Here is a 140,202-nt window from a genome sequence, read left to right as displayed (position 1 = left end):
ACAGTCTCTCCACAAGCAGCAGAACCAGTCGGCCTCCTGCAAAAACCAGGCAGAGATCCTCCAAGCACAAGTCTCTTCCCAGCAGCAATTTAGCAGCTATACATTCACTGTGAAGTTCTCCAGCCCAGCCTCAACTGACTGAGCTTCCTCATTCCTCCCAAGGCGCCCAAGCAGCGAGCTGAACTGGCAGCACCCCCATTGCAGCAAACATCTGCAGCTTTGGCTTGTGGGGAGCGGCTGAGAACAGAACTGCTTCTCCAGGGAAGATGAGGTCCCCAAAGCAAGGGCATTGCTTGGAAAAGATCCAGCTGACGTGGGTACACACAGACTCCCCATGTCCCAGCATGGAGCCCTGCCCCATCCAGACCTCCCCGGAGGGGTTAATGTCATCAGAAGTGTCTTCAACATTACGGTTTCTGGCCAGAAACTCCCGCAGTTCCAGTGAGACCTTCAGGCCAACTTTGCAATCCCTCAGACACTGAGACGAACCAGAATAGCTCTCCCAACCATTTTGCCCAGTATTAAAGTCAGTGATTTTTAGCACAATCATTTATTAACTGCCAGCACTGCACCTGGGAGTACCGTACGTGGCAGGGAGGGAAATTAACTGTTCCTGCACCTGCAATGGTGATTATTTCCTCCAGATTTGTGTGACAAGGCTAGAAAACACAAAATCTGAAAAATTCAAACCAAGCAAGAAGTCAGCAGTGACCGTTCAGGATTTAGCCATGTTCCTTACCCTGGGGACTTCACTCTGCGTGAGGAACTATGCAGGAAGAGCCAGACCCCCCCGAGACAGGAGCTGGCAGTCCCAGAGACCCCTTCTCCTCAGCAAACCCGTCTGCTGCCCTCCTCTGACCCTTTTCTGCTTTGCTCTGCTCCGTGTTACCGTCTCCCAGGAAAGCTCGGCATAATGAAATTGCCTGGTTCCTCCAGCTGTTCCCCCATTACCCACCCGCCACGCCAAGGCTGCTGTTATTTCCACCTGCCACTGAGAACGCGGAGAGCGCTTAATGGCTTATGGCTGGATAAACAGTAAAACTGAGCATATGCGAACACTTCAGCCTCCCCCCGCGCCTGCCGTGCTCCTGCTCATTGGAGGGAGCGAGGTCTGCTGGGCAAATCTTTCAGGGCCTGAGGCTGCAGTGCCAGGCGTCCCCCCCTGCATCGAGGGAGACCGGGGAGCGCAGAGGCGATGAGGATCGATGGACCGAACGTGGATGCTGCTGCTGCGCGTTGACTCGTGCTCACTGATCTGTTCCCAGGAGGAGCTGGCTGGAGCGCTGGCAAGAGCGGGACCCTGCTCGAGTCCTGAGTGCTTTTGAGAGAGGAAAGAGAGCAGGGCTCTCTGGATCCGGCTGTTAGCGACGTGTGACAGCCAAGATGTGTCTCAGAGTGGCAGGCACGGGGACTGAGGTGAAGAAGAGGAGAAGCAGCCCATCTCCCTGCACACTCTGTCCTCCAGGGCTCCTCAACCACCACATCAACGCCTAGATTTTTCTATTAAGAGACACATAATGGATTGATTTCTCATTCTTTAAAACTCAGTACTCATTCAACAGTTTCACACGCAAACAATGTAGACACAGGAATGTAGACAAAAGTATTAAATGAGATAGATCTTTATTTAAAGCTTCCAGCATATTTTATCTGTTCTCCTCCACAAAACTCCTCTTTCTGGATATACCACTACTATAGCTCATACAGAGCCTGTGTCTCTCTCTCTTTCTCTCTCTCACTATTTACTGCTACATATCTCACTGTACAATTGTACAGTGTGCTCTCATATCAGCAATAATATATGGTCTTCAATACAACCCTACACACATTAAAATTGCATGGCACTCTGCATTACAAGGAAAGAGCTAAACCTCTCCTCTCTGGTTTCGTAAGACAAATATTGCCACAGTGTTCCTATAAAGCTCGTAGGCAGATCCGCACAGGTATTCTGGGCAGATTTCCCCCAGTACCTTTGTGGATCTGGTCCCTAAGTGCTTAACAAATCTCACATTCGTGCTGTTATCAAACTTGGGAGTGAAGAAAAACCCTCACGAATAATGCCCTCAAGTGATCAGGAAGGCACTAGAGACAGGGAAGAAAACAAACTGCTTCCTTTTCATTTTTCACCCACCTCCCATTCTGGGTCCCGTCCAGCCCTCTCCAGCCCCGCAAGGTTACACACTCAGCCATGGCACCTCCTCACCCGACATCTCCTCCCAGCCAACTTTATGTCTCTAGGATGGGAGGCAGCGGAGGGACCAAGTCACATATCCAGACCCTTCATCTGGCGATTGTCAGAACCAAATGTGTACACGTGCCGTTTTGCCTCTCTGACATGCTCCTGTCCTTGTCAGGGCTCTTTCCTGAGGCTTCCCTGAGCTCAGCCCCTTTCCCTGCTGCCCCTGCAGCTCCTTTCCATCCCGTGCATCCTCCTGCAGAGCCCTTCCCGGCCACCCCTTCCCCTGGCTCTGGCTGTGTGACACCTGCCCATCCTCTGCTTACAGGAGTGAGATGTGTCCTTGCAGTGGGTGCTCCTCACCCGCAGGGACAGACACCGCATCCGCGGCTCTGGCTCAGCAGGGCTGAGGCTGCCACAGTGAACAGAAGCCCTACCTCAGCCTCCAGAACCGTTAGACCCAGCCGTGACACTTCTTGGAGTGACAGCCAAGAGGATGAGTCCTCCTGCAGTGAGCCAAACCGGTCATGGGTGACCTGGGCCTTGCCAAGCGAGCGGCCCCTCCATCCCCCTTTAGCTGCTGCCCAGCTAGCCGTGCACAGCCAGCACATGCTTAGCAAAGCACCATGTTTGGACAGACAGCTTTTCCCAAAGCTCTCTCCTCTCCTCCTTCACTGGTAACCCAGCTCTTTCATAGAAATGAAGAACTTTCCTGGTTTCTTTTGCTCTCTCCTCCCTCCACCACCTCAGTGCCTTCCATTGCCACCAGGTGCCTTCAGCAGGGAGGACGGACAAGCAGCGCCCTGGAACAGACACTGTGACTACTCCTAGGAGATAGCACAAGTATGCAAGAAGTGTGCAAAGAAAGAACAGAGCCAGCCCATGCTGGGCTCCTCTTCTGTCCAGTGCAGGTACAAACTGCCTACCGTATTGTAAATGACTGTCACCGGAAGGATCCTGCTTCCTGTGACATCCTGTCCCGTTTAGGGATGGGTCCAGAGAAGTCTCGGTGCTGGGATCCAGGCTTCTCACACTGCCCAAGAACAAAGTCCCCGGCCTCTGCCTCCGCCGTCCTTGCCCGTCCTCGGGAAGCGCTGAGCCTAGGACCGGGGGTGTCCTTCTCTGACCTGCCTTCTGAAGTAGCGGATGGCCGAAAGTGTGCCAAAACTTGCCAGGAACACTGGAAAAAAGCCCAATACATTTCCACAGTTAGTCTAGGTGCTTCTTCCAAACCTTAAGATCTTTTTCCAGACTTGAAGATCACAAACTACTTGGCTTACTCTGGTCCATAGGACCAAGGGAGGTCACTCCCCTCCCTTTTTCAGTCCCCTCCTGCCTTTGCTTTCCATCCCCACCACACTGTCCTTGTTCCCGGTGTGTTCAGTCCTGAGCTGCCCACAGCCTGGCCGACCACATCTAATCCTATAGTTTGGGCACACGGATCGCACTACCATTTCACAAGAAACAGCTGTTTTCAAGGGAAACACAACGTAGACTTCATGTGTGTGGTAGAGATGGGTGGTGGTTAGATACACAGGTTGATGTGGAGATCTAATGGGTCTAATCTCAGATGAGAAGGCCACAGTAGGAAATCTCACCAGGGCTTCAGGACAGTCCCTTCATTTTCTACTTCTGTTTGGACCAGGAAGAGGCAAAAAAATTTTACCATTTTATGGGTTATCTGTGGATACTCTGATCCCAGCCAAAAGCAGAAAATAACCAAAACCCAGAATCAGAAAATGTAGAGATACAAAAAATAACTAATGGAGATTATACACAGAATCCAGCTCTTCTCTGTATTTTCAGCTAATGTTTTTAGCTTGGCTTATAAGAGAGGTCAAATTCCCCTGATCTGTGCCCAAGCAAAACTGGGAACCTAAGCCAGGCCTTTGGACTTCCCAGTTTAAATTCAGACTTGATTTTGATTTACGTGTTAGAGCCTGGGACATAGACAGAGAAATTCAACTTGTTAGAACCTAAAATTCCAAAAGAGAGTTGCTAGTCCGGGATGTCCAACTGTCTCTTGCCTCCCCTCCTTGCCGGGGTGCTTACTGCATGCTGGGTTATGCAATCCTGGGGGCACGAGGCCCATATCCCGCTTTTCGCACCCTCTCTGAAGCCAAGTTTACCATCTAATACTAAGAAGGCAAGGAGGAGCAGGCCAAAAGCTCCTTGTGATGATTGCACTGAGCAACTTTAGCTAACGAGCTATTCTCAGCCCGGGGTGTCAGCTTCCTGTGTGACCTTAGTGGGGAACATTCCTCCCCCGGACGAGCAGCAGGAAGCCCTGGTCCCGGCGTCTCACCCCGTGGCGGGGGCTCTCTGGTGCCCAGGGACTGAACCTCGCGCTCGGCTGCTGCAGCCAGGACAGGGCTGCTGCACTTGCTGGACCGTGCCCTGCTCATCCAGCGACCCGCACCCCTCGGGCCATGGCTCGGCTAATTCGTGCTGGCCGAGCTTCCTCTCTGCCCACCAGTTATTCAAATGCTGTGGTTGGAAAGGAGAGGAACTGGCGGAGCTCCGTTTACTTGCAGGACTCTGCACCAAGATAATACTTCAGCTCAGCTGTATTTAGAACAAAGATTATACCTTTACAGCACGTTAGAAAAATATGTGCATTTGTTCCAGCTGAGATGAAGGAGTATAAACCTGCATACGCGAGGTCCTGACTCAGCTTCTAGCCAGCACAGATCTTAAAGAAGCCTCTCTTCTCCTGACACACTGGTGCTGGTCCCTGTCAGAGGCTGGATGGAACAGGGAAAGCAAAGCCAGGAATACAGACTCATCCTATGGCTCAGTTCAACTCAGCAGTCATTCTGAGTGGGGAAAGGACAACTTAAGTGAATAGGAATGCATTTCTGTAGGAGAGAGAAGGTATTAGAAAGTAATAGGGCGCTTTGGAAAAGCAGGAAAATGACTGCATTTTCCCACAGGCAGTGTTAGGTGGGATAGCATCCCTGCCTTTCTCTTCCACGAGGTCCTTCCCACCCCTCTCCCGCCAGGCTGGGCACCGTACGTACCGGTCTTCCAGGCATCTGGAGCCTGCAGGTCGGAGGTCTTCACTGCCCAGGACGCAAAGGCACAGAAGACGAGGCACATGTCTTTGTGGGTCAGCGCCAGCGGAGCCTCGGGCCTCCCTGCGAGAAGAGCACGAGGCTTGGGGTTTTACCATGCCTCCTCTGCCACAGCAGGCTCCAGTCCCTCTGGGGCAGCGAGTCCCTTGCACTCCCAGAGAACTATATCTTTGTCACACAGTTCCCTCCCAGAAGAGCTTTTTTCACCATTGGTCAAGTCGAACATGTCTAATTAGGACTCAGGTACGTTTCCTAAGCAGAGGGGGAGGCACATTTTTCACCCTTCTCAGTTTTAAACTTTGTTAAGAGCCCAAGGCAAATATTTGTTAATGCCACCCATTAATGGAGGCACAGCCAGCGGACATGCCACCTCCAGGACCCCTGATTGCCTCACCACCTCCCTGCATTTCATCCCAGCGCACCCCTTCGCGGTGGTTGGAAGCAGGGAGTAGATTTAGCAGAGGGCAATTCCTGGGCTGGCTGCTGATGCGCTGGGGCTGCAGGCAGGTCCCTCTGGGCAGGGTCCCCGTCCCACAACACGATGCCCCGAGACGCACGCGGCTCTAGGACAACACATATTCCCCCGAGAAGCACTACAGCCCTGAGTGCTCTGCATTTCTTTGCTGGAGTTCGTCTGGCACAACTTGAAGATGTGTTGCAAGAGCAGGTTATTTTTGCTCCTGTGTTTATTTGATCAGGTTTTAAATTAAAGCTGGCTTATTAATTAGCTATGACCATGGCAAAGGGGTTTTTTTTCTGTGCAAACAGACTGGAAGCAGTATTTTGAGGCACCCTTTCAGATGACTCATTCATTGTTTGGTTTTAATATTAACTATGAGGCGGTATGGCTGTAAGCATCATAAAAGCTTTAAGATAAATATGCTGGCTGTCCTAGTGGGTCAGACTTGCTCTCCCTTTATTCTTGTTTCACTTACCTGCTTCCAGTAACAGCCAATATTCAGGTAACATCTGAGGTCTCTGGAGGGTGTTTTTCAAATTAGTGTGTGTTTTAAAGTCCCCCTCACCTCTTCCAGCTGGAAGCCTTGGACACGTTCCACTGTGCGCACACCTTTTCCCCCCACCGATATTAGACCGATTAGCAGCCCAGCCTTAACAGCACAGCAGCTCAGCAGCCATTGCCTTATCTCAGGGGCATGAGGTCTTTGCTGCAGAAGGATTTTGCTGCTTTGCCTCCCATTCCCTCATCAGAAATACAGGTCTGTGGTTCTGCAGGCAGTTGGATGGCACTGGCACGGGGGATTCCTGTCTCTACCAGACCTTGCAATAACTCCAGCCATGTTTAATGCAGCTACCTGCTTCAGTAAGTTTTTCTTGGCCAGAGTGCAAAACAATAGATCAAATCCACAGTAAGTTACATCCATCAGGGAGACAACTGAATCAGCTGGGGCAGGGATTTTGGGCCAGACTGAGTTTCAGCCTGTTGCATGCATGCTGTCATGACCACCTCTGCCCCAGGACTGGAGCAAAGCAAGTTATACACAGAATATACCCGGATTCCCTGTCCATGCCTCCTGCAGCCCTGGGACCCAGCCTGCGGGGCACGTCCAGCAGCACTCGCTTGGCATAGGGACAGCATGAGCATCACAACAGAGAGCCAATGCAACACAGCATGTCATGGTGGTGGCTTTAGCCACACTTCCAAAGATCCCTGCTAAAGCCCAGGGTTGCAACATGGCAAGGCAACGTGCCAGGAATGAGATTTCAGATCAGCTATACCTGGAGGAACCCACCCAAAATGCTCCCCATCTGTATGGTGGCCTTAATGCCGCTGCAGCTGGAGTGGAGATGGCTGCAGCAGGGCCAGAGCTGGCTGCCAGGCTTCCCAAGAGCGGTGGGAACAAGGGACACCAGACAAGGCAGAGGCACATCCCTACATGCAGCAGCGAGCCGGGGCCCTCGGGCAGCGGGCAGGGGGTAATAGTGCTTTACCTGTCAGCACAAGGGCCATGTCCAAACCTTCCGGCTGCGCCTGGCCTCTTCCCAGCGGAGCCAGCGGGACGAGGGGGAGCTTCTCTCCAGATCCTCTCCGCACGAGAGCCTGGGGGACTGGGGCTTGGCCTCTGACGAGACGCATTGGCCTTTGCAGGAGGGACTTCAAAGCCCCCACAGCTTTCTTCACCTCGGAGGCTGGAGTGATTGAGAAAATCCCTCTCCAGCCCGCCCTGTTCCCAGGCCTATCTGGAAAGAAGTGTTCATACACCTCAGGGACTGAGATAACCAGGGAGTCTTTGACTGGAGCCGAGTCGGGATTCTCATTTTGCAGCTGAGCGCGGTCCAAGCTGCTGAACTTCTTTCGCTTCCTGTCTTTACCCTTGACTTTTTTCCTGTTTCCTTCTGGTTCATTGAAAAAATATTCATACAGTTCAGGCAAGGATATTTCCCTTTCCAAGGGTGTTTTCTCCACCTCCACTGAGTTCTCCATTCCTTCTTCTTCCCCTTGGGAGTCACAGAACAAATAGTCGTACATCTCAGGCCAAGTCACGTCCAGGGTGTCTGCCCTTGCAGAGGCCCCAGCTGCAAAGCAAGGGGGGCCCAGATCCCCGGGGGTCTCAGCTGCAGGCTCCCCATGAGCTCCCTCAGCAGCATCCCCCCCAGAAGCCGCCACGCTCTTGGGATGGAGAGGCTTCCCCAGCACCTCCTGGCACGCCTCTCCCGGAGGAGCTGCAGCTCCGCTGGCAGGGATCACCGGCACATTGTCACGTACGCCCGAGCCACCAGCTTGCCCTGGCTTTGAATGCTTGGTGGCCTTTGCCTTCCCCAAGGGCTGTGCCCCCAGCTCCTTCACCTTCTGCTTCAGGGGAGCGCTCATGGCTGGATCGCCCTCATCCGTGCCAGGGCTGGGCACCAGCCGCTTGCTCTCCCCTGCCTCCTCGCTCCCCACCTTCACAGGAGCTGGCTTGGCTGCCTTCTCCTTCCCTTTGCTCTTTCGTGACAACAGTGGTGAGCTTAAAGGTGCCTTCGTGGGTACCACAGTCCCCTGTGCCGCAGCCCCCGCGGGCTCCCTGTCCCCCTGGGCTGCCTCAGTGGCACCGGCTCCACGTTGCTTGCGGCTCTTTCTCAGCTGTCCTGGCACCTTGGGCCTCACAACGTCCGGGGAGCCAGCCGGAGAGCTCGGCTCAGCACCCGCTCTCTCCCCACTTGCCTCCTCCCGCGCCGGGCAGCCAGGCGCTCTGGGCGCAGTCTCCAGGGCTGGGCTCGGGGGGTGGTCACGCAGGGGTCCACGTAGCCCTGGCTCCGAGCAGGAGGCACTGCTAGGACTTTTCCTCGTCGAGCTCTCTGGGGAGGCAGCCAGTGCTGGTGAGCTGCCCTGCACCGGAGCCCCCGGCTGTGCCGCCACTGGGCTGCCATGGGGCTGTTCCCCTCCTGTGTCCCCTCCCTGGTCAGGGGCGCTTCTTCCAGCTGGCTGGCTGGGGGGCTCCATGGCCTGACTGCTGCTGGCTGCTCCTTTCTCCGATGCCGATGCCGGCTGCGGTGTTGCTGCTTCACATGCTGTGTCCTGCCCTGGGCTGCTCTCGGCTGTGCCGCCAGCCGGGCCGGCAAGGGTGGCTGCGGGGGGACAGGGGGGCTGCCTCCCCTGTGCGCTGGGCATTGGAGCAGACGAAGGGCAGCCGGGCTTGTCGCTCTCGCAGAGAAACCTGCTGACCGAGCCCAGGTCCGCTTCGTCCTCGCTGCCCGAGAGAAGCTCCGGCAGGGCGAGGTGCCCACCGGCCGGCCAGCACAGGGAGGCGTCTCTGGGCACCCCACGTGGGGCAGAGCTTCCCGTGCCAGGCCCTGGCCTGCTGCCCACCCTCGCTGCGATCTGCCCATTCGTGCTGGCGTGACAGTCCCTCCCCGGCACGCTGTCCCCTTGTTCAATGTCACTGAGACACTGCTCCTCGGCCGTGGCCAGGGCAGCCGGTGCTAGGTTGCATTCCTCTGACGCCAAGAAGAACTCAGCCCAGTCCCTGTCGTTCAGCTGGATGCTGTACTCGAAGTTATCCATGCCTGCAGCCGCAAAGCAAGGGGAGGGAGCCAGAGAGATAAGGGCATGAGGAGGGGGCACCAGCATCAACAGACATAGCCGAGGTGTGTGCCCCTAACCCTCTCCCCCCAGGTTCCTGCTCTGCCTCCCGGCCATCTGCATTCACTCATCCTCACTCATTTCCAGCTGAAATCAGTGGGAGGCAAGGGCAGTCTCAGCAGGACAGGTATCGCTGTGCTGGACCATAAACCAGCCAGCAGTGAGAGACCACTACTACCCCCCCTCAGGTCCCTTCTGCCTCTGCTCCCCAGCAGCACAGCAGGTTTGGGGTTCTCTCCAGAGCAGCACAGCAGCATCGCACCTCACATACCCCTTTCCTACTCCCTTTGCCTACAGCCCATTTAAAATGTGGGGGATTTATTTTCTCGAGCATTCCTGCTGCCACAGCATCATGCATGAAGGTAGCATGAAGCACAGTCCAAACAAGGACATTTCAGCAAGCCACGGCAGCCCCTTCCATACCCGTGGTTCTGGGGAGGGAGATGCACAGAGCCCAAAACCAGCAGGGGGGATCCAGCAGCAAGAGAAGAAACAGAGAGACCACAAAGCTGCATCCTACCTGTACCACAATCTAAGCCGGTGATGGAGCCATTCAAAGAGCCACGCAGGAAAATCCTCCCAGAACAACATGATGCTGTACCCTTGACGGGGGCAGAGAGCTCGGCTCCAGCACAGCTCCATTCAGAGGCTAAAAATAGACACACACACCCCCCCTCCCTCCCCAGCGTGTCACTTGAGATCCGAGTGTGATGGGTTCAGAGAGGGCAGGCCCATATATAGAAGCTGGTGGGGAAGATGTGAGCGTGCCAGCCAATGTGTTCCTGTCCCACAGCCTCTGGGGGCTCTGGGACCACTCCTGATGCCCACTGCTCCTGATGCCCTCTGCCTGGGGTTGCTCCGTGGGATAGCCAGCAGAGAAGGGGCCCAGAGCTCACAGCCTTTAGCAGAAGCGGAGCGTGACATCTGGATGGCAATGACTGCTCTTTTATCAACATACCTACCCCTTTGCCTCTGTCTGTAGGTTACCCATTTCTAGGGTGACAAAAACATCCTCAGGGGCATTGCTTGCCTATTGATAGCGCTCCCAGGGCTCTTATTGCCAGTCTACTGCAGATGTACATCAAAAGATCACAGCCAGTGTCATGGTCTTGTGACAAACTTTGCATGGTGGCCGTCCCTGCCACCCAGGAGCACCTGGTGCAGGTGGCAGAGGGAGCTTTGGGTCAGAGACTCAGGTGAGCCCGGCACGAGGGAGTTACAGGGGAAGCAACTGGCTGAGGGTGGCCTGGCGGGTCAGCAACCAGAGCCAGAAATAGCCCTCAGCTCCTGCGAGTCCCGGAGGCTGCCTCCCACTGCATGTCCTCCCCTGTCCCCAGGACCAGAAATAGATGCCCTGAAGTAGCTGCCGGCAGCACAGTGCCCCCGAGCGTGAGCCCAGCCCAGCTCCAGCCCTGCTGCCCCAAGGGGGGCCAGCGCTGCCCCGAGCCTCCAGCCACCCCTTGGGTCACCAGGCTGCTGTAGACCCCAAACTGGAGATGGCCAGCCACGTAGGTGCTGCGGGAACCGAGAGGGACCCACATACTCTACAACCGCCCTGGGGTTCCTCGGTGGGGCTGAGGTGCCGTACCGTGTGCTCCAGGGAGCCGGGGACCAGCACCCAGCTCCTGCCCCGGAGGCTGGAGGGCAGCAGGGCCCCTTACCCTGCCCTGCCAGCACCCGCCATCCTGCGGGAAGGAAGCTCCCCGTCGTGGCTGCCTTCACGCACTGCACTGCCAGGGAGCGAGCCAGAAGCACACAGCCCACCGGCAGCCGAAGCTGAAGCACGCTGCCCCACGCCACCGGGAAAATATTGACCAGGACACGCTTCCTTTCTCCGTGCTCTGGGCTGACGCACGCAGGGAGCTTGTCGAGCCAAGAAAATATGGAAGGAAAGAGGTCTGCTGTCTTCCCGTCCTATCTCATTTCTGATCTGGCTACACCCTGCTCCCTCTCCCCCTCACACGCGCTCGCAGACGCAGAAGGGAAACCAACTGGCTTCCTTTTCTTGGCTGCAGTTGACTTCCTTCCCTTTGACTCCGGCAGCCAGGGTTAGTCAGAGAAACCTTTAAACTCTGCCTTGCAAACCGCAGCAGAGAACATAAAAGAGACAGAGGCAGCGAGACGGAACTGGAAGCCAGCAGCGGGCTGGCGGCCCGCATTATCAGTGTCACATTTAAAACCAACGCTGGAGCAGCCACACACCAAACCCAACAGGAACTGCACACACCCCACCACACGTTGCACCCTGGCCTCAGAGACACAAACAAGTCTCGGCGCAGGAGACATCCAAGTATTTATTTAGCTGTCCAGGGTAGAGCCCACACACCGTCCTTGGGGAAATTACGCATCTGCTAGCACTTCCCTGCCTTCCTCTGGGGGGGCCATAAAAGCGCAGCGTGGACTTCAAGGGCAAGGCACGCTGCCCTGAGCCACGCAGGCTGCAGAAGGGGCATTACGCCGTCTGCAAAGGACATCCAGCAGTTGCAGCCCGGAGAGACCATCTCCGATTACCTTCTGGCGTGTGGTGCGTGACCGTGTGCCTCTCTGGGATACCTGGCTCCAGCTCTCCTGAGCGGTTTCCAGTGGAGCCGATGCCAGATGCTGGGATGCTGCAGGGCTGCTCCAGCACCTCCGGACCAACGTGACCAGCGGACGCCACCTGCCGAGCTGCGGGCAGGCGGGCACAGGCCTCCCCACCACCTCCCAGCACCTCCAGTATTGACGCTTTGGTATTAAGGACATTATATAAATAACTAATGTCAACGTGTAATTAGAGAAGGGCCTGATATAAAGCAGCAGATGAGGCCCCTCTCTGCCTGATGACACAGGGCACAGCGTGGGAGAAAGAGCCAGAATCAAGGGCACGGAAAAGGGAGCTAGGCAAGAACACTGGGAGTGGCATTGGGGGGGGGGCACTTCCTTTTGGCATAAAGACCCCTTCTGTGGCTTCAGGCTCCACATTCGTTGCTCCCAGTGTACAGGGACTTCAACAGACTGGCAGGGCGGAAAGGAGCCATCAGAGCTATATAGAATAATACTCTAAGATAAGCAATTTCCTATCCAGGAAACTCCATTTGGGAAAATTCTACCTTCACAGAACTTTTAAAATCAGCACTGAAACGTCACGAGTATGGGGGGGTTTGGCTGAATTCACTGCCAAGACAATGCAGACAACGCAGAGAAATGTGGGTCTGATTACAAACACATCCTCCCTGCCCTGATCTAGACCCATCACATGCTGTGCGTTCGGGGAGGAAGAGAGTGATGAGTTCGCAGGAAAAGCAATGGAAAAAACCCCAAACCCATAACAGGAAGAGAAATATGTCCACAGCTTCAGGAGCAAGACTACATTGGCCCTTGCTGCTTCCCACTGCCTGGGACAGACAGCTCTGGTTGTGGCCATTTTCTCATGCCTTCTTCTGTTTTGACTTGATCATCATGCTTCAACCTTGGTCACTGATAGAGCATGGCCTTGTCTGCCCACCTCTGGCTGATCCCTGGACTCTGGTCTTCTGCTCTCACAGCACCAGCCTTTCCATCTTGTGATCTCCCCCTGATCTGATTCACTTCTCCCCTTCCATGAATTCCCGCGAGGTACAAACTGCCATATAGATAGCTCAGACCTTTGTGTCCAGGAGTAGGGAATGCTGAGCTGCTCTGGAACAGCTTTGACCTTGCACAGCTGACAGCCATGAGATGTCCCTTGTGACAGGGAGGGAGCAAACAGGGAATTTAGATCTACCCCAGAGAAAGCCTGGGAGTAACAGTTACTCTGTGCTGAGGAAGGGGTTAAGTCTGCATTGAAACTTGGAGCGCAATGAAGCTGTAACCACCGGTCTGGTTTTGCTGGTTTGGGGGCAGGTGAGTGGCTAGGAATTATCACCCCCAAACCATAAGAGGTCTGCATTGTTTTTGCCTAAACCCTTTAACTGTTTTGTTGGGTTTTTTTGCCTGAAACTCGCTCCCCAGGCTCTCTTAAAATTCAGACCCATGCTTCCCCAGCAGCCAGCAGCGGGCTCACTCAAAGGTCAGCCTTAGCTGACTTGAAACTCAGCCCGCACTTGCCTGAAACTCTGCCAAGCTCTTCCAAAAGGCTCGTATCCTGGACTGAGTTTCGGGTTGCTAATCCAAGTCTCACTGGGTTTCAGGTTTCCATGCAAGCTTTGGCTTTGCTCTACACAAGAATAGCCTCAGGCCACATCTACTCTGCTGGCTGGACCCTTTCTGCTGGGGCAGGGGTGGCAGCAGGCAGCCACCTCCCGTGCCAAGAAAGAGGAGGCAGGGCAAACAGGGCACGCAGCTGCCTCAGAGGCACAGGACCCAGATGGACCCAATATCCATAACCCTGGACTCACCGTCCCTGAGGGGCAATGTTCTGCAACTCCCCAGCTTCGCCTCTCTCCCAGAACAGCCATGGGGCTGTGGGGCCACCACCCCTGTCCCAGCGCAGTGCACAGCCAGAGAACCCGGCAGGGCGAGCTCCAGCCACATGAGCCCCAGGAGCAGTTGCTAACTGTCGGAGGACGGGCAAGACCTGAACCGGCATGAAGCTTAGCAGTGCAAAGTGAACCCACTGCACTGTTTTAATCTCAAGCGTAGCAGAGTGATACCAGACCGGTGCATGGTCTGTTGTGGCTGTAGTGTTTTCGGCTCAGGACCAGCAGCTGTAAGGCCAGGTGACCGCTGTCATGTCACAGCCATCTCTCTGTGTTCCAGCTCACAGGGATCAGAGTTTCACCACTGAATCCAACAGCATCAGTATTTTACCTGCGGAACTCATTTTTCCTGCCGTTTCCACTAGATGTCACTTACAGCCAGAAAGTTAGCAGTTTCCCTAGATTTTTAACCTCCTCCTGACGCACAGGTCTATATTAATCCTAAAAAGGGGCCTTAAATGTCCTGGACATTACGACTGTAATGGTATTAGAGCAGTCAGGATTGCAGGCTGTAAGGGAGGGGTGTAGGGGAAGCTAACATCTCCTGAGCATCCCATCCATCTGGTGTGGTGCCTCTAGGGGAAAGGAAAAAGTCACGTTCCTTAAGGCTGGAAGAGCTGGGTTTTGCTAACATTGCCTTGTGCATGTTGGAGTCTCAACAGCAAGCCTGTCCTGCTTTGTGCTGCGTTAGACATTCAGTGATCCACGCAGGCAGGTCACCAGCTGCCACGTGTGGGTGTCCAAATCTCCGAGCCAGCAGGCAGCTCTATCTCCGCAGTCACCGACCCGTCCTAAGCGCTTTAGGGTAAGGCCTGTTCTGCCTTTGCACATCGTTTCACACACGAGGTGCTTGGCCCTGAGCGGAGGCTCAGAGGTGCTGCTGCAATGTGAGGCAGCAATGCCAGTAATCTCCAACCCTGGGGTCACAGTGTGGCTCCGGGGCCAGGGCCACTCCAAGCCCTCCCGACAGCAACAAAAAACCCTTTGGCATCTCCATCCTAGCGCCAAAGCAGCTGCCTCCCTCACCCCACAAGGCAAGTGCTGGCTCAGACCTTTCCTTGGGGGCTCTTCTTCACAGGCAGAACAGAGGGGTGCAGGCAGCCCAGGGCATTGCTGAGCCACCCCTTACACCTATTCCAGCCACGGCAGGACCTGCCTCCCCTCCCCACGGCCCCGTCTCCTTCGGCAGGCTGAGCTGGGGGCCAGCTCCTCTCCTGGCTTTCCTGGGAGGCTGCTGGGGGCTCCAGGGCAGGACGAAAGGCCCCTCTGTGTGCTCCCCCCCTGCTGCTCCTGCTGCCCCTGCCCCAGCACGCTCCACCTCCGCTTCCTCCGCTGCTGGGGAGGCAGCACTGAAAGGAGGGAGCGCTGCCTGAGCTCAAGATGGGAGCAGGTGAGATCGCACCTCTCGCTTCTGGGATCAGGCTCTCTGCAAGATAGACGCTGTTGTATCAGTGACTTTCAGCTTGCCCCTAAAGGTTTAACCAGCTATTTTATCTGTGCTTAGCAAAAAAAAAAGGTATTTTGGGCAATCCCAGCTGGGGATGAGGAGGTCCTCAGACTCATGTGGTAAAAGCATAAAGCTAAACTCACAGGAGCATGAGCTGGTGTCTTGGGCCACCTCTTTGGTGGTCTTCTTCTGCATCCAACATTGTGACGTGAGGGAGAGAGGCTGCTTTGGGCTGGAAGAGCGGAGGGGAAGACACTGCTGGCCAGCATGCTGACCCTGGCCCTCGGGAGCGAGAGCGAGCGCGAGCTCTGGGATGAGATGCAGAGAGAAGGACCTAAGACTTTTCTCACAGAGTGTCAACTTGGTGAAGCTCTCCCCTCCCTGTTCTGGCTGTGGGCCTGGAAAGGGCAACGGTAGCTGGACCTGCAGCCACAGCTCCATTTTCTGTCCAAGTCACTGATTAATTATGTTTTGGGTTGAAAGGGCCTCCCCTCCCACCTCAGCTCCAAAAGCAAGCTGTTCCACATCTGCAGGACTCTGTCAGTCCTCAAGGTCCCGAGCTCTTCACCCCTGTGCTGCCCACCCCCTTCCAAAGAGATCCTATTCCCAGCTGAACAGGGCATCGCAGTTGTGTTATTCTAACTCCCAGCAGCTCGGCCACTCCACTGAGCTCAGCCCACCCACTGTCAGCAGCTTCAAAGAGCAAAGGAGAGGTCAGGTTGCAAGCACAACAGACACCGGTAGCTCCTTGCACACGGCTGCTCTGCTCACCCTCTGTCCCGAGGGCGGGAGAGTCCCCCAGCAAAGGCTCCAGCTCCAGGGGAGGCTGCCTTCTGCACCTCTCCGCTCTGGCTTGAATTAAATCACCCGATGACATTAACCCTCTGAAGGCTGGGGCTGTAAAACCGGAATCCCAAAAGACTTGCGTGTTAGGGAGAGCTGCACTCCCCTCTGCCCATGGGGAAGTGCTGTCAAAGCACCCGCAGACGTGCCGGCACCGCAACAAGGGGCAGCGGAACTTGTGCCAGCTGTTGAGGAGCGAGCTGTGCCAACCAGCAGCACTGCAGAGCGTTGCGCTGTGCAGACCGATCCCCAAAGCCTGAGGAGTCCAAACGCCGCTGTCAAAAGAGCTAAAGCTCTCTGCAAGTTGAAGGCTCCCGAGGACCTGACTACATCATTCACCAGCTTTTGAAATACGCTGCCTTCGGTCACCTGTAAATTAAAAGCCCCAATCCTCTGATTAGCTCTTTCCAGGGAGTTAATTTGTTTCCACATTTTGAATACAAAAGCCCCACAGAGAATCATGGCCAGGAGAATAACAACCAGTGGTCCTTATCTCCTCAGGTTGAAGATTATTACAGAGGTTTCTGAGACAAACTTAGGATTAGAGCTGGGCCAATACCACAACAACAATTCTTGATTATCCATTCAAGTGCCTAAGGCAGTGTGTATGCTTGGAGGCGTCCCAGCAGCTGGGGCAGAGCAGCAAGTGTAAAGCCCGAGTCTGGACAAAGGAAGGAGCTTTATTTACATCCCAGTAACACCTAGAGCTGCCTGCCTGTGAGGGGGACTGAATCTGCTCCAGGAGCCCAGCACAAGGCAGAAAAGCTGGGCAGGACATGGAGAGAACAGTCAAACACGAGGTGACAGGAGATGCAGAAGTGCAGGGCTGGGACGCAATGTTCCAGTGATCACCGGTGTCCCAGTTTCGGTGCCAAACCAGGGCCCCATACGCTGCTCTTGTCCACTAGACTGGTACAGCTGAGCTGGCCTTCACAAGTCCAGATCTTAGCTGTAGGATGCCTTTGTAGTCCTGCGGTCAGGGAACAGAAACATCTGGGCATGATTCCTCTGCCCTATCTGCAAAACATAAACAGTGATTAGGGACAGAGAGTTACTTGGGACCATTTAACTGTGCTGTAAACATGCAAGCGAGCATATCCAAACATAGTACCATCTTATGGAGAAAACAGGTCTTCCTGTGGCTCTCACCTTCACTTGCTCCCTGCTTATGACTATTCAAACACGTCAGGTCAGGGCTGGCCACCCTAATGTGTTCTTACTCCCCTTAACCAGGTCTGGGAGCTCCCACGCACACGTGCAGCTTGAGCTGGATGAGCGTGCTGCTTTCATGAATGCAGAGCAGCTTTTCCTTACAGCCGGCTTCTCTGCCTGTGCTCCTGCACTCATCTCCAGTCGCACCCCCCCATGTTCGGAGCTCTGTATTTCCCAGCACAAAGACCCCGAAGCACACACACATACTGTACACAGTTGTGTACACAGTTGTGTTTGTACACACATACTGTACACAGTTTGCTGGCCATGGATCAATCTGCCTCCCCGCAGAACCAAACAAACCCACCTCCCTCTATCAGGCTATTGTCTTCTGAGGAAATGTTATTGTTCCAGTCTTTGAAATAATGCTTCAGCAAAACCCTTCCACAGCAGCGATTTCTCCCCATCTTCCTGTCTCCCCACGCTGCATCTGGGAATACTGTTTTAAGTGTACATTTTTTCCTCCCTTTCTCACTGAAAGTAAGATATTTCTTCCCCCTATTCCTTGTGAGTGGGGTGGATGTGTAGCTTGCATTGGATTTGCATACCAGTTATTTGGGTTCTGACTGGGGACTGGGTGTTTCTGAGCTATTGAGTTTCTTTGCATGCTGCAAAAATTCTTGTGCTTCTTTAAAAAGAACTGAAGGTAGCAAATCCTGGCCTGGGGTGATAAGAAAGACTATGTTTTTCAGCTCTAGTCAGGCTTTTTACTGGCAAGGGCACAGAGAAGGCAGTTCCAGGACCCATACACTAGAAAATAAAGGAGGTCTGGGGTATATTATAGGTCATCCCAGCCTTTTTGCGTGACTTTGCTTGGGACTCATTCTCTCTACTCCTGTTTCAGTGCTCTGGCTGTGAAACAGGGATGCAGTAGCTCCTTTGCCTGTTCAGCACATCAGCACTGGCACTCTTTCGCCTTCTGCACTGTGCCAAGCACAACAAAGTGCCACTCTGGACCGGAGCCTCCAGACGCTGCTGTAATAACAGTGCTAATAATAATGACAGCCCAGATGCACAGCACTAATGGAAATCTCTGTGCTACCTGGGGCTGCCAATGACTAATCTCTGGGCATTGATTTAGCAGCTGAGACCAAGCTGAAGAGACAATAACAACTGCAAAGACAGGAGCAGACACCAGAATTACAGCTGGAGTGAGATGAAAGGCTTGGGAGGAGCACGGTCTATCCCTTCTCTCTTGCAGCAGCGCATAGGACTCCTCTTTGCTTTGATAACCAAGACGATTGTAGAAATACGGCATTTCCACCATGCATCTACCCCATCTCAGGCGAGTCCTGCCCGCAGCTGTGACCACTACCTGACCATTACCAGACCTGAAAGCAGCACCCAGCCTCGAGCCTCCCCCAAGCCCTTTCCCCAGAGATACGCCAAGAGGTGCTCTTCCTCCTTCCTCTGCACGTGAAAGCACCGAGCCCCACTGTCATTGCCACGTGGCCCCATCTCCCCCATCCCCATGGGCACCACGGGCCGAGGGGGTACCCGCCGGGCAGGGAGCCTCGGCCGAGCTAATCAGTTCTGCGCGGGGCAGCCGGAGGTAATTGCCCAGGCAGCAGCCTGGAGTCGGGGGCGGGCAAGGGGCTGGTGAAAGCAGAGGTTGAACCAAGTCAGGCAGCAGCTGACTGTTCGTGCACCTTTTTATTTCTCCCCTGGGGAACAGAGGCTTAGAAAATCCCGGCATGGGACCAGGGCTCCCCTGTTCTGGCATCTTAACAAGAAGCAGCTGCTTGAGGCAGAGTGAGGAATCGCACAAGGAAAAGGCCCCATTGCATTAATTAAAGGTCACGGGGCCATTCCAGAGGCTTCCCAATTACCTCTGGAAGAGTGTCGCTAATGTGAGATAATGATGTCATACAGCCACTAATGAGGCAGGTTATCCAAACCCCAGGCCGCCCATGGCCCCCCTCCCCAAGAGGATGTGCTATCACCAGCAGACGAGCCAGAGGGAAAATGGCCACTCTTCCCCCTCTCGCTCCCCTCCACCTCTTCCCTAACGACGCGCCTCACGGCGGCCTGGCCAGATAATGGAGCTGGGGGAAGCAGGAGGAGAGGCCACAGCCCTCTTTGAGGTTTTTGTGCTGAGGAGCTTCTCAGCAAGGCCCCTTCTCCTCTCCCCCGGTGAATTGCTCCTCAGAAGTGATGTCAACAGGATATTGTTCGGCACTGACCCCGCTCCCTTGTTGCTCAGGCCAAATCCAGCCCCATTAGCGCTCCTTAACTCAATGTAATTTGGAGCTGAAAATCTGCCTCCCAGTATGGAGGGCTCCAGCCCCTCGACTCCTCGTGCTCCCGAGCCAGGGGCATCTCCAGATGGCTGGGTGGATCGGCCCTGGCTGGGGAGAAAGGCTCTGCCCGGGCAGGGGACACGCCATCCTGATGGGACAGGCCTCTCAGGGGAGCAGCCATGTCCTCACGTCCCCTCAGACCTGAGCTCTGGGCGGGGGGGGGGCTGCACTCCCAAGAGCGGCTTTGTCTGGTAAAACTTTGACTAAAGCAGCCGCACAGGGGTCTTGGGTCAATATTGGTTTTTGGGACAGATGGAAAAAATGTTGAAATGTTCACTTCTATCCGCCCTCCGCTGTGCCGCTTGTCTCCGGCCTCAATGCCTGGGCAGTCTAGGAGTGTAAACACCTCTTTGTCTTACGGCTCAGGCACCAGGCAGGAGGTAAGGAGACAAAACGCTGTAACAGAGATTAAAGTAAGCCCACAAATGGAAAAAAGCCACAGGGCCCCAAGTTCTTTGAATGGGAAGAGGAAAAGGGACAGAGAGTAAGAGAAGCACCCAAAATAAAACAAACAGCGCGTACATCTGGAGATGTTGAGAGAGTTGTCCATCCTGGGCTTCAAAACCGATGTGGAAGGGGGACAGCTCAGGAGGGGCTGCAAGATCTAAGCTCTGTCTGCCCTGACTCCCCCGCGGCCATCGAGGGCAGTGGCAGGCAGCGCCGCACCGGCTCTGCACCCTGCCCGGGAGCAATCGGCGGGTCTCAGCCTCTCTCCTAGCAAGGGGGGACGTGGCACAGAAAGCAGCCCAGCAGCCAGAGACGCTCATGCCACCACTCAGCTCCTTCACAGTCCTGCTCACCAATGTGGCCCTAGGGAGCACACGCCTTCCCCCACCCCACAGGAATGCCGGAGGCTCCTTTTCTATCCGTGCAACGTCCGCCTTAAGAACATCAAACCCCTGCACTATGGCTGATTTGATCTGGCCACACAGGAGGGAATCACGGAGGAGAAGCTGTACAGTTGCATGAAAGCCGTGGCCTCAGCCTCAGCTGCAGAAGGCGGTGGAGGAGCACTGACCCAGTCCCTGCGTGTATTCTCCAGGGTTCTGCAAAACAGGAAGGTTTCTGGTGACCAGGCTTCTGCAAAATTGATGCTTATGAGAAATCATGCTTCTGAGAGAGAGAGAGAGTGTGCAATTCAGCACCCGCCTGGCTGCGCTCTCTTGAACACAAATGGATCCAGCACTGAATTTACCATGCAGCTCTTGGGAGGTGATTAGAGGTTATCAGCAGCTTCTCCTTGGCCTCTCCCTGTTGTGTTTCCTGCTGTTTGCTCAGGTAGTTTCTGCAGCAGCATGGATTTCTTCCCCCTATGAGGCACTGTCCCAAATCTTCTCTTTCTTCAGGTCCTGACTTTTGCCTTTCCAGATAATCTCTCTTTCAATGCAAAGTACTTATTTCCAACCGACTCAACAGTAGGAAAGCACAGGAGGAATCAAGAAAGAACAGGAGCCAGCAAATAAGGAGAACCGTTGCCCTTGCCCTAAGCCTGAATGACCCGCAGAGCTGCTGGAAACCAGCTGGAAGGGGCAGAACTGGAGGGAGAGAGGCGGGAGAAGGAGAAGCGATTCCTGCCAGCCTTGCGGCTAGGGAGACGGGAAGTCTCTACTACCTCAACGTGGCTTTACCCAAGATCTCAGCAAAGCCCTCACAGATCCACATCAAGAAGCTGCTTCTGCAAATGGGGGTTGTCTGCGGATAAACTGTAGTGACACCCATCTCCAGAAGAGCTGCTAAGCCATCCCCTGTCCTGAGCTCAAACCGAATCCTTACCCATGAGCACGCACATAAAATAAGAGAAGTCTTTTGGAGCAAGAGCTGCCAGCTGCAATTTATCAGGCTCTGGGAACAGACAGCACATGACTGGAAGTGAGGGAGCGTTTGCAGGAGGAGGCAGAGGTGGAGGGAGCAGGAATCTCTGAGTTCTCCCAGGAAGACAGAGCTGAGAAGTGCCGGGGTTATTAATTATCTGCAGCTTTCATCCCTCCCACATTCTGCAAGGAAAAAAAAAGTTGTCAGGGCAAAATGAAAATGGGCGGGAGAGAGAAAAGAGATGAAAAGACTAAAGGCAGAAAAAGGAGGAGCGGAGGGTATGCTGGGATCGAGCTTTGCTAGAGAGAGGGTGCCAGGACCAGGAGAACACAGTGTTTGCTGATAAGGAGCTTTCTTGCCCATAGGGATCCCATTAATTCCCCTAACACGCGGCAGCAGCCAAGGGGTGGGGTATTTTCCGTTTGCCAGTATGATTACATCTGCTCTAGGAATTCTGCTCCCATGGCTCCCCCAGACTGGGTGGGATTTTTCCATGCACTTACAGATCAGGCTAAATCAACAAAATTTTCAAGTGTAGCCCTAACCTGCAGTAAAGGAAGAGACTGGGAAGGGCTGGAGCACTAAACCCTGACCTTTGCTAATCCACAGGCAATAACTCCAGGCGAGAAGTATGCTGCAGGCAATGTCAGACTTTGCTCTCCCTATGGGCAACATTTTTAACCTTAATAGCAGACGGGCTTTCCTGTCAACTTGTAGGCAGCAGCTGTGGGTCAGGGAGTTACTGTGGAGCTGTGAAGCTGTCAGCTGCCCTGTGAGCGATGAGTTGCTCGCAGGACAATTCCAGCAGTGTCTGGTGGGAAGGCCACAGGGCTGGGACCTTCAGGAAAGCTGTGATGTGCTGCTGGCCTCCCAGGAGACTTTATTCAAAACAGCACCTCCCTTTGCTTACTTCTTCATTTCTAAAATGGGGATAATGAGGCTGAGACCTTGGAGATGTTACTATAAAAAACAACCACTGTGTAGCAACTGAAGTTGTTACAGCAGATAGGGAAGATGCTCTTGGTTCCAACCGAAATATGGATATTCTGAGAAAATTCCTTTAATCATCTGTTAGCATCAGGACCCTTATTAGTGAGCCAAAGCCCCGTTTTTGGTTCAAGTTTTCTGGTCCCCAGTGTCCCTCCTCACTCATAATGCAAATATAGGCTGTCACCATGCACTAGTTTTATGCAAAAACATGCCTGTTGCAGCATACAAAATATCTCCCAGCTAAAAAAATTAAATAGCTACAAAGATGAGTAACACCTGCATGCAAATCCATCCTCAGCCCTCCTCCCTTCTTGCCCAGTCCCCATCACGGGGTAGTCACCGGCCCACGGCGGAGGCAGAAGCAGAGCTTTCTGCTTTCCATTGGGAACACTGCTGTCCAGATGCATGTCGATCTGTCAGCGTTGGCACATTCTCTTGCAGCAGGGAAGGGGTGCAGAGAAGTTTACATTACAAACAAGAGGCAGATGGAGCGATCTGACGGTGTCCTAGGGCTCGCAGGCCACATGCAGGTCCCCGGCTCTGTGCTGCCTAATGACAAAATCAAAGTCCTCCTCCCAGCTGGGAGCAGGGATGCAGAATTCCCACTGGACACATTGCAAGTTATGGTCCCTGCCCCCAAATACCTAAAAAGTCAGATGACAATCTGTGGCAGATGAGCAGATGTGCCTTGCTCGCGGGGCTTCAGGACACAGCAAGACCTAACCTGGTTTTAACCATGCCCTGAGACTGCCACGTTATAACTGGCACCGCTGCCCTTTGCATGCAGTTCCTGCTCCATCCAGACAGGGACAAAGATGGTGACTCCAGAAAGAAAATGACTCGTACAAGGCCTGGGCCAGATCTGTGCTGATAGAATTGCTTCCTTGATGCCAGTTTCTGCAGACAAGGACCTGGCCTTCAGCTTTTAAAACTGACTGGCTCCTTTGTCCTACGATCTGCCTTGAAGCCTGACTATAAATCTGGGGAACGGTTGTTTTCCTTTGGAACCTGCAACTGACTTCTCTTTAAGCAGAAAATAAACACTGAGTCTGTCACCTCTGAGTTATGGGGGAGTTTAGAGGCTGCAAGTGTGAAAAAGTTAATTGCCTAACACTCCAGTTAATCACCCTGAGCCTACAGTGGCAAACTACTTTGGTTCATTTGCAGGGCTCAGCGTGCCACAGAGCACCGCTGTGAGCTGTGCCAGGGCCACCCCCCGAGCGGTGGCCTGCGTTAGACCCGGCACGGTCACCGTATCGAGGGCTCGGCGCTGGCTGCAGCGTGGCTGCCAAGAGCTGCCACTGAAGGACAATAACCTGTGCCTGCCTCTGCTCACCGGGGCACGTGCTCACCAGACTGTGCAACCATCCAGATTTTGCAATCCCACCCATTGCAGCTCTCGGCCTCAGACACAGAAGCTTGGAGGCTTTTGTGCTCATGTGGATTTGTACGAATGGGGGTGTGGCGGGGAGAAAAAACACTTGGTGGCTTTCTTTCAGCTCTCCCAGATATGAGCAAAGCCATCAGAGAGCCTGCCTGCCAGGGACCCTGGGGACTAGCATGCTGCTGACCTTAGCGAGGCATCGAGCACAGGTAGTTCCCATCTACGAAGTAAAAAAGCAAGCACTTGATGGCAGTGAGTCGCCCCAGGTGGATTCCCCCTTCCCAAGCAACATTTTTCCCGTGGCCCCTGCGTGCCCTCCTTGCGCACGGGGCTCTGGAGACAGGCACAGCAGTGCTTTGGCCTGATTTCATAAGGAGATTTTTGCCGTGCAGCGTCTTTAACAGAGCCAGGGTTGGGGGGTGGCGCTGGTGGTTGTTTCTGGTTCTGGTTCATGTTAAGCAAAGGGCTAATGGGATCCATGTGACTCCGCTATTTCTCTGGAGGAAGAGCTCCTTTGCCGATAGGAGCACAACTGTCAGGGAGCCTGCCTGCAGTTTGTAACTCCCGGGGAGGCCGCGGCTGCGAGTGCCAGACACGCAGAGCCAGCGGTAATGCCTCCGGAGGCAGGCAGCTCATTAACGTCCCTCTCCACGGCTCCCCCGGAGAAGGTGCGTCACCGGGAGCTGTCGCGCTCTCTGCTTGCCCTGGGTGGGATTAGCGGCTCCCCGAGGAGCTGCTGCGGTTCAGAGCCAGGAACGCATCCTTCTTTTGAAGCTCCCCTTTGCAGCACGCCTGTGCACGCGCGCACGTGTGTGCACACGTGAGGAGAGCACGCATTGCAGCTCTCCTAATCACGGAGGCTGGCGGCAGGGATGGGGAGCCGGGGGAGGAGGGTGCCCGGAGGAGGGCAGGCAGGACTTGCTGCTGCCAGGCTCCAGAAAGAGAACGTCTGCCTTTTAATCATGCCAACAAAGCGCCTTTGTGTGATGCTGCGTGGAGCCAGGCGCTGCCCCGTGCAGCTCGAGGCTGGAGGAAAGGAGGGCACTCCTCCCACCCGCTTCAGGAGCTTTGGCAGGGGTGATTTTCAGGAGGGACGTTTACCTGAGCCGGTGTTGGCACAGCACAGCCTGACCCCGGCAGCTACAATGCCTACAGCCTCTCTCCAGACAGCGCTGAGATCCTTTGCTCTCCCGAGAGAGACAGCCTAGGAGCAGGAGCAGGAGATGAGCTGCTCTCGCAGACAGAGCCGGTCAGGCTCTGCCTCTCGCAGAGAAGGAAGAGAGTCCGGTTCAGTGTCCCCCAGCGACGCTGGGAGCCACCGAGGCTGGACTAGGGGATGGAGTCAGTCAGTCCTTCTTCTCCTGTGAGATCTGGCCACTTAGCCACTGACACTCATCATTTCAGCTTCAGTTTCCTTGGGCCTCTGCTCCTCAGTGCTGAAATTTTGTTGCCCAGTTTGTCTGACTGGATGGCAGTGGCTTTGCTCCTGTAGCAGTGCTTGGACAGCATCTGGCACAGCGGGGCTGTTCTCCATCGGTGCCAGGAGGAAATGGGAGCAATACCCTGGCAGCAGTGGCAGTGGGGAGGCTGGAAAGAAGAGATACTTGTTTCCAGACCTGGTATGGTAGGAGCTGCCTTCTAACCCCTCCGCCTAGGCCTGCGTTGCTCCACACATGATCCACCTGGCTGCACCAGGTAACCTGCAAAATGCTTTCAAAATCGTTCCCAGACCCTGCTTTTGCACACATCCTACCGCAGTTAGCAGGCCTGCGAGAGAGCCTGCCAGCTGGTGTGCCTGGGAGCTGGACCTCAGTCCTGCCTGCTCCTGATAGAACGGCTGGCCGATACGGTAGCAAAATGCCAGCTCTGTGGAACCCTAATGTCCCACCTCCCTAAATGCTAAGCACCTATCCTTCTGTTCATCACACAAGTGCCAAGCAGGAGCAAGTCAGCCACGGTCCATGGACACTGTCAGAAGCAGCAGGAGAACTTTGAAAGCAAAATTTGCAGCATTTCAACCAGAAGCAGCAAACTGTCTCACTGACAAAGTGCGTTTGCCCTTGCACATACACCTTCTCTTGTGCTGGTTTAGTTGTACCTGCTCCATGCTCCCAGGACAGAAAAGCGAAGCTGGTTTTGTTCCTGATGCAAGGCACCGTTCAAGATAGGCTCACCTCAGTTCTGCCTTATGTGATTCATGCTAAGCAGCAGCCTCGTTAGCGTGGCTGTAAGAGCACTCCTACAGCCTTTTGCACTGGTTTAGCTAAGCTCACGCTACGTCGGCTTCCCTCTGAAGTGATGCAGCTTTGCACGGAGCTAAGCACTAATGCCCGGGGCCTCCCCAGTCAATAACTGCAAAGCAACAAGGGGGAGACAAGAAAATGTGTGGGACGGAGCATCTTTCCCACCAAGCTGCAAACTTCTCTTGACAAAGCAATGGCATTAGAAGGCATTGTTCTGCTTCCTCCCCTCCTCCCTGTCTGGCACTCTTTCCCAGGCAGCCCAGCACTGCTTGGTTACTTGTGAATGTTTATCCCCCTCTCACGCCGAGTGTGAAACACTAATTGCTGTTGACACTTGCCAGGCTGGGATATTTAGCTCCCCCCACCACCAACATGCACGTTTGGTGCTGAAAACTCCCCTGGAAGTGGCAATACTGAGTGCAAAGTCTGACCCTGCCCTCTCCGACTCGCACCTTTCGGGCACGGGTGGGACCTGGTCTCCTCTGGCCCTCTCCAAAGCACACGGCTTTGCCCCACCTACGCACCTTCTGGGCCAAGCTCTTCCTGGAGAGCAGCACGGTGCTCCCTGCCACGTCCTTTGGGCAGAGATGCCCAGCAGCACGAGGGGCTGGTTGCTGCACCCAGAGGTGTATGAAAGGCTGGCACTTCTCTTGGCCTTCCAGAGCCCGGTGTTTGGCCTGTGGAGGTGCCCACACTTCTCCTATTCACTATCACAACTTTCTGGCACATGCAGAACCTCCGCTTGTGCTTCCCTGAGACTGACCGCACCTCTAGGTCACACATGGCGACACACAGCTTTTCCCCTGTCCTGCATATGCCCAGGCACGATGTTCTGCTTGGGATATGAGAACGTTTTCAAACATCTCCATCCAGCCTGCTCCCATGGAGCTCCCTGTGTTTGGGGTCTACATGCACAGCTCAGCCCTGGTTTGGACTGTTTCTCCTACAGCCAGAAATGTCATCTGGGTATGAGCCATCGTGACAGAAGGGAATGCGGTGACAGAGTGGATGGGAGAACGCTGCAGTAGGACTGGGATGCAATGGGCTGATGCCAGGGGAAGGAAACGGGCACAGCTGAGGCAAAGGGGCAGAAGAGTTAAGCCCCCTCTCAAAGCATCAAGTGTGGAAGGAGCTAGCCCCATCGCTTCACAGCCCTGCGCTCAATCCATGAACAAAAAGTCTTTCAGAGCCCTTTAAAGAGGAGCCAAGGGCAGCAGTTGGTGTCTGGAGGCAACACCCACAGCATGAGGGTGGCCAAGCTGCTGTTTGGGCTGGACTCATTGTCTCCTTCAGAGACATTGTCCCCTGCTAATGGAGAGCCCAGTCCCAGGAGGGGAGATCAGGCCTCCAGAGCAGGTCCCAAGGGATGTGCTTCACTGGGAAAGGGCTGTTTCTCAGCCACACGTCTGCACGACTGGCAGTCCCGTCGGACGCAGGAGATGCACTTGAAGCCGTGCCAGCTGCCCTCCAGTCCAGCTCTCTGGGGGCCAGCCAAGTGCAAGGAGCCTGCTTCTGCAGCGGAGGGGAGGAAGGCAGCAGGGCTGGGGAAGCGGAGTGACCTCTGGGACCAGCGTCCATCCTGTCTGAAACAAAGGGGTGACGGCTCTGCCCTGCCTCCCTGAGCTGCTGCCCTTCCTCCTGTCACCGAAACGGTTAAGTGCTTGCAGATGAAAGGCATCCCGGGGATAGGCGAAGTGTTATAAACAAATAAATAAAATCTCTGTGTGCGAGAGAGAAAGGGGAGGGGAAGGGGGCTCCCGGGGAACGATGCAGCCTCATAAAATGATGACGCATGCACTGAGAGCGGTGGAAGGATGCCAGGGGATCTGGAAAACAGGTTCTCTGGAAATACACCCTCTTGCCGATTCCTTCTGACGTAGGCAGGAGCGGGAGGTGGAGGGACTGTGACTGTGGGCTCCCCCCCTGCCCCTTCGGCTACCCCCCGTCTGTGGTCTGTGGTGTGGAGCCTCCGCAGCAAGTCTCAAGCCTTTCTTTGCTGCCCAGAGCCTGTAGTTGCCAGTATGCGTCCCGCCGCAGGACCCAACCAGCCTGCTTGCAGGAGAGTGCAAAACACTTCAGACAGCAGCTCAGCAGTGAGTAAAATGGCCTTTCTCCACTGCGGTGGACAAAGCCAAGCCCTTTCCCACCCAGCTGTGCCCTCAGTGCTGAGGTGCTAATCCCCAAGTGCCTGATTAAACCTTGAAACAATGACGATAATGACTCCAACTTCCTTCCCACCATTGTCTCCCTGCCCAGGGATGGGGAAATCTTCACTGAAATGCCTCTATAGAAGGTTTTTCTTTATGAGGCTGCTGCTTTGTTTTTCAAGAGTATCTCCCAGCCCATTGAACATCCCCAAGTCTGGGAGGGAGCAAGAACCAGAGCAGGGAGGATGTCAGGCCGTGGGCCCAGCACCTCTGGTCCCAGCTGGGACACAGGTCCATATCTTGGCGATATAAAGTTGATCTGGATGCAGCGTGCATGTGTGTAGACAAGCCTGGTGTGTCCATCTCTTCTACTCCAAAATTAACAGAGAAAACATCTAATAGCGAGAAATTGCTCCCATCAGTGGAGGGAAGAAGAGAGGTCAGGGAATTTTCTAAACTTTGTCAGGCATGTTCTAAACTTTGTCCTGTCAGTTTTGGTGTGGCTTTGTTTTTCTTAGGTAGATCACATCTGTGGTTCAGCTGGTGCAGGATCCAGCAACCAAGAGTGGGCAGGATTGGGCTGCAAAAAAAGCACATCTGAACTGCTGCCAGCAGTTACCTGGGAGGAGACGTTTCTTCCGGAGCCTTGTGAATCACCGCTTGTCTATTCATCTGTTAAGGCCAGATACAGAGAATCTATCTGAAGGGCTGAAAGACATGAGCAAGTCCTGAAGCTTTCTGTGTTACCATGCACCAGCTGAGCCTTGGCAACTGTCTGCCCATCAGCTCTGCCCCTGCGGCAAACGCTGTGTAACACAGCCCAGCTTAGGCTGCTAGCGCTGCCAGCTAAGCTAAACTGAATTAACCTGCATTTGCTGCTGAATAAGAGCATGCACACGTCGGTTACCTCGGCCCAGCCGAGCAGGGGATTTATCTCACGGTGGTAATTTGAGCGTGGATCCGAGCCCTCTCCTGTCTGTGAGACACTGAGCAGCAGAAAAGCAGAATTAAGATGCTGACAGCATGTCCGCTGTTTTCCTCTTCCAGGATCCCAAAGTGCCCAGAGAATTGCTGTATACAGAGGGTAAGCAGACGGGCACTGCGCCAGCCCCTGCAGAAATGCAGGCAGCTCTGGGGCTGAAATGCACCAGTTACATCTCTTTGGAAGCAGAGGAGGAACGGGCTAGCCAGAGACAGAGCTGCTCCGAGCCTCGCAAGTGCCTGCGGTAGCCTCACTGGTGCAAATTCCATGGGAAGGCCTGCAGAGCTGGGATTTAGATCTCGGAGGGAGAACTGGTTTTGCAGTTTAGTCCCTGGAGATCTGGGTTTAATCCCTAGCTCTGATGCTGACTCACTGTGTGCCCCTGGGCAAGTCCCTGAGCACCTCACATGTCAGTAAAATGAGAAGAATAATCATTTATACATCTGCATTGTCCAAGCTCTTTGGGCCAGGGACTTTTCCTTGTTCTGTATGTGCAATGCCAGGCACAATGGGGACCTGGTTTTGGACGGGAGCCTGTAATCCAAATAAATGCTGGAACGAACTCCCAATGCTCTTCCCGTGTGGCCCTGAGATTCTGAGCCCAAGAGGCTGCGTACTCTGAAACCAGAATGACATTCCTGGGGGGTAGGGGGCTTATTCATCGTTATTTAATGAGGACATTAAACCATAGTGTTCAGCCGTGGCCTGTGCATTCGATGAGTCTTTGGGGAGTAATTGCGCTGCGAAATGCTTGCTCCTAGGGACGGACATTTGATATATTAACTTTGGCAATACTTGCAAACCGTGTCATGCCAATAAGGCTATTGAGATTGAAAAAGAGCTGAACTGGAAAGGTGGGCGAGAGCGGAAAGTCCTGGAGACAATTGACAGAGACAGGGCAAGGGGAAGGTACCGGTGATTCCTCACTCCATCCGGATGACACCGCTTTAGGACTTAAGGAAAACTGACAGCCAAAAAAAAAGTCTTCCCTGTCTTCCAGCACCAGTGCCCTGAGAAGTCCTCACGAGAACCACAAATGAGCTGTAAAAGGCCTTTGTGTTAGGAGGGGTGGGATCAGCGTCTCTGAGCTCTGCCTCACTGCCCCACACTGTGATGCAAAGCTGAGCAGCACCAGAGCTGGGACCCACTTGCCCGTTAGCAGCCGTGCAGGCTGTGGAGAGCACCCCATGTCACTCCTACCTGGGGCCCAGGGGTCCGGGACAGGACTGGAGGACAGCCGCCAGCCCCCCATGGGAACGCTTTTCAAAAAAGCTTTTATCTGCTCATGCTGAGGGAACAGAAACCGGTTGCCATTTAACCGCTTCAGAAGCACGGCCAATGTTTCTGAAGCAGTCTGGTTCACTGCAAGGAGTCCAGCTGCTCGATACCTTCCCTTCTCCCGGCACCACTGCGAGCCACCCTGGTGGGCGGGCACCGATCTGCCGTCCTTCTGTGATTATTTTCATCACAAATTAGAAGTGGGTTAGCAAACCCCGTCCGTATCCCCCTTAGAGAGTAGTAGCCTGTCCTTGCTGTTGATCTTGGCTGCTGTGGGAGCTTGCAGTATTTTTTCAGCTGCAGAGTTTGGGGTTTGCTCTTTCTGTCTTTCTTTCTTTCTTTTTTTTTTTTTTTTTTTCCAAGCCAGATTCATATCAAGTTGTGTTATTCTGTATGCAAAGTGTAAACATCATCCCGGGTGCCAAAGGCAACACCACACACACACACAGACAAGGAAATAAGGCAGAGGCAGCGTGTGGCAGGGCAGGCAGCGTGAGCCAAACGCTGGAATGTGCAGGCACCCTGGCTTCCCCCTTCTCCGGACATGAACTCCCTGACACGGAAACTGCTGCCACTGCACGAGGACATGGTCACAGAGGTTGTCTCCTGCGTGTCCCTTCTTCCTCTGCCCACTTCCCCATCCCCTGCAGATCACCGCAGGGGAGTGAGGAGGGGATCTGGAGCTCAGAGGAGTGCACTGGGGTTGTTGACTCTGAAGCATAAGGAGGAACAATGTAGGGCATTTGTGATTAACCATTGCATTCCTGGGTATTTTTTCTGAGACATCAGCCTGTGTGGTCACAGTGGCAATCTGGGCTTTAGCAAGACACAGTCCAAGGGCTTGGCTCCATCCTGACCTCTATACAATCCCTCCATGCTCATGTTCCCTTCTATAAAAAATTGCAGAAAATACCATGATATTTTGCCTTCCCTCTCATACACTGAGTCTTCCACACTTGCTAGCAAGACCTCCAACAGAGCCCTTGCCTGTAGCTTGCCACCATAGCAGCAAAGCACAGCGGATCTTTATGCCCACGGAGAACAGGCTGTGTGCAGAGCAGGCTCTTGGCACGGCTGTAACTGCCTGACCCAAACCATCTCTGTGAATGCCCAGGGAGCTGGCAGGCTGGCTGGAGGTCTGCTGGGCGACTCGCTCTGCCCTGGGGGCTGCGGGGAGCAGGAGGCGGCCCGGGGAGCTGCGGCAGCCTGCAGCGCCTCACAGCCTGCCCCGCGGCTGCAGGCACGGCTCTGGACCCCGTGCCGCAGTCGCCTCTGCTTGCCTTCCTTCCACGAACCCTTTGAGGACCTGTCTCGTGGCATGCCGATTACAATAAATTAGCAACGCCCGCTGCTGTGCTCAGGGTGGAGCACCCAGCCCTTGGGTGGATGGCTGGCTTAGGGACGAGCTCCCGTCTATTACTCCATCCTCCTGTTTTTGCCTCGGGACTCAGGGGCAGGCCCTGATGAGCCACACACGTTTTCAAGCAGTCTCCTCAGTCACCTGGAGATGTCCAGGCCCTGAACTTCACCCAGAGCCTGTTGGGGTCTCGCCACTGGCACCGGCAGCCCTTGGACCAGGCCCCTGGGGTACAAGGCACAAATCTCAGGCTGTCTACCAGGTCGCTGTTGGCTCGCACCACAGAAGAGGGTGCAGGTCTGCAGGCAGGGCGATCCTGCCTTTCTACGGCTGGCTGCAGACTGGGGCCACAAATGAGGCTGAATGGAAAAGCTGCACCTCAAGAACTCAAAGGGCAAGGAAAATTCAGAGGTCCTTCTTGCACGGCTTGGATGTCTCTGCAGCTAGATGCTCCTCATTTTGGTTTGCAAGGACATCCAAGGAGGAGCAGGAGGGGAGGAGGAAGGTGAAGGCACAAGTGTGGCTGCAGGATGCTGCTGGCTCTCAGCTCTCTGTGGGCCATTCATGTTTTCAGGTAGAAATGCGTGTGTTCTGTGACATTCTGAAGGCTGAACCTCGGAGAAATCAGACGTCTCAGCTGAGTTTGTTTCAAGTGGATTTATGTGGTGTTCAGCCAGTTTTAAACCCCTGTGGTCACAACCAAAACGCTGCCGTTGATATTCATAGCTCTGGTTACGATTTCTCTGTTGCTCTTTGAGATCACAGCGCGCTCGGCCTGGGACAGACAGTTCCCATTAGCATCTTCTGCTCTGGCCTGGGCAGCAACAAGGGCATCTTTGTCAGCAGAAAAATACACGGCCACCCGCCCGCCTCTCATCGGCTGTGACAATCTTCCTCTCCCGCACATGGCTGCCACTGCCCCTTCTCCCAACCTGCCTACGTGCCCCTGCCTCCTCGCTCCGGACCAACGGTGGCCGACATCACCCTGGAGCAGGCGGATTTCTCTCCCTCTTCACAGGGTTAGGCAACTTCTGCTGGGAGACAGGGCTGCTGATAAGAGACAGGGCATAAAATGTGTTTAAGGGCCTCACATACTCGACTCCCCGCAGCAGTCCCTTTCTTCCCCCTGCCCTTGCTGGCGGGTGCAATTCATTAACCTGGGCGTCCGGGCTCAGCCCCAGCACCGACGGGAGGTCTGGCGGCGAGCGAGCGGAGGGGTGGAGAGTTCCCACGGCGCGGCTCCATGCCTCCCGGCAGGTGAGGGCCAGGGCGGCCGGCGGCGCGGGCATCCGTGCCGGCATGGCGGGGCTGGAGCCCGCGGACACAGGTGCAGCCCAGCGAGGAACCCGGCCATTTCCGCCCTCCGCGGGGACGGCGCCCACCCCCGCCCTTTGTGCCGGGGAGGACAATTCCCCTTGTGTTAGGTCAGCCAGTCTGCCGGGAAGAAAGGCGCTTTGTTCAACAGATACTTGCAAAAAAAAAAAAAAAAAAAAAAGCCCAGCACCGCGTTTCCTCTCTGAAGCAGCACGACCAGGGTGCTCCATGAGCCGGTTAAAGCAGATTAGCCATGGTGCCAGGCCCCTGTTCCGCAGCCCGGTTGCAGAGGAAGACTCGCCTCGAACGGGAGCAGCCACGGTGTCAGTCTCAGCTCTTCGCCGTGGCTAAGGAGCGGACGCAGCGTAGCAGCGAGGGTGCTTGTGCTTCTGGTGTCGCCGCTCGGCGTAGCCGTGCCTGCTGTGGCAGCCTGGCTGGCAGGGCTGGGGAAGCGAGCCGGGCTCTCGGGTCATAACCCCCCGGGCTGAGGGAGCCGCGGATCCGGTCACATCACAGGGACTGGCAGCAGGACCTAGCCCAAGGCCATGGTTCCACCGGGACTGGACGTCACCGGCTACTTCAGGTTTCCTACCCATTAGTAATATCATTAATTACTCAGTGACCCGCTCCTGAGAGCTGTAGGCTGCTACAGCAGCCAGACTGCCGAGACCTGGAATATCAACAGCCTTTGCGGTTTTGGCAGCCGGGTAGACTTGGAGGAGATAGCAGCACGTGGGCAACCGGGCTCTGTCACCTAACATCAAACAGGCAAGGTCTTCCAGGCCTGGGATGTTTACAGTAATTATCAGCTTTATTCAGAAAGAGAGGCTTACACCAAGATGCCTTTTATTTGTTGTAATAGCCAGATAAATATCTGCATATGAATGCATGCAAACAGGCAGGTAGATCTATGCGCGCACACTCACACACACACACACTGTACACGGATTTCGCGTGCTGTCGTGGTGAGACACACTCTGTTGATGTTCACACATGCGGACGCGTCGTATGTTCCGCAAATTCTTATCGGAGAGGCAGGAATGAAAGAAGGCCTCGGATCAAGAAAGTGCTTAAACAGGCGCTTTGTTTTGTTGAATCTAAAAGCACTTAAGAAAATACTTAAATGCCATCTTAAAGAAGGCTGCTTTCCAGAATTGCAGACAAATGGCAGAGCTAGTAGAGAGGAAACTGTTGTGTTAATGTAGAAATTGAATTATTTATTTTGTCTGACTTCAAATGCTTTCCTCTCCTCTAACATCTGAGATACTAAGAGCAAAGATACTCCGACTTCCTGAGGATGCCAAATCCCTTGCTATTTCTAGTTGAAAAATCTAAGCTCCCATCCTCACCCCAGTGAGGGTGCCGTTCACTGTAAATATCATTTACAGAAAGATTCATTGTTTTGATGCTGAACCTGAGTAATGGGGGGAAATGAAGACTTCAGCAGTTTCTCTTCATTTCAGAGCTCTCCGTGAGGCCCCGGGCTCCAGGACGGAAGGTTCTTGCACAGCCGGTTCTTTCCCAGGTGCTGCAAAGGTTTGCCCAGTCGTTTTGCTGCCCTGCTTTATATTGTCCCTAATTTGAGACATGGCGGTTTAGTTCGTCTAGCCCTCAACAAACTAATGCTCATTATTTGCCACCTGTAAAATAAAGCCAGTGTACAAAGAGCTACAGTGAGAAGGGATGGAGAAGGACTGAAGGTAATTACTAAGGTTGTCAGAAAGGTCGTGCAAAAGGGACAGCATATAAACCCCTCATTACTTGAAAATCTGAAGCAGCACGGTAGTCTTCCTTTGCCACATGCTCTGTGGCGAGGAATGTTTTGCAGGGACAGGGCTTTAAAACACAATGGGCAGCTCTTCAAGGGATATAAATCCTCACTCAAATGCGGTTCCTACCAGCAGCGACATTTAGCTGTCAGAAGTGCCCTGGCATCGCACCGATGGAAATGCTGCCCGGGGCTGCGTATGGAGGCAGCTAGTTAAGGGGATGAGGGCTCAGAGGAGTGCCGTCAGTCAATGCACAAGGCTACTCTGCCTTTCCGCTTTCAGATCCTTCGGTGGCATTGATGCCCGTTTACACCATACAAGACCCTGGTGCTGACTGGTTTGTGGTCTATTTCTAAAAATCTTTAGCAAGAGATGTTCCACCACTTTCTCGAAAGAACGTTGCTCGTAGACAAGGAGGTCTCAGTGACAGGAGGTTCTTCTGCCTTTCGCTAGAGGTGTTTCCATTCTTAATTTGAAACTCTCAGGAAAAATGTAAAACGGGGAATTTCACGAGGACTTTCCTAACCTGAAGTGAGCAGCCTGCAGAGAGGTGATGGAAAGCACACAGCACACTGGGGGAGCCTGGGGTGCTTAGCAAGGAGTTAAATTGCACAGAAATAATCAGCAAACAAGTGGATAATGGTGGGTTTGGTTGGTGTGTCTCCCCTCCTTCCTCTCCACTGCAAAGTATTCCACCTGCCAACTCCAGCCATAAAGTCATTCCCAGGGCTACAAGGAGCACTTGTAAAATCAACAGGGCTTATCGGACCTAAACTTTGGTAAATACTCGGACAATCACTCCCCTTGTGCTTTCATCCCGGGAGTGTGTTAGAAGCCAACAGTCTCGATAATGTACCAGTAAAGATGAAGTCTCTCAGCAGCACGAACCTTATCCCTGAACTCCGTGCTCCCAGTGCCCTTCCCTGCCGTCAGCCTGGTGCTAATGCTGCTGCGTGGGTCTGACCCATGGCGGAGGTGATCCACGCAACCTCCTGTACCCCTCTCAGCAGCTGAGCCGCCCCGCAGAGGAAAGGAGCTGGTTGGGAAAGGAAAGAGGTGCTGGGAGGTGCCTCCGAGGAAATGATGGAGGGTTGCAATATGCGACGTGGGGGGTGACTTTGGCTGTCCTCTGAATTATGGTGGGTCTGTGCTACTCAGCTGCCTTGGCTATGGAGAGTGAGGTGACCTGTGCTAACACCTGGTTGTGCCTACTCCCAGAGCTGGGCAGGGTGGGGAGCCAGGCTTACAGTGCAGAAGGGCTGCTCCTTTGAGAGGCTGCTGCCTTTCCCCACAGCTCCCAGGTTCAATCCCTGCACGCGGTCTGTATATTCGGCTGCACAGCTTTGCACACATCCTGTACCAGAGCTTACTCCAGGAGCAAAACATCTGTACTCACTCCTCAGTGCTATGAGGAGTATTCATGCCATGAGGGGATGTAGAGGATGGAAACATCTGGGAAAGGATGGAGTGAGTCCACAGAGCCTGGAAAATGAGGAAGGTGATGTGGAACAGATGCTGAGAAGGCTGGGGATCCAGCAGAACCAGGCGAGGGGTGCGTGCCTGCGCACACGTGTGTGCAATATCTTCGTGGCTTCTCCCGGGGCAGTGCTGCTGAAAGAACCAGATTTGTTTGATACCTGCCACCCAGGAAGGAAGTTGCTCTCCTGAAGACAGCCGTGCCAGGCAGTGATTCAGGAGCAGGGGTTGTTTTGCCAGGAGGGCACGTTTCTCAGAGCAACTCATGCCACTGCTGGAAAAGAAAGACAGCTTTGTGGCTGAGCAGACGCTGCACGTGCTATGCTCAGCCAGCCCCTGGAAAGCTCCAGGAAGACAGCTGGGTGCTCTCCTCAGTCAAACTACGGTTGCTAAAAGAGAAGAGCTCCATCCTGGCTGCAGTTAGCTCTGTTGGAGGAGACACTTAGCAGCTGGACAGAGTGCCCTGCTTCTGGGCAGCAGTCATCTGATCTATGACTTGACTGGACTGGCGTCAGCAGGAGAGCTGCATGTTCCAGAGCAACCAGCTTGTTTGTTTGCAGGGCTCCAGACAGGGTTGCATAACGTGGCGAGGTCTGGCTTGGGCTCCGGGGAGGAAGAGACGAGGACAAAGGAGAAGAGTGCACCTCCTGCTGCCTCCCCTGCCGGGAGCTGGATGCTTACAGAGGGGGGACATACACTTTATGTGTAGATCCCACTTGCAGATTCAGTGCCCCTACTACTCATCCCTTTCGCAGCTCCTGGACCCTGGGCTATGCCAGTCGCTGTTTGAGCTGTACTTACTCTGCAGACCTAAGACTGCATTGCCCATTCTAACCAAAGCGTTTCCCTCCTCCATGCAATCTTTAGGCCTCTCTTCAAACCTAAGCGTGGGTTTAGAACACATCCAGTGTAACACTGCAGAGCCACTCTACATCTTCCCAGAGTCTTTACTGTGGCTCCTGGATGGCTTTCTCATCAGTTGGCATCCTTGTTGCCCTCCGGGCTGTAATGACTGGAGTTGCAATACAGCAGAGGTTTGTATAGAATTGCCTGGCAGCTGGAATCCTGGCTCCGTTGCCCTTTCCTTTGGGTGCTACCCAGTGCAGAGGAACCTCACTGAAGTAATGCCAAAGAGCTGAGGCTGACACAGGACACTCCATCAGAGAGTGGGAGAGGGAACGAGCAAGTGCAAAGACCTTTGAGATTATGGAAAGGCTGCTCCCCCTGAGCAAACTGGTAATGGAGGACCCTTACAGGACAAGCAGGATCAAGTCAGGACAAAATGTGCTGCTTTAATTGCCAGTGAAACCACAGATGCTGCAAAGGATCAATATCAGGGTCAGAGAAGGCAGGTTAAGGCTAAGAGCTAAGACTGTTCCTGTCTAAAAGCAAAGAGCCAGCCTTCCTTTCCCAGCTGGGACATCACCTGTAATTGCAATCCCAAATACACCAAACAGCAAGACCAGGGAAGCTCTGCTATACCCAGGCTCGTATTGTCAGAGGAATGGCTTCCTTCATACCCACCAAACCCAGGCCCAGCGTTACAGCCAAGCGCAAGCCAGAAAGAGGCAGCGATCCAGACACTTGAATTCGCTCTCTGTTAGAAATTACACACACCCAAACGGGGCAGGGCCTCTGCTCTTTGAAAATCTATCCCCGAGTGTTTATTATAGAAACCAGTTGCCCTCTTTATTGACAGCCAAATTGCAAAGGGCTGTTGGAACTGCGAGGTCCGTGCAGAGCCGCGGCCTCAGCCGAAACACTCGCAAAACTCCCTCTCTGCATCTAGCAACACGAAGCTCTCATTAGGTCCTGCTGGGATTTGAACCTAATGCTTGAGAACGTCTAGCTGTTTTGGGCATGAGGCTAAAACCACCCCCTCCAGCACCACAGAATACTCTCACTGTAGAGAAAACACTTTGTATTAATATGGGCAGTAAGCCGCCAAGTTCCCAAACATTTGCCATGCCAGAAAGAACACAGACGGTAATAATTAAATAAGAGTGGCGATGTGAGTTCCCTTTTATCCCAGCAATGCTAGCTAGCCACATTTTTCTATGCCTCTATTGCCTTCAGCTACCTGACTGCCAAGGCTAAGAGATACGTGTCTCCCTGGCTGCCGAGCGCGAGACTGAAGGTTATCTTGGGAAGGATTTTCCTTGAAGCATTTTTTGTTAAAACACCAACAATGGCCCTCCCAAGGTAAGCACTGCGCTGTGCTGCACAAAAGGCCCTGGGCTCTGCCATTAAATGGCTTTGCACCTCGGTAAAACCGGAGCGGAGCCTCGCAGGGGTTGCACGAGGGGAGTGCTAATGCCGTGCTCCTTACATGCACATAGCTGCTTGCTGGGCTGAACGTATGTGCGGGCACACAAAGCCCACGGGTTATCGGGGCAGAAACTCAGAAAGGTTGGTTCCTGGCCGTGCTGCTGCCTCGCCGTGTGAGTCACTTCCCTTCTATCTCGCGCATTTCCCACTGGTAAAACCGACTTGATAACCACAGGTGTGTTTACGGGATTTAACTCCAGAGTGACCACAAAGTGCTGTGGGACAGCGGGGAAGTGCAAAGTGCCTCGCTGGAACTGATGGGCTTTCTCACAGACGCTTAGCCCTGGGCTCTTCCTTGCTTTTATCTGCCAGGGTTTTGTTGAAGCAAACAGCAAGGGAAACCAACACTTGGGCTGAGCGGGCCAGTGACTCAGTGGCCACTGAAATGGTACCGCTGGTGGCACAGAGCTCTCATGGGGCATTTTCTTTATCCCTGGGCACCACAAGCTGGGCTGCACGACCCAGACCAGCAGCAATGCCTTTAAGCAAGCCCTCACGGTCATCACCTTCCTCCTGCCTTTCCACGAAGACCATAATTTATCCCAGCGCGTCCAGCGCAGCCTGCTAGGAGCACCCCAGAGCAGCTCAAGCCTCTTGCTGCCCTTCTCAGCTTAGCATTTGCTAGGTCGGGGAATTATCCAGAGCTAAATGCTCAAAGGGTGCTGGCGGAGAGGGAGGTGAAGCAACTTGCCCCACGGGCCAGGGGCCGGTGCAGCACAGCCCCCCCGGGGCGGCCAGCTCAGCCAGGTGCTTCCCGCAGGACGCTGGCCCTGGGGGCAGGTGCCCAGCCTGTCCCACGGCCACATCCCGGACCTCGCCGGGGCGGGGTGAGGCAGCACGCCGGCTTCGTTCCGCGGCGATTCCCACACCGGGGAGTCCTGCGCACCTGCAAGGCACACCCTCTGCTCCGCCGGGCAGGGCTGTGTGCTCGGGCGCCTGGGGAAAGGGCCCCGAAAGCCCAGCTCTAGCCCTTGTTGTTAACCGAGGTGCAGACCCCGGCCCACCCCCAGGAAACGCAGAGCCCGTGCCGCGTCCAGGCAAGGCGCTGGGATCTCTCTTCCCTCCTCTGCGACCTGGGAGTCTCTCTCCCCCTTTCCCCCAGCTTTGCTGGTGTCTGCCTGCTGACTGAAGCTGTCATTATCAGCTCAATAAATCTCTGGCGCGGGTTTTATTGAATCACTGCCTGAGGGGGAACAAGCCTGTAAAGGTTGAGGAGAGCAGAGCTTTCCCACGCCTAAGACACGCTGCCGGAGCTCTTGCACACATTCCGGGCCTGCCAGCGCTCCACAAATGTTTGGACAGCCTTGAACAAATAACACACCTTTAAAGAGGCCAGCATGAAATTTTTCCTCACCACCCAGCCACCCTCCCACCGCCGCTTCCCCCTCCGCCTCCCCCGAACGCCGTAGCGCCGTGTGTGTGTGCATGCGTGTGTGCGCTTGTGTGCGTGCGTGTTTATTTTAGGCTTGTCTTCCCCTTTGTGTTTAGGTTGAGCAGTTCGTGGCCGCGTTCCAGCCGTATTTTGTGGGAGGAATTCTGGCCTCCGCTTGGGGTGCTTGCGAGCGCTGGCTCCGGGTGGTGGGGGAGGCGGGGGCCGGGATGGGACAGAGCGTGGAAAAGGGAGGAGGTTTGGCTTTTCTCCCGCACAGATTTCCTTCAGCAGGTAGAAACCAGCCAGCAGGGATTTTCTGCTGACGGCGTGCCAGGCTGCAGTGGTAACCTCTGGATGCCAAGATTTTTCCACTGAGGCCCGTCTGCCTCGCATGCTGGTGTAAGGTTCCAGTGACGGTCCGCCGGGCCTGGCACGCTCCGCTTACCCACAGAACTCCTCTAATTAATGCAGCGGCTTCCTTCACACAGCCCTGCTGATGTTTCTTGACCCTGACCTTAAAGGAACTTCCCCAGGGCACGAGGGTCTGCGGGCGGAGGTGGAGGCAGTTTCTCTGCGACGCGCTGATGCTCGGGCTGTCCGAGTGGCCTCCGGAGGGGTGCTGTGCTCCAGAGCTTCCTTGGAGACGGCCCCTGGGATGCACGCAGCTAGCTTTTGCATGGGGCAAGGAGACCGTCCTGCCAAGTATCCAAGTTTGCTTGGGGGGTCTGGAAAGCAGCTTCAGCAGCTGGGCCAAGGAGGAAGAAAAACACGGATGTAACAGCAACATCCAGCTGAGAATAGCGCAGAGCAGTGCAGCTCACTCCGACTCGGTTGAGGAGGCTTTCCTGTGCCTTCCCGAGGAAAAATGGCATCTCTCTCTGAGCTTTTCCCTTCGGCTCCGAGCAGCCTGCTGCCATGGGAAATCCAGCTGGGAGCAGGGAACCCTGAAACCACTCAGGCTTAATCCAAGCCTGTGGTAGGCAAGCACAACAGGCGCACAGGTCCTGTTTTGCCTTTCAGCAAGATGGAACACAGCTGCTGGTGTTTCCCCATCGCGGTGTGCAAGGGGATAACGCCAGGATGGGACCTTGCCTTGCATGTTCCACGGGCATAATAGGAATGCATTTGTGGGGCAAAAGAGAAACTTGGAAAGGATTAATAGACCAGACAGCTGCCTGCCTGCTGAGTTCTGGGAATGTAAAACACTGCAGCCATCTCAACAGCTCCTAAAATTCCCCCTGACTCGTTTCCTGTTGCTGCTTTCCCAACACTGAAAGGCTTGGGCTCCCGTGGATAAAAAATTGGAGAGAATCCAGAATTGAGATTTCTGCCTACTCGATCTTTCCTGTCAACGGATCGTTAAATAAGAAGCAGAAACTTTGTATTCACCATACGCTCATCACCAAAGAGCTAAGTGAAAATCCTGCTTTAGGAAACAAGTGACAATTAGTTTGATGGTTCCATGCTCCTTAGGTTATGTTGCCTGACTTAACTGAGTCATTGCACACGCTAGGTAGTGAGGCACCAAGGTCATGCCTGCTTTGAAGGGAATAGTATGAGCAGAGGGCAGAAGGAGCTGCAAAGATAAAGGTTTAGCTCTCTTTGGGGAAATAAAGACAGGGAATTCATCCACACACGAAATACGGATGCTGCAAGTCACAGTGGCAAAAAGCAAGCTGTTGCATGTACCAGCTGACAGCCCCACCTTGGACATGCCGGTGAAGGAGCTGAAAAGGTAACAGGATAAACACCAAGGTGCAGAAGGACATTAACTGACACACGGAAAGAGCCAGGACTAGGCGGCAGGGGCAAGGCAGATGAGGAAAGAGTCATGCGGGACGCGCGGACTGGGGCGTCTGCTCCGCGGAGGCACAGGGAGCAGAGGGCTGGCTGGGACCTGCAGAGCCGGGGCACCGTCAGGCGAGAACGAAGGTTGAGGTACGTCGGCACAGCGCAACTCAGAGCGCAGTACAAAGTTCATTGCCACCACGCTCATAAACCACGGATAAGGAAGCTCAGAAAACCTCTGAAATGTCCCCGATTTGGACACTCGTGGAAGGGGGAGCATAGTTTGCGCAGTCTTTCCCAGCTCCCCTTTGATCCGTGGCGGCCTTTACAGCCTGTGCACCCAGGATGCTGCTATAACCCAGTTAGGTCCTGCCACAGTGGATGGATGGTGTCAACCCACGCTGGCTTGATACGCCGTGAATTTGCTCACTGGCCTTTACAGTCCCTCTGAATTGCGCCAGGCACGCCAGTGACGTGTGGCAACGGGAACACATGCGCGTGGCTGCTATTCTTAGCGTTAAACAAGAAGTTTAATGCCATGGGGCAGGAGCTGTCACCCAAACAACCTGCAGCCGAGCAGAGGAAGCAACGTCAGGGCTGGGGACGTGGCACGGGGGGGACGAGAGGGGTGCAGGGCCAGCCTGGCTGCGCCATCCCCAAGACTGTGGCCCTGCAGCCCTGTCGCAGACGGAGGGACTGGCAACTCCGGGCTCGGTGCCCCGGCCCGCCCCGCCGTGGCGTGCAGGCACACGCCTGGCACGGGGCCGCCGGCCGCACCGTGCTCCGGGCTGCATGTGCCCCAGCCGGGGCTGCCTGCTCTGTGCGTGTCGTCCCTGCGGCACGCCGGAGCCGTGCGTGCCTTGCACCGCTCTGCACCGCCTCACGTGTGTGCATCACTGCAGCGGCGGGTGCTGCCACATCTGCGTCCCCCTACGTCACGCAGGGGCTGTGCTCACAGCCCCCGGCACTGCACCCCTGAGGAATTGCGTCCCTGTCCCCTGTCCCACGCTGCAGGGACCCCGGGTGAAGCAGGAGGTGTGAGAAAGCCCCCGGTTGCGTGTCCTGCAAGCTACGGAGCCCGTGCTGGGGAAGATAGGCTGCGTGGCCAGAGCCCGAGGGCTGCAGGCTCTTCTCCGGTACCGCTTGTAAGAGATTTGCCTGAAGTAGCCTGTGCCAAGAGCTGGAGCCCTGAGGAGCACGTCCCTGGGGAGGCTTGTGCCACTGGTGATGGCCAGGCTGGACCAGCAGTGCCCTCGCTGCAGCGGCTCCCTGTGCAAGGACCGGGAGTGATGTGCTGCGGGGCAAGGGCTGGCTGCAGGGCTTCCAGAGGTGTTGGTCTTCTCTCTTGCCCCTCACTTGGTGAGCCATGGTACCTGGCCACGCTCTGCTTTGCTCCATCTTAAACCTGGCACGCTGCTCTGACTCCCAGACTGTTTTTTCCAGAGCAGAGAACAGGCTGCCCTCTCCTCCTCCTTTCCATGTCGGGTCTAGTGGACACTGGCCGTCACTCGCAAGTGCTGAGATTCTGCCATAGGTTCGGTTTCACCATTTAAACGTCCGTAGAGGATAAGGCACATGTCTCAGTGGAGACGAGAGGGTTAATATTTCCTTCCTCTGCCGGCATATGCAGCTTTTAAGTTGCTTTTGAGTGATGATGCTGAGGGGAGGCTGGGCTGCTTCCTTCTGAACCTGGCGTTTGGAGCATCCCAGAAACCAGCCTGGGCTGAAACTTGGAAGGTTCAGACAAGGTCTCAGTCTGGTTAACTGGTGCAGCTGCTCCCAAAAAAAGCACAGGAACCGGTAATTTACAACAGGAGGCAGACAAAATCGTCTGTTTACTTTCAAGCCTTAAATTGTCTGTTAGCAAACTGCAGACCACAAAATGGGTGGCCCCTTTCCTGGAGAAACTGTGAAAACCTGCTTAGTTCCTGCGCTAGTAAAGCAAACAAACAAACATGACCCGGAGTTGGGTTTCAGCGTGCCTTGCCTCTCACCACTACGTGAGAGCATCTGAAAACAAACTAAGAAACCCCTGCCTGGCTGATAAGAACCAGCCATGACAACAACCGATGGGAGAACCCAGAGATGCAATTAGGAATTTGAAATGTTTTAAACAAAGGGCAAAAGCAATCAGCAAAAGGTAATTAAAATGGATTAAATGAAGCAAAATCATCTGAGCAAAATGCTGGGAACCAGTCCAGCCAGGCAGGGTAGATAACTATGTGAAATGTGTGCTCCGAGTTTGTGCATTAATATTACTTTGCGCTTCTGCAAATCTTTGAGGACCTCAGAGCAGTCTGCAAGCAATTAAACCTCACAGCACCCTAGGGAAGCAGAGGTTATTGTACACACTTACAAGGTGGCTGTACAGAGAGGGTAGAAGTGATTTATGCTGGGCCCACATTGCAAGTTAGAGACAGAGTGGGAAATAAACCTAGGAGTCCCGAGTCCTAGCAGTTTGTTTTACCAGCGAGGCACGGCGACGGTGCCATCCGAAGAGAGTATTTTAGCTTCCACAGTAGACGTGGTGCGAGTTCATTCCTCTTGGTTATTTTTAGCACCTAAGTTTATATCAGGAATGACAAATTTGGCGTTTGCACTCGGATGTGGCTAGGACAGGAGCAGCTTGCAACAATAAAATCTTAAACACACTGTGGCTGCCTCTTCCTCTCCCCTTCAGTGAGCTCTGTGCGTTGCACGCTTCTGGAACATGCCTGGCGTGGCCACGGGAGCCAGGCACCGCTTGCCTGTGCTTAAGAGTAGTGGGAAATCCACTGGAGACACTTGCACGGAAGGCTTTGACATTCGACAGTAACAGATATAAGTGAAGAGAGGTACGTTTCGCTTGTTCTTGGGGAAAAAAAAAAATAAATCTGTCTTATATCTGTATTTAAAAAGCAAACTCATGTGGTTGGAAAATGAATCAGGTTTCTGGGATACTGGCTGATGCATTCAGTCCGTGGGCTTCACTTCAGAAAATAAAAGAAGCGATAGAAAAGAAAAAAAAAAAGAAACCCCGAGGCTTCCCTTTTCTCATGGGACAGCATTGAAGCAAAGCATAAAGAGCTCTGCTTGCCAAGGTTCTCGGACTCTGTATGCTTTGGGTTTCACTTCTTGTGGGGGCAGGCTCTTCGAACCGGGGGCAGCGAGCCTCTCCTGTCGTTCAGGCCAGCTCGTTGGCTTCTTTTAAAAAGCAATTTGTTTAATTGGTTGTCATTTTTATTTCAACACACCTGCCGAAATGGCGGGCTGGGCAATGTCCTGTCTGTTGGCAAGGGAGGATTGGACAGCCCTTAACGGGGGACTCCTGCTTCGAGCCCTGCAGAGCGCAGCCGAAACAGGCGATCGATCAGTCACTCGGGGCTGAGGCCGCTGCCCTGTATCTGACCACGCATGAGCTGATCCTTGTGCTATGTCACGCCAGGGCTGAGGAGTTTCACTTCCCCATTCTTTGAGTACCTTGAGGGACACAGAGATTTGAATCTCCCCTCCCTTTGAAGATAGCGACCGCTATTTGCATCCAGCTCTTTTAAGAATTAGCTTCCCCTGCCTAGACCTATTACTCCTCATGTTCTCAGTGTGAGACTCGTGCATTCGGCCTCCATTTCTTCTTCTCCAGGCTGCAGCCTGAGCATGCCCTGGGTTGCACAAGGTGTTTAAAATCCCACAACTGGAGGGGCACGGTGGCACTCATTTCTGCACTGCAAGAAAGCAGACTGCACAGTTAGCATCCTTATCCTGCATCCCACGGGTACCTGGATGCCTCCGTGAGGTGTAAGACTGCAGGGTCTCAGTTGCACAGGTCTGTACAGTGCCTCCAGCCAGGTGCCCAAAATGAACGGACCCTGGGGAACACATCATCCAACGTCCAGGAGTACCCTGAAGGAGCTGAGCGGGACCCGTGCGGGATGCATTTCACGTACGCCTAGGTGGTTCTCTGGCTTTGGTTTCCACGTTGCGATGCTCCGTGCAGGATTGTCGAGCACAAGGCAGGCAGTGAGCAGTCGGGATTAGACGGAGCAAGGCTTAGGTACTCATATGCAATCGCCAGGATTAGGCACTTGCTTGAATAACAAGGAAACATCCAGTTACAGTAAGCAGGATGAAGCATCATGCTTGGGGCATAAACTAATCCAGCACCGTCTGTGTGTAGGAAGACTTTTTGCTTGAGGGCAGTAGGTTATCCAGTAGAAAGAAGGCTGCTGTTCTGAAAGGGTATTTTAGGGGCACTCCATCCTCAGTAGTGACTTGTGCTGCTCCCTGTCAGAGATAGGAGACTGCACTGAACAGACCATTAGCCTTATCCAGCCTAGCAGCTCCCTGTGTTTTGGCTAGAGCGTGCAGATAGGAATTAGCAACTGTGCAATGTTTGCTCTCACAAAGCAGGAGGGGAGGCTGACAGAGAAAGAAATACAGAGCAAGAGAAAAAATAGCAAGGGAGAGAAGGAAGGAAGGGGAGGGGATGTGTGCAAACATATAAATATACATCGCACTTTCAGGATGAGCTGAGCACAATGGAGAAGTCCCCCCGACTCCATCCCGCACTGAAATTTCAGAGCAAACAGTTTTGGGAAGGGGGATGTGCCCGGTCGCACGGACCTTGGCAGGTCTAAGCGCTGAGTAGGTGCTGCACCCCCGGCGTGTGCCGCACGAGTGACAGTGATGGCGAGGGAGGAGAGCGGGAGGCGCAGCGCCGAGCGAGGAACGAGCGGAGGAGGAGGTGGGGTAAGCGGGGAGGCTGACGAGGTGCTCCTCTGACACACGACAGCAGCTCCAGTCCCGGGCTGCGTGGGTGGCAGCGCAGGCGGCGTGCCTGGCTTGCCTTTCCCAGGCACGAAGCAGACAGCCTACCGCACAAAGAAAGTGGTCATTATGTGACTGGTGCTCCCACCTCGCTCTCCCCGCTCAGCTCCCCTCCCTGCCGGAGCACTCACAGTTCCTCTTTCAGTGCCGTTTCAAAGCACCGGAGCCACCCGATTCATTACTGCGTGTGCACCGGGATGGGACAGGATGGGATGGTGCTGGGCAGCCAGACAAGGAACATGACATCATTAATTCCCAACAGGAGCCAGGCTTGCTTAGGAAAAGGTATCAGGGCAGAGCACACTTTGCTCAGAGCATCAGTGATACGTGCAAAAGTTTTGCTGAGGGACACTTCTTTCCAGTCGACGTACAAACTGGTATAACCTTGCCACCTTGGCACTAAGGTGAGGACAAGAAGTCCAAGCCAGGGGTAAACAGTGTGTCTGGCTTACAGGACACGGAATACAAATGTTTTCTGGATGTCAGGGTGAGGTTAGAGCCTCTACGGTTAGTTTAGTGAGGGGGGTTAAAGAAACTTCAGCCTCCAGATTACAGCCTGCCTGTAACTGCTGAGTGTCGGGTCGCTGCGGGTAATGCATTTTTCGTGTTCGCCCTGAAGTCCCCTGCTTGCCAGGCGCACCTCATCGAAAGTGGGGTGCGGGATTGTCCGAGCGGTAGCATGGTGGCTCTGAAAGCTTTGGCTGTCTTTGCCAGCCTCGGGAGAGAGCCTGTTCAAGGTATCGATTCCATAATATAGGTCAGCTTCAGTCATTATGCGGAGGGATCAATCGCACCAACCAGGCTCAGTGCAACTTTAATCACTGTGACAAAATCAGAGGTGAGGGGGAGTTTGAGGTTGGTTTTGCCCTAGTTTTTTTTCCCCTTTATCTCCAACTCTGCTCCTTGTCAGTTGGTGAAACAGGATATAAGCCGAAGCAGCAAAACGCTTTGGGTTTCTTAATGCCATAGCGCTGGATGGGCGGGAAAGGTCCAACGATACCTCCACAGCCGCTGAAACAAATCCCAGTTACTGCATGGGGAGACTTCGGTTCTTAAAATAAAGGGATTGTTCAAATTCTCTTCTTTGTGCTGCTTGAGGATGGGAATGCCACCTCTTTGTCCTCAAAGGATCAGATCTGAGAATGGGGGGTTTTGAGAAGGTGCTGTAAAAACTGCATCTTGGGCCCCCAAGACGCAAGGTGCGTGTTACATCACACATAGTCCCTTGGCAGATGCAGAGGGATTTTTTTCAAACCGTGGTTCCTGGAAGCAGCTTGCGCTGTAGGGTCTTTCCCTCTGTTGCACTAGCCAGCAGCATATATCCTATAGGGCCTCTGTGAGTGAGCTCTGAGCCAGGCAGACACGAGCTAGCTCCAAACCACAAGCTTTGTGGCCCCAGTTAGCGCAGCGCCAAGCAAAAGACCATGCAGATGTGCTCTTGGAAGGACGTGTGCTATTCTCATGTAGTTCACACTCTGCCCTGAGTGATCCTGCAGCAAACAATAACTCTTAAAGTTGTACAAGGAGCAACTGAATCCCCCTTCCATCTCTCCTTTGTGTTTTTCTGTAATCTGCTCCAGCTCTGCCAGGCTGATGGGCGAAAAGCAGAAAAAACCTGCTGCTGCACATAGACCGGGATGTGCAGCTCTGGATACACGTAACTTCCAGGGTTCTTGAGGAGAAAGGTCCTGTTTCCACATAGTCCCAGTGCAGAAGAGAACTGGTGGGAGAGAGCACGTTTCCTTTGCATGGCGCTTATCACTCCCATTGCTTTTCCGCCCCTCCCTGTCTGTCTGGCAGGCTACCTGGACTGCAAGCAGAGATGGTATCACACAAGAGACTGATAAGGGCAATGGGGATGTGGCAATCAATGGTCAGAACCTCCCCTTTAATCGGATCTGGTAGGACTGCCCATTGGTAAACAGATTGACGCGTTTCACAGGCTTCCCCCGCACCCTGTCTGCATTGCTTTCTGTACTGAAATACAGTGTTTGAGCCATTCATTTCCTTTGGAAAGCTCCAAGCAGGTGACTCATGCCATGTACCTTGACTTCTCTTTTTGCGCTGCCAACACCGATGCTCTCTCTTTTTTCTTTTTTTTTTTTTTCTTTTTTTTTTTTTATGATGGCTGGAATTTGTCCCCTTCGCTTTGACCCTGACACAGACAAACACCCCCCCTGTGACCCTGGCTTGCCAGTGATTTTATGGGAGGTCAACTCTTTTCTGCATGCTTGGTACATGGATAAGGAGCCCAGTGGTGGGGGAGTCCGCCTGTATGATTTCGAGGAGGAACTGGCTGTTTCCGAGGAGCAGTCATGCAACAGAGCAGCTCACCCCGCTCTCACCCTCCTGGGCCAGAGCTCGACCAGAGGCTCTTGCTGGCTGATGTCTTTTTGCTTGCGGGTAGGAAACGGGCAGACAGCCACTGCCCATTTCCCAGTGGACACGTGTCTTCCTGATGGAGAAGGGCGATTTCAGGGGCTGTTAATGGACTCCATGATGGACAGTCCCAGCAGAGGAGCCAGAGAGGGACGGAGAGCCTGAGACCCCACTCTCATCCCTGGGGTGACATCTTTCACAGCAGGGCTTCAGCTGGAAAACCTTCTCCTCTGCCTTGGTTACTTGTTCTGCATACAAAGGGACAGCTGGGGTATGTAGCGCTGTCAACCCAACACATCTCCCCGGTCCTCAGACAACACTTTACACAGGTCTTTTTTCTTACAGTCTTTATAGTACTTCTGGAAATAAATACCTCTTCCTGTTTTAGATCTGCAGCCTGGCACACAGTTGGTAGCCTGTAGAAAGTTCTGCTAAGGCCACTGCAGTCAGGCTCAATTCACTGTATTTAATGTGACTTACCTGAGGAGTACTAGAAGACAGAGGGGCGAAATGTGGCTGGGATGGACAAATAACTATTTTTGAGGCATCTCACCTTCAGCCGCAACTTGGCGATGGCCGTAGTTGTCATGGGACACATTTAGCAACTCTGAGAAATCAGTTTGATGTTAATAGAAAGAGCATCTGCAGAACTAGAAACCGCTGCAATGGAAGTCTGTCTCAGATTTATGGTCCCTCTAACATTAGCTAGTTAAAAAAGTAGTACAAACATTTAAACACCAGTGGCAGTAAAGATAAAAATGTAAGCTTGATTAGATAAAGAATAAAGATACGTGTTTTATGTTTACACCTGGACCATAACCTTTGTTTGCTTCAAGTTAAGGCCACTCAAGTGCACAAGTATTAAGCAGAGATTTCCTGGAGGCCCAAACACCTCCTAGTGTAAATGAACTCTTGGGGTGTGGGTACACAATCACTTTGAAAACAACCTGAGCGCTTGTGACTTCCCTCCCGCAGGAGCAGAGGGGCAGAGAGGAGGATGTGAGCTCTCTTTGGGGCAGAGCCAGAGGCGTTGGAGTAAGCCCCTCTCAACCAAGCTGTGGGCACAGTGTCCTCCAGCAGAGAGGCAGCTTGGGGACGGGGACACCTTGAGCAGGTGCAGCTAGCTCTGACGGCCTGTCTACTGCAAAGCGATGGAATCGTTAATGAAGCCCGAGGACTCTTTTGGCCGAGAATTGCTCAGGAAGAAGCAAGGCTGCTGTGCTGCTGGGTCTCCAACGCCGCGTCTCTGCTACTGGGACAGCAGCGATCTGGTGTCACCGTTCCCCACGAGCCTGGAAGGGTGATAAGAGGCACAGGCCCTCTCACGGGGAAGGTGTGGGTTATCACATGCCTGGAGCTGTGACAAGGTGGGGGCAAAGAGCATTCCCCTCAGATCCACATCACAGCCTGCCGGGTGCGAAGCTGAGGTCGCATCAGACTCCTCACCCACGTAGCAATCTCCTGCGTGCGCTGATGTGCAATTAGCGGTGTCCTCCCTGCTGTCATCACCACAGCTACCAGAACAACCAGCCAAGCCCAGCTCAGACCCACGGTCTGACGGGTCTGGTGTCCCTGCCAGGACCAGGTGTGTAGGAGGCACAGATCCTTGCGTCCGCTTTCACAATGGATGCAATTGCCACTTGCGCTGCAGAAGTCCCGATTTTTTGGCTCTGTCCTCTGTTGACATCGAGGTTAAATTAGTGCAGCTCCGTGGACTTGGTGGCACTGCCCGCCTCTAAGACACGTGTCAAGGGCACAGAGAAGCAGACCTTGGGGACACGGTGGCACATGCCTCTTTTTTTTTTTTTTTTTTTTTTTTTTTTGCACACGTCAATCGAGCAGATTCCATTTTAATGTCACGCCTGTGCGGTGGTGGTGCATTCCTCTGAGCGTTGCCATGTGAGGCCAGGATGGTGTTTGGCTGCGGTTAAAGTGCTTTATCAGTTTCTGAAGTCACTTTGTAAATAGCGGCAGCCAAGAAGCCGGAGGGGGGGGGGAAGAAGGGAGAGAAATAAAAGCAGGAAGAAAAAGGGCTTTGTTAATTTTAATAGGGTGTGTTATGTTCCTCCTTCATCTCCCAGATATGCCACACTCGGCGATGACAACCCTGCTTTATGGAGACCTCGGTCTCCCCTAGCCCCCCCCTCCCCAGCCTAGTTAAAAATCCCACACTGCATAGCAGAGAATAACTCGCATTGCACTTCTGGCAGGCGAGGGTGAAACGCGGCTCTGTTTTCATCACGGAAAAGCCTCCGGGCGCATATTTTTGTAATTAGGCTTTTCTGCTCAGCAGTTTTTGCAGCTGTGATGACACTTGGGTGTCGCCCCCTGGTTTCTCACGCTCTCCCTGCCAAGGCGCAGGGCGGTTGGGACGCAGCCAGAGCCGAGGTCGGCCGGCCTGTCGGCCCCCACGCCGCCCGCACGCGCTGAGGAGAAGGTGCTTTGCTAACTCTGCGGCTGGTGGAAACGGGCCACGGTTCCTCCTCGAGGTCACTGCCCATGCCTTCGCTCGCTCCGCTCCGGCCGGCCGCGGGGCAGCAAGCTGGGGGGCTTTTTGGGGCTGGGGGCTTTGCTCCCTCCTCTGCCTCGGGGTACGCTACCATTTCTCCCTTTCCTTCCAGCAAAGGAGAGGTTTCCTCTTCCCCTTCCACTGACTTTCCTGCTAGCGCCTGGCTTTCCAGCAGGCTTTTCTTAGCCCGGGGAGCCCCTGGGGAGCCTTCCCTCCCCTGCCTGCCCCGGGGGTGAGGAAGGAGGAGGAGGAGACGGGAGGGCTTGGAGCGTGTCCCACGCTGCTGCTCGGGGGGCTGCGAGGCTCCTTCCTCCCCACCAGCCCCAGCTCCGGGAAGCGGCAGACGTGAGCTGGACACCGGCAGGCTCCGTGCCGCCCGCCCGTCCGCCCGCTCACACTCCCTCTCCCCCTCAGCTGCCGGCCCGGAAACCTCACTCCAGCTGTGGCTTATTAAAGCCGGAATGTCTCTGCGGGACCGGGGAGAGCCAGAAGGATCATTAATAACAACTAACTATGCTGCCTTGCGTGCCAGCCCGGGCCTGAAACAGCAGCTCCCACACAAGAGGCAAGAAACGAGCCCCCCCAGCAGCATCGCCTTATGGCTGCGCACCCACCTCCCCAGCCCGACAGCGTGCCGCCGTGCCCCTTTCCCATCCCGGGCCACGGCAGACGGACGTGCTCCTTCCTGCCAGAGCCGAGAGCGCAGCGGGGATCCCTTCGCTGGGATCCCATGCTCATTAAAGGCGTGCAGCTTTAGTGAGAGATGAAATCTGGTAGGAACCTGACCCCTCTCCCAGGGGTAAGAGCTGACCCGAGCGATGCTCTGCAATGCGTCTGGAGCAGCAGAGGCTCTGACCGGATGCATTTTCTGTCCTAAGAAGTGCTTTAGCCTCCAAGCTTGGGCTTTGCACTCAGATGGTGATCTGCCAAGTGATCGCAGACAAGCAAATTCATTTCTGGCCTCAGTTTCTCCTCTGCCTTGTTTATTTAACAGTGCGTTATTTGGAGGAGGGACAGCTTCTCTCTACTTGCAGTGGCCCTGATGTTTTTTTGTGTTCCTAGCCTCTACCAGAATTAACACTGGTTATGAAGTGGTCACAAAGTATTCAGTGAATTTGTGCTTTTTTCCTCTTTGTGAGTATGTCAGAACTAGATCCTTAGTTCTGTGATTGCAGACGCTGGCCCAGAGCCAGTCCTCGTGTGAGTGGGTGGATGTCGTCTCATGGAGGCCACTTAGCTCTGCATCTCAGCATCCATTGCAACAATTGACTGTCTGCCTGTGCTTTGGTGAGTTCCTGGGCTTTCCCGTTTCAAAAAACCTGGATTATAAAGAGCAACGTGGCAACTCTACCTTGTATGAATACCACGTGCCGCTAAGCAAATGGAGACTCTGGCCATCCTTTTGAAGAAACAGGGATGTAATCCTTTCCAGTAGCTCCTCGATGCACTCCATGAAGTGGAGCTGAGGTTCGCAGCCCAGTTCTTGTCGGGTAGTTTTTCATGTCACTTGTTTTACAGTTGCCATCGCACCATCCAATACTGATGGCAGCAACGAAGAATCAAATCACAGAACGGGCTTTGGGGACCAGTGTGATTTCACCTCCTCTAGCAGAGCTTTAATCCCTAAGAATTTTCCTGGTATTCTATCTGCAATATCTAAGCATCTATTACATAGGAAAATACAGGTTTTGATTTTACACAGGACTTTCCTTCTAGTGTTGCTTGCAGAATGGTAGATTGAGCAGCCAGACACACAAAAAAAGCCACCTTAAAAGCATAGCATTTAAAAAGCAGATCATCTTTTGACACCAAGCTATTTGTTATAACAATGAAGGCTCTAGACGTGCTTTTTTTATTATTATTTCAAATGAAAGCTGATTTTTCTGCTGAGATCACTTGACTCTGGGAGCTGCAACCTGGAGTAAAACCACTTCATACTGTAAAATGCTCTCCTGAAACAAGACTTAGCAGCAGCATACTTTGCCTAAAACTCAATCTTCTGATAATAAAGAAGGCAGCAGCTTTGAAAGAGCTTACCAAAGTGCTCTCGTTTATTCTTACCACTAAGCCTTGCATGCCAGCTTCCTTGTAAAACTCTTCTGTAAAAAATATCTCAAAGGAAATTAGATTTAAAAAAAAATAAAAAAACCAAAAAACCCTCTTTCATACCAATGCATAAATCAGCTTGTTCAGAACCCAAGCAGTAAGATGCATTTCTGGCCTTGGTTTTATTAAGTGACAGAGTGGCTTTATTCAGAGCAGAACAAAACAGCAGTTTCTGTTCAGGAACCACATAATCTACCCCCTGGGTGGAATTCGCACTTGAGATGTTGCTGGGTCTAGAGCTTGTGCTGTCCTTTGGCGTGAGGGATTTCACCCTCTGAGCTGCATCTCCACGTGTTTTGGCATATTGCTCAATTGTGTATTCTCCTCCTCCCACTATACCCACAGCTCAGGCCAGCTCCGTAGTTGTTCAACCAGCCTCAGAGAACTCACAGCAGAAGTTAATTTGGCCCCTCTGGCTTTTCCATTACTATTTTAGTCAACTGGCTTCAGCTGTAGCTGTTTCCTGCTCTGTCCCTCAGAGTGGAGAACCAGGCCCACGTTCAGCACCATCAGAAAACTGTGCTGGCACCATTAGTGACTGCTACGATTCCTGTAAAATCTGTTTAGCATCTGACTCCAGAAGTCCACTCCTGATGCACTAGAGGTAAGCTTAAACCCAAGGGCTGGTGAGGAAGGAGTTGAAGGTTTCCTTTGGGCTGGAAGATGCTCGGTTAAGATCTATCTTCCACCAGTCTGTTTGTGTGGACCGGAGTCAAATGCTGCTGTTCATGTTGTAGACTGTGAATCCTAGGTATGTTTTAGTGTCATCCTCCAAAACAAATACTCTCTTCTGCACCCTTGTCCCTCGGGGTCACAGCTGGGCGCCACGGGGACAGGTTTTTGCTGTGCAGAGCCCCCCTGGCCCTGCCACGCTCTGCTGCTTGGATTTTGGGCAGTCATGCAAGGTCTGGGTGCCTCAGCTCCCTGTCTGTCCTATGGCACTGCTGTGAGGAGAACAGAGCGCCTGAAAACCGAACAACTTGCATGTACTGAAATACCAGGATTGGGCAAAATAAGCAGTTTGCTTAGAGAGGGGAAGAGACGGCGAGTGGGATGGGGACAGTGCCAAGGTGACAGCAGCAGCCTTGGCTTGGCCATGGTGCTCAAAGCGGCTGGTGGTTTTGCCACAGCTCGTGTGCATCAGGCTTTTGCAAGATCCCTGTATCGCTTCTGCAGGTCTCGGTCAGGGAAGGTCCGCTCTGACCGCTTCAGTGTCTGCTCTTGGGGATCTGTTTCCACATCCCTGATGCGGTGACAGGGAGCCGATGAGGACAGGCGCTGTGGCTCCGTTCGTGTTTTGTGGAAAGGATATATTATATTACTTCGGCTGAACGCTGCTTACGTCGGTTTGTGCAAATTCATGAATGTCTTTAAGCCCCAACAGACCCAAGGCTTTATAAACGACCACACCGCTCGAAACTGGCGGCTCCCAACCCCGACACAATTATGTAAAATTAAGTTCCAAATAAATTACGGAGGGAGAGGATGGGGGATCAAGGAAGAGAAGATTTTGGGAAAGCCTGTATAATTGGCCTAGGCCTTTTGACCCTGTCTATTATAGAGGATCTAAGGCTCCTTCATTACCCGGCTCCACGTGCATTGTAAGTGTCAGCTCTCTCCGTGAGCAAGCTTTTGGAGGCATTTAGAATCAGACAAGTGTAGAAAATCCTCCGAGCTCTCCCAGATAAAGTCCCTGGAGGATTCGGGTCTCCAGGCCACTCTTAGGCCTTGCGTTTGGCCTTTTCATTTTGGTGCACAAACCTGCCATTAGTCACTGACCCTTCAATAAAGCTTAGTCAGAGTTCAGTGGAGGCGAAGGAAATCGCGCAGCCCGCTCGCTGCTGCTGCGGCCGTGGGGAGGTGGGGGCAAAGGGTGCCAGCTCCAGGAGACGCTGTGAATTGTCCCCTTACAAAAGGAATATTTAGCTGATGCCATTTCTGTGAAATTCCTTTCTGTTTTGGTTTTTTTTTGGTCAGAGCGCAGCTTTTTGGGGGAGGGCGGTGCAGACAGCAGAGGTTCTTGCGCATCCCGCATCTAAGAAGTGTTGGCTGCAGGTGGGGTGAGGAGGACACGGAGCAGGGTCTGGATCCTTCCCGTACGAATTCGCTGTGAATTTGTTTACAGCCCGCGGTGGAATCCAGGCTGCCAGTGGGGAACCGTGTTATTAAAGAACTTGGATCCCAGACAGCATCCTTGCTGCTAAGCCCCTCCAAACCATTTGCTTTGAATGGTGCTGGCCCCGCTGGACTCCAGCGCTGCGGGGAAGAGGAGGTGGTGGTGTCCCTTCTGACGCCCTCTTAGGCTGTTCGAGGTATCGTGAAAATTGCTCACGTGCTTTGCTCGTGAGTCTGTTGATGGGAAAGAATCTGTGGAAGGAACCCGTCCAACGCGCGTGCCTCTTCCTATCCTGGACCGTGCCATGCCCGTATATTAACGGGAATGATGGATGTCTGGACCAGCCTCAGGGATAACGTGGTTAGAAAGGAGTAGTGTCACAGGATTCACTATGGAACAAGGACCAGAAAGAGCATGAATTTTTATTTTTTTTTTCTGAGCCCAGATCTTAAAATACTCTCAGGGTGTGTTAATTTTCTCTGTGCAGTGCAGCCGAGTCCTTGGGACAGTCTGTCATAATAAGCAGGTACGGCAGGTAATAATACAGATCAGCCTTCCCGCATTTCGCTCGGTCGTTAGCCGACGGTTTAACAGCGGCACGTCTCTTCTGCTGAAATGGCAGACAGGGACATGCTTGCATTTTCCAGACTGATTCGCAGGTGAGAGCTGGTGTTTGTGAGCAGGTTTAGTTTCCTTCAGACTTCTTCCTTTCTCTTGTGATTGCTAAATATTTCCAAGTGATTTTTACGACTGACCGATGCCATTTTTAAAAATAGCCTTTTCATGCATTTAATATTATCTACTTTTGAGGCAGTATGTGACACAGACCTGTCTATTCCCAGCTCAGAGTGTTTCTCCAAATTTCGAATAAATCAGCAATCCTGCTGTAGCTGACACAATTTTAGCTCATTGCCAAATGGGGATGAATTATGATATATCCACATTTAGAAAGAACTTTGAGATCTTCCAGTTACAAATAGCTCCCAGAGAAGGAAAAAGATTCAGTGAACCTGACAGGAACAATTAATGAAGGTTACAGAAAAGTACCATAGACCGATCTGGACCATTTTTATGATGACGTATGTTTCTAGGGTATCTCTGCTTTGTTCTTGCCAGCAATGGTTTGGAGGTTCCTTCCTTTGGTTTCTTTTGATTTTTCTTCTGCCTTTGCGCTTTTCTTGTCTTCACTAACTATTGCATTTTACTACTTCTGGTTGTATTCTGTGCTTCAAAATTGTGAACAAGATGACCAGGGTGTAGCAGAAAGTATCTTTGCATATTGTGTATTTGGAAAGCACCTGTCGCAAACACAGTTGTGGGAAATCCTATGCTTGATTCGTTTAAAACTCGTGTGGAAACAGCACAGGAGCAAATTCAGTAAAGGCTAGCCCCCTCTGTTTGCAGTGATCTTGCAAGAATTCTCCAACCCTTCCGTGTGTTGGCTCTCGAGGCACTTAAAAAAGAATGGCACTGGTGTCCCCAGGCATTCAGAAAATCACGAGTCAGCCCCATATGTACACGAATATTGGGAAATGAAATTTAAAGTTGTGAGACTTAGAAGAAAGAAATGCGGGGTTCGGTTGGCCTTGCAGTTTTTTAACCTCTGATGTTTCCTCAAATTACACTTTCAAGCTTTCCTCTGTAGCCACAAGGGCCACATTTTAATCACTTTTTAAACGAAAACTGAGATTCTCACACAGTCATATGACCGTAGAAGCTGTGTCTTTACACAAAATAGAGCATACACTGTAGTAAAATGTGAATTTCTCTACCATGAGAGCTCAGGATTCTCAATGAATGAGCAGTAACGACTGATTTGAATGTGTTGGAGGTATAGCAGTGAACAGGCTGAATGTGTCCTGGGAAATCTCAAACCAATTTCTTTAAAAACCAAGTGTGTGCTTGAAGCTGTACCTGCTGCCAAGTCGAGACAGTCTTTGCCAGAACCTGCTAGATGCCATGGAGTGATCTTTCCATGTAGGATTTGAGACCCGACGTCTGTGCGGTGGTCAAAAAGGAGGAAAGGAGCCGGCCCGTCTCTTTGGCGAGCAGGTTTGCAGAGCCCAGCCTTTGCGGTTCAGTGCTTTCGAATATTCAGAGCTGTTAGCTGAGAGAGGCAGGTCTTGGGCTGTGTTTGGATGAAGACTTCGCTTAGGTGTATGGCCACCAAGTAAATATAGGTGCTGAGAAATTCTCATCTGACTCCCAAAGTCAATTCTGAACAGAGATTTGGCATGATACGGTGAGAGGAGTCTCCGTGCCTCGGTTTCCCCTCTCAGCAATGGTCCTCCATTGTCACAAGAAGCGCCTGGTGTAAAGTACACTGCAGAGTAGTGCCAGATGCAGGATGAGTAAAAGGTCAGATTCTCCATTTTTGATTGTGTCTCTTGGTTGCCCTTGGTCAGGAGCTGCCACTCGCCTTATTTACAGTGATGCTTTGAAAGCACGCACGTGAAGGTTTATCGCTGTCAGGCTGACTTGTTCAATAACACTTTTGTTTAGTTTCTTTTCCGAGGTGAAATGCGACACAGTTTAAAGGGGTCAAGGCAGCAGGGAACCCCGCTAGAGAGGAGGGCGGGCAAGCGTAGGCCAGAAGCCATGGTCATCCATATATTATGAGAAAAAAGAGAAAACGGCCTGGGTTTTGGGGAGTGCCCCCTCCCTAGCTGCACCATCCTCCCTTAGAAACAGGTCTCCCTACGCTCGTGGAGGGATCGTGGAGACCCAGAATTCGGCTCTGCTCTGCCGCCGCTGCGTCCCGTGGCCTTGGAGGAGCCCCTTTCCCTCCCGATGGCTCAGCTCTCGGAGCAGAGACGTGCCCCTGAGGGCTGACGGGCGGACGAGCTGCAGCAAGGACTGTAATGCACGGGTATCCTTGGTGGAAAGGGCAGCCGAGGACCGAGCTTTGCTGCCGCGGTGCAGGGCGGGGACCTGCGGTGCTGATGCCACACAGACAGCGGGATGCTCTCCTCGCCCCGTCCGCTCGCATGAGAGATGCTCAAGGTCCCTGGCAGCGTTGCTGCTGCATCCAGGGGGAGTGCAGTGGGAGACGGGAGGGGAAATAGCTGCATGAGTTTCTTCTGCAGCTCGGTTTCAAGGAAAATTTGCCCTTTCACAGTTGCTTAAGCGAAATGTCAGCGAATGCCAAATGCCCGGAGCCACATATGCTCTACACAAGAGAGGCTCCATAAATCAGGGAGCAGTTAGTGGGAAAAAATCAGGTTCCAAGGAGGAAAGCAGTGGGATACAATTTTTTTTTCTTAAAGCTAGGGCAGCAGTGTTTCAGTTTATTATGCGACCCAGCAGTGAAGGAATTCATCACATTGTCACTCCCCTTCTTTTTTTTTTTTTTTTATCCGCAAAGAGAGTGAGAGAGTGTGTGTGTGTGTGTGTGTATACGTGTGTGAGGTGGGGGAGGAACAAAGCGGCCGTGCAATCAACTTTGTATAAAATTGGCGCCGTGTCCCGCTCACAATGCGGGACAAAGGCTGGGGGGCTGGTGGCTCAGCTGGGAGTCAAGGCAGCACAGCTGTGACCAATGCCAACACAGTTTCCGTCAATATGGAGTGACCCTGGCTCTTTTTGCAACCTGCTTCCAGGCTCATCTCCAATAATTCTCACAAAAGACGGGAACAAACAAAACCTTTGTCAGCACTTCCAAGACTCTCCCTCAAAAATCTTAAATATTTCATTAGGCTCTTCTTGTTCCTTTCTTTCTCTTTTTACCTGATCTGGGCTTAAAAAAAAAGTAAATGTGGACACTAAAACTCTGGGTCAACAAATGATGAAAGGACAGGCTTAAAAAGGAGAAGGGATGGGTTTAGTAGCGGGGGGAAGCTACTCGTGCCGCTGTCCGGTGCGGAACCCTACAAAGGCAAGAAAGAAAAAGAAACTCTCGCGCTTGTTAGTTAGCACTCGAGGCAGGTACAGTATTTTTTTTTTTTTTTAAAAACCTGTTTACTTAGAGAGGCCCGGACTGAAAGGCAGTAGCCGGCGGGGCTGGGATGAGCAGTGGCACAGGGCGAGGGCAGGCGGTGCGGGCAGCAGAGAACCTGCGCTCGGGGCTCTGCAGCCCACCATCCGCCCGCCAAGCCGTGATGCTAGCTGTGCTGAGGCAGCGCTTCTGGAGATCCCTCTCTGGAATAGGTCTTCTAGCCGGGAGCAGTTCAAATTCCACCTGTCTTTGACAGCTCCCGAGACACGCTAAGGAGCTATGGCAATACTTATGCGAATCGGTGCCAGCCTCCCTGCTTTCCCTCTGTGGAAAACACCGTGCCGCTCCTTTGCAACCCGAATGAGCTGGAGCCCAGTTGGGTCGGGGGGGGAAAAAAAAAAATCAAAGTGTTGTCCCTCATCTGGGAAGAGAGCTTTGGGAAACCAGCGTTTGGGCTGTCACCGTCGTGCGTCCTCTTCAGTATTACCGAGTTGCTCGCTCGCACAAGCGCGGATCGAAACCAGGGAAACTCTGCATCCAAAACCAATTAGGATGACAGGCCCTAACTCTTTCTGAGGTAGACTTGGCCAGAGGATGTAAACACTTCAGAAGGAGGTGGAGAAGGGAAAGAAGTCAAATCCTGCCTCTCCTAACCTTGACCAAGTCTGTAAAATGACCCTTTTCCTAGGTTATGGGGGCTCTGATTTGCACCACAGGCTCTCCCAGGCATCCCTGAGCTAACAAAAGGATCTGGTTACAAATATTAAACACTTCTTAATAACTCTGCCATGCCATGAAACAGAGTCCATTCTGGTTCGCTAAATGACTCTGAAAGGACTTTTTTCCTCCTCTGCTTCCCTTCTCTTGCCTGGTTTTAAATAGGCCCCGAGTGGTAGGAGCCGGCACAATGGCATCACTCCGGCTTTGTTTCAGCCGTGATTTAGCCACCCTTTTAAGGACCCTACTGAATAATTCAGTGTTATCATTCAGGATGACGCTGGATTATTACAAGGGTTTCTTCCCTCCCTTCCCCCTCCTCCTTTCCCCCCCCCCCCAATAACCTTTAAATTCTTTTCACACGTGAATGGGTTCAAAGGAAGTCGTGTAAGGAAAACACACAACGAGGAGGTTGCTGCTCTCCCCCTCTGCTGTCAGTTTGATAAATATAATGTGTCACCAATTAAAAACTCATTGCCATTCTCCTGCTGCAGCCATTGCCTCGTTAAGGTCCTCCTCCCGGGGTGGCTCCCAGGATCCGCTGCTATCATTGTTGATAACAGAGGGCCTGTTTTTTTCCCATCCTGGGCCATTTCAGTGCTACACATTGGCATGTAAATAAGTTATTCACTCGACATCACTTTCTGATAGAAAAATGACCATGAAACTCTTTGATTTTGGGTTTGCTCTTGTCACAAGCGCACAATGAAATCAAGAGTTTCAGTTTTGTGTCTGTGGCTTGTGGAGGGCTTTTTTTTTTTCTTCCCTTTTTTTTTTTTTTTTTTTGGCTTTTCTCTTTTGCAACTGCCTCTTTTCAGCATTTGTATGGAAATTGTCCCATCACGCAATTTAATGCGGGCATAGTTTGACCTGGTAGGTGTCCTGACTTCAATATAGCAGAATGTTGTTTATTTTTGCCCTCCCCAGGAACATTAAAAAACAATCTGGGTCATCAATAAAAAGTTGTTTTCTTTTTTCTTTCCTCTTTGCGCTAGCAATGCCTTTGAAGAAGAGAGGTGTGGCTGGCACCAGAGACCCCCTGACTCTTTCCCATCAGGGATACGTGGAAGGGACCTGTCTGGGACAGTCCCACAGCTCTGCTTTGCTGCAGGGTGCAGCAAGGGGGAGTAAATTCCAGGGAAGGCCAGCGGTTATGGAGCGGTACCTCTCCCTGGAATATTAATGCCTGCCTTCAGTCTCCCTGCCTCTCTCCAGCTGCTTTTCCCCTAGGTATTCGCATTTGTTGCATTCCGGTTTGCTTCTCGGAACAGTTCACAAACCAAACACATTTTTCACTGTTTTCGTCTATTTTTGCCTCAATCCCTGGCTGCCCGGCACCTTCCCTAGCAGCAAGCTCCGGCGGCCAGAGCCAGCCTTCTTGGGAAACCTGATTCCCCGGCCACCAAAATCAGTGGGAGGCTTCCCACCAGCCGACGCATGGCAGTGGAGCTGGGTCTGCGGTCCCGTCGTTCCTTCTGGATCCCAGCTCATGAGGTCTTGTGTACAGCAGCCAGGCGAGGAGGACGGGGAGAGGTTTGTAAGAGGCATTAAATAGCGCTCCTTCAAATGCCGCAGTCTGGCTGAAAAGTTTCCTTCCAAACTTCTTTGTACCGAGAGCTGGTGCTGTTACCAATACCCGTTTCTGTGAGGCTGTGTTTGTGTTTCTGTTTTGAGATGACTGAAATCTTTGCTCTTTTCTCACTGGAAAAGCTCTGGTCTGTGTGGTTTTCATCACAATGCCACCGACCGCCTTTTCATTTACTTGCGTATATTTGGCAAAAAGCTGTTGTGTTATTGTTGGAAAATTGTCCGAGATGGTGGTCAGAGGAAGAAGGTCTGGGTCCTTGGCTGCTATGTGCTCAGGTTCAGGCTGAACACCGGGACCATCTTTTGGGAATCCTGTTGGACTGAAATGTGGGCATCTACTCAGCTCCGCTGTGGTCAAAGCTTCTCATTTCATCACCTTGAGAGCTTCAGCGCTTTGCTCTTGAGTCACAAAAACCTGGCATGGAAATGTTGCAGGCAGGGAACACCATGACTAAGCTTGGGGGGGGGGGGGGGGGGGGGGGGGGGCTTCCTTTTTTTGCCTTTTTTTTTTTTTTTTTTTTTTAACTTCAACAGAGCTTTTGTAGAGAGATTGGAGAAGCTTTCGTTTTGGGGAGCTGGGACACCAGATTTAGCAATAAGGATGATTCTGTGTAGCGTTTGAAGTGGAAATGCATGCAGATTTGAAGCATGTATGCTCCCAGCAACATTCTGGAAAGCCTTGATTGTTAGAACAATTTAATAAAGCGATGAGTTTCTCCCACCCACCCCACCCCCTGCCTGCCCGTCCTCTCTCCAGGGCTCAGCCTGAAATCTGCTGTGAAGTTCTCCCTCATCTGCCAAGCACTACCTTCAAGATGGGGAGCTCCCTGGAGCTGAAAGACAAAAGGATTTGCAATCAAAGCCTTGGAATAGGGAAAAATAATAAGAAAAAAAGGCTTCACAAAGTTTTTTCCGTGCGCATCCATGCTGTCTGGGCAGCTGGAGGTGAGGAGAACTGTGGATTCTTCTTGCTCCATTTACACTGAGGATATGTGGACACAGCCATGGGGGCACGGTTGTCTCCTATGACCCTGGATCCATCCCAGCCGATGGATCTAATGAGTGTTGGCTGCCAAAGTCTCTTATCTCCTGTGGCCTCATGATGGAAAGAGGATGATAGAGTTTAATCGCGTGGGACACGAATTTGCCTTTATGTGCACTGCTGTGCCTGCTTGACTTTCAAGAGAACGTCCCTCTCCTTTGGTGCAAACAAAATAAGGATCAAGCTCTGTGGGTGAAGCAGAAGGGAGGGGAACGAGCTGTGTGCTAGAGGTGGAACTCTTACTCTGTGTGCCTGGTCTTGTTCTCCTTTTTAGACTAAATGTATTTTGAGAGAGTTGAGAAGTAAAAAAACATACTGCAGCAAAAGTCAACTGTATTCTTGAAAAGCCCTAAAAGCGAGGGGGGCAGTAACCATAGCCTTGTTGGGGAAATGACAGAAGACACGGTGTAAAAAAGCAATCTAGAGATTAGCACAGAGAGCAGGCCAATCTTGTTTCGTTCTCACAGATCTGCAGATTTACTGTGGTAAATCTGTCCCCAGCAGCTTGCTGGTCGGCTGGAACAGGGAAGACAACAAAGCTTGGGGCATTCGCGAAAATGATTGCAGAGTGTCTTAAAAAAGTACAGCCCTCATGGCATCTATGAAAGGCCTTTATGGGGTTTGTCTCCTTGCGTGAAAGGAAGTGTTGATTGCTGACACAGCTGAAAAGCCACCTCTGTAACTAGCGTGATGACTTTTGCCTTTCTCCCTTCTGATATTATTTACCTCGCTCTTGGTTTGAAGTCCCCAAAGCCAGGATGAAGCCCCGCGTTTCTCCCCACCCCTCCTCCTCCCTCGTTATTCTTTAACTTTCTAAGGCGACTGTCCTCTCTGTTTACCCGGCTGCAGCGCCAAAGGCGAGGGATCGGGGAGACTGTTTATCTGCTGTCAGTCTATAACGCAGCATCCCTCGCCCCTGGGGTCACCCGAGGGATTGACACCTTAACCCAGGGGCTTGGATTCCGCACTGCCCTCCTTAGAGATGCACCAGGCTGTCAGTAACAAGGCCACAGGTTTATTCAACTGAGATCTCCAGATCTCAAAAGATAATCTGGGAATAATTGGGACTTAAGGAACTTGTGGGAATCTGATTTTTTTGCAGCGCTGCCATTCATGAAACAGATGGACATCTTATTTCTCTCTAATTTGATGGGCTTTCTTGGCAAAATGGCAGAGGTTGCACTTTGCTACAATAATAACCTGCCACTCAGACTTTGTAAGGGGTTTGTGTAGATTTCTTCTTAATTAGACCGTGTCTTGCTATCAGCGAGGAGATGCGTGCGTGTGTGCGGAGTGGGGATATTCTGAGCAGCTTCTCTGCATGACGGAGCCTAGAAAAGAGTGGAGAAAAATCAGGGGACTTACATGTTTGTGTCAGGTTTTTGGGTTGGTTTTTTTTGTTGTTTTTTTTTTTTTTTAAGTCTCATTTGAAAAAGAAAGATTGGGATGTGAGCTCATTGTCTAGATGATAATGTATTCATGGATTTGCTCCTTCTCGCCCTGCAACTAAACAGCAGTGAGGGGCAGCTTTCCATGGGCTGGGGGGCAACTTTGAAAGCTTTGCAAACCATTGGGATTACTCTCAGGTTTGCAAAACCCACTTTTCACTTGCAAAAATCTTTCCAATCCTGCCATTTAACCCCTGACCTTCTCTTCTGCTTCCCTTTCTCTCCTCTCCCCCACCAAAGTGGATCCTCTGGTCAAAGCATGGGATCCGAGTCTCCTCTCAAGCACACAGGTGGAAGCCAGCAGCTTGCTTTTCTTGCTATCCACTGGGCAAATAAAAAGCAATTGGGAACTTTTTAAATTACTCAGATGTTCAAGCTCCTTAATCAAGCTACAAGTAGTGATGACTAGTTAAAAACCCAAACAAAACCCAACCACTACCAAAAATAGGCATTGCTGGATGTTCTTTTTGTTTACCTCATTTCTGTGCCTTTAGAGACTGTGTTTTTAGCTTTTCTCTGTGGCCAGGTGAACTAGCGATTTACTTGTCGAAAGCTGAGTTTACTGTGCAATTGCTTGACTTCAGAGACGAGGATGTGAGGAGGATGCCCAGTACCATGGGATGGTGCCACTGCAAAGTGTAGCCTATTCTGCATAGGAGGAAATGAAGTAACTTCATGCTCTAAGGCAGGGTGAGCATAACATTAGCTTGACAACTTCACGAGCATTTCCCTCCCCTCAAGTTCACCGCTCAGAAGCAGAGCATAACATTTGCAGGATGCACGGGAGCCAGCAGAGGTGACAAGTAAGTCTAATCATATGCTCTGTCAATAACACTGTGGCATCTTCATTCAATTTTACCCTTTATTCAGCTTCCTGTGGGTTTTCTCGGCCGTTATAACCCAGTTTCCCAACAACAGGTCCTGCTCCTGGCAGGGCTGACTCTGCTTCCTTCATCCATGGCAAGGATGAGGGGCTTTCTGAAGAAGACCTGAAAAGTGCGTGTCCCGCGTGTTTTGCGCTGCTTTTTCAGACAACAAGTTGGCTAAAGCTGCCTTCAGAAGCCTTTGTCAGCCCCTGCCCTGAGGGAGCTGTTCCAGAAGGTTCTGTTGACTGGGAGGTGCAGGGTGCACAGGCACCGGGCTTTCACCAAGGGCTCGTCTTTCGCCTTATTAATAGACAGTTTTTCCCACCAAGAATCAAAAGCCGGGTGGATGCATGCTGTTCCCCCGCAATGGGCATTTTAACTCACTGACAGAAACCAGCATTGGGATAACATCCCTTTCCCCCCTCTTCGTGCATCTGTGCAGCAGACTGCACGAGGCGAGAGTTCTGGCCAGCATTTGTGGCCTGCTTCCGCGACTGGATGGCCCACGTGCCTTTTGCCATGTGAGTTCCTTTCCTTAGCGGAGGACGGTAGAGTAAATCTAGTTACAATTAGTTGAGTCACCATGTCTTCACAGGACTTAGCTTTATCTTCCACTGTCTCAAGGGTCCAATTAATTCTTCCCAGAGCTGCTTCTGGCTGGGAGCTTTGTCTGGGATGGTATTCCTGGGAGGTTTTTTGGAGGGTGTTTTAGGAGGTTTGGGCTATGTTTTGTAGAATAAAGGGTCTGCCACTCCCCCATCCTACCTACCAACTCTTGGCTATCCTGGGCCGTCATTAAGACGCTACGTTTCTTGGTGGGGGCAGTGTCTAAAAAGCACCGAGCGCTTTGCACCTCCCTTTGCTGCCTGTTAGCAGCCCGGTGCACCAAGGGGTGTTTCTCAGCCCCTCTGTGCCTGTTTGCTCCGTGGCCGTGCCGTGACCACACCATGCAGACTCTGAGCCTCTACACCACTTGATTCACCCCCCTCAGTGCTCACTTCCCCTAAAAACTATCTACAGAAATGAACCCTCCTCCTCCTCCATTGAGATCATGACTGCTAAAATAAGTTTTCTCCACGCTTCCCATCAAGCTTGGGCTCAAGACGTTTTCTCTCCGACTCTCAGCCCTTTGCAAACCTCTGGGGCAACTGTGTTTAAACAAACCACGGCACTCCTCCACGCCGCGGAGGAGCAGAAGTTTAAAGCGAGGTCAGAACCGCCGTACCACCTTCTGCAAACACAGCCCTGACGTGCACAAACGGAGCCACGCTGCAGGATGGCTGCCAGGAGGCTCTTCCAGCATCACTGGCCTTTCCACGAGCCGGTACCAACGCGAAGCATCTCGGCTTGATTTATTCCTTCCCAGAGATGAGGTGGCACGAAGGATTTAAAGAAGCCTATCTAATAGAGTGCTGGAAATTATAAATCAGTGGGGCTTTGTAAAGGTTATTACTTTAAACAAAGAGGGGGCTGAATGGAGCCAATTAAACGGCACCTGAATTGATAAACAAACTGGTTATTGTAGGGGGCTATTCTGCGGCTCTGGCGGTCCCCCCTTGGCCGGAGGCCTGCGATGAATACGGAGCAAGGCCTGGGGAGAAATTTACATGTGATTGGAGTTTAATGGGCCGCAACAGGCCTCCCATCCCATCGCCATGGAAACCAGCCCTTTCTCAAGATTTTAAACAGTCTGAAATGTCCTTTTATTGTCTGCTTCAAATGTGTCATGTGAGCCCAACGGGGTGGGCGCTTGTATGTATCAATTTGTTTCTGTCTCCGGGCATGGCATCGCGAGGCCATGAATATATGCGGGGGGACGCGGGGACAAAGGGCCCAGCTGATGGGGCTCCATGGAGACCCCGCCGCCCCGCGCGTAGGAATGGTGACATATGGTCCGGCCTGACCCCGGGCAGCCCCACAATAGGCAACCACGCTGCCCCGCTCCGCCGCGCCATCCGTCCCCCCTTTAGTGCTTGGCCATTCATCCCTTGGCCAAGTCAACTTGCCGAGCGAGCTCTCCCGCTTGTTGGGTTGTTGTGGGTTTGTTGGTTGTTGTGTTTTGTTTTTTTTTTTAAATCTGGGCTGTTGATCACTAGAGTCTGGCAAAAGGAAGAATGAGAGAGAGAAAAGGAATAAAGGCAGAAAGAAAAGGCTCTTCATGTCCCAGAGATGTTTGCTTTCCACTTGATTGGAAGCTGAATGAACATGAACGTTGGAGCAGCACAAACACTGGGTGGGAGTGGGAGAGATGTTCTTCACTACTTGGATGGAGAAGCTGGACCAGGCTGAGGGTCCGCCTGGCTCTGGATCATATCTGTTACAGCAGTTGGCATTAAGCGTGTCTGACAAGGATGAGGAACCTGAGGAGATATTCACCCCCGCACCCAAATTAGAATTTTTCCAGGTGACTTGCGTGTCAAACCGGATCGTTTTGCATTGTTTTACCTCCCTGACAAAAACGTGAACTGTGTAACTCTGAAACCTGTTTTCCTATAAGCGCCCCACCTGTGAGCTCTGCTCAGCCCTTGGATGCTATGGGCAGTGAATCCACAAGCCAACAGTATTTGCATGCGGACGCGTAATCCAGCCGCCTGTCGCGTTCTTCCTCTGGGAACATTTGTCTGAGGGAGAGCCGTAGGTACAGGTAACTTATAAATGAGTCCCAAAGTCAGGCACACAAAAGTCATCAGAAATAGGCTGCCACGCTAACGTTGTGCGGGCACTAGTCAGGGAAGGGGACCAGGTGAGCAGGCATGCCAGTTAAAATGCTCGCCGTCAAAAATACGCGGGGACTGGGCTGTGAACAAACAGGAGCTGGCAAAACTGGGGAAGAAATACTTTCAAAATTATGAATCTACTGAAGAAAACCTTCTGCAAGCAGGAAAAAAGGAAAAATCTCTTCAGCCATTTACTGCAACTTATTTGCCAAACTCCACGTAATGTTCACAATATAACATGGTTACTGTTCCTTTCTTAAGAGAATTTTTTTCCAAATGTGACTATGAGACAGGATGCTGTCTGTGATATTAAAAGATCAGTCAGTTCTTCATTGCTTTCCCCCCCCTAGTCATCTTCTGCTTTCAAAGCCATCCTGTATTCTGCTGTGGACGTGAAACTGGTGTTAAAGGGGGACTGGAGATAAGCTGCATTCCCCTTTCATCTCTGGGGTGTGAGTTTGTCTACAGCTGCACGACGGGAGGAAGTTATTTCCTGGCTGTTTGGTAGTCTGCGTGCATCAGGTCCATCAGATCTGAGACAGCAAAAAATCTAGTGTCCCCCTGTACATCTTGTCTCAGAAAAGTTACAGCAGCCGGAGCATAAACTGAGAGGGAATTCCGGAACAGCCAGGACTGAAACTTTTGGCCGTGCAGTGTGACATATCTATACCAGAGGCTGCTCCTCAGGAGACCTGTTCTAACGTCTGCTTGAGCAGGAGCTGGGCTACAGGAGATCTCCTCCCTTCCAGATCCCAGAGCAGGTCTTTCCTGCTGCTTTTCAGGCACTTGGAAATCAGTTTCTTTTACGTGGTCTTGGTGGTATCCTCTCCCACCATTTTGCTTTCCCTACCAGAGGGTATGAGCAGGCCACGTAATAGCTGCTGAACGGAGCCACGTTAACAACTCGCAACAACGCACATAGCTAATGAATAGAGCTTAGCTCATCCGTGGTAACTCAGTAGGTTGCTCTACCCTGCTCCTTGTAGGTGTCTGTGCATGTCTGAGATGCAGGTAAATGGCTTTGCATCAGGGTAACCACATGGGTTTAAAATGGACTGAAATTAAACTGGTGCAATCCCCTTAGTTTGGAGAGGAAAAAGGAGGTTTCTTTGGTCTCACTTGTAATTAATATATTCCAGAGTTGAGCTTATCTTGAAATTTAATGCCTTAATTTGAAAGCTGTCAGCTTCTCCTGGGGAAAACGAATTCTTATCCTTGGAAGACCTTACTGAAAAGTCTTTATTCGTTATATCTATTAGCCCATTTTGATTTGGCTTGATTTTTCAAAATCCCTTTTTAAAGGAGTCTGATCCTGCTCTTAAGCTTGGATCCATGGAGGTCAGTTAACCAGCAATACATCTGCCCGTGACAGCAAAGTGCCCTCTCTTTTGCATGTAACGGGCTTGCCATTTGCTTAGGAGTGATTTTCCTGCCAAGTTTATTGCCATTCCTTGCATTTGAAAGAAAATTGCTCTTATTCAGCTGGTGGCATCTGAGTAGGAGAATAACATAAAGCAAAAGGGAAGGTTAAAATCTTGCAAAAGGCATTCACCTGCAAGATGAAACTGTAGTATAATGGATTTGTTTTCACATCGTAGCCCGTAAGTCCAGTGAGTTTCGTTTTTAAACAGGATCTGGGGTAATACACCATGTCACCAGCCCTCTGCAGAATGATTTAATTGTCGGCTAAAGAGAAAAGGAAGGTTGTAAGGTGAGACTGAAAGAGAGGAAGTGACGCCAATACAACATCGCATCCTGACATTTAGCACGCTCTGTCGCTTCAAAGTTCAGGAATGAATCCTTCTCTCTTGCTAGCTAATTACCCAAGGTACTTCCAACATCCCTTCTGCTAATCAAGAATAGCGCATGCTGTAAATGTGGAGGGAGGAAATGGCTAGCATGCAACACGTGGGAATTGCACGGTTAAGCCTTTCTTTAGTCTCTGGAATCGGTGCAGACTTGCGAGCACCTGGCTAGGCGTAGTCTTTAAGGGATGGATGAGGGGAGATTCTCTGATGGAAAAGGGATGGAAATTCGTACGGTGAGGAAGTTACTGTCATAAGAAACTTCCTCCTTAGTGAAGTCTGATTTACAAAGCCTGTGCAGAAGGCTAAGACTTAGTTTCTCCTTTGCAGGCTGGCTAAATGCTTGGTAACGTGGAGTTATAATCAAAGCAATAGGAATAAAACAAAAATTCCTGGTTTACGGCATCCATTTGGTCCTTAATGGATTAATGTTCTCTGTGTTTCTCGCAGGCTTTAACATTTGTGCCCGTCGTAAACTGCATTTTTCTCTCTTCTGCTCTTGTTTGCGCTCCAAATGGCTGCCCTCACCCTCCCACACTGGGTCGCAGTCCCTTCAGAAAGTCATTTAACAAAGCTGCTGCCTTGTGGACTCTGTATCTTGACAATGTCAGTAAAGTTCAAACGCTGCGAACGGGCCTGGGACAGAGTGGGACTGGAGGATGTGTTCACCCAGGCCTGGACAGACAGAGGTTGACACTGATGCTGCTGAGGGTTATAGCTGAGGGATCAAGACTTATTTATTTTAAAGTCTGTAAGCAGCACAATACCCCTGGTGGGCCCCAGGCTGCTGAACACATCTCCCCTTGTAGTGAAGAAAGTCATTCTGCAGAGAGATGACAATGTGGCCACACAGATGCTTATTCCCTCTGTGAGGTCCACTTCAGCTTGGCTCAGTTTAACGCTGAAAACGCACGTAGGGGTGCTGGCTCTTAAAGACAATATTGGCCATCTTTCTCTTAGCTATGTCACTGTATTCCTCACCTGGGACAGAAATGAATCCGAATTCAGCTCTGCGCTCATGGTGGTCAGTCGACGATGAGTCAGCTTTCTTCCCAGTGGGTGAGGATGCAAAGTCCCGTACCCGCCACGGTCAGGATGGCACTCCGGTGGGTGCTCTGTGGATGCGCTTGAGGTTTAGGAAAAGCATCTCCATGCTGCCTGTCTGTGTTACTGCACCTGGAAGGCTATTTGCACGGACAGCCTTCAGCCCTAACACAGCTCTGTGCTGAGATAGCCACAATCTCTTAGCACGGCTCTGCAGTTTGTTCCTCCTTCCTTTCTGAAGTGTCCTCGAGAATGGCAGACCAGCCTCAATCTCCCTGCCACATTGGGTCAAAAGCTTTGTTAAAAGTGAATTAGCCAAGCTGTTAAACCCTATTAACTCAAGGTTTGCTCCTCACAGCAAATAGTAACTCCAATTACCTGCTGGGGGAGGAGACTCCGTTGTTGGTGCTTCTTTGTGGGGTTTGTGGGCTGTGTGGCCGGGATGTTGCTGGGGATTCTGCAGTGAGCCTTCACGCGCTCTTACGGACCGTTTCCTTCTCGTAGAGCTGATGGAGGCAGCTCTTGCAGGGGCCACTAAAAGAAGTGACGTGAGATGTTGATGTCTCTCCTCTTGCACTTCTGTGATGAGCAACTCTCCTCTGATGATCAGGGTACCTCTTATGTTGCTGGCTCTGTCAAAAAGGAGGTCGCGGCAGGTCTCGGGGATCTGGCTGAAGGGCAGGCTGGGTCTCTCCCACCTGTGCTGTAAGCCTGACCACATCGTGCTGGTCAGGACAGTGTGGCAGCCCTCCAGATGAGGCAGGGCATTGCTTGGCACCACGGTCCCAGCCACAGTGTAGTATTGTAACTTCTCTCCCCTTCTGGAGCCACAAGCAGCAGCCTGGTGGAGCACAGATCAGGCCAGCTTGCGGCGGCTCGTACCTGGGATCCCGCTCTGGGTAAGAAGCCACGTGCAAATACGTGAGACGGAGGCAGATGTGCCGACCCCTGCTAGCTGGAACATATATCAGATGGTGGAGAGTGTTTCCAGATCTCAGCTGGGGTGACTGGGTTCATTGCTAAGGAGTGGGCTAACAAAAGTGGGATTCAATACTTTTACAGCCAACAGTGATGGTAACTGTGCTGGCAAAGAGCTTAAAACACAAGCCAGGAAGTGGCCTCAGCCCCAAAGGATGGACATACCAAAGAGAAGAAAGGGCTATTCAGAGTGTGTCAGGATTCCTCTAACGCAAAGTGTGGACCTTCCCTCTCCAGCCTTGTTTTATAGTTTGGTACTTACGGTGGAAAGTATTGCAAGCGAGAAAACATCCGGGCTGGAGATAGGAAAGCGTTCGTTTAGGTTCTGCATGTGAGACAGGTGAAGGTTTGAGGCAGAACGTAAAGGTGCTGAGTTCACTGAATGCAGTTGTCCTGCTCCCGGGACATGTGGCTGAAAGAGATGGGTGAAGGCTTGTGTTCGTTCTGGGCCTAAATTGCAAAGTGGAGATGGAGAAAAAAAAAAAAGTGAGGTACCCAGCGCTCAGTTCACGTGCAGCACTGTGCTGGAGCCTCTGGCAGGTTCACAGGTGGTTGGCAGACTTTATTTTTCAGGTTTGCTCCAATGCTGTCCCAGTACCAACAAGTACCCCAAACAGAAGTGTCCAGGGGGCTTAGCCAGGATCCACAACAGCCTGGCCAGGTCTCTGACATCAGACGACGTGGTTCTCACCCCATGCTAGCTTCACATTTGGGGAATTACACTGACCTCAGCAAACCTGGACCTGATTTACACTCTACTGCTAATTTTCACTACTGTGTCATGTCAAGCCATTTCTTCCTGTAACCCAGTAAAGGGGACTGCGTGCCTAAATGCCTTCGGAGAGCTGCAGCCAACTGGCGCTTGCACCAATGATGAGTAGCATCACTGCTCTTTTGCTGAGCCGAAGTCCTGAGCTTTATCCGCAGGAGCATCCTCCTCCTTGAAGCCTCAGCATAAAACACTGGTTATATTTAGCAAACATTTGGCAAATTCCTGTCGCTAGTGCACCCCTCTAGTTTGGATGGACGTGAACAGACCTTGGGGAATCAAATACAGTGCCGCACAGTGACGTTTCACTAAGTTTAAAGCAACTGGCAAGACACAAACGTTCTTTTGTTTCCTCAAAGGACGGAATAGCGCAGGGTTATTTTTCCCCCTCTAGGAAAGGACGCTGGCAGCATATATAGTGGGGGTCCCAGCTATTCCCATTTGTCATGAGATGGGAGAAGAAACAGGAAAATGGGGAAGACGTACACCCAAGGTCCTGACACGTTGCCTTTAGGAAGAGCTGAGCTGCCCTGGGAGTCAAGAGCTAAGCCAGCAATCCCAGGCATTTCCCAGCGCCCCGTTGCATGGCTGCTCCCATTCAGAGAAGAATCCCTTCGCTTTAAAGAGAGGGCTTCAAATGTGTCTAATTTAGTCTCCAAGGTGGGCACAGGAAATTGTGGATGAAGCAAGGCGAACTGTTGTCTGTGAAACTCATTTGCAGTTCTCCATAGTCTGCTGCCGTAATCTTTGTCCAAACCACCAATTTGAGGAATCAAATACTTATAGATTCTATGGAAAATACTTTAATATTTGGGTTTGGGTCTAAGAGCGGTACAAATTACTTCTTTCCTCATGAAAATCAGCTCGGTGCTATTAACAATAATGGGTTTTGTCTCTGAATCTGGGCTCTCTCAGTGAGCTGGTTTCATTTAGGAATATCTATGTTGCAAGCACTTGGAACGATTCTTCCTCGCACTCTCTTCCTCAGGCACATACTGCTATCTCCATATCTGTGTAAAAGCTTTAGAGTCCAAATATTTTTTATGTGTCCTGCAGGACAATTCTTATAGCAAGTGCTCTCTCCAATAAAAATGTTTTCAGGATTAGGCTATGAGACCGCTGTGTGTGTATGCTACAGGAAAAAACAAATCCATACTTGTAAACAGATAGACTTCCTACCCTCTTCTGAGCAAACACTACTTGTGACCCAAATTTACCCTCTTTCCTAGAAAAATCCTTGTTAGTTTAATATATTTTAAACATAGTGTAAATGTCAGTTTGCTTTCTCTGGGGCTTGAGTGTTCCAAGAGACTTTCCCAGCAAGATCCCATGGTGTCCCGCTTTTGAATTTCCTTTGCTTCGGAGAGGCAGAATAAACTCTTTTATACACCTGAGCTGAATCTCTTGGGCTCCACATATTTGACATCATGATGAGTTGGCAGAAGAGCTCTGCCTCTCTCTGCAGCCACTGGAATGTCACAAGATGTTAGAGTACCACACAGAAATAAAAGTGAGAAGTGAATCACTGCTTAGAAAGGGCGAAATATCTGTTTTTCAAAAGAAAATCTTTCTGCAGAATGCCTGCAAATTAATCTCTGTGAGTTCTGTGACTTGTCTTTCTCCAGTGTCTGCCTGAAATACAATAAAAACTACATCAAAGGCAGAGAGAAGGGCTGTGTCTCCTTCTACCGTATAATCTTCATGTTTGGCTGCTGCCCGGCTGCTTGGCAGCATGTGAACAATATCGCAACCTCTGTCACTCCCATTGCTGGGTCCGCGTGTGCGTCACACTCAGACACGCACCTGGCCAGGCGTGCACCGAGCGTGCACTCTGTCTGTCCCTCCGGTCACTCGGTCTGCCAGGGCGCGGGGAGGCATTAGTGCTGGGGGTGTTTTGGGGCAGCTTTGGGGTTTCTCTGCTGTTCGGAAGCAGAAGCAGGTCTCACTGTGGCAGAGCGTGGTGGCTGGGCTGGAGGAGGTCAATGAAAGCCAGTGCCAGCCTTCGGGACGTGTGTTTCAGGACTGCTGTCACAGCTCCTACATGGGGAGCCCTAAAAAGCTGCTTCCCCGGAAATTTCCTAGGATGTAGGGTGCATTTAGACTGCAAGAGCCTGCTGAGGAACAAGGTAAGCATGCCAATGCATGCCACTGAACGCACTGCTCTCGGCTTCAGCACGTTGGGGGTCAGCACCCAGCACAAATGCAGTAAGAGCTCTGGACTGGAAAACGCAGATGTGCTCTAATGGCTCTCTGTTTTGTTTTGAGGCTTAGCCTGTGTTTCTATGGAATATATAGGTCTGAAAAATGTTGGGTTTTTAACTTAGCTCGCTGGTGTCTCCTGCCCCCATTTCTAATAAAACAGGGGAGATGGAGCCAGTTTTGAGTTAATGCCTCTGGAACTCTGCAAGTCCCATCCTTCCTCCGCTGTTTTCTCCTTCCCAGCACCACCCTATCAGCTGCACTGTTCACAAATTGAAGCACAGGGTACAAACCTGGAGCGTGCAGGTGTCTGAGCTGCACTCGGCAGGGGCTCGGCCCCCAGGCTGCTCCTTGCTTGGACACAACACAATCCTACAGAGGAACTGCTCCTTGGAGGCATCCCTGACCTGGGAGGGAACCAGTCTATGGCTCAAACATCAGGGAACTTCCAACCAGGAGTGGAGATGGGACCCACATACATGGCAAGGTGGAAGGAGTTGCTTTTAATGATGGTTTTATTTCAGTAATCATTGAGCAAATAATGCAGCCACGCCTGAGCAGGGACTGGATGGGCAAGACGAGCAGGTCCCTTCTGCTGGAGTGCTAGCACAAATGAGTCAGCAGGTCAGAGAGATCAGTGTTTGGGTACTGGCATCTCACCTCCATGATCAGTTCAAGGAAGCTGCTCAGACAGGGCTGTTTGGAGTGACTCAGAAGCATGACAGACCTGGTACCCCACTGGGACACCACCAAGTTCACCCTTGCCCCCGTATTTCTGTGCAGTGCCACTGCGTCTTTTGGATACCAGCCACGCTCTGCACCAGTGGTGGCTGCATTTTACTGGTGGTCCCTCTGCATACGTGGTAAAGCTCTCTGGGTTATCCCTCTACAATCTTCAGTGTAATGCTGTAACGAGCAGGGAGAGTGGGGTGGGCCTTGACTGTTGTAAACCAGCAAACCTACAGCGAGGCCCATGAAAACGTGACCGTCGATACCAGCCAAGTCTGTGACCGTCGTGGTACGTTGCTTTGTTGAGGGATGGCTGTGGAGTACTGGAGACAATTTTGTGCAGCTCATAAGCAGAAAAGCCCTTTCTCTCTTCAGCCTTGCTCTTCTTCACCGTGGTTCCTTTCCGCTGCTCCTGAGAGGACCTTCATGTAGAGACCTAAATCATTCCTTTCCATGGGAAACAAATCCCTCAGCAGATCAGGTTCTGTCTTTTCATCTCTGTGGGCCATTGAGCCAAGAGAAGCCTGTGCATCCGAGCTGCTGTGGGGATAACTTTGGGATGTCGTGCATTTCTGGCACGCACTTTGGTGCTTACATGTCAGCAGAGCTCTCTAGAAAATCTGGCTTCATGTATGTATGTAGGTCTTGTGTGCTTTCCTCATTAATCATTAAGTCCATTCCAGTGGTAGCCAGGATCACAGCCTGGCCTTGTGAAATCTCAGGAGGAGATGGCAGTTCAGCCCCGTGCTCCGCTCTCTACTCGGCTGTGTAGCTGTCACTACGCTCCCTTGCAAGTCTTTGGCACCAGTGAAGCCCACAGCATTCACTGGACATGTCCTCTTTGATATAAAGAGGACGACTGCTCTAAAGCAGTCACCAATAGAAAAAAAACCCCATCCTTTCAGTTCTGTCGCCCTTCGAACGAGCCCTGTAGCTGCTTTGGATGTTCTGTCTCAATGGCTAACACCGAGCAGGGAGGAAAATAAACAAGCAAACAGGGCGACAAAAAAAAAAAATAAAGCCCTGGAAGGAAAAAAAAAAGCAACATGTCTAGAAGACAACTCAAGGGCAGCCAGTGATGGGCAAGAGAAATCCTGCCACTTCCAGTCATATCAGGGGAGAGGAAAGCCGTGCAGACACTGTGTTATCATCCTTAAATTACTCAGGTTAGGGAGAATTATGACAGCTGTGTTCGTAATGCATGTGAACATGAGCAAAGAGCTGATGAGGGCTCTGGCTTCTCCTGGCAAACGCATAGCGTGCTGGCTTTGGGCAGCAGCCGAGGCCGAGGAAGGTGTGGCTGCCGTCGGGACGGCGTTGTTCACCCCGTGCCGCAGCAACGCAGCCCTGGGCTGCAGGGTTTGTGTTACCGGCCTGAAGGACGAGTGGGAAGCGTGTGTGTCAGGCCACCGCCGGGACCCAGAGTGGTCTGCTCACCTTTTTGGGGAGCGCGGCAGGTGCGTGGCTCGAAAGCTTTCCGTATCGCTGTACTCTGTCGAGTGCTTGAACACCTCTCCCCCAGGTGAGATCCCTCCCTGTGACTGCAACAGCGTGCCTAGGAACATCACTCATTTCTCTGCGAATTAAGGGTCAGTTCCTTTTTTCAGGAGAGGCAAAAAGAATAAAATCCATTGTGATTCACTCCTGGGATGGTGAAAGTGAGCTGGGAAAGACATGAGCAACTACTTAATCCCCTTCCCATAGCTCCCAGGCAGATACCAGAGCTAGTAAGTGCTCCTGCAAAGAGCCTGGCCCCCAGGCTGGGACGGTGAGCAGAGGCGCCGGGCTCTGTCACACAGCCTGGCAGCAGCGGGAAGCGGCCGGGACACGTGCAAGGCATGTCTGGAGGAAAAGGAGACCCTGCGAGCTGGGAAAGGTGCGGGAGATGTGGGGGTGGCAGCATCCCACACCTGCGATTTACCCGGTAACTCAAACCACGGCTGCTGCTTACGCACAATGCGGAGTAGCTAGTGGCTCAGCAGCACTCGGTCCTGTCCGGACACGGTGGCAGGAGGAACCTTCTCCCTGAAGGGTTTCTGAATGAAGAGGAGAGATTTGCAGGGGGTGACCTGGCAGGGCAGAACGGAGGAGTCAGGAAAGAGGAGCGGGGACGAGGGGCACTTCATAGGTGGGCAACAGAAGGAAAAACCTGGGACGCAGAGGGGAGCGGAGAGAGGGAAAGATTCGCAGGACTCCGAGTGGGAAGCTTAAGCATCCAGCTGGTAACTGCTGTATGAGCCCCAGATCTGAGTTGTGCGGGGGGAGGAAAGCCTCCGCTATCACATGCAAACAATTTAGCTCGAGAAACATGGTTTTACTGCCTGCCGAGTGCTTTTCCAAATGGGACCTGGAGCTTTCACACACTTCTCTGCCTCTTCTGCATTCTCTTATTCCGCAGAGGCAAAAGGATTTTTATCTTCATCCAGCATTAAAAAAAAAATCCATAAAACCAGCTGCCTTAAAAAATAAAGCCCCTTTCCTAGTCTATGCTAATAATTTACTATTATTCCAGGTTTTATTACAAGCTCTTTCAAGGGCTGCCCAGAGCCCCATCCGTAAATAGCACATAACTCAGGCCATGAGGATTTCCTCCCCGGTGGGACTTTTAATGTCTAAACCAGAGGTGTCAAACAAGCAGCTCAAAGACCCGTTGTGGCCCTGGAGAGTTCTACATCTGGACTATATCTCAGTGCTTAACACATTAGCTTTTGCCCCAAGCAGCTCCGGATTTCCCTCGTCAGTTTGCACTGAACCCGAGTTAGATTTGATTTAAGAGGCTAAGCATTGAAAGGAAAAGAAAAGGTACCTGCTTAAACATTCAAAGTGTTGCCCTGAAGGCTCCCGGGGTTTTGGAGCAGGGTGCAGGCACACATCGCCCCTGAAGCAATATTGCACTTGGACTTGCTTGGAAGGAAGGGCTCCCCGTGCCAGGTGCCGGTCCCACGCACCGTCCCTTCTCTCTGGTTATTGTTGCATCTACGCGCAACCTGCAGGCTCGTGGCTGTGCGCCCTTGAGAGCTGCGGCTGCCCCCAAAATCCGATTTTTGGCACAGGCAGCACCGCGGGCACCAGCGGTGTGGGCAGAGAGCAGGCAGAGCAGGCAGAGAAGCGGTGGCCCCTGTGTCCTGGCACGGGAAAGGGAGCACTAGCGGCTCTGTGTCCTCCTTTTGGCGTGCAGGAGGTGGAGTGTGGCCTCAGAGGGGGAACTTGGGAGACTCGGACTCTCTTCCTGCCTCTTCCATTACCTTCGTGGGTGGCACTAAGTCGTTTCCTTTTCTGCTTTCTCTCTTGCTCGGTCTCTGCCTATTCTGACGGCTGGGACTGTCCCCTTCATCTGTCCACATGCTGTCCAGCACAGCAAGACTCTGATCTCAGCTGGGCTGTTGGTGTAAGCCAGTAAAACGCTGAAGTGCCGCTTGCATGCAGAGAGATGGAGACTGTGCTGCATCCCTCCTCCTCCTGCTGCAGAAATCCCTGTCGCTAATAATAACAGCTATTTTAACGTTTTGGGACTAATACTTTTCCGTGGCTTGGTTAGAGCAGTCTTTAGCTTGCTGATTCCAGTCCCAAACTGGGCAACTGGTCTGGAGTGTCGATGAGAAGGGCGTTGGGGGTAGGTGATTGGGGTGCCACAGCTCAGGGCCCAGCCCAACGTGGATGCTCAGCCCTGGGATTTGTCCCATGCCGAGTCCTTTGGAATGCAAAGATCAGGCTTAGGGGAGAAAAAAGAAACTCCATTTCTGTGTTGTTTTTTTCTGTCCTAACTCTTCGTGATGCGTTAAATCCTGAGCCCATCTGTGGCCTGAACCTGCCTGAAGTACAGTATTTCACGAGACCACGACAGTGGCATTGTACGGTGTCGGGTTAGAGGATGGGCATTTGGTCGTAGCAGCCTGACTTCCCGCAGCCCTTGCAGAAGGAGGCTCAGGTGCTCAGCACCAGCCAGGATCTGGCTCATCCCTTGGGGAGAGCACTGCCCAGCTTCACTGCAGCACGGTCCTGTGTTCACTGCAGCACGGTCCTGGTTTCACCAGCCGGCAGGTGCAGATGGATTTACCGGCCACAGAGGGAGAGTGCCCAGCCATCCCACACGCCCCGAGGACGCCCGGTGCCTTTTTCTCTCTTCCGTTCGAGGCTTACGTTTCAGCGCTCGCAGAGACGCAGGTGTGCTGGGGAAGCCAGCCCAGACAACCTGTCCCGTGCTCCTTCCGCACAGCACCTGCTGCATTTCTAGAGCGTTTCTGCCCCAGATGCCTCCACGTGAGGTCCGGGTGGATCCTGTTAAGCTACCCGGCAGAAAGGGCACACGGCTGCCAGCGCCGGGTCTGCAGGCTCTCGAGCGATTCTCTGCTGCCTTTTCTCCCTGGACGCCCACTCCCTTCCCCCTGCCCCCCCCTTCCCCGTTCTCCTTCTCGTCTGCCTGCAGCAGGTTGATAGGCGAAACCTGCTGCTCCCGTGTAAGTGTTGTAATGACATTAACAATCTGCCACCGGCAAGTTTCCAGCGTGAGGCGAGCAGCCTCTGCTCCGAGCGTGCAATCTTGGCAGGCTGACACTTTCCCATGCCTTCTGCCCTCTGTCAGCGGGGAGGTGGGCCACTCCCAGCCTGACAGCCCCGACAGGATACCTTCACAATGACTGAAATAATAGACCTAGCGATGGGAAAATGAGGCCAAGAGAACCCAAGGGTGAATTACAAGATGAATAACTTCCCTGAAGCCACGTCCCAGAGCATGCCTCGGCCTGCCGTTGATTCACCAGCTGACTTCCCCTCCTTCGCCTTGCTCCACCGCCCTCTGCTCCCCTCCTGGGAGACAGACCTGTCTGGATTCCGTCACTCGCCTAAAATAACCGCGAGGGTTCAGAGAGGAGAGGAAAGGCAGCAGAGAGGACAGGCGCAGAAAAGTGTAGAGCAAGCCCTGCGGAGCGTCAGCCCTGCGTGCTTGAAGAGATGCACTCGCTGGGTGGGACTTTGAGAAGTGGCAAGCAGGTGAGGATTAGCAATTGGGCTACTGCCAGCAAAAATCGCAGAAGTTGCTTTAGTTGGCTGTGCACGTCCATCCTTTCTGGCCTTACGCTCCCTGCTTTAACCTGAAGCTTGGGGTGGAGTTCCTGAGCTGCCTTTGCTCAGGTACCAGCTCTGGTGCCACAAAGAAGCGGTAGCTGCTGTTGCTCTAGAGAATTACGTGCTCTCCAAATTGGGAACCCCCGGCCAGGCAGCTGGCCCCAGACAGTGAAGTCAGAGCTACTGACAGAGGTGCGGGTGCTAAGAAGCGGGGCGAAGAGGGCGGCACTACACCAAATGCAAAAGTAAAGGTCCCCTGCCCTCCGCGGTGGAGAGAGATGGCTGCTTCGGTTTTCTAGGAAGCAGCCAGTCCTGGGGCTAAGCAGTGAGATTAGGAGACAGCTCATTATCGGGTGACTGACGCGAGGAACCCTGCGTATTGCAGCAGCCTGCAGTGTCAGCACAGGACTGTCTTACGACCACGCTGGGCAGGTGCTAGTCCGCCTGCCACCTACAGCGCTTGGACTTTCCATCAGGATCCTATTAGCAACTGCGATGAAACAGCCCGAACAGAAAGCAATGAGCTTAATGTTCCCCAACAGGTAATCAAAGTAATGCCAGTACAGCCTTATGGCAAGGTGCTCTGCCAACGATACCTTAAAACTCGCTTGCTTTTTGCCCTGGGTTTTAAAATGCACAAGGGCTATGTCCAGTTGGAGATGAGTCCTGTTTCTCTTCACATTCCATATTCTGCAATTCGTATACACGTCAATCAAAACTGTTGTTAGCCATAGCTGTCACGTCAAGTCCACGTCTAACAACACGAGTGATTGACAGCAAAGTTTGTTATCTGTGAATGTGTCATCCCATCCAGCACCCAGTGCTGGAGTGCTGCCTGACAGGTCATCACTGGGAGACTTCCATCATCCATATATTATGAGATGGTTCGAACAAATCATTTTTCAGCTAGTCTCAGACACACGCGTTCTTCTGCATCCCTGTTAAGCTGAGATATAGGATTTGACAGTGGAAGGGGGCGGAGGCCGATGGACCTTGGTCAGACAAATCCTGGAGGGTCAGCAAATAAAAACAGGCTATATCAATTTCTGTCCTAACTCTTCTGAAGGAATTTGAGAATTTGAGGCAGCAGGTTCGCAAAGAAACAGAGTATGGGAAGAAAATCACTGCAGAGGAGCAGAGCTCTGAAGGCCTTTTGTTAGATCCCAAGATACAGTGGCTTTGCAAATTTTTACATGGACTGTGAGAGCTCTCAAAGAACTCTCTCATTTCGTTTCTTGCTTGCTTATGTTCCATAAGAACCAGCCCAAATCCTCCTTTGCAAAGAACCGTGTGGAAAAAGGAAGCGATAAGTAGAGAGTGACCCATGCTTGTCAGCCAAAAGAAAGTCGGGATGAGTTCTGAATGGAAGTTTGTGTTACCACTTAATTGATTTCATATACTGGTTCCCTGGCCATAGAAATCAGTGGAATGGAAAGACTCCAGTTAATCTTGATAAACTTTGAGTCGGGCCTTCAGTGCAATGTGATCCCAAAGAGGTGCATGTTTCAGGACCCGACAAACGCTAGCAGGGCAGTTCACCTCTGAGAGCAGCTGCATGCAAAACAGGGCGAGAACTTGGGAATGAATCACAAGTCAATGTCCACAGTTGAAGTTTCAAGCGATATGAAAATACAGTGACTTGTTAAATGTATTGTTTTAAGCTTATTTTTCTTTTTCATCCTATAAATATTATTTCATGTGAATGCTTTAATGCTGAGATCTTAGACAAAAAGATTGTTTCCAAAACAATATTTTTTGCATTTCTTTTCTACCCGAGGAGCTTTGAAAATCTCTGTGTTCAGACTTGGAATTAAAATTATATCTAAATGGTGGTAGAAAAGCTTCATGTCCTCTGGGTTAGAAATTATGTCCTCCAAGGAAGCACAGCCACTAGCAAATTCATGGCCTGGAGTCAGTCAGGAAGAGTTTGATCTCAAGTCCCCTGCAAACTTTTCTATCCTTTTTATAGCACTAGCAAATCTGGGCTGGATCCTGATTCTTGCTAAGGCCAGTGGAATTTTTGCACTAATATCTATCAGCCTCTTGCCCAGTACCTGGAAGGTGTCTCTGTCTGCATCCCTGCTTGGATACTACGGAGAAGTGATACCTATATCTGGACTTTTTTGTGACCCCGGGAACAGGATTGGTCCGTGGAGATACCTCTGGAAGCCAAGCATACATTAGGTTATGAACATAGAGGTCAGCTTATAACACTGTGTATCAAAGAGATATTAAAGACAAATCATAAAAATAGCTTCCTTCATCCCCCACAACCCTCATGTTTTGATTTCCTGGTGAAGAGACCAAAAGGTTTATTTGGACTGTAATTAGTGAGGTTTATACTCACAACTCACTCATAACAACTTCATTTGGCTCAGGAGAAGTTTAAACCCAGCAAATGCAGAATTAAATCCACAACTGGCTTTATAATTCTTCGTTTAAAAATAACATTCACAAACACTTCGATCTGCTACATTTTGGAAGCTACCAAATTTGGATACATGGATTTCCAGTGAGGTGGAGGGGAGGAAAAAGGTATCTGACACTTTTCCAAACACTCGAGTCAAACACCACTGAACACTGAACAAGGGTGAGTTTTTAGAAAATGCCATGTGCATTGGTATACCTATTAGATACATAAATCCAGATGGATGGGTAGCTAGCTAGGTAAATAGATGAACAGACAGATAAAGAGCTAGGCAAGGGCTGGGACAGAAGTGCAAAGGAGCCAAAGTCGGAAATTCATCTCATTCCATGCACTTTCCTTGCTCTCGGGGCTCTGGGCCGTTCATTCAGAAAGCCATCGGTACGGCAGCCTTGTGCCGGACACCTACCCGTTAGCTGGCCGTAACCTACCTGTCGGTGCCAGACCTGCCGCGAGCGGAGCTGCGCCGTCTCCCCTGGCGCTGAGGAGCGCGGTGTTCTGTGCACGGCACGCCGCGCCTAACGTGCGCAGGGCTGCTAAAACCAGGCGGGGTGTGAGATCCCTCTGCCCGTGCCACAGAAGCGCTCGCTCAGTCTGTGCCTTTTAAATTGCTGCAAGTGGTGCAGGAGCACGACAAGGCAGGCGGTCGCTAATCCGCAGTAATTTCAGCCTGGCAGAGATCCCTCGTCACCTTTCTAGAGAAGCCGTTTGCATGTTCTTGCGAAGCAAAGCAGACACCTCTGGCAATGCACGTGTGGTCCCCGTCTCGGAGCAGGGGGGCACCTGATTGCTGTATCGATTGCAGCCACCAGGCTGCAAGCCTTACGCATTCTCTGCAAATTAAAATAGCATTGCAGAGAGACATTCCCCCGGGACACGAAAATGGAGGAGTAGCCTTCCTTTGCAGAAGGTGAGGCATCCACCCGTTCTTCAGCAGCTTCTTTTTTTCATGAAGGGCTCCTTATGGCTCGGGGGACCGGGGACCTGATGCTGACAGGACTTAGTTCCCACTGAAAGCAAAGGGTCGGTCTGTAACACACCCGCTGGCTGGATGCATTTTGCTTGGCACCTCTTCCACGGACTAACCACCGCGAGAGGACTACTGTAGACATTGGTGCCTTCTGCTTCTGAGGAGGTGAAGTAATTGCCCGAGGGCGCAGGGAGTAACCAGGGACTGGGCAGTTGAGCCCCTGTGCCTTCTGCAAAGAGGAAGCTGTGTGGAAAACTAACAGCGAGGGATATCTCTCCTGTGAAGTCTTCTGCAGGGAAAGGTACCTCAAACCCTGGCCCAACCAACGGTCTGAACTCTCACCCTGCTGTGCTTCAGAGCAGTGGGACTCTGCACTTGAGAGCTTTGCTCTTAATGACAAATCGGCCGATGTGGGAAATCACTTCTCCAGCAGCAGGGCGTAACGTCTCTCCAACCGGCCCTCTGAGATTTCATGGCAAAAGCTGCTGAAACCTTAGAGCTCAGAGAGAATCCCACAGTCTTGAGAGCATTTAGGATAAAAGTTAAGGAACAAGAGCTCAATTTATCTTGAGCAGAATCTGCCTTCAAAGCCACAATCTGTAATTCAGTAAGACTGGATCCTTTCCACCACGTAGCCTCCACGCGAACCGTTAGACACAAAAAAGCGAGCTGCCAGTTTCACCGCTGAAAGCAGAGTTATCCATCCCAAGACAGACGCTGATCTGGACCTTTTCAGAAAACTTGCGTCACACCTAGGATGGGACTAATGTCACTGATATCTGACCTTAGACCAGACCAACTCCAAACAGCAATCCACACCTAGAAAACTGGATTCACGCCCCCATCGCTATTGGAGTGATCCAGCTCCCATTTCGTACGTTTTCAGTGAAGTAGCCAGAGGGACCTCAGCAGTGTGTAGCACCTTGGTTTTTGGGGAACAAATCTGCTGGAATGTGTCTGTAATACATGAGCTAGCTTTAGTCTATTAGCTTGGACGTAAACAGTAAAGCCACAACAGCCCGGGTTTCAACCACGGAATACGCAGCCAGGATCCTGGACTCGCTGCACTACTGCTAGTCAGAGTAAAGCTCTACTTGCTGCGCTACTGCTAGCCAGAGTAAAGCTTTACTCACTGCGCTACTGCTAGTCAGAGTAAAGCTCTACTTGCTGCACTACTGCTAGTCAGAGTAAAGCTCTGCTCGCTGCGCTACTGCTAGTCAGAGTAAAGCTCTACTCGCTGCACTACTGCTAGTCAGAGTAAAGCTCTACTTGCTGCACTACTGCTAGTCAGGGTATCCACGCAGGACACCCCCCCACCTCCTGAGAGCAGCGCAGAGATTTCAGCCGTGCCCCGTGTCCTAGCTCTGCATAGGGACGCACGCACAAGTTACCAGCACGGGTGTGAATTCACAGTGCGCTGCTGCTGCAGACGACGCAGCGCGCGCTCTCACACCGCGGAGCACCCAGGGTGGGTTTCGTTGACGGCACTGGGATACTGCAGGTCAGCAGCACAGACGGGACCCGGGGAGCAGCTGCCGTGCTGCTGTTTGCTTGCAGGCGATAGCCCGTTTTGTGTCCACACCAGAGCTGCGTGATGCATTAAGCAGCGCTTTGTTTTCCCCTCCGGACTGAGCCACTTGAAGTCCTACCCTCAAAGGCCACATATAGAGAAAGAAATTATGGAAACAAATCTTTCTACTTGTGTATTTTCTGGGCTGCCTATTTTTAATTAAGTACCCTCCTTGCTTGCAGGACGCAAGCAAGATCCATAGCCGTGGGACTGAGTCACACTCCTCTGAGAGCAAACCTCCATTTGCAGCAAAGTTACACTACCTTGCCTTACACTAACACATGCTGTCAGCTATTTTAACAGTAGGAAGCGAATGGCGATGGGAAAGGAGAAAAATCTTCTAAAGGATGTCGCTGTGCCTCTTGTTAGTGGGCTGACCTTGTGTTTCCAGAATCACATGTGTGCAAGGGGCACAGACAGCTTCAGTTCTCCTCTAGCCAGGGGCCAGGGCACTTCAAGACTTGTAAACGCGCTGGTGCTGAAGGAGAGTCCACTGTGGCAGGAGGGAGAAAGACAGCGAGGTCTCTAGCACAGGTCACATCATTGGTAGGTGAAACAATCACCAGCCAGGATCGTTTCTAACAACAGCTCGCTCTTTCCGATCAAGTCGAGTTGCTCCAAGGCAGTTGAATTTACCCTCCTCGCTGCCAGGTCACTGCACTTTGGTCCCCACTAAAAATAACCAGGCAATAGATGTGTCTTAGTCTATTTGAATCTTAAATAGCAGTTTGTGTCATCTCATAGCTTTTGCGTACAGTTCTGTGCTGTCGTCTTTCCAAAGTTGTTACGCGAAGAAAGCACTGAAGCTTTTGATGGTCAGCAGTGATGGAAAGATAATTCCCATTTGGACTTAGAGTGGGAAAAGCTGTTCGCAAAGCAAGATAGGCTAAAAAAATTACTTGCTGACTATGGCCATTCTTCCCATCCTCTCTAATTTCTTTGGGTGTCAGTGCCTCGCAGAGCAGGGTCCCATTCCTTGACTGGAGGTTTAAGCTGATGCTAACACACCACATGGAGATAACAGCAGCAATAACACACGTCACTGCCTTTGCTATTAGCGTCTGGATTTGTCCCACCATCTCACTGCTTCACCTCTTGCCCCAGGATCTCGGATGCAGAGGAACTGGAAGATACAAGAGGGGACCCTACAGAACCCAAACAGCTCAGCCCCCGGCACAGCCTTCCTCGCATCATACGTGACATCAGCGCGGAACCCAGTAACAGCAGGCGCCATGCTCGGAGCAGTGAGGGGAGGAGGTTAGAGGGGAAATGGAAGGGGAATAGCAAGGATGCAAAATGCCCATATTCTGACTAGATCTGGGTGGGTCACTACGGCTTACGCTGGTCCTCTCGTGAAAAATACCGTGATAAAGATACACAGTGGGTCAGGACTTTATTTTATGATTCACAAAGAAAAGGTGGAACTTTGGTATCATTTTTGTCTTGCAAGGGAACGGGTTCTAAACTCAATTATATCAACCGCAAGATCAGAATCTGACCCACCCTCTCCAAACTAATGCTCCTGTGTCTTCCCGGAGAAAATCTGTGCTCTAGCAAATGCCCCTTTGTAAGCAGAGCACTTCGTACTTGTTTTATCTTCTCCAGATTTTGGGGGGGGGGGGGGGGGGGGGAGAACAAAATCTCTAGACATGTAAACAGCCGTAATGAGAAAACTATAAACCAAGATCTGCCTGCTTTCAGAAACAGAGTTAAATATAGCTTCTAAATGCTGCTAATTGATTTTAGATGTCTGGGGAATGCTTTTGCCTTTACACCATCCCACCCACGCTGCTCAGCGGTTCCTCACCTGCCCCCGTTGCTCCGTAAGGCACGGGGAATCGGCAGCAGAGCCTCTGCACCCAGGATCTGGCAGCTGGTTTAGCACCCAAACGCTGTCAGAAAAACACGGGCTGCTCAGAGACCCTGACTTAGGCCTTTGTTACACCTCTGTGGCTTCTCCTGCCTTCTTTCCATCTGCTGCAGTCTATTTTTATGTTTTGGCCTTGAAATCTCTCTCTTCTTTGAGAACAAGTCTGTTTACAAATATTTGCCTCAGAAAAGTTCTGCTGTTCAAACAGGCAGAAAGAAAAACCGCTCCTCGCCGCATGGACAACGTATACATCCAGATGTGCACGAGCTTGCAAGCGGCCAGAAAGACCTGGTTTGTGAAAGACAGGATGGCTCGCCCCCGAGCTGTCTGCTAACAAATCAGAAAATAAAAAGGAGCGCAAAGGCAGAGGTGAGTTGTCTGCTCTGGGATGCAGTAAGGAACAAACTGGGGACGCATGGGCAATTTTTTAACTGTGCAAGAAGCAGGAACAACAGGGAAGTTATTGGTAGAAAATTACTGTAGAATATAGTCCTGCGTACTCACTCCATAGACATTTCTGTGCTGTCTCTGACGTGAGGCAGGTTACTTAAAAGGATGTACAGGAACCTTCTCCAGTTGAAACACTCGTGGAGGAGCCAGGAGTTCTGCCACGTCCCACCCAGGCTCTGGCCAGCCCGGTGGGGTGGTCCCACCTCGCCAAGAGGCGTCTCCAGTGACGGAGGAGCCCCGCGGGATTGGACTTGCTGAAAACTAAAGCTGAAAATAGACTATCAAGGCTTTAAAAACTTACACTAAGGACTGGTACCTTATCAAGGACTGACAGTTTTTATGTTGCTGTTCAGTTTAAGGTGCCTTAACGAGGTTGATTTTTAAAGAGCAAACTTCAGCAGTTCTTGAAGATCAGACTTCCTTAAAGCCCAGCTTGCTTTTGCAGAGCCTGGCTGTGACTGATAAAGATCCACATCTCATAGGAGTCTGCCATCTACACTACACTTGGTGGCTGGTGTCTTGAACTTTACAGTGAATGGGAAAGGGTTGGGTTTTGGGGAACACCCCCACACCAGCCAGCATTCACAGGATCTGGGGGGTTCCTTAATTCCTTATGCAGCTCTCCCTAAAGATGTGAGGTACATATATTGCACTTCTAATCCTTCCACCGAAACGATAAACATCTTGCTATAGAGCGAAATGGAGATACTGGCCTCACGTCATCTGATGGAATAAAGAAAGAGGAACAATTACATTATTTTCAATCAATGCATTCAGATGTAAGACACATCCTTCTGCTTACGAGGACTGAAGTAGGAATGGAAGAAGTCCACAGAAGTGTACGTGCTAATTGGATATGCTAACTTCTGGCCGATGGGTTATACAATGGACAAGCTTTCAGTGCTTTTAATGCGTGTGGGATCTGGCTTGTCTGTTGCGTAAGAGCTGTTCTGTAGCCATACAGGAGTGATTTATCTCTGGGTAATATGATGGGCTCTTGAATTGCAATGAAAAACCCTTTCTTTAACAATAGTTCGGGGTAACCTTATAATAACCTCCTCCACCTTCCCCAGAGAAATGCTTCAGTCAGATAAAGGAATTTGTTATCCGCACAGAAACATCTGCCCCCTTCCTCTGAAAGGGCCGACTTAGAGTGACAGTTACCCTTTCCGCACCGTTCTGCATCGCTTTTTAAAACAACAGCAATATCAAGCTTGGACGGAGGTTTGTTTTGTTCTGTTTTGTTTTTTTTTAACCTACCAATTTTGGTTGCGGAAGGATCACCTGAGCTGGATTTGCAGAGTTGGGTTTTATTTCATAATGATGGATGTGCTGGTTAAATGTAATGGAAGAGGCAAGATAGCAGAGCAGAAATTTGGCGCCAACTGCCTTGCTTTGAAAGAGCCTGCATTCCAGCCTGCCTAAGAGGGGCTAAATGGAAAGATCTGATTAAGCGTCTCAGTGTTGTGACCCTGACCTCAAAAAACACGCCGATTCTCTGGAGGAACTTCATTTCAATTAATCAACTTAACAGCCTGAGTAAATCTGGCTGCATCCATTGAGCCAGAGGGACCGCTCCCTCTCCTCGGAGGGTCTCTGGGACGCACGACCCAAAAGCACGAGGCGGTGTGTGCCGGCCTGCCTGCCTTGGCCGCCCCGGCTCGAGGGGGTCGGGGATGATGCCCCCATCTCCCTCTCCCTGACCAGCTGTGGAATAACAAGGAGATGACCCCGGAGCCCCCCCACCCCTCCGTAACACCACCGTGCCCCTCACGCAGCCCGTGGCCGCCTTCCAGCGCGGCTGCTGCTGGGCCAGGATGGACGGGACGGGATGGGGGGGCAAGACCCCACGGGGAAAGGGAGGGGTGGGCAGCTCCCACCCCTGCACCCCGTGGGTCTTGGACCCCCCCCCCGGCTTCTCCTGCGCTGCACCCGTGCCTGGCCTGCCTGGTGCTGCGTGCTGCATCGTTCCCTCCCGGGCAGGGAAGGGGAACAGAGAAGCAGCAGCGAAGGAGATGTAGCTCTAGTCGGAGGAGGCGGAGGGTGAGGAAACAGCTGTGTGAGGCAGGGAGCGGAGCGCAGGCAGGAGGATAACCCCCAAAAATTTCCTCTCTGGGACATTTGCAAGCGGAAGAATGCAAAGGCACCAGGGCAGGAGACGGGAAGAGGAAAAGACTTCAGCCGGAGCCTCGGATGCTTTTCCCAGGTGGTTCTTTGCCGGCTGGTGAACTGGGCCAGCCCAGAAGCTGCAAGGGGCTTCGCTTCTTGCCTGGGGCCTTGCAGGAGAGTCCCTTTCCTTGCACCCAACAGCACTTCTTGGGGGGATGCCTGTCGGGGCCGCAGTGCTATGGAGATACAGCTGGACTAGCGCTGAACACGTCACTGGGCTTTCCGGCTGGCAGTAAATTCCCTGCTCTGGTTAGTCTTCTGCCGGCTCTGGAAACGGGTAGTTAACAGCTATCCCCGTACCTTCTCCCTTGGAACAAGGTAGAGCTGTTGCAGTTACGTTCAGATGAAGGAAGCATCACAGGCGAGCTGGGTTTCGCTGCTGTCTCCCTCCCACCTCGCCTTGCTCCACCGCACCCAGGTCATGCCATTACACCCATGGACTTCTGGCCGCCGGCACTCTGCCTAACCATTATCGCTTTGGCGCTGTGTCCATCCCTTTGGACTTTTACCTTTCAGCAGCGGCATACTTTGCTCTTTTACTGCACCTTTAAAGGGATAAGACCAAATTTAGCACAATCTTGAAAAGTAGCTGTATAGAAAGCCTCGAAGGAGCGTGGCAGGCACCCAGTTGTAGAGGAATACCTGGCAGAGCAGTTGCAGAAGTACAAGGTCTGGGTACAACCAGTGATTGAACCCGAGTCGTACATCTTCTGAAGTGGTCTGGAGTTAAGGGCAAAAACATCCCCGGCTGCAGAAGGATTCTGAGCTTCTGGCACGCAAGTTTGTTGGTGCCGTGCATTTCATGTCCAGCTTCCGTACCACCGGACCGAGGCACAGAGAAGTCTACGACTTGCCTGAGGCCAAAAAAAGAGGCGGCGGCAGTGCTGGACATGAAAGTAGGGTGCTGCCCACTGGGGCTCTGCTCCCTCACCGCAGTGTTTCGCTGGAGGCTGAAATGGCAGCGATACCCTTACGCGCTTGCATCTCAGGGTCTCACTTAAGAGGCAGAGCAGTGACTGACTGCTCCTCTCACGCTGGGAGAGGAGCGTCCCAGAGGAACGCCACGGCGTGTGTCGTGTTTGCACTGCTGCAATCATTCAAAACCCACTCAGAAAAGAGGTTTGGTTTTGTTTTTTTTTTTGGTTTTCTTTTTCTGTGCCTGAACTCGGCAGTGTAGCGCTTGGCAGTTGCACTTTTGGGCTGGGTACCTCGTCAATAAAAGAAATTTGCTGAATCTAGGGGCGATCTGGAGGGGACCGGGCGGTGAGGGACAAGTCCAGAGACATGGTGCTGCCCCAGGGAGGTATACAGTTACACGCAGGCGACAGGCAGGCTTTCATCTGCTCTTCCAAGCCTTCTTCAGACAGAAGAGGAGGGGTAGTAACTGGCTGTGGGGGATTGAAGAGAATTGCTGTAACGTGATTTTATGTCTGTGATTGCATAACAAAACCTCCTGGGACCCTCCTGATTCAAATGGATACCTAGTTCTGGTTGTGCGATGGAGGACTTTCAGCACTGATCGATCGCCCATGCTTTGCTGCAGAGGGATTGCTGGACTGGATCGGTACCAGGCTCCAAGCAGCCTGCACTCCTGTATCTAACCTTGGCCGAAATCTCATGAAGGTGTAAGAAAGCCTTCAGCAGCAGATAATCTGCTTTATACACCCGCCAACACGCACATACACAATGCCTTGTTCTCGCAGAAGCTGCAACCTGATTGCTAATAGATCTAGACCTTGAAAGATGAAATTGCATTTCCATTCTAAAAAAAAAAAAAAAAAAATCCCTGGGCCTGTTTAATTAATTGGATGTTCTGCAAACATCAAGTCATTCTCTGAACTGTGAAATGCTGCCGGTCCCACCGTGACCCAACCGCCAGGAAAAACCTTAGGTCTCGGGAAGTTTGGGGGGGGGCAGGAGAATCAGCTTGGCCTGTGGGGATCCCACAGACTGGAGAATGGAGGAAGCCCAGCCAAGCTGGGTTATGCCTCTGGACATGGCTTTGGGATGCACGCATGTCATCTGTTGGCTTCGCTCTCCAAGATTACACGATAGCCCCACCTCATAAATTTGGAGCAAAGCACACAAAGCTTTCCCTTCCATACTGTGCATTCGCTTTTAATGGTCTTTCTCCACACCACGGCCTTATTAATTGGTGACAATTGGAAGTGGTTAATTCTGTGTGTGTGAGGCTGCAATTGCTTCCACTTGGCCAGGATTCAAGTGCTGGGGGTGAGTCAGAATGGGTGGCAAAACTGTCTTTTCCTCAGTTCCCTTGCTTACTGGAAAAAAAGCAGCCACAACCCCGAGTTATTCTCTTTTATGAGGTAGGCATTGTGAGGCCAGGCAATTGAATTTACAACAGCATTGAGTATCAGAGTCTATCTGGCCCTGTCAATGAGAGTGGCGAGAAAAAAAAAGACACACATTAACCCTCAGCTCCGAGTTCCCAGGCGTTTCAATAGGGTTCCCAACTTCCCAAAGAGCCCGCTGCATACTCGATGAGACCCTTTATACCTTCTAATTACCCTCCTCACAATAGGGACAGACTCTCTTGCCTCCTTTGTAGGCAAGATAGTAACTTTTGCGCACACCGCTCCCCCTCCTTGCAGTCCCTACGGCAAGGTGGTAAGGAGCGAAATCCAAAGAGCAGCGTGATCGCAAGAGCGCGGGCAGCGTGCGGCTCCTCAGGTTCCAGGAGCAGATTATTTATTTTTTTAGGAACCTGTTGCTTCTTGCAGAGCTCTTGGGAAGACATTTACCAGTGCCAGACACCCCCCCATCACCTTCCCCCCAAGTATTTTTCACACGAATCCCTTCCAACAGCCATCGTTAAGGCTGTAAAGTTCACTCTTGCTTTTTTTGAGGGGGTTGCACGGGGAGGATGAGCTTGTTCCTGCCCACTCTCACCCAACAAAATGAAAGGGAGGGGGGGGAAAAAAAAAGTTAAATCTATTTCAAAGAGTTTATTTATTTAAACACCTGCAATATTTTTTTTTTTTCCTTTTTTGGAAGTCTTCAACACAGGCACACACACACACAGACAAACTTGATACAAACAACTTTGGCATTATACTTTTGAATATTTGTTACAAAACTATTTCTCATTTATTTTTTTTTTAAAAAAGTATCTCAAATAAAGGCATTTTAAAGGAGTAAAAATACAAGTCGAGATCCCAACCTCTGAAAATAATAAATAGCACGTTCATAGTAAAGTCTTTTTTTTTTTCCTTTCTGTTTAAATCTGCTTAAAAAACCCAAACATAACAGGGCTCCATACAACGGAGCCAACAGAAGAGTTTTTTTTTGGGGGGGAGGAGGAAAGCGTTTTAGGCAAGTCACCAAGGCCTCCACACCGATTCACTCCGCTCTCCGATGGGACTTCCCGCCTGGGACGCTGGAACAATGCTGCCCCCAAATGATGTCAACCCCTGCACCGGGGATGCCGATGGGGTGGCAGCCGCGTTCCCCGAGCCGCTGCCTGCGGACACCGGGACGTTGGCGTTGGCATACAGGGGAATAACCGGTCCGGAGCTGGGAGGAAAGGCCGGGTTCGGGATGAGAAAAGCAAACTGGCCGTCGGTAGCAGGGACGAGCTGGAAGCCCCCGTAGACCTTGGGGGACAGGGCTTCAGCGGGGTTCAGCTTGCAGGGCACGGGCACGGCTCCGGCTGCTGCGGGGGGCAGCTGGACGTGCAGAGGCTGCTGTGCCAGATGTGCGGGCTGGCCGGACGGCGGTGGCGGCGGCGGCGGGTAGTTCATGGCCACGATCTGGCCCAGGCAAGCCGAGAGGTGACTGAGGAGGCGTGTGCGCACGTCGGTGTTCACCCCTTCGCAGGTGGACAGGAACCGCGTCACCTCGTTCATGCACTCGTTGAATCCAGCCCGGTACTTGCCGAGGACGGTGGGGTCGGCGCTGAGCGCGGCTGGAGGGGGATGCAGGTGAGCGTCGCGGCGGGTCAGGAGCCCGGTCCCCGGTCCCTTGTCCCCAAGCCCCGGTCCGGAGCTCGCCCACTCCCCCCCGCCGCCCCCCCCCCCTCCCCTCCCCGGTCGGGCAGCGCGCGCTTACCCGTCATCTGCGCCCGCTGCAGGTTTCGCAAGTGCTTGACGGTCATCTCCAGGATGTCCGCCTTCTCCAGCTTGGAGTGCCGGGAGCTCTGCGGAGGGAGAGCGGCGCCGTCAGGGCTGCCCGCGGCCGGCCGGCCCCCGCAGCCCCCCGCAACCCCTCGCCCCACTTACGTCCTTCTTCAGCGCGTCCAGGATGAGGGTCTTCAGCTGCCCCAGGCTCTCGTTGATCCGCGCCCGGCGCCGTTTCTCCATGATGGGCTTGGAGGACTGCGGGCAGAGCGGAGGCGGTGAGTCTCCCCCCCAGCGGCCGGCCCGGTCCCGCCCGGTCCCCCACCCCGACCCCGACACCGACCTCAGCACGGCCGCGGGCTCGCCGCCATCCAGCGCCTCCGCCACCGTTGCTGCGCCCCGACCGGCACCCGCCATTTACCTTCCGGTGCTCGCTGGCGCTCCGCGGCTTGTCCGGCGTGTGGCTGGCGCTGGCCGGCGCCCCCGCGATGGGCGAGGCGGTCGGTTTCTCCATGCCCGTATCGGCGGGCATGGCGCGGCGGCGGGCGGGCGGGCGCGTGCGGCGGCGGGCGCGGGGCGCGTGCGGCGGCTGCGGCGCGGCGGGGCCGGCAGTACCGGCGGACGGCGCCCCCCCGCCTTTATACCCGGCGGCGGCTCCCCATTCGTGTGAAACCGCCGCCGCGGCCGTTCCCACACTCCCGACAGCCAATAGACGCCCGTCCCGGACCCGACCGCCGCGCCGTTCGCGTTCCCATTGGTCGCTGTCCCGCCGCCTGTCCGTCACCCGCCCCGGCCCGCCCCGCGCCGGCGGCCGCCGAGCGCGCGGCCACGTGGGGGCGGCGGGGAAGGGAGCGGGGGGCGGGTGGGGGGGGGGGGTGAGAGCGGGCGGGGCTGCCCCGGGCACCGCTGCTCCCCCCCCGCCCCCGCCCCGGGGATGCCCTGCGCCGCGCCCCGACCGAGGCCCCGGGCGGCGGCGCGCAGAGAGAGCACGGCCCGGCGGTCCGGGACGCGGCAGCCCTCCCTCCCTCCCTCCCTCCACACCCGCGCGCTGCTTGTGACACCCGCCCCGCCCGGCGCCCCGCCGGACACGGGCTTGCGGCGGGGCGGTGGGGGGGGGAAATGCCGAGCCCCGGGGGGCTGCGAGTGCGCCCGGGGCAGCCCCGCCCGCGGCGTCGCCAGGGGCCGTGGCCGTGCGGCGGGCGGTCGGACCGGGCGGAGGCGGCGGCCCGGCCCCGGCTGCTGCCGGCGGCGGCGGCGGCTGGCGCGGCACGCGAGGCCGCGGCCGGCGGGCGGCCAATGGGCGGGGGGTCCGCCGGCGGCGCTCGCCTCCCATTGGCTGGCGGCCTCCCCCGCTGTCAATCAGGCGGCGGGCGGCGGCGGGCGGCGGGCGGCGGCGCTCGTGCCTCCGCCCCCGAGACGCGGCCCCGCCGCGCGCCCCCCCGCCGGCGCACGTGCCAGAGCGCTCCGGGCTCCCCCGCGCCGGGCGCGTCCCGCTCGGGGCGGCCATGGGAAAACCCCGCCCCGCGCGCCGGGGGCCACCGGCCGGGAGCAGGGAGCCGTCGCGCCGCCGCTCGCCCTTCCCGGCGGGTGTGCTGCCTGCCCGCCCCGGCTCGGGAAGCGCAACACACGCACGCCCCCACCTCCCGCCCCCGCCGCCCCCACCGCCGCCGCCGCCCCATCTCCCGGCCCCCCCCCCCCCCCCGGCTCCGCTTCCGTGTGCAGCGGCGGGAGGGAGCAAATGCCGACGCGCGGCGCTCGGGCGGCCGGAGACACGCGTGGGAGCCGCTGGGCAGGGAGCGTGGGGATGGCGGCGGCAGCGGGGGGGGGGGGGGGCGGAGCCGGTAGACCGGGGGTTCGGCCACCTGCCCGTTTGCGGGCGTGTGCGCAGCCCCCGCGGCGTGGGAAGCCGAAAGCGAAGGGGAACCAGAGCCCCCAGCGCCTTCCCCCGGCCCGCGGGCACGCCGCGCCCTGTGAGAGCCGGTGACGCTTGGGCACCCCGCGGCCCTCTGGGGTTTGCCGGTCAGGAAAGGCCGAGGACCCCCCCGGAGGCTTGAACCCCCCCCCCACACACACTCCTGTCACCCCCCTGCACAAGGCCTGTGGATGCACCGACGGGGCCCGGCAGCTGCGTCCCCTGCAGCGGGACGGGGGGGCTTGGCGGGTAGCGGCACCCACCGAGGCCCCTGCCGCGCCCCGGGGAAGATCAAACCGGCATGCTGCTCCCAGAGCGAGAGCGTGATGGCAGGCGCGTGACGTCATGCCGATGGAGATGCACAATCTCCCTCCTTTTCCTGCGCTAACCCCCACGGACGGACCTTGGGCCTCCCTTCGGTTACCCCCCCCCCAGACACGTACAGCGTGCGTTAGACACCGGTGGGCAGCCCGGGTGGGACGCGGGGCTCCGGGACACCCCCCCCCCCCAAGCCCTTCCGAGACCGGGCAAAGCGGCTGGGGACATCTCGGCTGGCACCCCACCGCCCCTCGGAACGCAGCCCTGCCGTGGTCGCGGGGGTCCTGGCGCCCACGCGCAGCCCCGCCGGGGACGGCTGCTGGCTCTGCGGGGCCCGGGTGGTCTCCCGCGCCGTGCTGCCTCCGTGCCTGGCCCAGCGCAGCCCTGCGTCGGTCAGTTCTGCTCCCACGTCCAAATCGCTGCCTTTAACGTGGAACTGGGATCGTTAAGCAGCCTTCAAGCTCTTGGCTAATTTCAAAACCTGCCTATTTAAAGACCTTTTTAGAGAATGCAACATATGTATTAAATCTCTGTGCTGCAGGCTTAAATCTTTTAATAATCATAAATTGGGTATTAGCTTTCCATAGGCCAACATCTGAAATTCAGAATGATATCTTGACTTGAAACGCGTGATGCCTTTTTTCCTTTTTTTTACCAATTCTGAAGCCAGGATAAATGAGCCAGTTGCTAAAATTTTGAAAACTCTCGTATGAAAATGCATTCAGTTCTCCCTCTGAAAACCAAGCACGACATGGCTCAGTTTAGGGAAATTTTTTTGGAGGAGAACGTAACCACGTACTACATTTAATCCCTATTGTTGGCCCGTCTCGTGCTTTGCTTTTAATTTGCTCCGATGAATCATTCCGTTTGCCTTAACCGTTTCTGCAGCCAGGGCTGGAATTTGTGCATTTCCCGGCGCTGCTGCCGCACCGGGCTGTGGACACGCTCCCACACCTCAGCGGCGGCAACCGGGGCCGAGGCGTGGGGACAGCCCGGGAGCGCTGCCGTCCACTCGCTGCCGCCCGTCCGCTTGGAAGAGCTGGGGGGCCGGGTGCTCGCGAGAGCCTTTCTCTGGTCTGAAAGCACAAGTGCAACGAGTTTGCCGGCCTCAGCCTGGCCCGGGGATGTGGGGGGGACACGACGCCAGCAGGCTGCAGAGCTGCAGGAGGGCCAGCCGGATGAGGCAGCGGCGGGGGGAATCCGGCCCCAGGAGCCAGGCTGGCCTCCAGCCTCCCCTGCCGACCGAGGGCTTGCCACCTGCACCTCGCAAAGGGACGCCAGAAGCAGGATGAGCTCCTGGAACGTGTCCCCGGGGGGACAGGGGAGCGGGAGAGGCCAGCGGGTTCTCAGCGAGCCTCCTCCCCGGAGGGGCTAGCCCTGCGTGGCAGGCGGGCCAGCAGCGACGCATCTGTTCGCCTGCACCGGGTGCTCTGGCATGGCTGAGAGGGGTGCTGGAGGAAGAAAGGAAGAAAAAAAAAAAAAAGAAAGCGAAACTCTTGGAAATGTTTCCGTTCTCATTGCTGCATTCGATTCTGGGCCTTTCATTTCAGGTGCAATTTGAGGTGGTTTGCCACATGCAGACTGCAAAATGCACGCAAGTAAGATGGGCTGTACGAAACAGCATCATCTTCCTGCAGACATCAAAGGATCCAGGGGAATACATTTATTTCAGGATCCTTTTCCTCTATCACACTAACATACACGTGACCACAGAAACGGCAATTCTTGGCTGAATTGTGATTTTTGGTTTGTGGGAGGTATGTTGTTTTTCTGGGTAAGTGCTACTTATCTAAATGCCCACAAAGTCTAGCCTATATTCCTTTGCAAAAAGTGCACCGAGGTGCCTGTTGTCTTACTGAAGAATAATAAATGTTTGCTTTATAAATCTCATTGGAAAGGTTCAGGGATCTGTTTCCTTATGAGACCAATAAAACGCAGAACAACAGCCCTTTGTGCAATCTCCCTTACTCATGTAAGAATACTGTGAGGAAATAACTAATAATAAAAATAGTGTCCCTCCTTTGAATTAACTAATTCAGAATGCATTAATTATATAATTACAGGAAAAAAAAAAAAAAAAACAACCCAAAACATTTAATGAGCAAGTTTTTCAACAGAATCTACATCAAATGATGCAATTCCCAGGCTGGGAGCAGTGATTATCGACTGTGCTCCTCTCCAGAGAGAATTCGTCTCCATGTGACAGGTTGGGAGAATTTTTGTCGTTCTAAAACTCTGACATAACACACAGCCTTTCTCCTCAGATTTCAAATGTGTTCAGGTTTCAAAACTCAGTGAAATCTGGGGACAGACTCCCATTTCCTTAAGGAACTTCAGATTCAGCCAGAATTCTGTTTTACCCCAGGACTGATATTTTGGAGATACTGCGTTGCTTTGCACCCGGTCTCGTTCCTACCTAATCCACGGTTTGATAATGTTGCAGTTCCAAACCTGAGCCGGAGGTTGATTGCAAACCCCTCCTGGAACTGGGAGGAAAGCTCAGTTCCAGTTGGGAGCTCGTCCTGCCCCCCCCCCCTTTTTTTTTTTTATTTTTTTTTTTTGCTGTGTGATCGGGCGTGCTGTCCAGGCAGTGGTGTTAAAGGAGATAAGGGATATTTCCCAGCAGACCCCCTTCCGCAGTATTTTACATCCCTTTAGAGGCAATTTAGCCTGCACAATGGTGACAGGGCGGGTTGGCTCCGGCCTTATTCTGCACGGTGCGAGCGATGGAGCCGCACAGCTGCGGGCAGCTGCTCCTGCTCACAGCTCCCCATCCCTGGGGGAACCCTCCCGGGCTGGCAGGGAGCACGTAGGGACTGGAAAACTGCCCCCCCCCAGGCCCCAGACGTGCTCTAAGGAGCACAGAAACTGCCCAGGGGGTGAGGAGCAATGGGATGTTCTGTTTGCAGCCGCCTTCGCTGCCCGGAGGTGTGGAAGGGTCCGTCAGGACTGGCCAGAGGATGCCAATCCCTGGGGATTTCAGCTAAACGGGGGGGGGGTGCTGCTGTTGGGACATCAGGGTAGAGAGTGGTGCTGAGCAGAGGCTGGGGAGACTTTCTGCCTCACAAAGGCTTTTCTCCTTATAAGCAGCTTTTCTCCATCACAGGTCATGCGCGTCTTGGTTACGTCCTGTTTTATCGTGGATGTAGTTCACTGGCAAGGTCCTTAGGAGATGCCAAAAACCCAACAGGCGTGATTGGTGAATTACTGCGCGACTGGAAGTTATTCGCTTGCTTTTGATCCTACTCTCATGCAATTATTCACTTGCAGCTAGTACTACTCTGGCTCGGTATAATTTGGGTTTTACAGTTTGTGTCACCGGCAACCTGTCCTGAATACGCACTGGGAAAGTGAAAGCCTTTAAAGTGGCTCTGGATGGAGACCTGGGATTTTCCTTCTTAAGGCTTATGTGAAAAGTCCCTGTGATTCCTCTCTGGGCATGGCCTATATATTTAATCTTGAACCCTTAAAACCCCGTCACGTTCATACATGTTGTGTTTTTTTAAAAAAAAAAAAAAACAAAACAGCTTAAAGGCTCTTTCCGCCTAAAGACTGGCAACATCAGACGGGTTATTAATCCTAATATTGGTGTTTGATTAGATGAGAGAGAACAGAGGAGGACAAACCGCTCGTGCCGGTCTCCGCTTGTCCTTGCCCAGCCCGGATACGCACTGGATCTCCAGCTCTCTTTGATCACTAAACCCAATTTTATTACAGCCGGGCTTCTAAAATTTTGAAGCACAACTCAAAAGCTTGCAGCTGGGGTGAAAAGGCTCATAAAAGGCCCCCGGGGTCCCAGGGGGCTGAATGCAGGTTTTGTCTCCTCGCCTGCTCGTGCCCCTGGCCGTGCCTTGTTCCGCAGGCACTGTTTGTTCTGGGTATTGTTGGGCAGACAGCTGTGGCTGTGTTCAGCCACTCCAGCGCCTGTTTGCCCAGGGATTGGGCTGTAATCCCTCCTGGATTTCCCTCTGCTTGATCCCATGCAGTCATCCCCCGCCATACATCACTTTGGATAGTGTGTCAAAGGGAATGCTGAAGGAGAAATTAAGACATTAAGGCCTGGCAGATTGTGAGGAGGTTCTTTAGCAGGCTATAATGTGTAACAAATTACAGTACAGCCTTCTGCCCCGAGCATCCTTTTCAAACCTAGCACGGCCTCTTTTGTCCCTCTGGAGCTTACCGCTCTTAATCAGCTGAAATTAATTATCAGGGTCGCATGACGCGCAAAATCCCCCAAACGAGCCCAGGGCCAGAAAGGGGTTCGGGGCGACACGAAGCGACGTTTTGTGTACGCCTGCCTCCCCCCCATGCCCACGGCCCGTTTCTGCTGCTCTCCGCCCCTCCGTTGCTCTCTGGTGCCTGTCAGAGTCGCCTCCGAACAGCGTCGGACAGGGAAGGAACCTTCAGCGCAGCCATCCCGTCCGTCCCCCCCCCCGTTATCCGCAGAGCCAGGCTGGGACCAGGTGCCTTCGCAAAGGCGAGGGCTTCGGAGTCGAGGTCGGGTCTCCCGAGGCGAAAGCTCTCCTTTAACTGCGTCTCGCGGCGTGCAGAAGGTTTCCCCCCCCCCCCCGTTCCTCCGTTCGCTCGGTTTCACGCTGGCTGATTCCTGCGCGCTGCCGGAACAGCGCACGGCGCGTTCCTCGCGTCCGACACGCGCTGACCACTCGGGCCGCACCGTCGCGTTGTGCGCGGGAACACAATTAGAAGTGAACCGAAGGCATTCTTTCGCTCCGAGGAAATGTCGGGGCTCTTTCAGCTAAATGCAAAGATATTTCTACGAAAATTACTGTCTGCGCTAATAAACTGTTATTCATTGTGCCTCCTGCTATTAAGGACATCCTTTTCAGGGCTGCAAAACTGGCTGTGGGAATGCAACGATGGTAAGGCGGTAGGAATTTTGCAACATTAGAAATGGAGATTTTCTGGGGCTCTTTTACTATGAAGCAAATGGGGTTTAATTTCTTTTCTCACCTCCCTTCCTCCTTCCCCGCCCTTGGAAATTTTAGCAAAAGCAAATTGCAACTGCGTACACAAAAAACCTTTCTGAAGACATTGCCCTGGTTTTGTCTTGCAGTGCTGAGAGCCTCCGTTGAGCTGCAGCGATAGAATAGACCAGCTGATTGAGACAGATGTTCTCTTCTTTAGCAAGTGCCAACACTTTGCCCAAACACATATTTGCTGACTTACCCTTAACTGGAAAACATCTTGAAAAGGCGGCGGAGATAAAAAGGAAGGGAACGAAGCCGCGTTGTGTCCAGATTTAACACAGCCCAGTGCTCCATTCTCTGAAACCGGTCCTGGTTGAAGAGGTCCCTTTCACTGGATCCTGTTCATTTGTTGACGGATAATAGGGGCTGAGTTGCGGCAATCCGTGTGCAGAAAGCAGAAAATAGAGTCAATTACATCTGTATTAGGTGGCCTTGGGGAGAAAATCTCCTTACATGCCTTCCACTGATACTGTTCTTAATTATATTGGCTAAGGAGCTGCCTATGTTAAATCCAAGCACAACTCGAGCTGCTCTAAATATAGAGCCTAAAATATCTCCTGAGAAGGTAATGGTGATGATGTAACTTTCCGGCAGGACTTTAAATTAGGCTTTTTAATTTGCCCACAATAAACATCTCAAAATGAGATGGTGCGATGATGCCATCACCCCCTGTCTGCTCCCGGGGCGCCTGACCCTGCACAGCCCCTTTCCTCCTAAGAGGGGATGAAGCTCGCGCCGGCCCCGGCGCTGAACGCAGGATGCGGCACCGAGCCCCTCGGTCCTGGGGCAGCGGCACCGCGCGTTGCCGGCGGCGGGGCAGCGGAGGTGCGTGCCTGCTCCTGCTGTCGCCAGCCCTGCGCTGAGCAAAGCCGAACGCGGGCAGGGACACTGTCAGGGGTGAAGCACCCGGGCAGAAGGGCGCCCGGTGGGGAGCGGGTGACTCAGAGCGGCTCCGCCAGAACCTGCCTCAGGTTCGGAGCCGAGCCCTGAAAACCCTGAAACCCTTTTGCCGGTTCTCTCCTCCGCAGGGAAGAAATGAGCGGCGGGATGCTGGCGGGACGGGGTCCGCGGTGCTTCCCGGTGCTCTGGCTGGGGCCGCCTGGCCAAAGCAGCCCCCGGCCGGAGGAAGGGGGGTCCTGCCGCAGGCTGGGCTGAGCGGGAGGTGGCGGGGTCTCCAGGGCTGGAGGGATGAACAGCCTCCGGACGCCTTCCGCTCTCCTAAGCCGAGTCTGTCGTCCTGTTGTGCTGTTTCTCCGGTCCTCGGCTGGGTGCTGCCGTCTCCAGGAGTTTGGAAGAGCACGAGAATTAACTGGGGGTGGGGGGGATGATACACGTACACTCCCCAAGGGCCATAGGAGCATAAATGATACACGGTAGGGTCTTTTTTTCTCAAGGTTTTACGTAGAATAGGTAAACTCCGTAGGCCTATGCCATCCAAACAACCGGGACAAGGATCTGCGGTATTTCACAGCCCCTTTCATTTTGGTTTCCCTTAATCTTATTAAGTGTCTGTTCCCATACCTGCAGGGGGAAAAAAAAAAAAAAAGCCATCAATTATATTTGCTTTGCCTTTGAAAAGATTTGTCATTTTGCCATCTGTAGGCAAGCATGCTCTGCAACAATAGGTTTTGTTTGACTTCTCTAGTAAAAAGGTCCCTAGTTTTTTCCTCGGCCCCGTCCACAGCTTGCTTTCCCCCCGCCTCATTCTTTTCAGTGGGCCCGTTGATGAGCTTGGCCTAATCAGATTAACTCAACCCAGACACAGCAGTGGCAGTTTATTCTCTTTTAAAAGGACTCCACGGTTTCCTACAAACTTTTTGTAAACTCTTCATCTCCGGCTAAACTCTTTTGTAAGCTGTATCCAATGGACTCTTTGAGAGACCCACACTCCCCGTCAATGAAGACCTGTTAGAATGGGTCACTAATCCAAAAGAGTGGAGAAATGCCTTTAAAGCCGTGCACTGATGCATTGGGAGCCCTGACTAGCACCCGCAGAAAGAGAGGATTGAATTCCCAAATAGCTGGAACATTTAATTTGATTCCTAAAATAAATATTTTGAAAAAGTCCATCTTGTTTACAACGCTAATGAAATAAGCTGGTTTCCTCTGAAGTTCTCCGGGTGCTAGGACACGCTTTGGTGTCTGTTCTTTACCCAGCCCAGCCTTCCCCTCAAACAAACCCGCAAGGAGCTCAGAAGAAGACAGAAAACAAAGCCACAGCTTCTTGACCGTTTTTTTACAGTTCTGGGTGTTCACACTGCTTTTCTCTTGGCAGGTGCCAGGAAAAGATCCGTTTGGGACCTTCACACCGGGAGGCTCCTCGCTGCCTCCGCGAGGCATTTTGTGATGCTGCTGCGTACGGGGCTTCTCCCTTCGCTTTGGGATTTCGATTCCGTCCCACTGAAACCCCGAGCAAAGGTTCCTCCATTGTCAGTGGGGAGGATCGAGTGGCGCGTGTAACGCCCAGCTACGCATCGTGCGACCCAGAGCCCCCCGAGCTGGGCGCGAGAGCTGCCGCTGCCCGCTCCCTCCAGCGCTCCAGCGCTCGGGAGACAAGTCCCATCTGCCGTACATCATTTAGAGGTTTCTGATGCACCGCGGCTGGGGAAAAAGAATTTCAGTGATCGTTTCTTTACTTTTTAGCTGGAGATGAATGTGGCCACAGAGGCGAGGGTTAACACACCTGCCAGAAAGCACCCTGGTCCCTCGGGGAGGCTGGATGAGGTGCAGCCCTGCCTGTGGTCACCCACCTCCAGCAGGCACAGCCAGCACCCGTGCAGCCCCAGTGCAGCACCGCAGCCAGCCCCAGTGCAGCCCCAATGCAGCCCCAATGCAGCACCGCAATCACCCTCCATGCAGCACCGCAGCCAGCCCCGGTGCAGTGCCGGAACACCGGCCAGGGCCGCACGCACCAGCGTGGTCCCTGCTGAGCCCTTCCTGCAACGCTGGAGTCACAGGTGTGTTGAGCCCCGGAGGCCGGTGCTTCAGCAACCGTTGTGGCTGCAAGCGAAAGGGGGAAGGGGGGACTGCTCGGACCCAGCCCAACACGGGTGGTGGGTGCGGGACCCATCGTCCTGCACATCCCTGCAAACGCAGGAATGGGGCATCCTGCAAAGCCAGGAGGAGGAGGGAGCCCAAACTCTCATTCTTCCAGCCTCCCGTTTCACTACAGGCATGCGTTGGCACTTGTGTTTGTAAAAAACCCATATAGGCACACGTTTCAACATCTAGAGATCCTCTTACTAGCATCACGCCGGACCTTTTCCTTCCAAGAAGATTTTCACTCCTGTAGTTGTTGTGAGCTTGTGATTGGCATGTCTGAACAACTTCATTGTGGAGAGGATTTCATGGCATTCAGTGGAAGTTTCCACTTCTTTAGAGTTGCACAGAGAAGATTAACGTTGTGACTTCATCCCCCTGCCATTGTCACCGTGACTTAGAGTCATTTCATGTCTTTGATAAAACTTGCCCCAGTTAAATATAAGCAAAGACGATACAACAACGCACACAATGAGCAAAACAACTCCCTGAAAAATGCCCTATTGTCTTCCGGGAGGAAGACTGTAATTTTTCATGGTATCAGCTTTATATTAAAAATTGCATTGGATGGCAAAAAGAGTTGTCTTAATTGGGCGGGAGAGACAGAACACCCAACCTGGCACACCTCCCACTCCCTGCAAAATAGTCACAGTCCCGTGCTAGCTCATGGTCTTCGGACTCATTTGCTCCCCTGAGCATCGCAGAGAGAATGTCGTATCTCCAGACGTTTCTCACGTAGCTTTTTCTCTCCATACTTGGAACCTGAATGCTCCAAACTTCCTCTGAACAGGCAAGATATTAACTTTTATTCTAGTTTCCGCCTGTTATTCTTACTAAAGACTTTATGCCTGGGTTAAAACCTGCTTGAAAATAAGATGAGAAAAATGAGTCTAAGATTTGTGTTTTGAAGGAAGTAGAACTCAGATGAATCATTCTTAAGCCTACACTTAACCTAACTGGTTGCTCTAAGGAACGGTGTGCGTGAGGCATGGAAGGAAGGAAAATGGATGAACCCAGAGACAAATAGCCAAGATCCTAGGACACGTGAATCTGTGAGACCCTGAGACGTGCCGTGCTCGGACCAGCGCCCATCCCCAGTGCAGCAGGGCACTGCAGGGGACAGGACCATTTCGGGGCAGGTTCCCCGAGGCAGCTGGGGAGGGTCACGGCCGTCTGCATGGAAGCCGGCTCCAGAGCCCCCGTTAGCAGATCACCGACCTCAGCTCAGCTCACAGCAACCGCAGCACCCTTCCCCCGGTCACCTGGGTCAGTGAAGCATCGAGGTTGTCCTCGCACACCGACTTGTCCCTACAAACCCATTCTGTAGACCACCCCCCCATTTCCCAGCCGGTTCTGTCCGTCCATCCAGGACTGCCTGTGCAGGTTTCTCTGCCCGTTCCTTACCGTGTCCCTGCCGACGTGCCCAGCCGAACAGCTTTGTCACTGCTCCAGCCGGATCATGGGGAAGGAGGTTTCCGAGTCTGCACCCTCAAGGTTACGCGTGGATGAAAGGGCTGCGGTTGCTGTCTGGGCTGTTTGCAGTACTCGCCCTTTATCGCCCGACGTTCATGCTTTATGGAGATTGGAAGCGAGTGATGAAAGGGAAACTGCTCTGGCTGCCGAGGGCCTTTCAATGACCCTCTTCGTTTCCCGGGATGGAAAACAAAACCAGTCCCTCTGGAGAACGCCAGGGCCATTTGGCCAGCTCAAGGGGATGCTGAGGGACCTCCACTTGCCGGGCTCTTGCCCAGTGTCCCAGTGGCCGGCTGGTCAGCCCAGAGACTCCCTGGGCTTGCCACGGGGTGAGCTCTGGCCTCGGGGTCAGGGCACGCAGCGGGTCTCGTCCCCACCGAAGTCCCCTGACACTAATCCAAAGCCTTGTTCTTACCCCCAAGTTTTAACGACAGGAAACCTTTTGTTTAAAAAAGGGAAAGAAAGGGAAGCGGGGGCCCGTCTGGCTTGGGAGAGTCAGGTTTTGTGCCTACCTTATTATTTGCTAATTGGGATTTTAACAAAGATTGTCCCGTCATGTGCAGGTGGCCAGTGACAACGTGTCTGTGACTGAAGAGCGAGTCTTGACATAAGGAGAGTCCGGGAGCTCGCTGGGAGCCAGCTCTGATCTTCTGTGTGCCCGTCTGGCGCTCCATGAATAATTAATAAATTAATGATACACCTCGCTGCTGTACGTTAAATACAATGGCAGCTTGCAGCTGAAACCCGCTGCCGTGCAAAAACCTGGCGGAGTGCTGGGGCGCGGGCAGATCGGTTCGTTACTGCGGGGCGGCGCGTGGAAAGCCGGCTCTGGACACGGGTGTTGGGTGTGCAAGGGTGCAGGGAGTTTTGCGTCACCCTTCGTCTGCAAGAGAGATTAAACCCCTGTTAACGTGATCTGGCTGTGTAGGTGGGACTGGGCTATGTTTAAACCATGCTCCTCGGCCGCGGAGATGTTTGCAGAGGCGGGGAGCTGGACCGCGTCCTGGGGAGGTGGGGTTTGGTCCCGTCCGTGTACGACGCTGCCAGTGGAGCGGTCCCCCTACGGTGGGCTTTCCTGGGTTTGGAATCGCTCTTCAGGGAAATGAGCAATCTGATAGCAGCCAAATTTGGGGCAGCGGCGTTCTAATAGGGGGGTTGGTCAGGCTTTTTCCTTTTGGTTTGCCGAAACTGCTCAGTCAGGAGTTACTGCAGTCCCTCGCAGCGGTTTTTCCGGCCATATTCAGGAAAATATAAAGACCAGCCAATGATCTAAAAGAGCTGATATTAGAAAATTACTGCATGCCAAAAAGAGAGAACTTGGTTAAGGCTGCAAAGTCAGGCACGCAACGCTTTGGAAATGCTACTTCAGCTTGCGCGGGCAGCCCCGTCTCAGCACCTTCGTGTCTTTAACACCGTGGTCGTGAGCCACGTCTCTGTAGGAGTCTCAGCTCATCTTGTGCATGGCCTCGGTCGATGTTTGCTGAGCCCCCGGCTCACACGCTGGAGGAGCTGGAAGGTAAATGCAACAGGGGCACATGGGGAGAAAAAGGGAGCTCTCCTCCAGGCGGTTTCATCCCCTCTGAGTTTGCCGCAGGCATCTCCCTTCCTGCAAAAGCTGACACCTAGCACGGAAAATTTCAGCTTAGGCACCTGAGGTCTGGCAGAGTTACAAGCAACAAAACCCGAGGTCTTATAACAGGATGCTTCAAGCCATCCCTACAGCAGGCAGCACTCCAAGCCACCGCTCTGGCACCGGCTGCAAGCTTCCAGCAGGCGAAAAGCACACGGCCCACCGGCCAGGACACCGCCGGCACCTGGAAATGGGCTGACCGAAAAGGGAACTCGCAGGGGACATTCCTGCAAGGCAGCCCTGCTCCGGCAAAGCCTGTTTAACTCCGCCAAAGTGGGTGGCATTTGAAACGCAAGCCAGGCGTGGGGCGGTTTGCAGAGGCAGCGGTGCCCTCCCGGGTCGGGGGCTGCAGATCGGCTCTTGCTGTGGGACCTTGTGAGCGGCGTGCGCTGCGCTGCGAAGCCTTTGCCCAGGGTGGTGTGAAATCCTCCGTCCTCTCCCGACGTGCCAGGCATATAAACACGACGTTCCCCAGGTCCCTGCAGAAGCCTGCTGCATCGCAGGGGGAAAAGGTTTAATGAAAAATTTAAAGGCCGGTGTCTTAAAATAAATTCCAATCCTGGCTGAAATTTCACAGCGGCTGCTAAATGTCTCTCGCTCTAGGACTTGTGTGCGGGAAGCGAAACAATTGCTCCCTTCCAAGAGAAAAAAATGGGCCTTGTTCCCTCGCTGGGCTGGTGAGACATGAAGCCAGCTCCACCAGAGGGGTGGGAGGTGATGGATGTAATTAAAAGCCCAGAGGGAGGGAGGGAGGAGGGAGAGAGGGATGAACAATAAATGGAGGCAGCTTATCTTGCGGCTGAAAGCTGATCTTCATGGACATGTAACATATGGTATTTTCAATAATGGATAAACAGTTTAAAGGGGACCTGCAAATGTTGTCTTTTAATGAGCTAGCAGCAGGGTTATGTGCTGAATACCCGCAACTCACCTTTTATCTTGCTCCCAGGTCCCCCCAGTTGTGGCCAGCCGGGCTCCCGCTGGGCTCTGAAGCCCCAGCACACACTATGTCATGTCACAGCTGCCACCGACCCGGCCCTGTGGGGTCGAGGGGGTGAATATAATTACCCAAGCTGGACTTTGGCCAGGACAGCGGGGCTAGTTCCCTTACTCTTGCAAAAACTGCTGTGGGATCTTTAATTACCACCGCAGGTCAAGACCCTTGGTTTTACCAGCACATTTCATCTCTCAGACAGCCTTGCTGGCAGCCCAGGGGCCCGCTGCAGCAGCCGCAGCGTTAACGTCGGAGCACCGAATTGTGCCTGTTCTACAGGTGCCGCTTCTTGAAAATACACGCAAGCGGCAAACGAGGATTATCTCGCGAGCGGGTTTGGGGCTTGCTGCTTCGGGCATCTGTTTTGCAGATCCCCAGCGGAGACGGGCTGGAGGGAAATGTTCTGAGGCATCTGCCCTTGCTGCTGCGCCCGCTCCACGGAGCTGCTCTCTGTGTCCGGGGCCAAAGATCTGCGGGCACAAAGGAAACTCTTGTCCCAGAAAAAAAAGTTGCATGTGGAGATCAGTCTGTAGAACCCGGTGCCTGACTTCGCTGTGGGACCTCGGGAAATGCCGAGCAGCTGGAGCCTGTATTTCCCACATAAGCCGTGCCCAGATGAAAACGGGAAGACTCGAAGAGGCAAGCTGAGGTCTGGGCTCTGGCTGCACCTTGTGGGCTGAAGCAGAGCTCGGGGAACTTGGAGACACACGTTCAGCCCTGCGAGTGCTTTTCCATTCATGGGATTTAATGTAAACTCTGGGTTCATTTCTTTTCTCTCCCCTGGGAAAGAGTCAGCGGGCACAATGCCTGTCCCGCGTGTGCCTTGCAAGCAGTGCTAAGTGGTGGCCGTGGAGGAGGGAGTTAGGAAAAGTTTTCCCCGTGCCGGCTTTCCCAACGTTCCTGCAGGGAGCCTGGGAAGAGGAGACCCCAGTCACCTCCTTGCTGTGTTCACGGCGAAGCAAGGGCACGATCGAGCTTCTGTTTGCTCAGCACTGCAAAGAGAAGGACAACTGGCAAACGTAACCCCAGTCCAGATGAGAGGGCGGCTGGCTGGGTGGTGGCGAGGGGGCACAGCACCTCCACCGGGTGCTGTGCGGGCAACCGGGGGGTGAAGTGGGGCAACCAACGTGCGTGGGTTTTGGAACTGCTCCGTCCCCACCACTGACAGGCCTTGCCTCTGTAGGACATACGTTGTGTTTTATGTCAGCGTTAGGTCTCGGCTGGGTTAGGCTCAAGATACCAGCTACAGCAAACTGGGAGGACGCAGTGCCGAGTTTATCTCCAGCGCCTCACAGCCTAAGAGCACGCTTCCAGAGGGTTAAACTGAATCCACTTTTGAGGCTAAGCTTTCAGCTGGCATAAATCTGTGTGGATCCTTCAAAGCTCTGGTGCTTTACATCAGCTCAGGCCATGGGCAGCCATGCTCTCTTTTCATGCTGTAATCTCCGCACGTGCTTATGCTTGGAATTATCTTCTTCATCCTTTGACATCCTCTGATGCCCACCAACAACCCTCTCTCATCCCCACTGACCTAAGCTTCACGTTTGTGCTGGTTTCTGCTGAGCGTGCCCTGTGTCTCATGCTCCTCGGGAAAACTCCGCTGCACTGGAGCCCATCGCACGTTAACAGGGGTGTGGAGATAAGGCTAGAGAGCTCTCTCCTGGTCACCTGAGAGGAACACAAGATTTGCTTTTAAGAGGTGTCCGTCATGCAGGCAAGGTTCAGAGCTTTTGTTTAATACCCTTCTACGAGTCAGCTCTTCTTAGCCCCTGAGAGCAAATGTGGGAGAGAAACTGAGCTCGAGTAACCCTGGTGCTGAGCAGAGCACGGGGCAGGACATGCTCCCGCGGTCCAGGCTTCTCTGAACCTTGAGCTGGGCTCCTCCTGCAGCGCCTGAAACCCCTGTTTCATCTGCTGGAACGTTTCCCTGCCTGGGTTCAGACCCTTCCCATCCTTCAGGCAAAGCCCTGGGAATCTGGGGCATTTTTAGTTAACTGAAAAATATACATGTGTTTTGGGAGCCATCTCCTTTTGTACCAGCTCATTAGGGGAAATAAATGGCCCCTGACCATCTGTCATCTTTGTGCAGGTACCTGGCAGAGAGGGGTGGGAAAAGGCGCGGAGGATCCTTAATCCGTTCAGGCTTCAGCAAAGTGAACGGTGCTTCCCACAATATAATTACAGCAGTCCTGCTGCAAAGTGACAGACCTAGTGAGTGGAAATAGATGAATGTAATTAAAATCCCAGGGAGAGAGCGATGGAGATGGAGGCACACAGAAGAGCAGTGGAGGGAGAAAGAGCGGTGGAGGGTGAGGAACCAAATAACAGGAGGCAGCTAGTCTTCAGGATAGGGACCATATGCTGATTTCATTAATGAAGAAAAAGGGTAGAAGCTTATTACTGATAAATTCTTGTATTTTCCTCTCTTCTACTTGCCTTTTTTTCAAAAATGTTATGGATTTAAAGCCTGAAGGACAAGTATAACCATCCAGTCTGACCTGACACGTAAACCCAGCCCCATTGGGCTTTGCATCCAGATACGTGGTCTTGCCTTCCGAAGTGCCGTGCCACTGCCTGTGGGTGGAGGAAACTTTTGTCCTCGGAGCATCCCTGGTTTAAGAGGCTACTGCGATCAGGTGATGAGCTGCAAGAAGTCATCAGGAGATGCCACCCAAATTCTTCCAGCTGCATGTGTATGAGGAAAGGCTGAGGTCAGGCGCTGCTTCATAGACATGAGAGCAAAGTGCTTGAGAACCTGGGCAGGAATTTTTCAGCAGAAAGCAGCTTTGCTGGAATTGGCCCCACATGAAGCAGAAACCCAGCCACTTTCAGAAGGACTCGGGCAGCAGCAAGAGCTTTAGACCTTCTCTTCTCACACTGTCCCATGTCTCTCCTCTCCCTTCAGCCACCACAGGAGCAGCAAGCCCAGCTCTCTACGGCTCTTCCCTTTGCTTGCAGTCCGGCTGGTACCCCACATCCCTACCTCTGCTCTCTTGTAGCAAGAGTTGGCCATCTTCTCATCCTTAGTCACCTTTGCCTGCCTTGCAGCAGGCTGGCTCCAGCTCTTGCCACCGTAACTGTGCAGGGATGCTAAGGGAGGGAGCTGGTGGTGACTGCTGGCTGCAAATCCAAGCCAAGATTAAAAAAGCTGCCTCAGCTTGCCAAGTGACCGGCCGGAGACAGAAACCTCAGGGAACTCATTTACTGGGGTCCTTTTAGAGCTCTCGGGGCTGGCACACAAACCCCGCAGCCCCCGGATCCCGAGTGCTCCTGGAAAGCCTGGTGTGTCCTGAGCAGAGACACGCAGAGAGCTGCTGGGTGCTGGGCTCTTGCATGCTTGTGCTTTAAAGCAGCTCTCTGAGGCAGTGTAATTGTATTGATCAGGAATGGTTGTTTTCCCTCTTCTTTCCTCTTTAAAATGCCTTTTTTCTTCCTGCCATCTCTTTGATGTCTTTTAATTACCTTTCCCCTCCTCCACATCCCCCTTTTAGGGAACTCTGAATAGGTGGGCGAGGTTTATTTATTGGCTTTGCTAGGGACGAGGCTGGGTGTTGAACAGCCTCTTCCTTGAGTAGGTCATCTTCAGGGGAATAATGCAATAACAGGGGCTGGGACTGCTCTCCTGGGAGAGGCTGAAAAGCCCCGTTACTGCTCCATGCAGCCCCTGGCCTGGAGCTGGGGTAGTTTCCCGGGATGCTCCATGGAGGAGGAGACTCGGGTGGATAAAGTGGCTGTCACGGAGCACCCCGCTCCCACCACGGGAGCAAGCGGGCTGTCTCCCAGGCACCCCCCCGGTTTCGTTTCAGAGCTGAGGGAAGACTGGACTCCGTGCAGGGAGGGATGGAGGGGAGGGGGGGGTCGGGTCCCCATCGTGAGGAGATCTTCACCTCCCTGTGACACAGACGCTTGGCGCAGGTCGGGCCTGGGATTAGCAGCTCCCCGTTCTCAGGACAAGCATTTTGTCCCTCCGTTAGGATCAGCCTCTCTCGGGAGAGAGGCACTTTGTCCCCATCCCCCTCCTCCACCCTCCCCTCACTCGGGATGGATGGGAAATTTGAGGAATGTTCAGATTTTACTCATTAGCCCAACCTCCTGCTGGCCCTGGTTTAAAACAACCTGCAGGGGCTTCCCTTGATCGGTGATGTATGAGTGGCAGCGATGGGGCAAGCCAGACATTGAGCCTGGCTGGAGTCGGACTACCTCACATTTCACTGCTAACTTGTCTTCTGCGACTGGACATAATTTAGTCTAATTGTCTTCATGTGGGTTTCTTTCATCATGGCCACAATCTGGTTTAGCCAGCGGCTAACAAGGACATTTCAATGGGTGTCGGTCTAGTCCATCTCTGCTGCATCTTTCCCTTTCAGTTTCCCAGGCTGGTGGCAGCTCTCTGAAGGGGAACAGAGATGCTTTTCAGAAGAGCGGGGCTGAGCGCCCGAGAAATCAGGGAGGGGAGAGGAACGATTTTCATCTCTGCAATGAGTGGTGGTATAGATGCCACAACTGATCCTGCTTCGTCGCTCATGGGAGCAGGGAGGGAAAAACAGCTCTACCTTTTGCCTGGCTGGGAGTAATTGCAAACATGCAAATCCTAAGCCCTGGCCAGAAGGATGAGAAACTGCCGTTAATGTCCTTCCTTGCTGCTGCCGGAGACAGCGAGCTGCAGAAATAGGTAAGCCACAACCAGAGGTGCTTCCTTGGAGCCCTCTGCTCCCAGCCAGCACGGAGTGGACTTGCCAAGTCCTCCCTTTGCTCTCCAGCAATGGCACGCAGGTCACGGTAATTGCTGCTGCGGCTCTCCTGGGAACCTCTGGAGGCCAGGTTGAACCTTAAGTCCCAGCAATTATCAGACCTCTCGGAGTTTTGTTTTGCAAAGACAGGGTTCCCCAGAAGCCAAGAGGCTGCCGGGTCCATGCCCTGGAGACCTGAGGTTTAGCTGTGGCCAGACAGGTCTGCACCTGCGGAGCATTTCCCTGTTTGCTGCGGCGTGCTGCACGCACAGGCTGGCTTCAGCCGTCGGCACTTCCAGCAAGGGCCTCCATGGCAGCTGCCTTCCCTGATGCTCCCGGAGTGTACCAGCGGCTCCGGGCGTCCTGAGCCGCACACGTCCTTCTGCTGCCTGTGAAGTGCCTGGAGCAAGCAGAAGACGCTTCCTCCCCATCCCAGGGACTGAAGCATGGGCCACGTGCTTGGGTCTCGGGGCTGCCTGCAGCCCGCCAGCCGCTCGGGAGATGCTCTGCTGTGGAAGCGGAGGGCTCTGTGCTTTGGGAGGGCCACGCAGCCACCCAGCCGGAATTATCTTGCCCTTTTGTGCAAGATGTTTGGGTTCAGGGTTTTGTTGTTGTTGTCGGAGGGGTTGTCGCTTTGGTTTTCTTGGAAGCATGTCCCTAGATTTTGACGGGAAGAAGCTGGCGTTTCATGAAAGCCTCTCCCTCATTATTTAATGTTAAAGCACTTCAATTAGTTTCATTTGATTTACTTTGATGCTTTTGTTCCCCGAGGTTTCCAGCACACAGGGCTGCTCCACCTCTCGGTGGCTGCTCCACTTTGATCTCCGCAGCGCTGCTAAGGGCCTCCCGCCACTCCCCAGGCACTCGGGACGGCGGCATCTCCACGCACAGCAAAACCCGGTCCCGGTGCTGGCACCGCCGGGGCTGCGGCTCTGGCTTGCTCCGCTTCCCCCCCGTCCTGTCGTCACCCCCATCTGTTCCAAAACCAATATTGACTCGGGAGTGGGGGAGCCCCCTGCCAGGCTGTTTTAATCAAAGCTTTCCCCAGCAAATGAAGTTTTTACAAGAAGGTCTCCAGGTGCTCCGGCTAGGGGAGGAGGACACAATGGCCGGCCCGGCGGGGGCTTGCTGCTATGGCAAAGAGGGGAACCGGAGGGGCCGGGAGCCCCGGGTGAACTCCTAGGGTTAGGCTGTATCTACAGGAGCCAGACAGCGGTTTGAACACAGAGCCAAAACATTTAACATTTGCAAACCAATTAAGAAGGGGAGAGAGGCAGGGAGGGGAGGTTGAGGCATTTCAGCACAGAAATTTGTTCTCATGGGAATGCTACAGCAAAGCCCCCTCGGTGTGACAGATGCCCTCGACCAGAGGCCCCCAGCTTCGCCACGAACCTTCCCTTTCCCGTTCCCACTCCCCACGGCTTTCAAAGGCTGTCGTTTACCTTGTTTCTCCTTCTTGCCGAGGGTCAGCAGCAAGGTTTGGGTCTCCAGAGACTTGCCGTAATGATTTGCAGAAGAAGCGTTAATACAACGTTGGGAGTGACCACGAACTCACCGCTCCAAGTGCCAGGGCAGCGGAAAGAGTGGGCAAATACGGGAAGAGCTCTTCTGCCTCCTCACAAGCATCGTGCCGGTGACTCGCTTTCTTGTCTGAGGTCTCAGTAACCGTTGTGTCCAGCCAGGGCGGGAATAGGAAGCACATCGGGTAGGCAGCACGAATGTAAGCGAGGGTGTGCTGCCAGGGACACGTCACCGTGCTGACCGGGGAAGTGGGGATGGTCAGGAAGGGGATGGGGCAACGTCCAGCCTGAGCCCACCTGTGCCAGGTACCACGCGCACATGCAACGGCAACTTTGGGGCTTGCTCCCGACGGTTTGCCTTCAGGTGCCACTTGCAGCGCGTGCCTTGGGAGGACACAGGGACCCCAGTCCTCCTCCCAGCAACCAGCTGGTTTGCTTGGGGACGGCACATCTCAGCCCTACCCCTGTGGATGATACCACAGCATAACAAACCCATGGCCGTCCACATCATCCCTTTGCACGCTCCCGAGCAAGCCAGAGTGCGAGACACGGTGGTGAACAGGTCAGATGAGACATGCTCCAGAGCAGCAGAGAGATAGCTCAGCGCTTTTTGGGTTCTCCTATGCAAAAGGAGAAAAAAAAATACTAGCAATCAGTTAAAAATGCATCTATTGAAAACAAACAGCTCAGAACAATGGGTGAGGGTAAGGAGAGGGGCTGGCTCCGGGAGAGCAGACAGACCCACGGAATGAAAGATTACGCGCTGAAAACTAGCATTTAAAAATAAAGCGCAATCTTTACACCACTTTTCATCTGCTTGGAATATTTCCCCGCCATGGAGGTCGCTGCCTGAAGGCGATTTTAGGTAGGGGCAGCATAAGTAGAGGTTTGTGGTTCAAAGCTCAGCACTTTGGCAGCAATTGTAAAATGCTACCAGGCTTCCCAGTAAACGAAGCGCCTTTTATTTTCCCGCTTTAAAGGGAATGTAATTAGTTTAAAACCAGCGGCAGGGAAGCACTACGGCTCCTTTTCCAGGGACAATGGCAAGATAAGTCTATCAACACCCTGCCCAGCATATTTTGCTTTCCTGATGAGACCAGCTATTGCTCGGAGCCTCTCTTTTCCCCTGAGAACTATCCCGGGCTGCTCTGAGTCGTGCACGTTTATTACCCGGCTAAGGGCTGGGGGACACGGCAGGCAGCCTGGCTCCGGCTCCCCTGGAGTCCTCACGCAACCGCCCACGGGCTCCTGCCCCGCAGGTAACCGCCGCCGGAGGCACCGACTTCTCGGGACCCCGGCTCCATCTTGGACTCCACATCTGCAGGAAGGCTCAAAAAGTTTGGCCGAGCTTTCCAGCCGCCATTCTGTTCCCTGCCCCAGTGCGTGTCTGCTCGACCTGCACGTGGGAACAACACGGATGGGTTTATTCCCCCAGCACCCCCACGAGGAAAGCAAACAGCTATTTCCTTTGGTTTCCACTTACCAATATTTGCCAGTTTCTGAAACAAATTCTGGGGAGAAACTAAAATGAACAATATCTCGGGACCGAGGAAAACCAAAAGCTTTCCAGCCACAGCCTTTGTCCCCCTCGTGACACTGAGCCTTGTATCGGCTCCAGCGCTGCTGGGGGAGCAAATGTCACGACGAGCTTTCTGCACTTGCCTCCGCATTTTGGGGGAGGGATATTACATCGCTCCCTCCTGTCGCTGGGCAGGGAACCGCAGCCTGCGCCGGAGATGCTGGCCTGTCGCCGGATCGGGCCGTGGGTTCCTCCAGGATGGTTCTCCCGTGTTTCCCAGGGAGGGGGAAGGTCCCTGCTCTCCGGGCAGGCTGGAGGGGTCGGGGCTGCTCCCTCCTCCCTCGCCTGGAGCAGGAGACAGCGGTCCCGGTCCCGTCCCGGCAGGGATGTGCCTCCATCCCAGTCAGCCTGGGGGACACATTATTATTTCCCCGTTGATAGGGTTCAGTGGGACTGAAAGAGCTACACGCCCTCTGGTAATTTGTAGTTTGTCGATGCTGAGCTGACATTTAACTGAACCCAGGGCAGCAGCAGGCAGTGAGGAGCGAGGAATCGCTCCGCTATTGTAATACCCGAGACACTCGGAGCTTGGCTAATAAGGGACATTCTTTCCTCCCAGGACTTCCTCCACGACTTTAATGCATTCAGGATCAGCCTTGGTTATTTGGACTCGTTAACGTCAGGATTTGGGTGACTGTCTTCCCCATGTCCCTAGCATGAATATTATCCCTATTTTGTTCTGCATTGTTCATAACAAGGGGGGGACAATTAATCAGAGCAGAAAGGACTTTATTCAGCTGGAATTCCTTCCACGGCTGCACCACTGAGAACAAATTAGCAGTTCACACATTGCAATTGGCCTTTTCTGTGGACACAGAGTTTGGACTCCAGCCACCTCTGAGGGGTGCGAGGGAGCCTGCACCTTCCCCCTGCGCGGGGGTATCACCAGGGGCTGACCGAGCTGTTGGAAGGTGTTCCTGCCTTCCTGGAGAGCACTGCAGGAAGGCCAGGGCTTCTGGGAGACCGGAGCTTATCCGGAGAAACCTCAAAGTGGCAACTAAGCACCAACCTGAGCACTTAAATTCACGTCTGCTCCTAATTTAGGAATACTGCCTTCACCGCCTTTTCCTGACTGCTTTTGGTTTGCACGTCCAGGCAGCGAAGTGGAAAGCGGACGGGCTCTAACCCTGGTCCTGACGCTCACTTGCTTATCTGCCGTGCCGTTTGCTTCAGCAAAATGGCTAGAGCAGCACGCCGCGGAGCGGGTCGGGACATGTGAGAGCAGTGGCCTTTCTGGAGTGAACGGCTGGGAACTCTGCAATCTGGCCTGGGCTCAGCTCTGACATACGTCTCTGCTGGAAACCCAGACCTTCGAGGGCTGAACAAAAGCGACTTGCTGATTTCTGTTGCTGCTGCGCGTTCCTTGCTTTAACTGCTGCCATCAGCAGGGCTTGGGTGGCTGTAGCCCTGCACGATGCTATCGACCAGGCGGCTGGGTGGAGGGAGACGTGGAGACTAATGGAGTTCAGGGATTCTCTGAGTCAGAGGCTAAATGCAGTTTCCTTCATTGGGCAGTGAATGCTAATTGCTGATTAAAAACTGGTACCTGAGGTTCACCCAGAGAACACACCTATAAAACTGCAGCTATTGCGAATGTCCTAAGCACAAGTTCCTCACCACGAAACACAGCGATCTAGAGCCATTATTTTCCATCAGCTCCATGCTGCAAACCATTTCCCAGATGAGGGAAACATAGCTCCTTTCTGCTCGCCAAGTGCAGGATTCAGGCGCTGTGAGAGCATGGAGCCTTCCACGCGGCAGTAGCCAGATCAGCTGAGGTCACTAGAAGCCAGATGCTGTTGCCATCTGATGTCTGTTTTAAGGGTGCTCAAAACCGAGTGACCTCATCTTGCTCTGTTCAGGCAAAACAAATTCAGTCTGCAGCCTGTTTCGCTCTCTCAGCAGTCACTGGAAAGTGGCCCAAGGATTGGACCTGTTGTGGCGAGCGGGGTCCTGAGAGGTGTTTCTGCAGCAGAGCAGCAGCACATCGACTTGAGATTGAGTCTGTGGCAGTTCCTTTTCCTCTTCCCTTTTCCCCTTTTCCTTCTCCTTCCTTTTGTTCATGATAAACACTCTGCAGACAGACAATCCCCAGCTGCTGTCCCAGCTACATGAACATCTGTGTTGCACTCTTTGCTAATGACGTCTGCCCTGGGATGCCGGATGTAAAAATAACCCCCCCCCCAAACTCTGGTTTGCATTTCTCAGATTTTATCAGGCATGGAATCTTTGAGGTTTTTAAAGACTCCTCTCCTAATGGCAGCCGTGGCTTTTGGGCTGCAATGGTTGTTTACCAGAGCCTGGCAGCCCTGTGATGCTCAGTCCACGCTTTTTAATCTATATGATTTGCTGCTCCTGTGCTTTTCCCAACTGGATGGCATGGGAACAAGGAGCTCGCCCTCCCCAGCTCGTTGGGAGAGTTGATCCAAGACGTTGCTCAGCGGCACCGGGAGGACCACCATTACTGCTGCCTGCAGCAGGGCTCAGCTCCTCGCTCCGTGACCCTCAGCCCAGCATCCTGTCCCTGACTGCGATGCCTCCGCGGTGCCTCAGCAGAGCAGTAAATGACCTGCTCTCGTCAGGGCCTGAGTTAATGTGGGAGATGAGCTTGGCCCTTCAGGCTCTGTGGTCTCCAGGCCTGTGTTTGAACCCTGCAATCACGTCTTCGCAACGCCCCAACGCCCATAGTCTCCCAGGCTACACATACAGTTCATAAGGTCCCCAGGGACACCACGCGCCCCCGTCAACACGCCCTGCCCATTGCAATGACTCGGCTAATGGGGTGGAGGGGTGTGGCAGTCACAAAAAGGTTAACTTTCCGAGAGGACAATGAACGCAGGATGCTCAGACAAGCCGGGCCGGCTCTGTCCTTGTGCTACAGATTTGCTCCAGCAGGCATGAAACTAGAAAGAAGTGATTCAGCTGCTGCCCTGCAAGGCAGCCCCGTGGGGCTTGACAGGTTTTGTTGGAGAGGAGGACATGTTCCTGCCTGTGAGCTTCCAACGCTGATCTCGCCAGGGTGCAGGTTAGCAGCGGCAAACCCTGGTTGACCCGGCTGGGAAGGGAATGGGCTCTGCAAGGAGCCCTCTCAGGAGCTGTGCTCTTTCAGGGGGGACCGAACAGATCTCCTGGATGAGCCCAGGGGGGCTTCAAGGGGTTTGGCTTCCACAGGAGCAGTTCCCAGAGGATGCTTCGGGAGGCAGAACCCATTTTCCCAGATAGGGTTCGATGAGGGGAGAGAGCTGCCGACTGCCAGCGCTTTCTCAAGCCCCCTTTAGCCATCCCGTCGTGGCTCCTTGTAGCTGCAGCTCCACAACCCCTGCGCTCAGCATCCCGCATGGGGCTGGACAGAAAAGACAAGGCGGGGGAGCACGGTAATTGCCTAGCAATAAGGACTCTCTTCAGGATTGGCGCTTCGAGGCGGTACTGCCACACACGGCAAGGATGATGGAGACGTGCCAGCCGCCCTACCTGCAGCATGGAAGGGTATGTGGGCGGACAGGCTGCATAGCTGGGGAGTGCAGGGCAGAGTCACGGGACTGGGGAGGCCCTGGCTGGGTGCCTCCTGCTAGGATGCTTCTCTCCACCAGAAATGCATTAAGAAGAAATTGAGTTTGGCTAGCAGTCATTCCTCCGATCGATGAGATGAAATTTGATAAGGAAACAGCAGGAATGTGCTCAGCACATGCAAAAATTCCATCTTCAGATCTTGCCCTGTGGGAAAAAGGGCAGGAGGGATGGGGCTGTGAATACCAGCCTTCCTGGAAGGCTTTTCTTGCTGACGTCTGCCCGGGGCATCCCAGGGGAGTTCTTAAGCATCTCAGGAGCCGCAGGGCCCACGTGCAGGCAGGCCCACGCAAGGGCACCAGAGGCTGGCTGGTTTCAGCGGGGAGGGGTCCGGCGGGAGGCATTGCCCCCTGTAAGCAGGTGCAGAAGAACCGATTTCCCAGCAAACCTGCTCCTGACTGTGAGTCAGCCCGTTGCTATCCCAACCGGAGTAGTTTCACACCACTTGGCTTCTCCTGGAGCAGTGCCACTTTTCTGTGAGAGTACCTGAGAGGGGAATCCCACCGGAGGGGGTCTGTGCTTTCATCGGCTCAAGGATTTCTGCATGTGTCTCTCTACTGAGCATGCAAACCCTGCCCGGAGGCAGGCAAAGGGCAGCCAGCCACAGGAAAAACATCCAGCCCTGTCACCAGTGAGCAGCACCGCGTGTAGAAGGGACGTGCAGGAACAGAGCTGAGACCCTCTGAGACGCTCCAGAGGGCTGAGAACGTGTTTTGGAGCTGTTCTGCCTTCACTCAGTGATAAATGTCACACAGGGACACACACAACGTCCCTGCCATCGCTGCACAAATGGAAACAGGGAGGTGGCTGTTTGATCCCCTGGCGCCTGCGCTGCAGCTTGAAATATGGGCTCTTGTCACCATCCATTTCGAAATGTCTCTGTCAGGCAGGCACGCTCCCCTCGGATGCGTGGTGGTGGCAGGCAGCACACCACGACTGCGATAAATAAAATTTACTCATTTACTGAAACGGGGGCAATCTACACTGAAACACGCTGCAGGAAGCATGCCCTCCTCCCGACGCACCCAGTGAGTCACTGCAGCTCCCTGAAGTATCAAGATCTGGAAAGCACCCAAGACAACAATCAACCAAATCGGGTTCTCGGCGATAACGCTGCATTATCAGGCTCCATCCAGCTGCTGAGTCAGCCCTACCCGCCCTCCCAGCCTGGCAGGCAACCAGCGACCGGGCTGCTGCCCGAGCGATAGGGGATCAGGGCCCCTGCCCGCCCCATGCAGCTTCCGCAGCAGCTGATAATCCCCCCAGCTGCAGTCCTCCGCTCTGCAAACCCACGCAGACGGGCGGCGGGTGCCAGCGCTGAGGGCGACATCAAGGACCTGCGGGGTTAATTTGCTGGCGGACGTGAAGATGGGCCAAGCCAGAGCCCGGCTGCTCTCGCCCCTACGCGGGCACACGTGCGCAGCTTTCCGCTGGCCGGCCGGGACCGCGGATACATCGATCGCTTCGCCCATCAGCTGGCGGCTGCTTTCAGCGGCACTGCGCCCACTTCTCCAGCTGAGTGCTTGGCCCTGCGATCCCACCGGCTGCCGGGATCCGGCGGGGACGGGAGCGGGGTGCAGCGGGCAGGATGCTCTGCCACGGCGCAGGCAGCCCGGGCTCCTCTTTCCCATGGCTCGCCCTTGCCTGTAGGTTTCTGCTTCAGAGCGGAGCTGGATGAGGCAGACGGGCAGAGCTGCAAGCGTGCAGGGGCTGGGAGGAAGCGAAGCGGCAGGAGGGGGAGGCCCCGAGGAGAAAAGCCGTGTGACTGTCACCCTGCGGAGAGGCACTCTTTGATGGTCACATCCCATAGCTCTGGCAGGGGAGCCGCAGCTTGCCCGTGGCGGCTCTCGGAGCAGACCGGCTGCTCCCAGCGTGGCTGGCTTTTGCTGATAATGCTGGAAATCCTGTCCCGGCCAGCTCCGTGACCAGTCACCCCCGCACCTAGAAGTCACAGCTGCGTTTCTGCTGGCCCTTCAGCCAACTAACCTCATAATAATAGTCAGGGGAAGAGTCTCCTCTCCCCGCTGCTCCCCCTGCTCCCGTGGGTGCCCAGGCTGCGGGGGTCCATCCTGCGACAGACCTGCGACAGACTGGGCTGAGCACACCTGCGCTGGGAGGCCAGTGCTTCTGCTGGGCCGGGGGGGGACAGGAGACAGGGGCGAGCGGGGCTGCGGCCGCACGGCTGGCAGGGGGACACCCTCCCTCTGCAGCGCTGGCCCTGGGATGGCCGTGGGTGCTTACATCCCAGAGCCTCTGCCGCTGGCGGGAATCAGGCAGGGAATGCCCAGGAGAGGGAAGTGGGGGTGTCGAGGAGAGCTCGGCGTGATGATAATGCAGGTGGGAGTGCTCTGAAAAAGCTGCAGTGTCTCAGTTCTTTGCAATATTCAATGTCTCCATCTAGCATACTGAATTGTTTGTATTGCAGTCTATTATCAGCGATGTGCTGCTGTGTTCCCATGTCCTAGAGTTTCAAAATTTCTGTTTGACTGTAATTTAGGGACTGCGACCAACAGTGGTTTGGAACTAAAACAGGTCTGGAAAAGGCAGAGTTTTTTGTAGAGCACAAACTTAGCTTTGCAGTTCCATTGCTTCCTACTCAGCTTTCAAACCTCCACAGGTTCTTCCCCACCAAGCTTTTCTCTGAGTCTCACTTTTAAATCCATCACATTTCACTTGGTTTAACAGTGAAATGAGAGACAGACCTGAGCAAGCAAACCCTGGACCAGAACGTTCAGTATCTTTGCAGCTGGATCCATTAACTTGGGACCAGAGGGTGGAAATTCCCAGTTTGTTCAGTGCACATGAGCCACACACTTCAAAAAAAAAAAAAAAAAGTCACTGCTAAAGAAGCCGGTGGGAAAAGCACACAGGATGGTGAGTGGAGCCGGGGACTTAGTGGGGCTCATTCCAGGGGATCCCAGCCAGCACCTGCACATCATTCATCTTCTTTTATTGCCCTTTCTCAGCTTCTTGCTGTATTTTAATGCAAAGCCTGATACCCCCTTTGGAAAGAGACATTCTCCAGGCCTTCCCACGTGCTTGGGAACGCTGCTGGCCCTGTGTTCTGGCCAGATAAATAGGCAGAACAAGAATTTGGGACCAAGGATGTGATGAAAGTATTTTCAGCATCAGAAGCCTTGCTTCCCTCAGGCTGGCCAAAGCCAGCCCATGAGCTGGACCCAGCCTTTCTGGACATGCATGTTTGTAGCTGTGGTTCCATTCAGCCCCGGCGCAGCACTGGAGTCTAGGTCTAAAATTCAGAGTTTAGTCCCACTTCCAGGATGTTTTTGTCCTAGTCTCTTTTCCCATTGCCTAGTGTGGATGCGCTGGGATGCAGCGTCCGGCACCGTAGGCAGGTAGTGCTCCAAAAGCCCTGCGGCATTGCCTCGTGTCGCACGTCATCGTGCAGTGCAGGACCCGCTGGGGGGGTGTGTGTGGGGGGAAGGATGGGGGATAAGGGGCTGGGGCACGCAGCCGATGCTAAGCCTGGCGCCCGTTCCTGGCTCCGGCGCTGCTCGCGGCTGGCCGTGCAGCAGCAGGTGTGGCGTGACATGTTCGCTCCGGGGCTAATCCCTTGTCCCTATTTTCCTCTCAGCATGGGAAAGCAAATCGCTACTTTTAATCTTATTTTCCAGCTCCCACTCCGGGGGGGGGCCCAGGCCCAGGTGAGAACGCCCTGGCCTCCGGGCTCTGTTTATTTTATCCCCTGACCTGACGGAGGGGATTTTCCCACGTACAGGACAGTAAGAACCGTTGGGGCCGCAGAGAGCTGCGTGGTCACTGGAAAGCCAGGGGGGTGGCATGCCAGTGAGCACGGGGATCACCAGAGAAGGGGGCAGAGCAGCCGCTGTGTACAGCTAGGGTCCTCTGAGCATGTCCCCCGTGTTTGTGGCTTGGACTTTTTCTCACTGGCGTAGACCTCTGGGTGCTAAACCCGCCCTTGGCATTGGCAGAGGCTTCTCTGCATTACCGCACCCCTCACGCACTCCTCCCCGGCCCCCATCCCCAGCAGAGCAGGGACCCCAAACCCAGCTGCGAGTACAGGGAGGAGAGAGAAGAACGGTGGGGTTCAGGCAGCGTTGCCCCAGATCTCTCCCTCCCAGCAGCGCTCTGGGCCCCTGTCCCGGATAACCACCGGTGACCCCGGAGCATCTCCCTCCCTTCTCGTCCCCGGGAGGTCCCCGGGTAGCCGGCCCTCCCGCTCCCAGCTCTGCCTGCAGCTCTGGGTTTGCAGCTACTTAGCAGGCGGCAGCTTCAGACACATTTTGTGGCCACACGCAGAGACAATAATCACTTGTAGTCCGGCCTCGGCGTTGCCAGAGGCCCGGCTGGCTGCGCGGCGGAGGCAGCGAGGAGGGTGTCTCGGTGTGTGGACGGCATTCCTCGCCACCCCGGCGTTGGGCTGGTCCTCTCCCACCCACAGGACCGCCTGGGCAGTGGGGATGGCACGCCTGCCTCGGGGCGGCACGGGTTAAAGAGCAGCCGGGATTTTCCCACTGTGCACCGGCCCGCAGAGCCCCACATGGTTTTGCCGGAGGCTGAAACGTGACTCAAGCTGGGTTGTGGTAAGTGGGTGGGATGAGAGTTTCACGACCTGGTTCCAGCAGAGGCGTGGGCAGCATCACTAGAATGATTAATGCTGAGGGGAGGCAGAGAGAGACCTAGCGATGTGCTGATAAGGGAGGGCTGACAGAGACGAACGACAATATCAGAAAGGACCCACTTGTCAGTCACCACGAGAAATCCCCCCCCCCCCCCCCAGGAAATGATAAATTGTGCATGCCACCTGCTTCCACCTCTGTTGACTCAAACCATGGGATACCTGGGAGGCCAGCGCTCACGCTATGAAATTTCCAGCGTTATTTATTGGAGCTCGTAATTCAGATGAGAAAATGGAAAATATCATGCGCCTCTCATCCCAGCTGCCTCCCAGGCTGCCCAGCCTGCTTGCTGCTTTCTGCTCCCTCCCTCCCAGCTCCTGGCAGCTGAGAGGTGAAGCGCACAAGAATCCAGATGATCGCTAAAGCCTTGCTTCCTGGGGCTCTGGAGAGCTGGGTCCTTGCAAATTCACTCTGCAGCTGCCAGCAAGAGGGTGGAGGGCAGGTGTGGGGAAGGGGAAGTGTGAGGTGAGAAGAGGAACAGATCCGCTTCGGAGAGAGCAGCTCTGAGATCCTCAGCGCTCGGCACTGGCACTTGTGATTCTGCTGCCTGCGCGGAGACCCGTGTTGGTGTACCCTGACAGGATCTGGCAGCAGAATTAAGTGGCATATTAGCAATAACTGCTCCTGCCCTTATTATTACTACTGTTTATGACTAGATAGCATCAGCTGCTACTGCCAGCCATAAACTGCTTCTAACCTAAACAGTCAGGGAGTCTCAGTGCAACCAGAGGATCAGCAGAGGAGCTCAGGTTCCCTCTGGGGCTTTGCGGGCAGCGAAGCATCGTGCAGCGTGTGAGCAGCCCCGTTCTAGCTGGATTCTGAGGTCATCTCCTTTCCACCGCTGACTCCAGTTGGAATGTGATGAGAATATAAGCGACTGCTGAAGAGCACACCCGTGAAACAGCTGCACCAACTCAGGCCGAGAGTTCCTTCCCCGGGGTGCTGCCTCTGCAGGCGCGGGCAGAAGCGGGGCTGTCACCGCCCGGCCCGGCTGGAGGCAGCGCTGAGCGCCCGGCGGAACCGACTCCGGCGTGCGCTGCCCTCTCGTGGCACCGCGCTGCTTCCCGCCGGGGCCGGGACCGGGACCGGGACCGGGACCGGGACCGGGACCGGGGCCGGGACCGGGGCCGGGGCCGGGGCCGGGACCGGGGCCGGGGCCGGGCGGGGAGCCCCCCTGGGAACCGGGGCCTCTCCCCGGAGACCGGGTACAGCATGCTCCCGGCTTGCCGGGGAGATTCAGCCCGGCGCCTCGGGCTGCTGCCGGCTGCGGGAAGGCGCTGCCTCCCCTGCTGTTGGGGGGTGCAGGAGGGGGGACCGGGAATAAACCTCGGGGAAGCAAGAGCGGCTCGGCAACGGGCAGAACTCGGCTGGAAGTGACGGGCAGGTTGTACAGCCGGGCAGGGCGGCTCCGGGACCAGCTTCCCGGCAGCGCAGCGGGGTATGAAGCGCTGCTCCGGGGCCGTGGCTCCGGGGCGGGGCGGTGACGCCCAGCCAGTGGCCCGTGACTACCGGGCTCGGCTTTACGTGGCTGCCCGCCGGCCCCGAGCCACCCACCCCCCCCCCCCCCCATCCCCGGGTCCCGCTCCGGCGGTGCGGCCGGGCTGCGAGTGCCCCCGCGCGGCGTCGGCTGCCGGCGCTCGGGATGGAGCCGGGACCGGGACCGGGATCGGGACCGGAGCGAGGGTGGTAATCGCGGGGTAAAACCAAGGAGAGAAGCCCTCTCGGAGGTGATTGCGGAGGTGGAAGGGTCACCCAGACGGGGCGGTTCTCCTGGTCCCCGGCACTGCTGGGCTCCGCATCTCCCGGGCAAGGAGGGAGACCTGCTGCTTGCAGGAGCCAGCGGTGCTGGTGTGGGACCACGGGACAGGCAGCTCAGGGCATCCATGCTACAAACCCTGCTTGCAACTGTCTGATGAGTTTTTAATATCCGGACTGTAATTTGCCTGCTTTGCTCTGCTGGGGTGGGAGGGCTGCTGGGAAAATGCCTGTCAAAATCGTTCAGGTGGCCCTTAGAAGGGGTGGGGGGGAACCAGGCTTTGCACAAATTTAAAAAAAAAAAAAAAAAGATTGCTGGCTTTTCTCTGTTGTAGTGTTCCAGCACTCTCCAACTTTACACTGGGACAGGGGAGAGGAAGGAGAAAGAACCCTGTACCAGAGATAGGGCTTTTGCCATCCCTGTGAAAATCCAACCTAATTTGGATAATGCTAGAACTTTATATGTATAAGATATTTATATTTATAGTCTCATGCCACAGCTGTGGAGTTGAGATTTTGCAGGATTTTAGAAAATAAAAAGCCTGAGCACTGTGCACATTCCACCCTGAGTTAAATAGGACTTTCCTGAACATGCAGGTGTGGGTGACTGCGGGGTAGCGCTCACAGCAAAGGGATTAGGTGTGCAGAGGATGACGTGGGAGCGAAAGGCAGGAGGCTGGGACCAGCCGCTGTGATGGGGAGCCAGGGGAAACCCTGACTATCTACAGGCTGTGTTGTGAGAAAGCTGCAGCGCAGGGAGAGGCAGGCTGAGGACAAGTGGACTTGGCTGAGCTTTAGGCTGGGGAAGCCGACCCTTCCTCAGCCTGTCCCCAGCCCCAGGGGCGGCAGCCAAGGCTTGCCGGTGAAGTTCAGTGGCATGCCCCTTCTGCAGGGCACAGGGGAGCTGGCAGGGTGCGAGGGGAGGTGGGCAACGCTCCTTGTTCGAGCCCACAGCGTGCCTGGCAACGGGACGGATAAATTCAGGATGCTCACCTCCAAATAGTGGGGTAAGCGCAAAGTCTGAAAGCGTGAGCTGCTGCCGCTGGGGCTGGTGGCTGGGGAAGGGGCTGCTCTCCTTCCCTTCGCACCAGGCCAATGTGCTGGTGAAAACCTGGGGCTGGTGGCTGGGGAAGGGGCTGCTCTCCTTCCCTTTGCACCAGGCCGGTGTGCTGGTGAAAAGGCTGGCGGCACGGCCAGCGGCCCTGGCGGTGGTACAGTCCAGGAGGGTAATGGGTATTGGATTGCTCCCTTAGGTCTGTTCTTGAACCTAATCCTCATTAGACTGAAACCCATTTCAATCAAGACAGGCTGGGCTACTCCTTTGTCTTTCTTTTAATTGGACCGTTCCTGCTGCTAAATGGGCAGCTTAAGCATCCCAAAGACCCTGAGAAAAGCCCGGCATGTCCCCTAATGGGGTTTGAAAGTGGAGAAATAACAGCATAATCAGTCTCTTCCTCTTTGTGTCAGCCCTTGATTCACACCGCCTGCCCCCCTCCCCTTCACACCCTTTCACTGAGTGGCTGCTGACAGATGGGAACAGGACCGCCACGTCAATGGGGTTTGTCGGGGGCTTTCATGGGCCCTGTTGCCATTCTCTGTCCTCCTTCTTCGTCTACTCTTGGCCTTTGTGCCAAGACTGGGAACAAGCTGGGAAAGCTGAGCCTGTCCTGTAAATACCTGCCTCGGCTGGATCAGCTTAGGGCTTAAAAGACAAGACGGGGAACACTTGGCACAGCTCTTTATCCCTTCCTCTGCTTGCCTTACTTTCTCTCCTCCATTGTCTCTTGTTCCTTTTTTTTTTTTTTTTAGTATTTATATACCCTGTTTTTCTCTCTTGTGCTCTGCATATCTCTCTATTTTCCCTGCACCTTTTTCCTCCGGCAGTTTTCCGTCATCTCCCTTAGCTCTTGTTCTCCTTCCAGCGAGCCCTTTGATGGCCGTCTTCAGTTGGCTTTTGGCTCACCCAGATCTCTCTTCCCCAGCCCCTGCGCGTCACCGGGAGCTTGCAGAAGACGCGTGACCTGCTTCCAGGGCAGCTGAAACTGAGGTAATTGCTGGGCAAGCAGCCCCTGCGTCTGCCTGCCCTGACGCTCCTCGTGCTTTTCTACCCGTATCTGTCTGTTTGGAGCAAGCAGCTGGAGAAGCGCACGCTTCTGTGCATACAGCTGATTTCTCACGGGGCAAACCGGTCCAAACCGAAGCCTGTCCTCTCGCGGGGTCTGGTGGGCTTGGCCAAGCCCAGGCTCAGAGCTCCCCCCAGTTTAAAATCCAGGAGCAATGCTTAAGCACTTAGGCAGGTCTGCTCGAGTCTGGGCAGGCATATCTGGGCAGGCACCGATTCCCAGCGGCTGGGGTGTGCTCCCTCTGCCACGCAGGCTAGCCAGGAGGGGAATCCTTCATTTCCAGCAGCTGGGACGACTGGGGGCTTTCCCTTGTGCTGGCAGCACAAGAGAAGCTCAACACTGCATTAATTTGGGGAAGAGATTAGATCAGTGCCTTGCTCTGTCCATCAGCGTTCGTAGTCAAGAGGGTGCCCTAACCAGTCTCTGCCACTGGTGACTGCTGGAGAGGTGGGTTAAGGGCCCTGGACACGGTCCAAGATGTCCTGGGACAAAAATGGCTGAAGAGACTCTTCTCTTACCCCGGAGACCCCCGCACGCAGCTGCCAGTGCGGGAGGAGGGGGCATTTAGAGGCTCCTCTTGTGGCTGGAGGACCAGCTTGGCGCTTGGGACATCCTGGAGCACCTCTTGACTCCGTGCACGGGGAGGTGCGCTGGCCGGGGAGGCTCTTCCCAGGTTTCCAGGCTGCACTCGGCGCTTGGCCGACTGACAGCTCCTGCCCTTCCTCCTCTCTGCTGACCCCAGGCAGGACTCCCCCTCCCGTTACGTGTGCTGAGCTGTAAGACAAAGCCGGTGGGAGGCACCGGGTATATGTCAACCCGCTTAACGCAGACAGGTCACCTCCAGATTAACTTGCATAAATCCTGACTTCATTAAAGCTGCAATCCCCTGTTCCACAGAGAGCTCTGGTGAGGGAAGATGGGGTGAATGTTTGCTAGTCAGGTCGTCTGTCTGACCCCGGGGCAGCTCTGCCTCATGTCGGTCCCGAGGCAGCGAGGACAAGATAAATCTTTCTCGCTGGACTGTCCCCAAAGAAAGAATGAAGTTAACGTCTGCCCGGGAGCTGTGGCAAAGGTGTTTTGAGGGAAAAGTAAGAAAGCAGAGCAACACAAAAGCTGAACAGAGCTGCTCAGTGGATGCTCGGGGTGCTAAACGAGGGATCCTCTTTGCAACGTCACAGCAAAGGGAGCTCTCGGGGTCTGCGTGTGAACTCTGCCCGTCCGTGGACATGAGGGACTCAGTTATCACTTGGTCACCAGAATATGTTTCTGCCATCCCACCCACAAAGGAGGAAGAAAAGTGAAATATGGAGAAAGTTACCATAGTTTTTAGCTTGTTTTGGGAAGACCTCTGCCCTTCTTAATTAAACTTCCACCAGGAGTTGGATTTCTGAGTAGGTCTCCTCTGCCGTCTCTGTGCATATCTCCTCCAGCATCTCCCTGCACCGCCTCGCATGTCTCCTCCCACGATGGCTGACACTCCTCAATCTGTCTGTGCTCCGCTGGGCTGATGTGTCTGCACGCGATGGGGCATTACATTCGTTTCGGAACCGACTGGAAGCAACTGTGATGGCAACGTGCAGTTCGTGCCTTCCTCCCACACGTCACCTCCCAGATGCTGAAACCTGCCCTGTGTGTCCGACGCAATGCTCATGCATGAGGTAATGGTGTGCTCAGGTGTGCGCTAACAGAGCACTCATGCGTGATTAATTGGTCAGTCATGCAGGTAGTAATCAGACGTTCATGCAAGAACTGATTGGGCACTCATGCATGATGTAATTGGGCGCCCAGGCATGATGGTACTGAGCGCTCATGCATAAATTAATTGAGTGCTCAGGTGTGATGCAAATGTGCACTCGTACATGTTCTAATTGGGAGCTCAGGCATGAGCTAACAGCTCGTATGTGAACTTACTGGGTGCTCATGTGTGACGTAATTGAGCAATCAAACACAAATTAATTGGGTGTCCTTGCATGAAACTAATCAGGTGCTGTGTGTGTACTAATTGGGCCCTCATGCATAAATTAGCTGGGCAGTCATGCATGAACATGCTGGGCTCTCATGCATGTGCAAAATGGGTGCTCACGTGTAAATGAGTTGGCCTGGGAGGCCATCTGGGCGTGCTGTGCTCACGGTGGGCATGCCGGGAGTTGTGGTTCTTGCCCGTGGCAGCTGGAGCAGAGGTGCCCAGGGGTGGATGGAGTGGGTGGGGGCTGCCTGGGATCCCCCTGCAGATGCACACCCCCTCCATGGGTTCCCCTCCATGGGTGCCCACATGCTTTGCAAGGCAGGGGAGGGTGCAAGATACATCAGTAACCACTTTGCTGTATTCAGGCATCTGTTATTAAAAATATTCTCTACAGAAACACATGGATGTTTGGATGTATGGATGAGGGATAAATCAGGCATGTCTCTACTGCTCTGTTCTGATGTATATAATCTTACCTCTGTGCATTTACTTACCATTAAATTTGAAACCACTGTGGCCACAGCCAAACCAAGATGTCCTGCTATTGTTTTACGAACATAATCTGCGCTAAAGCTATGCCAAGCTCTCAGTGCGGGCTGCTGTACGGTGATACACCACACAGGCGGTTCAAATCAATACACTGTCACTTGGGGGGATGCAGAGAAGAAAAAAACCAGTAAATTACATTTAATTAATGTATAATTAATGCGCTTTCTGGCTTTCCGTGTTTCCATGCAGGGCCCTGGATTTGCCGGCAAGACAGGCACTTGGTTGCTGCTGCGGTTACTCAAGCTACCTAATTCAGAGCTCAGGTAGGGCTGCACAGGAGGTCTGTAATCTCTCCATTTGTGAACCTTCCAATATTTTCCAGAGTAGAAGGATGGCCTTTTACATTTTTCACATATGATGTGACCTACTGCTAGTCCGTGGGTTCCTGGAAGCCTGACCTGTCTTTTCCTGTACGTCCAGAGACACGGAGAGATTCACTTTGCATAGGTGCAGGGAGGCTGTGAAAGGAAAGGCAGCTTGCAGGAGTTCCAACTCCCGCTCTCGCAGTCGGGGTGCCTGAATCACTCCCGCTGCCGGCTGCAACGTATTTGCAAGAGGAGCTCTGGCTTGTCGGCAGCGGCTGTATGCTTCCCGTTGGCTAGCCTTCCCGAAAGAAGCGCAGATCATAGCACATGATCTCATCTACGGGCATTTTAGTGACTTCCCATCGCAGTCATATCACCCAGCACTGAAATACTACGCGACTTCTCTGCACCACTCACAGAAAAAAAGCAAGACCGTAGTTTATCTGTACGTAAGGCTGTCAGTGCATGTCAGTCCCTCCTGGCTCCTTATAGGCACGAACTCGACCTCCCTTTCCTTTCCCCTCCAGACAGGTCATATGTACCGGGGGGCTCTTTTCTCTTCCATATGGTGTCAAGCCCACCTTGGGCCAGCAGCCCTGGGAGAGCGCCTGGCAGACAGCTGGGAACAGAGGGAAAACAGCAGCCGCCGCTACTGTAACTTGCAAAGGGCCGCAGCAGGATGCAGGAGAGGGATGCAGCGCCAGGAGCTGTCTCCCTGGAAACCGCAGCGTAGGAGACATAATGAGGAGTGTCCCTCCCCTCAAACCGCTCTTTAATTCCTTCTTCATCTTTCTTTACAGCCAGGGGAGTGAAGAGCAGAGCGGCGGGGCATGGTGTCCCCCTCAGCCCAGCCTATTGTGAGTTTATGACACCTAGCCTTAGAAAAGCACATTTTTAACCCAGCTGCCGCTATAACTTATTGCAATGCCTTGTTATAGCTTGGGAGCGGAGGGGGAGGGACAAGAAAGGAGGTCATGCAAAGGGTGCTGTGTGTCCCAGAAGGGACCCTCAAAAAAAGTCAGAGGGGGAAAAAGACACGGGCTCCCATCTCTTTCTCATTTGGCTCTTCCCAAGACTGGGGCATCCGAAGGCATGCTGGGGACAGAGCTATGAGCCGGACGTATTCATTCATGCCACCTAAAAGCATGTATGCTCTTACGCTCCGGAGGCAGATTCAAATGCAGGCGAGGAGGGATAACAGCCCCACAGAGTCAAGGTCCCCGTGTCGTCACTGCTGCTGTTGCCTGGGACCTCGGCGAGACCCCGGAGGGTGAGCACGCTGCCCGGTGCGGTGCTCCAAAGGCGCTAACCCTGGCAGCCTGCAGCTGCACCCTGGGGTGCCCACCTCTTGCGCAGAAGCAGGTAGGCACCCCGCCGCAGTGCAAGAAGAGCTAAGGAAAGCGAGCTCCATCCCAGGCGGGAGGAGGGTCACGGGATGCATTTTCCCCAGGCTCTTGGTGCTCATGCCCGGAGAAAATCCTTAGTGGCTGTGAATTAAAGCACTGGTGGGGGGTGCCCCCCCTCCACGGACATTCTGACCCCGGGGTTGCGCAGCTGAACCCCCTCCTCGCCCTGACACGCCGTTCTGCACCACAGGTTCTTCCAGCAGGTGGAACAGAGGAAGCTGCCTTTTAAATCCTGCTCCAGAGCTCTTAGAAGTTGAAGCAAAGGCTCCTGCTGCCTCCTCATGTGCATCAAAGTTTTAACCTCCATGCCCGAGTGCCCCTCGGAGGCAGCGTGCCCAGGCGGATAGATTGGCTGGCTGCAACACACAGGTCCTCGTGTCCCCTCGCATGGGGGAGAGATGCCTGTCCTGCCCTTTGGCTGTCGGTTTGGTTGTTCCCAGTTGCTGCACCGTACTGGAAAAAGGGGAACTGGCCACTGCCTCTTGCAGCAATACCCCCATGCCTCCTGCAAGACATCTCCCCCCCCCCCCAAAAAATGGAGAGAAAAGATTGAAGTGAAGCAAAACATTCCTGCTAAATGAGCATCTCTCTGCCGTCCTCCAGCCAGGGGCACCCACCTCCGCTGGGGATGGGGCACAAAGGGAGAGCAACTGCGTCGCTGTGCGGCGGTGGCTGGCCCTCCCTTGTGCGGGGCCAGGGCTGGATGCTCTGCCTTGCAACAGACTCCTGGGCTGCTGGTGCTCAAAGGAGAAAGCGAGGGGCTGCCGCTGTTGCAGCCCAAATACAATGCTTGGTAGAGGCTTGGGTCCCAGAGTGATTGGGACCTTTTCTCCCTCCCCTTCCCCTATACCCCGCTCTGTCTGGCTGTACAGGACAAATGTCAGCGCCGACCTCCGAGCCTGGAGAACGTCCTCCCTTAAGCCCAGACATGCTCCTCTCCTTTGTGGTCCTGGGCAGATGAACCCCGGAGGTGCCCGGGCGCTGGACCAGGCGGGCACTGGCCCAGAGCAGCCAGCCCCTCCGAGCAGGGAGAGGGATTGCTCCCCTGGGAAGGGCATCCGGGGGGTGTTTGGCTTTTTTTCCCCGGCAATGGAGCCACCCCTGCAGGGCAGTGCTCCGCTGCCCAGCCCCATCCCTTGCCACCTCCCTTTTTTGTCCTTCCTCCCTTTTTGTTATTTGAGAAATGAATTTTAAAAAATGGAATCAGTTTTCCCTTTGGGGGGATTAGAGCCCTCAGCATTCAAGCTCCCAGTGCAGGAAACAGTGGCTTTTCTTCTGGTGCAACTTGGAAAGACATGGCTCTCTGTTCTCCCTGAAAGCCCCTCACACTGAATGACCCACAGGCCCTGAATGAAGTGCCTCTCAATTAAAAGTTTCCCATTGATGCCGGCTGAATGAGACCTTGCTGCGGAATTCACCCTGGCTGAATGGCCCGGGCCTTCATCAAATATTAAGGGGCCAATAGATTTCCCACAATATTTGTACACCTTCCTTTGTGGGGATTTTTCCCTCCATTGAACCAGAAACCGTTAACACATCCGCTCCTGACGTGCCCCCTTCTGCTGCTCATTAGGGGCCGAGGCAGGGACGGCCACTGCTGCGTGCCACCCCCGGGACGGGCTCGGGGAGGGCCAGCAGCGGGGCACGGGAGCAGCCACCTGCGTGTATTCATCCTCTGGCGAGGCCAAGCTGAGCTGGAAATCCCATGGAGAAACACAGGGAGGAGAGAGATGGGAGCAGGCAGTGTTCCTAACCCGACCCTTGCCTGCGCCCGCCCGGAGCCCTGGGCAAAATCCGTCCCCATCCCAAGCCAGGGGTCACCTGGCCGGAGAGGGGGCTTTGGTGGTACCAGCCTTTGCTCTCTCCTGGTGGTCCCAGGGAAAGGAGAGCCTCCCCTCCTGCTCCCCCTTCCCAGCACAAAGGGAAAGTGGGTTTAAGTCCGGGGCTCCCTTCTGCCCGGGGACAAAAGCTCTGGGACACTTTAACAGGAGCGGGGGGGGGCCTGGCTGACAGCTCTGATTGTTAAAGCGCTGTGGCAGCAAGGCTGCCCCCACCCCTATTAACGATGCTAATTAGAAACCATGCAGGGCAGCCTCTTGGGGGTGGGGGTGAGGAGACAGGGGTGGGCTCTGCATAATTTATTCTCACTTAATCTCATTAAGTGGAAAAAGAGAGAGAGAGAAATGAGTGTGGGAATGCGGTGCATGGGAGGAGAACTACTACTCCATCCTTTTCCAGCACCTCTTTCTGCCCCAGGACTCAATGGAGCTAAGTATCATCACCCATGCCTTCCAGGTGGGGAAAAGAAGGACTGAGGAGGGTAGCTGAGGTTGCACAGCACGTCAGCGAGAGCTGGGAACTGCACCCAGGGTCTCCACACCTCCTTATGCCTTCTCCCACTGCCGTTTTCTCTTCCCACATTACTCTGAGGAGTGGGATTGCCGGAGGGCTGGAGAGGTAAAGGTGTCGTAGCCAGGACTGAGCCAGGCATCAGGCGGGGCAGAGGCTGGCCGTGTCCTTGCAGCAGCACTGTTTATGCTCAGTCGCTTCAGAAAGCGCTTGAAGAAACCATTACTGCACTGTTATCAGCAGGTTACACGAGACAGAAGCTGGGAAGTGTCTGTCCTTGCAGTCCCCTGGGATCCTGCCTGTGTGCAGGCAGGCCCTGCGGAGAGGCTCCACGCGCTCGTCCTGGTGCCAGGCGAAGGCTGTCCTTGCCCTGCCTTTGTGGCCTGCCAGCTCGCAGCCTCAGACTGATATGGGTGGGAATAACCCCTTGATTTCCCCCCTCCCTGGGCTAAGCACTGTCTGATTGGAGTCAGAGAGATCCCCTGCCCCACCGTGCCTCCAGGCTGAGCAAAGGGACGCAAAGCACGGGGACGTGCGTTATACTTGAAACAAATCTAGGGAAAGGGTTTGTGGTGCCCAGGGTCACCCTCAAACTGGACCAGGTCCCGTTAGCTCTTCTCTGAGCCTCACTGTTTTATTGCTGCTGCTGTGGAGTATTACAAAGCTATTTCATAGTCAACAGGATGGTAACATTCATGCGTGGCTGCCCAGAGGGACAGGACCCTCACAGATGTTCTCACAGAAATGCAGATGTTCTGGTATAAGTCAGGGTAAGAGTAAAACAAAATGAGAAAATAGAATAATGATTATTTTTGTCTTCATTTTTTCACCTTCTCTAAGAAACTTCCTTCCGCTCCTCAGCCCTGCCTGCCCAGAAGAGCTCCTTCCAAAGAAGAAACCAGAAAGAGGGAGACATAATGACCAGGCTCAGCACTGGCCTCGCTGCTGCTTGCCAGCTCAAGCATGAAGCGCCTGTGGAAATGAAAGAGCTTTTTACAAGAGCTCCGTGGGAACGTGACCTGAAGAAATCCGTGACTGCTGTAAGCAGAGGGACAGGGGATGCGGGCTGTGTCCTGGCAAGGTACAGCGCAACCAGGTATGTCAGGGGGTGGCCCCACGGGAATGATGCTAATGCCAGCTGGTGTCTGGATGCCACCAAGGTGTCAGCTCCAGGAGGTCTCTGGGAGGAAGGGGCAGTGGGTTTTGGGTGGACGGGGTGTTCAGGAGCATCTCTTTGCACTGCCCCTGCCTTTCCTCTGCGGCTGGTGTGCAGATAGCGTGGGGCCTTTCCCACCCTGCAACCCGAGTGCAAGGCTTGTGCTCGGGCACGCGGAGGGGTCTGGCTCTCTTGGGGGTGAGGGTGAAGGAAGGCAAGGATAACATTGCTGTTCCTTGAATCTGTCTTCTGGGCTGTGGTGGGGGCTGTGAAAAACATATCCTGTTATCCTCTGGAGCAGAAAAAATTGCCATTCCTTCCCTCCACTGACCTGGAAATTGTTAACATGTTCCTGTGGCCCGTGGGTCAGCAGCAGCATTGCCTGGGTCGCCACGCTGCATTGTGCGGGGGGGGAATTAGCCACCTGTTCCCCAGCCCTAATCCCGTGTGCAGGGCAAGGGCGGCTCCGCTTCGCTGGCCTCTCGCACCACCTTCTCCGCAGGCACAAAAAGGCCAGTTAACCTGGGAACCGCCTTGTTTGAAGATGAAGGGGAAGGGGAAGGGGGCTCCCTTTGGCGGGGGGATCGGGGCTGTGGGGAAGGGCACAGGAGAGGCGAGCATTGCCATGGGCAGGAGAGCCAGACTAGTTCAGCTTCCACCCAGGATTCACAAGCCCTTTGGCCGCACGCATCCGTGCTGTGGCTGGGTGGATGCAGTTGCTGGGTGCTAGAGCCTGCTCCTCAGCCTGCTTTAGGGCCACCTTTCATGCTGCTCAGGACTGCAGAGGAGCTTCAGTTGTACCTACCAGCACAGACTAAGCATCGCCTGAAGCCAGCCTCTTCCAGGTGTGGTTTGCCAGCAGGTACTGCTTGGCACAGGAGCAAGGCAAGACTTCTCAGCTCCATCAGCACTGCTTGCAGCATGGGGGAGCTCTCCTTGAGTCCTGTCCTTCCAGAGCAAATGCCCGGGGCAAAGGGAGAAAGAGCAGAACAGTAACTTGGAGATGGAACCAGACGGATGGTGAGATCCCTTCAATGGGGCCAAATCCTTTGCCTATAACAAAGGGAAAGCTTACAAACTGGCTACAGATTCTGGCAAGGACGTCTCCTATTTACCTGAGCTGCCTGCCTTCAGCCTGCTGCATGAGTTTCCCTTCTCTGCAGGCTGGCAGCCAGCTTGCCCACGTGGCCACGGGGAGGGAGGCTTTAAGCATCTTCTGAACCAGAGCCTTGGCAGCCCAAAGGACAATGTGCAAAGGAAGGCAGGTGGCTGAGTGGAAAACAGGCAGCTCCTTCGTGTGATAAAATGGGCTGTGAATTTCCCACAGCCTCTTATGCTGAGCACAGAGGCGTGGAGAGCAAGCAGGCATAGCCCTGCTCAGTAAGTCAAACGGTAGCACTGGCAGCGCTCTCCAACTGTGTCTGGCCTGCCCTCTGCTCCCTAGGGAGCTCCGGAGCCATCCATGTGGGGAGCACGTGCTATTTCCCATGCAGTGTGCTCTGCATATGTCTCAAGCACATGGAGGGAATGGTTGCAAAGCCAAGGGACCAGGAAAAAAAAAAACAAAAAAAAAAAAGAAAAGGCAAAAATGAATGCCCATGTTGAAAAGCTTTAATCAGACCTCATACTTCCACACTTTGATGCATTACTCAGCCTAACCTTGGGCTATTTGATGCAGATGGGCTGACGCTTTGAGGAATCAGACTAACAGTTTCTCAGAAAGTCTCAAGGCTTTATCAAATGGATATCCAGACTCCCACTGTGGGTGGAAGTTGTGAAGAAGGATGTCAGAGACATTTTGGCATCCTCATCCCAGTGCTCTGTGGCACCCTCAGCTGGAGATCTGCAGGCAAGACAGAGACGGTGCATCAGCTGTTACAAGAAGTCACCGTGTATTGGAGGCTCTTAGAAAGCACCTCCTCATTCCTCCTGTGCCACCACACAGACCAGCAAGAACGGCCACCAGGATACAGGGACAGGCAAGATAAGAGAATACACAACAACATCTGTGTGTGAGGGGCTGCCACAGCCGCCCCAGTGCCCGTGAAAGCGCCCCGTGGCTCCATCTGGTTTGGGGACAATCCCAGTTCTTATGGAAACACATGGCTGACATCTGGGGAAACAGGAAACAGTGGCAAGGGTTGCCCCAGCAACGGCGTGTCCCTCCGTCTGGTCCCCCACTGGGAGAGCCATGGGATCGGCAGCTCGCCGCTCGGGGAATTCAAAGTACAAGACCAAGGCGACTGATTGATGGGTCAGGTTCAATGGGGAGGGATATGATTAATAAGTGTTATGGCCCCATTGTTCCTGCTGTGCGGCTGTCAGTGCCGGTTAGCGCTGATGGACGCTTTGATGACTCTATGTCCATGAGCAAGCCACCGACTTGATGAATCTCAGCCAGCAGAATAATATTCGCTATGAACCCCTTCTGCCTCCCCTGGACAATAGCAGGGCCGGCCCGCATTGTGCGGGTGTGGGATCCGCGTTGGGTACCGAGGTCTGATCTTTCTCCAGCACAGCAGTTCTGCAGCACCCGCCTCTCTCCATCACATCACCCCCCTTATGGGATGACGGTCCCTCATCCTAGTTGGCAGCTGGCTGTGCCAGGGAAGGAGAGAAGGATAAGAAATTGCAGCTCTTTCTTAGGCTTTCTTAGAAATGCAAACACAGAGGCTTTCAGGCTGGAATGTCACCATGGTCTGGAACCGACAGCAAAGTACTTCTTTGTGCCAAACATTTGTGTTTTGCAACCCAATGTGTTTTCTTTAGTCGCTGTGCACCCCGGCAAGGGGCAGGCACATGCTATGACAACGTCTTGTGAGCTGTGCTTTAATGAGCTCTGCTGTTGGCTCACTCTGCATGTGCAGAACAGTCATGTACCTGCCCTATGCCCTGACCACCCTCTAGCACTTGGGCTGCTGGATACTTTTTGGGACAGGAGAATGCCAGGGGTGTATCCTGTCTCCCTGCTGGCCGCTGCTGCAACCTGGATCATCCTTGCCAAAGATGCCCTGTGACAAGCGGTAACTGCACCAGCAGGAACCTTCTTCCCAGAGCACTGTCCTGCTCTTCGGGACAAAATGATTTCTGAATGCAGAGCTCAGTTGTGTTCTTCTGCTCCGACCCGGGCAAAGCAAGCCCCCTCCCTCCACAAAGCAGCAAGCAGGTCTGGGAGCGCAGAGGGAGGGGATGCTCGGCCAGGGCTACCCCAACGCGCTCTGTCCAGTATGGCTCATTGACTCCACCAGTTTGTCTCCTGCTGGTTGTCTGTCCTTGCTGATGTTTTAATAAGGTTGCTGCCACAGAGGGTGAGGTAACGCTGGAGCTTCACGTATGCAAAAGGTGACGAAGTTTGGTTTAGAACTGCTTTCGTTCAGGTTGAGGGGGAAAAGTATGAATCCCATCTGTGCACGGTGGCCATACCCCCGAGGTGTTCCTACTGGTTTAGAACGAGTCCAGCAAAAGAGCGGCCTCAGCCCGGGCTGTAGCACGGATCAGTCCTCCTGTGACCAGGCTCCGGGCTGGACCCGCTCCCCAGCAGCGGTGCCCCGGGAAGGCGGCTGTCCTGCGGCGGGACGGACCCTGCCACCGCCTGCGGCTCCGCTCCACCCCACCGCGCCGGGGGGGGGCGGCAACCAGCAGCGGGGACTGCCCCTCTCCGCCCCGGCCCCGGCCCCGGGCGCTGCCGCCAGCCCCGCCCGCCCCGGCCGGCAGCACCGCGGGCCGCTCGTGCCCCCTGCCGGCCCCTCCCGGTCCCGGTCCCGGCGGCGGGCAGGCAGCGGCGGGCAGGCAGCGGCGGGCAGGCAGCGGCGGGCAGGCAGCGGCCCTCCGGTGAGGGGTTGTCCCGGCATCGCCCTCCTGCACCGGCCCCCCCCCCCCGACGTACGCTCCTCCCCAGCGGTGCAGCTCCGCGGAGGTCGGGGTGATGGCCCCGCATTTATCTGCAGCAGCCCGGTTTAGTAAAAGCACATGGTTGGCTCAGCCCTGACCGTGCTCTGGTATCCAGGGTGCTCGGCAGGAGCCCGCACAGA

The 140,202-nt window shown here is 53.6% G+C and overlaps 2 protein-coding genes and 1 long non-coding RNA gene across 4 annotated transcripts; 1 reads left to right on the top strand and 2 right to left on the bottom strand.

The window, feature by feature from the left end:
• Positions 1-1,596: 1,596 nt before the first annotated feature.
• On the bottom strand, positions 1,597-9,984 carry PERM1 (PPARGC1 and ESRR induced regulator, muscle 1). Its single transcript, XM_075773176.1, has 4 exons — positions 9,852-9,984; positions 7,201-9,255; positions 5,197-5,313; positions 1,597-3,356 (listed from the first exon to the last, which is right to left on the bottom strand). Exons 2-4 carry the CDS (start codon positions 9,251-9,253, stop codon positions 3,277-3,279), a joined length of 2,250 nt encoding a protein of 749 aa, XP_075629291.1. The 5' UTR covers positions 9,254-9,255; positions 9,852-9,984; the 3' UTR covers positions 1,597-3,276.
• An 83,042-nt stretch (positions 9,985-93,026) lies between these two features.
• HES4 (hes family bHLH transcription factor 4) lies at positions 93,027-94,780 on the bottom strand. Of its 2 annotated transcripts, none has more exons than XM_075773079.1 (4): positions 94,495-94,780; positions 94,314-94,409; positions 94,144-94,231; positions 93,027-94,000 (listed from the first exon to the last, which is right to left on the bottom strand). In XM_075773079.1, exons 1-4 carry the CDS (start codon positions 94,681-94,683, stop codon positions 93,414-93,416), a joined length of 960 nt encoding a protein of 319 aa, XP_075629194.1. In that variant the 5' UTR covers positions 94,684-94,780; the 3' UTR covers positions 93,027-93,413. The 2 variants fall into 2 exon arrangements, with proteins under 2 accessions (XP_075629194.1, XP_075629196.1); XM_075773081.1 differs by having other exon boundaries at positions 94,573-94,779.
• Positions 94,290-136,182, top strand: LOC142604712 (uncharacterized). The gene is made up of 3 exons (XR_012838555.1): positions 94,290-94,429; positions 131,145-131,218; positions 135,877-136,182. It is a non-coding gene; the product is annotated as an uncharacterized LOC142604712 (long non-coding RNA).
• The last annotated feature ends 4,020 nt before the right edge of the window (positions 136,183-140,202 follow it).

Source organism: Balearica regulorum, chromosome 21 (assembly GCF_011004875.1).
Source record: "Balearica regulorum gibbericeps isolate bBalReg1 chromosome 21, bBalReg1.pri, whole genome shotgun sequence".
In the NCBI taxonomy this organism is placed as follows: domain Eukaryota; kingdom Metazoa; phylum Chordata; class Aves; order Gruiformes; family Gruidae; genus Balearica; species Balearica regulorum.
The sequence above is the reverse complement of the archived record's forward strand: the minus strand, read 5'-3'. Positions and strand labels throughout refer to the sequence as shown.

Coding starts and splice junctions, on each gene's coding strand:
- HES4 (XM_075773079.1), bottom strand. CDS start 94,683: ATGCCCGCCGATACGGGCATGGAGAAACCGACCGCCTCGCCCATCGCG. Junction 94,232..94,313: donor TGGACGCGCTGAAGAAGGAC/GTAAGTGGGGCG, acceptor CTCCCTCCGCAG/AGCTCCCGGCACTCCAAGCT. Junction 94,001..94,143: donor GCAGCGGGCGCAGATGACGG/GTAAGCGCGCGC, acceptor ATCCCCCTCCAG/CCGCGCTCAGCGCCGACCCC.
- PERM1 (XM_075773176.1), bottom strand. CDS start 9,253: ATGGATAACTTCGAGTACAGCATCCAGCTGAACGACAGGGACTGGGCT. Junction 5,314..7,200: donor CATGGCCCTTGTGCTGACAG/GTAAAGCACTAT, acceptor CTCTTCTCGCAG/GGAGGCCCGAGGCTCCGCTG. Junction 3,357..5,196: donor TCCAGATGCCTGGAAGACCG/GTACGTACGGTG, acceptor GCTTTTTTCCAG/TGTTCCTGGCAAGTTTTGGC.